This window comes from Dromiciops gliroides, chromosome 1 (genome assembly GCF_019393635.1).
Source record: "Dromiciops gliroides isolate mDroGli1 chromosome 1, mDroGli1.pri, whole genome shotgun sequence".
Classification (NCBI taxonomy): Eukaryota; Metazoa; Chordata; class Mammalia; order Microbiotheria; family Microbiotheriidae; genus Dromiciops; species Dromiciops gliroides.
Window position 1 is genome coordinate 387,318,337 of NC_057861.1, and position 144,179 is coordinate 387,462,515.

Here is a 144,179-nt window from a genome sequence, read left to right on the forward strand (position 1 = left end):
CGTTTGTTAAGCTTTTACTATGTGCAAAACACCTGCTGAAAAGTAAGACAGTCCCTGCTTTCAAGAAGCTCATTACGGAGAAATCTATAGATGTCTATACCTGAGCAGATTTCCTTCTCCCTATACTCCTGTTTCCTGTTCCTTTTCTTTCTTATCTTTTCATATAGAAAAAAAAATTAAAGATGCCGCCTCTTTGGTGGAATGGACTAGGAAGGCTGCATCTAGCAATAGCTGTCTCTACGAATTCTCCTGTAAAATCCTCTAGTCCAATTTTATGAATGAGGGCATGGAGATGAATTGGCTCTCCACTCCCTGCTGTCTGGGCTTCTGTGGTCAGAATCCAGTTCTTTCACAGCATCCATTTGTGTGAACTAGGAATGAGAGAATATAAAACACCTGAATACCTGAGAACACAATCTAAGTATCAACTATTCTTTCAGTCATAGAACAGTCACTCACAGATTTTGAGGGGAGTAAAAACAGTCTGTGGCTGCAATTCTTAGCAGATCTTACTGATTTTAATTTTGCATGCCTGAAAGCAATGGAAAAATAAGGACATCACTATGCAGTCTCTGCTCACAGGGATCAGTTTCCACTGCCACTCCCATGTGTTGCAATCAGAGATGCCTAAATCGAGCAACAGCTTGAAGACCTTCCCTAACAGCACTTTTATAAGCCTGCCCAGAAATAAAAGATGACAAATACCCTCCCTTGGCAAATGAGGAACCCGATTAAGCCAGCAAACCAGGGGCTGCAATCAGCTAGAGCTCAGGTCTGCACAAGCACCATGAAATGGAAAATCTTGATCATTCCTAAGTCAAGCAAAACCCTCAGGCTTGCGCCTCACTGTATCCTTTTATCTCCCCTTCTCACCAGGATGAGTCTGAAAAGAGGAGTGGGAGTGTGCAGGAATGAATGAAGGGGGCGTAGCCAAGAAGGAAGAGGAGGTCCAAGCTGGTGCTTTTTGGCAGTTGCAGGTTACCTAACATTACAGCCACAGGCTCTTACTAAAGCACGAAATTGCCAATTCTGCTCCTTCAAAGACAAATAAGGTAAGGTTAATATTTCCTAAATGTTTTAAAGTTTAAAATTTTCTTTCTTATTAAACCATCCAATTCTGGTAAATTATCAATGGAAAAACTATTTCCTTGATGTGGTTTCTTTGCAGCCAAGCCAAGATCTTTAAACATCATAGAAATTACTACCTTAATTATTAACTTTGATTAGTTATTAAATTTTTCTAATTCTCCTGAGGTTAAATGGATTAAAAGGCAGAGGGAATGAATAGGTGCTTTGGAGAAAGGGCTAAGAGGGAGTTCTTCCTTAGTCCTTAGTAACTGATTATGAGGACAGAAGGAAAGCCCTGATGGGGTGTGGGCTTTGGGTCTGCTTCTACTTTTGCTTCCCCTAACAATCAACACAGACAGGGAAAAATAAGGAACTGGGAAAAAAATAAGGAACTTGGACAATTATCAGGACTATTATTGTTTGGTTTGGGCTGAAATGGAGTGGGATCAAGGTGTGTGATTATACTGGAAGAGTGAACTGCTGGTAAAGAAAGAAAAATAATAATCATAGTTATCATTTTTACTGCACTTTCAGGATTGCAAAGTGCTTTAAATATAGTATCTCATGTGATCCTCACAACAACCCTAGGAAATAGGTGATATTATTTTCCCCATTTTACATGTGAGGAAACTGAGGCATAGAGGTTAAGTGATTTGTACAGGGTCACACGGTTAGTCAGTATCTGAGGCTGGTTTAAAACGTAAGTTTTCCTCTACTAGTGTATATCAGTGCCTTCCTTACAACTTACGGTCCTGATTGTCCAGGTCACACAGTGACCCTGTGGGGTCAGTTTACTCAAGGCTTTCTGTTTTAAGGCTAGCCTAGCCACTATTCCAGGATGTTCCCTCTTGGCCTAATTCATACAAAAAGAAAATCTCTCCAAACTTGTCAGTGAAGGAAAGGTCCTCTGCGCAATTTGAATTCTTATGTTAATTGATAAGACTGTGCCCTTAATAAGGCAGGGCTGATCGCCATTTGGGGCCGGTGCATGGCTTCATTCTGTTAAGCCCAGTCATACAATTTGAAGTTGTGTGTTATGAATCACAGACCTGGCGGGAGAGTGTGGGAGGATCAGCAGTAATCCATTTTTCACTCTTTCTGCTACCCCAGAGATATAGTTATTGATTTAACACCTCCCCTCCCTGCAATCCCATGAACTTTAACGGGGTTCCAGGAATATCAATTCAAATCCATGTCCAAATTAACTGAGAATGAAAGAGAAGTTCCATTTTCTGATTTTGTTCTTTCAGGCTGTTTGGGAGGGGGTGGAGGGGGAAGCCTACGTGAACTGACTTCTGTTTAACCTAAGAATTGCCCATTTAATTAATTAAGCATCTAGGGTTATGTTAGTAAAGAACTGGTTTCCATTTATAGATTGAATCTCAGCTGTCCTATAATGGTTCTCACTCCAGCTAATTCCCTTTTCCCCAAATACCTAATTTAGTCCCGTAGCTAAATAATATTTTATTCCCTTATTTTTTTAAACTTGCTTTTGATTTCATCTTGGTGAAGAGAAGGAACTTTTTGTGGAATTATCAGGACTTGTCATTGCACAGGATAATTCCACAAAAAAGTTCCTTCTCTCCACTAAGACAAAAATCAAAAGTACTTCTTTTTTCCCATTTCTATGTAACCCCTTATGGGGGAAAAAAGTAGCCTACAATAACATCACTTAGCTCAGCCTACTGTTCTCAAACATCCCTCTATGATATTAAAAGGAGAGATTTGATACTAAAATCATGATCTCTCTTCCAGTACAATTTTGTAATAGGTACAAAGGAAAATAGACCTGAAAAATACTCTCTTGTATCATTTAGTCTGGAAGCAGAAAAGAAGGTGCTTATCTCTCCTCCCCACCCCACCCCCCACTTTTACTTTTTTCTTCAGTGACCAGATTGTTGACAGTTGTTTCTTGGGTGACTCTCTACCAACTTCTAACAAAAGTCTCCTGCTCTGACTTGGACCCATTTATCAACTATGTTTAGCCAGCCTGCAGCTTCTAGGAGTCTTTACTCTATTGTAGCCCATATGGACTTTACAATGGTCCTTGAAAAAAACAAGTCAGACATGATGTCCAGAGGATCCTTGTCTGGAAAGAATGCTTTGCTGAAGAAGTTTTGCACACTGAAGTTCCATTTCCTATGGAGAGTCCTTTTACTCAAATGACTTAATTATGTTAGACATCCTATCAATTTAAAAATTGGGAATGCAAGCTCTTAGAAATTAGGAACTGTGTCTTCTGTATGTATGTTTAATATAGTACCAAAAACTAACTAAATAAATGATTTTTTGAAAAATCGAGTTGGGGATGAGGAGAGTTCCACATTCCTGTAGGGAGCTCTTAGTGGCAATTAGGCAGCCAGGTGGTACAGTGGATAAAACACTGAGCCTGAAGTCCAGGAAGACACAAATTCAAATCCAGATTCAGACCAGCCATATGTCCTTGGGACAGTCATTTTAACTTCTGCCTGACTCAGTTTCCTCAAATGTAAAATAATGGGGGAAATAATAGCATTTACCTTAACCTCCCTTACCCACTGCCCTCAGTTGTTGTGAGGATCAAATAAGATAATATTTGTAAAACATGGGGGCAGCTAGGTGGTGCAGTGCATAGAACACTGGCCCTGGATTCAGGAGGACCTGAGTTCAAATCCAGTTACTAGCTGTGTGACCCTGGGCAAGTCACTTAACCTTCATTGCCTCACCAAAATATATATATATATTTGTAAAACACTCAGTACAGTGCCTGATATGTACTAGGTGCTGAATAAGTGTTTATTTCCTTCCTCCCTTCCCCACACCAACCTCCCTAGGAAACTCCCTTCAATGATATAGGCAAATCATCTATTTATAATGTTAAAGAGTTGCTTTGGACACTTGAGAGATGATGGGAATTGCAAATGACTATACAGCTGCTATGTATTAGAGGCCCCAAGGTCTGAAACCCAATCTACCTGCATGGTGCCACAAATGAGTGATTAGGATTATATTTATGGCAACAGAGATGAAGACAAGCTCATGTCTATTTTCATTAAAAAGTCATCAATTGCTCTGCAGAGAATCCTTTCTTTGAATAATTTAAGAAGAAATCTAGGGGCAGCTAGGTGGCACAGTGGATAGAGCACTGGCCCTGGATTCAGGAGGATCTGAGTTCAAATCCAGCCTCAGACACTTAACACTTGCTAGCTGTTTGACCCTGGGCAAGTCATTTAACCCCAATTGCCTCACCAAAAAAACTCAAAAGAACAAATCTAGAACTTTAGAGCAACCAAGTAGATACAATTCCAGTGGATCCAGATACTGAGATGCTGCTGAGGCCACTTCTCTGCCCTTTGTGGGTGTCTGGGCCACAAAATCAGCATCTGTTTCAAAGAACCTCAAGATTTAATGCAAAAGACTAGAATTTATATCCTATAGACAAGTTAACTTGACAAATATACCATAAAAGCTAGTAAAAACCATAAAATATAATACTAATAAATTATAATAAATATGAATTAACTAAAATGGTGCTAAATATAAATAAATAATTAAAGAACAAAACCTAAAAACTTGTAGTAAAAAACATAAAAGCTGATTGGATGCGATCTCCAAGCAAGGCAGAGAAGAATATGCTACTTTCGTGATAATAAAGAAGACAACCTTATACAGACTGAATTTTTTTCCGCAAAGGCTTTGTGGAAATAGCTTTGTGTCAAGAGTGAGAACCTGGGGCAACTGGGTGGTGCAGTGGATAGGCAGACCTGAGTTCAAGTCCAGCCTCAGACACTTAACACTTACTAGCAATGTGACCCTGGGCAAGTCACTTAGCCCCAGTTGCCTCACCAAAAAAAAAAAAAAAAAGAGTGAGAAGCCAATTAAGTTTTTTTTAAAAGTTAGCCAGAAAAAAAAATAAAAATAAAAATAAATTTAAAAAAATAAATAAAAAGTTAGCCAGGAAATTTATAAATTTCCTGGATAGGAGAAAACTACAACCAAGATGTAACTTGTCCACTGAGAGCCTAGTTCCTAATTCTGAATTGTGCAGCAAGAGGAGTTTGGCCTTGTTGCACTCTTTCATTTCTGGTTTTTCTCTCTTTCTTTCTTTCTTTCTTTCTTTCTTTCTTTCTTTCTTTCTTTTTTTTTTTGGTGAGGCAAAGTGACTTGCCCAGGGTCACACAGCTAGTAAGTGTTAAGTATCTGAGGCTGGATTTGAATTCAGGTCCTCCTGAATCCAGGGCCAGTGCTTTATCCACTGCACCACCTAGCTGTCCCCATTTCTAAAAGAAATTTAATAGTGCAAGTAAAAATATGTCAGCAAAGGCCTATGGATTTAATTATTTGATTATAAAGGACTCAAATTCAGTCAAATAACAAGTAACATGAATATGTACTGTGAGTCCTAATATAAAGTTCACAAAGAAGCCTCCCTCCAGTCCATCATCCAGGGACACATCCTCACTGGGTGCCCTGAGGATGTGAGGAGATGGGAGGAGATGGGTGATTGGCTAGCATAAAGCAGCTCATTAAGAGGGCACCCAAGGGGCAGCTAGATGGTGCAGTGGATAGAGCACCAGCCCTGGAGTCAGGAGTACCTGAGTTCAAATCCGGCCTCAGACACTTAACACTTACTAGCTGTGTGACCCTGGGCAAGTCACTTAACCCCAATTGCCTCACTAAAAAAACAACAAAAAAAGAGGGCACCCAAGCACTATACTGTAGGGTAGAGTGCCAAGCTCATGACTGCACATACCTACAAAATGCTAAGGGTAGCCAGAATCAGATAAAATGTTATTGGGAAATGTTTAACAAAATAAATAAAAATAAAATAAAACACAGATAGTGTTGTCAGTGTGCCTGTTTCTATTTGAGTTGACACCACTACTATAGGGGATGTTTTCACAATCATCAACTGTTGGTTTTTTCCCACTGAATTAAATCAACCAACTATTTTAGCCTTGTGTGAACACAAGCTAAGTTTCTCTGTATATGAGGCAGCTAGTCTGTGATAACAGATCCATTTACTAATTGATTTATTTATCAGATATCTGATTTTTATAAATCCCAAGGTTGTAAGGTCCAGTAGTTAGAAATTCAGTATGATGAACAAAGTACTAGAAAGACAAAAGTGAAAATCCAAAATCTATAGTCATTCAAGAAATAAACCTTTTTTTTTTCTTTCTAAAGAGAGAGAACAATTAGAATAGAAAGTACCCTAGGGTAGAGGCCTGCCACTTGCTAGCTCTGTGGGTTTAGACCAGTCAGTTATCCTTTCTGCTCCTCACTTTGTACATCTTTAAAAATGAGGCTAATCCTACTTGTACTTCTTCTTAGAGTTTGTAAACTGTCCTGCTGGGTCTGGAGTCAGCAAGACTCACCTTCCTGAGTTCAAATCTGGCCTCAGATGCTTACTAACTGTGTGACCCTGGACAAAACACTTAATCCTGTTTTCCTCAATTTCCTCATCTGTAAAAATGTTCTGGAGAAGAAAATGATAGACTACTCTATTATCTTTGACAAGAAAACTTAAAATGGGGTCACAAAGAGTTGGATACAACTGACCACAAATAACAAAGTGTTGCGTAAATGTGAGTTATTCAGGCAGCTAGGTGGTGCAGTGAATAGAGCACCGGTCCTGGAGTCAGGAGGACCTGAGTTCTGTGGGGACCAGTTTTTAATTGGGGAGTGCTAGCTAAGTGGCTAGTTCAAATCCGGCCTCAGACACTTAACACTTACTAGCTGTGTGACCCTGGGCAAGTCACTTAACCCCCATTGCCCTACCAAAAAAAAAAAAAAGAGGCAACATCTAAAACTCCAAGTTAGAAAGTAACAAATGGTCCCTTTCCTCAGAGATCTTTCAGGCTAATTAGAGAGAGAAGACATACTCACAGGAAAACAGCATATGATGTGTCAGACCAGTAACACATTAGAGCACCATAAGAACTCATGGCAGAAGACCACATTCAACTAGATCAATCATAAAGGCATCAAAGAAGAGACTTGAGCTGGGTTGTAGAGGAAGTGTAGGATGCAGATAGAAAGGAGAGGTCATCACAGATCAGAATTATGAATACCGGTGGCTCATCACAAAGGAAAGATTTAAGGTTCAGAGATCACATCATCTATTTTTCATCTACAGTATCAAGGTATACTAGGAGGCTAGTGAAATGAACGGAAAGTTGAGACCTTGCTTCTAGATTTGGCCCTACAATTAACTAGTCGTGTGACTTAATATGTCTGAGCTATGGATTTTTAATCTCCCAATGATTCCATTGGCCTGGCTGGTTTCTACACAGGTCAGTTTCATTCTATGAGCATATGTATTTTTTTTAATTTTTTTTTTTTGCGGGGCAATGAGGGTTAAGTGACTTGCCCAAGGTCACACAGCTAGCGAGTGCCAAGTATCTGAGGCCGGATTTGTACTCAGGACCTCCTGAATCCAGGGCCTGTGCTCTATCCACTGTGCCACCTAGCTGCCCCGAGCATATGTATTTTTGAGGCTTACTAGTAAATATGTTAATCTTTTGTACGTAGGATGAAGGTTTTTTTTTTTTTTTTTAAGTATATCTAAGGGGAAGCTAGGTGGCACAGTGGATAAAGCACTGGCCCTGGATTCAGGAGTACCAGAGTTCAAATCTGGTCTCAGACACTTGACACTTACTAGCTATGTGACCCTGGGCAAGTCACTTAACCCTCATTGCCCCACCCCACCCCCCCAAAAAAAGAAAAGAAAAGTATATCTAGCCGGACAGCTAGGTGGCATAGTGGATAGAGCACTGGCCCTGGATTCAGGGGTTCCTGAGTTCAAATCCAGCCTCAGACACTTGACACTTACTAGCTGTGTGACCCTGGGCAAGTCACTTAACCCCAATTGCCTCACCAAAAAATTTAATTTAATTTAATTTAATTTAAAAAAGAAAAGTATATCTAGCAGTTATAAGATAAAAATAAAATTGGTCTTAACTAGGGTGGGGTAATTGGCAATTTGCCCCAGGCATCAACATCCTGGAAATGTGTTTTTTCCTCCAGTGATCCTCCAGCCTGCTATTTCCATACCTTGTAATCTCCCACTGGTCTCAAACTGACACTTCCAAGGGTCTTCTTCCCCTTCTCCAGGGGCCTGCCTTCCTCCAGTTCTATGTCTTCCACCTGCCACTTTCCCCTAACTTTTCCTCCTCCTAGGGTTTCAGAGAAGATATAAGATGATTGCATATGCTACAGGGATTGGGACCAGATTTTCTAGACAACAGACTATGCCCTTTCCTGGCACAACTATATCATTGCTCCAGGAATCAGAGTTGTGGTTCTGACATGGAATAAATGAGAAGTACTTTTACAAAAGGAAAATTGGCTAAATATATGGAAATGAATATTTACAGGCTATTTATTTCTTTTATGTGTTATTTTTCTTAGGTTTTCCCAATGGATTCTCTAACAACATCAAACAATCAGTTTGCTCTTGAGTTTAGCAAAAAGCTAGCTGAGTCAGCTGGGGATAAAAACATCTTCTTTTCCCCCTGGAGTATTTCTACTGCTCTAGCCATGGTCTATTTGGGTGCCAAAGGTAACACTGCAACCCAAATGGAACAAGTAAGTTGCAACATTCACTGATGGTTTTTAAAAAAAACCAAGGCTGTAATTTGCTTTGGATATGCAATTAACTTCTCATAAAATATAAGTTTCTTGAGGACAGGAACTGTTTTGCTTTTGTCTTTGTATCCCTAGTACAATACACAGTGCTCTGCACGTAGTAAGTGCCTGTTACATTGAATTCTAGAAAAAAAATTATTAACAAAAAATTTCAATGACACCCCATAAAGAAAATATAGACTATTACTAATTACTTAATTACTAAGGTTAGGGATTAAGTGACTCGCCCAAATTTGTACCACTCGCATGCAACAAAGGGTAGATTTGTAAAAACTTCTTTAGTTACCCCCTATATCAGCAGTGGTGGCTTGAAGAAGAGCTTTGGGACTTGGGACGGTAGTGCTCATGTCCAGGAAAATGGACAACCCTCCTGAAAATCTAGACTATGCTTACTACATTAGCATTTACAGCCTGGTGACTTATTCACAGGAACATCACTCAAGTTCATCTTAAATGACATTTAAGCCTTATCCATATGTTGAATTTGACCTAATCAGTCACTAATCCATTATCAATAAGTGAGAACACTAAGGAAAGATGGTTAACCACTGCTCGATGAAGTCAAAATGATAATAACCTGTGTGATAGATATAGGGTTAGTTGGGATTGTGATCCTGGTCCACTTGACATAAGAAAACAGAAGTTGCACTGATGTTCTATTAAAAGTTTTAGAGTACCTGAGTTCAAATCCGGCCTCAGATACTTAACACTTACTAGCTGTGTGACCCTGGGCAAGTCACTTAACCCCAATTGCCTCACTTAAAAAAACAAAAACAAAAATAAAATAAATAGGATGTCTTTGTAATAAATAAATAAATAAGTTTTAGTTGTGCATCCTAACAGGCTCAGCTTATAAATTGTGTTTTCCCACTTAGAATAAGACATCTGATGGAAGTCTCGTCTCCATCTAAAAGATACTATTTGGGGGGCAGCTAGATGGCGCAGTGGTTAAAGCACCGGCCCTGGATTCAGGAGTACCTGAGTTCAAATCTGGCCTCAGACACTTGACACTTACTAGCTGTGTGACCCTGGGCAAGTCACTTAACCGCCATTGCCTGCAAAAAAAAAAAAAAAAGATACTATTTGGCATTTATGTTTTGGGAATGCACATCACTCTGTCTTTTTACATTGGACTTCACCAGGGCATGGGGAATTAAATTAACTTTGGTCTTAGAATGAACATTGGATCCTTTTGTATCATTTCCTTTTAGCTCACTTGCATGAGGTCTAGGGACCCTCATCTTATCCACATCCTTCCTGCTGACTTGCAAAGGAAACACCAAGATAGGGACAGAAGACACTAAGGCAATATCAGCTAAGCCACATGGAGATGTCAAAGTGAGACAATCTTGAGAACAAAAAAAGGAAAAATAATAGCACTTTATCATAAAAATGTACATGACACAGAGACATTTATTCTGTATGTATAGACAGAACTTACAGCCAAGACTTAGGTTCACTTTAAAAATTGCCACAAAATGGGACAGCTAGGTGGTGCAGTGGATAGAGCACTGGCCCTGGAGTCAGGAGGACCTGAGTTCAAATCCAGCCTCAGACACTAAACAATTACTAGCTGTGTGACCCTAGGCAAGTCACTTAACCCCAATCGCCTCACCAAAAAAAATTGCCATAAATGAAAGTGAGTGATGAAGAATAAAATAACTTCATCTATAGGGCTACTTAACTCTAGTAATCAATGAACAAGGTGCCTGGCTGAAAAGATAATTGAAAATGCATTTGTCATCTCACTCTTGCCTGGAATGAAGCACTAGAAACAATTGAAATCAGGAAAATAATAAATCCAATTAAACACTGATTTAAAATAACTAAATATGCCTTTTGTATTTTTATAACTATCATAAAGAATTCTTGATTGAGAGCTCATATTGCCTACCCAATACATGATCTGGATGAAACACCAATCATTTTAGCTAATTAATTACAGGTAATTGTAGAAATGACTATGGAGTATCAGATTACATGAATTAAATGTGTTATATAATTCTTTTAAAATATTTTTAAAAAGTTATCTTTTTTAAAACTTCCACTTATTTTATTTCTATAATTATAATTACAGGTGCTTCAACTTAAAGCCACAGGAACCGAAATAACCAGTTCTCGATTTGAGAAGAAAAGGAAGACGGTATTTCCATTCTCCCCACTAGAATAAGTCATCATTATAACATAGATTTTAGTAGGTTCCCTAAGCAGGAATACAAAATAAACCCCCCCAAAATCATAAACTTGCAGAAGTATTTTTTTCAGGATCTTCAAAAGTCTGTTTTCCCCATTCTTGTTTCTTTGACTTTTATCTTTTTCCCCCTCCTCTCCATCAACTTCTCCTGCCTTTAAACTTGTTGTCACCTGCCTGTACTTAAGGACATTTGTAAATAACCAGCAATGACTTCTAAAATTCTGCACTAAGCTAATTGGAGGTCCGAAGGAAATTCTTGATCTTCCAGTTCAAATATTTTCAGCATCTTCTCTTCTGATAACACTATCTATCTATGAACAGCACACAAGAAAACACCACTTAGCAAGGATTTCTTAAGCCTAGCAGATGTGTATAAAAAGTCAATGTTCTAATTGTTTTCATTTAAGAGTTTTAACACATTCCTGGTCTTTTTGAAGGAACTTAGCCCAAGAAAAGCAGAAGACATACATTCTGACTTCCAGGCGCTCATATCGGAAATCAACAAAGCCAGCGATTCCTACTTGCTGAAAACTGCCAATAGGTTATATGGGGAAAAAACCTATCCCTTTCATTGTGTAAGTATATCAGTGTATCAGGGCCCATGATTTCAGCTGCATGGAGACCCCAAACCCACCCAAAACTCATAGTTATAGGGATTTACCCGAGGATCAGATCAGAGAGGTTGTGTCTCGGTCTCATAGCCAGTAAATGTCAGAAGCAGCCCAGGTCTTCCTGACTTCAAATCCAGTGTCCCACATGTTACCCACACACTTATTGAACTGAAATGAAGCAGATCAATAATCAGAATCAGCAATAATCTGTTGGCATTAAGGTCAGTCTCCCGGTTATGGCAGTCTCTGAGATGAATTCCAGATGGCAATGAGGTTACTAAGTAAGGCCCCATGTTATGTTTTCAGTGAATTTCTCTCAGCTTTCTTCTACTATGTCACACTGTTGAGAGTTCCTGGATAGTGATAACTCCTAATGGCAGCTAGAATGGGCAAAGGATAGAGTGCTCGACCTGGAGTCAGGAAGACACGGGTTCAAATTTGACCTAAGACGTGAGCTAGCTGTGTGACACTGGACAAGTCATTTAACCTCTGTCTGCCCCAATTTCCTCAACTATAAAATGGGAATGATTATAGCACTTTCCTCCCAAGGTTCTCTTGAGGGTCAAAAGAGATAATATTTGTAAAGAGCTTACCACAGCACCTGGCAGATAGGAGGACCTTAACAAAAGCATGTTCCTTTCCCACTGGTAATACTCTAGAAGCACAGTCTTTATCCAGGGGACACATGAGAGAACCCCATATTTCAAACTATATCAAAAGACCCAAACACTTAAGAAGTTCCTGGGTGCTTTCTGAAGCTACTATATGGAGGAAATTCCAGAGAACCACAGATCTCACCTTGGTTTCTATGGTAGCTATAAGAACCCAAGTAAAATCTCCAACTTAGTTTTCTTGCATGAGTGTTCCCCTCCTCCTCTGAAAGTGCTATAGTTTCTCCTTTCAGATCTACACACAGGCATTGTCCTAAATGAAAGGGAAAATGCCAGTGAAGTAGGGGACAGAAACAATGGGTAGATTGTCTTTTTACACTGAAGATGTTGTTTATTTGGTTAAATGACTTTCCAGGCCTGAAGGGGAGAATAGAACCCACTGGGTTCAAGAGGCAGAATGTTCATTTATCTAATTTTTGATAGCCTGAATGTAATGTATAGCCTGACATAAGAAACTCCTTAATAATAAGTGTTGGCTAAATGAATAGATGACTTCAGATGCTGAAAACGAACTTCATCTTTATTTTCCAGGAATACCTGGAAAACATGAAAAAATACTTTGGTGCAGAGCCACAATCTGTTAATTTTTTGGAAACTGCAGACCAGACCAGGGCAGAAATCAATTCCTGGGTTGAAAACCAGACTGAGGGTAAGTTGAAAGACTTGAATCCCCCACCTTTCACTGAACAATTATTAGTTGGACTTTCATTTATCTATAACTGAAAATAAAAAGAAAAATTGGGTTAAATATTCATGGTTTTTTAGGTTTTTTATCCAAAGTCCAGGCTAACTAAGGTCAGAGAGGGTCATAACCAGAAAGTTGACCACCAAGTAATACATATTTGGGCTGTGGCAACTCAGGAAAATGGTCTCCTAAGGTACAGAGATGCTGTGCTATATTGAAACCTGTACACAGAAAAAAAAAAAAATCAAAACTCTTTGAAGATGAAGTACATCTCATTGATAGATTCCTATGTTTCCTTAATTAGTACCAGGCTAGTTTATGTAATTAATACCATGATGATATGATAGAAGTTCATCACCTTTCTCATTCTGCCTCTGTGTAGATTGTAAAAACCAGAAGAATTTATTAATTTGTAGCTTTAATCCATTATAAACTGTAATTAAAATTAACAGCCATTCCACAGAAAAGTATGTGACCTACTTTTCTTTGATTAAAATCAGATCTTAAACATATAACTCACCTATAACTTATGAATGAATAAGCTTTGATTAAATACTTACCATGTACCACAAAAGGTTGTCTGAGGCTTTGATCAGTGAAGGGACTGGCTTCTGGTGACCCCTGGTGGCAACTGCCAGAAATAGGCTTTGAACCAAGTCTTCCTTGGTCCAGAAGCAGCTGGGTGGTTCACGGGATAGAGTGCTGGGTCTGGAGTCAGGAAGGCAAATCTGGCCTCAGACACTTAATACCTGTGTCACCCTGGGGAAGTCACTTAACCCTGTTTGCCTCAGTTTCCTCATCTGTAAAGTGAACTGGAGAAGGAAATGGCAAACCACTCAAATATTTCCAAATGGGGTCACAAAGAGTCACTGAAAACAATTGAACAACAAACAACAACATTCCTTGTTCCAGTGGTAACAGGTAGCCAGCAACTTCTCTATAATGTCTTTCTTTCATAGCACCTATATCAAACTCAGTTTATTTTAGAAAAATACCAAAGAAAGGGGGAAAGACAAAAGGAAATTGGGTGTGGGGATAAGAAATACTTTCCTATTTGCAGGCAAGGGCCATTCATATCTGTATTTCAATCTGCAAGTTTCCATTGAAGGGCACACAAAAATGTAGCAGGTATATATTAATATTAACATTAATTAATATCAATATTAATTAGTTATAATTATAGTCATTACATTTGTAATAATGTATTTCTAATAATTGGTTGTTGATAATTAATATTAATGACCACTTAAGTTAGCGTGTCTCTGGTGGTCACTTGGAATCTTCTCACTTACTGAGAGGAGAGTTGGGAAGAACTTTCACCCTTGAAAACTACCCGGGTTACTTGACATTCTGGGGACTTCCCAGGTTTACTCTGTTAGCAAGGGGCCTCTGGGAATTCAGAAAAAGCTACTTCTGTGCTCATATACAACCTACTAAGGATTCTCATGGCAAAAATGCTCACCGGAGGATGACCATAAATGTCACTATTAGGACTGGGGTTATTTCATACATGCTTACCACCTGGCTACTGCTGTGTTGTTTGAAATGTGCAGCAGAAAGAGAGTACCCTTGTGTCCAGGAGATGTTGCCAGAGTGGGCTGAGCAACTTATTGAAGTTAGTGGGGAGGGAAGAGGTGAGCTCTAGACAGTCTCATGGATCATTTTTAAGAGAGGTCATTGGTCAGCACTACAAATTACCCCAGTTGAAGGAGAAATTCTCTACAGAGCCAGTAATAAGCCATCCCTGTGTTCTTTCCTACATGTTTATCCCAAACCATACCAACTGAAGCAAAGAATCTTCATATATCGAGGGGATTTGGATCACCCATTGCCTCTGGGAAACATTGCTCTATACTCATTCCTTCCCCATACCTCCTGGGACTAGTGGAGAACATGGACTGTATTTCTTTAATCTTTAATCATGCTTCTAAAATAGAGCATGGTAAAAAGCCTAGGGCACAAGAACACTTGCCTTACTCATTTTGTTTTGTTTTACTTTTTGTTTATTTTTTGGTGAGGCAATTGGGGTTGTGACTTGCCTAGGGTCACACAGCTAGTAAGTGTTATAAGGGGTAAAATTCTAGCTATACTGTCTAAAATATCTAATGAGTGGTCACCAATAAATTAAAAGCTTTAGCAAGAGTTAGGCTTTTAAGCATTTATTAAGGAGAATAAGAATTTGGTAAAGAGAAAGAGAAAAGCCTAGATTCATCTATCTATTGAAGGGAGAAAGCATTCCCAGCTCCCTTCTCCACCAAAGTCCACAGGAAAGAGAGCAAGCCAGCGCGCCAGCCTCCCCTTTCCTCCTCCCACAAGCCAATATCACTTCCTGACAGCAAAGAAAGCTGCGTGGTCCTGCCCTCAGAGGCCCTCTCCTCATGTTGAAGCTTTCCTACAGTAAGTCTCCAGCAGGTGGCATCATTCCAAATGTTACAGTGTTAAGTGTCTGAGGCCGGATTTGAACTCAGGTCCTCCTGACTCGAGGGCCAGTGCTCTATCCACTGTGCCACCTAGCTGCCCCTGCCTTACTCATTTTTAATTCACCTATTAACATATATATATTTCTTAAGTGCCAACTATGTGCATAGTGCTAGATACTTTGTTGTTGTTCAATTGTTCCATTTCAGTCATGTCTGACTCTTTATGATCCCATTTGGCAAAGATACTGGAATGGTTTGCCATTTCCTTTCCCAGCTCAGTGAAAAGGAAACTGAGGTAAACAGGGTTAAGTGACTTGCTTATTTGCCCAGGGTCATACAGTTAGTAAGTGTCTGAGGCCAAATTTGAACAAACATATTAGAGTGGTTTGCCATCCAGTGTGTCCCCATTTTAAAGATAAGGAACTGAGGCAATAGGGATTAAGTGACTAGCCCAGGGTTACATAGCTAGCAAGTGTGTGATGCCATATTTGAACTCTGGTCTTCCTGACTCCGGGCCCAGTGATCTATCCAACATGCCACCCAGCTGCTCCACTAAGTATTGTAGAGACAAATAAAATCCAACATCATTCCTTTATGATCTAGCAGTTGACAGGTGGCATGTACATAAATATAATACCACTTGTAATATGATTAATATTAATCTGAGTTCAAATCTGGCCTGAGACACTTGACACTTACTAGCTGTGTGACCCTGGGCAAGTCACTTAACCCTCACTGCCCCACAAAAAAATAATAGATAGATAGATAGATAGATAAATGAATGATTGAATGAATAAATAAATAAAATAGGGACACACTTGAGAAAGAAATGGCAAACCACTCTATCTTTTTGGGGGGGGAGGGGCAATGGGGGTTAAGTGACTTGCCCAAGGTCACACAGCTAGTGAGTGTCAAGTGTCTGGGTTCAGATTTGAATTCAGGTTTTCCTGAATCCAGGGCCAGTGCTTTATCCACTGTGCCACCTAGCTGCCCCCCCCAATATCTTTATCAAGAAAACCCCACGGACAAAAGTCCATGGGGTCACATAGAGTCAGACAATACTAAACATGACAACATTCCAGGCATTGAATTAAATGCAGAAGATAAAAAGAAAAGCAAAAGATGCTCCTCACTCTGAATCTAATGTTCAAGACAACATGTAAACAATGGTGCACAAACGAGCTATAGACAAAATAAATAGGAAAAGATGAACAGAAGGAAGGAACTAGAGCTAAGAGAGTTTAGGAAAGGCTTCCTATAAAAGGTGGGACTTTATTCAGGACTTGCAGTAATCCAGGGAAGCCCAGGAGGCAGAGACCAGGATGAAGAGATGGAATATCTTGTTCCAGGAATAACAAGGAGACAATTGTCACTGGATTAAAGAGCACGAGGCAGTGGGGGGATGGGGGGAGAGGGGGATTTGAGAGGGATGCCAGGTATGAGAAGGCTAGAAATGTTGGGGCAGGTTATTACAAGCTTTTAATCACAAAAATAGGATTTTATGTTGGATCCTGGAGGTGACTGGGAACCACCAGAGTTTTTTGAGTAGGGAGATGCAATGGTGAAACTTAGGTTTAAGGAAGATCATTTTGATAGCTGAGTAAAGAATGAACTGCAGTGAGAAGAGATGCGTGTCTTCTCTCCCTATACTGTACCATTTCAAAACACAGAGAACTCTCTCGTGTTCTGTGGGCTTGGAGAATCCTCCTGTGAGTTCATGTGTATTTGGGCTCTGTGACCCGGCATCACTTTCTCCAAGTCACCCATGGAAATTCACTGCCTGACAGGAGCTGCTGGGAGATGGGAGGTCATTGGGTTGGCCAGCTCCCTCTTTGGGAAGTCGAGCCTTCCATTCATGAGTAGTTGTATTAGAATCCCCAGAACACTCAGGAACTTTCCAGGTTGCTCATGGCATGATCACCTGTTATGTGGCCCCGGGAGTCCTGAGGAAGGCCCTTATTAGCAAGCCCAGCATAATCAACCGGGGGCTTCCATGGGAGCTGCAGTAACCTCTGTTTCTCCCCCCAGGTACTCGAAGAGTCAAAGCCCATTCCCCTCCCTCCTGCCCCTTTTGCCTTCCACATACCCTTTTAGATTATGCAGACCGCATAAGTGTATAAATGGCCTGGCTGAAGGTTGTGTTTTGTTAAATGGAAAACAAAAGCAAACCACCAAAAATTAAGACAGAAAACCACACTTTTTAAAAAACCAACCTAGGGGGCAGCTAGGTGGCACAGTGGATAGAGCCCTGGCCCTGGAGTCGGGAGGACCTGGGTTCAAATCCAGCCTCAGACACTTGACACTTACTAGCTGTGTGACCCTGGGCAAGTCACTTAACCCCAATTGTCTCACCAAAAAAAAAAAAAAAGAATTTCTTTTCTCTCGAATTTATTAAGGACTGAAAGGCAAAAGACCCAGGATAATCCCAAGCGAAAAAAGACCTTGATAGCCTTAAATAAAGATAGACCCATGAATGTATTGCAGTTAAAAATCAACTTTCTGGCTTTTTCAGGCAAAATTGTGAAGCTTCTACCAGATGATTCTATTGATTCCATGACCAGATTGGTTCTAGTGAATGCCGTCTACTTTAAAGGCAAATGGAAAGAAGAATTCAAGCCTAAAGACACAATAGAAAAACCTTTCAGAGTAAACAAGGTGGGTACCTCAGTTTGGGTGTTAATGATTAACAAAATTCTTGATGGGGCACGATGAATGTAAGTCTATATTGAAACCATTTCCACACTTCCTACCTATGTTCCGCCCTTAGTGGAGGTGTGCGATTATATATTTTTCACACTGGCATCCAGTGATCCTGTGAACTGTAGACCTTCCTTATGACGCAATCCTGACCACATCCACCCCCAGACCAACACCAGCCTTGGCAGTCCAAGGACAAAGAGAGACTGATCTCCAGAATTGTACCCCCATCAAGTATCCTGGGAACACCTGAACCATCCCAGCGTGGTATGGTGTCTAGGAATAGGAGGGAGATTAAAAGCAGAGAACTCCCAAATGAATGAGATCACAGATCCATTTGAGAGAAGACAAACACTAGCTACTAAAAACTTGGTATAGGGCAGGGCTTCTTAAACTTTTTCTGCTCACAACCATTTTTCTCCTGATAATTTTTTACATGACCCTGGGTATATAGGTATACAAAATAGATATACATAACCTTTTACTGTTGCCAAATTTTATGCAACTCCCACATTCAGTTGCACAACCTCATATGGAGCCACAATCCACAGTTGAAGAAGCAACGGCTTGGAGTGGGGAGAGGCACTTAGTGAGAGTATGTGTGTATATATGTTTGTGTGTGTGCACATATAGAAGTATATATACATATGTACATATAAATACCCACATATACATACAAATATCTATATGTATACCTGCATTATATATATCATTAAAGAAACTGGATTTATTTGCATAAATAAATAAATTCAATATTGTATAATAAAATTATTATGTATTTTAAATAAAATATTTACCTAAATAAACATTAGAATCAAGGAATTAGGGAAGACCTAGAGCTACATCTATTCCAATCCCCTCATTTTGCTGATGAAGAAATAGGCTAAGAGATGTGAATAATGTGATTTCATAATATTTAGAACAGGCAGGCAGGAAAGAAAGAAAGAAGGAAGGAAGGAAGGAAGGAAGGAAGGAAGGAAGGAAGGAAGGAAGGAAGGAAGGAAGGAAGGAAGGAAGGAAGGAAGGAAAGGAGGGAGGAAGGAAGGAACGAAGGAACAAAGGAACAAAGGAATGAAGGAAGGGGGAAAAAAGGAAGAAAGGAAGGGAAAAGAAGATAATAAACAAGCATTTATTAAGCACCTATTACATGCCAAGCAAATATCTCATATCATCCTCAGGAGAAATTAGGGAGGTAGGTCTCATTATTGTTGCCTCTATAAAGTTGATAAAACTGAGACAGACAATCGTTAAGTGACTTGCCCAGGATTACATAGTTAATAAATGTCTGAGGCTGGATTTTTGAACCCAGGCTTTACTGACTCCAGATCCAGGGCTCTATCTATTTAGCCAGCTACCTATCAACCAACCAATCATCAATCAATCCATCAATAAACATTTATTAAGCACCTCCTATACACCAGGTACTGGGCTATGTGCTGGAGATACAAACAGACAATAGAGAGCCCCTGTCCTCAATGAGCTTACAGTCTAATGGGGACGCCTCTTAAGGGATCATTCAATCCAATTTCCTCATTTTAAGAAGTAACTCCCAGTGAGGTGGGGTTCCTCCGACCCCAAATCTAGTGTTCAATATGCTGTGCCATGTGGCCTTGCCAAAGTCACATTGATCAAATTCTGACATGACTAGAGAATGGTTTATCTGAAAAAGTTTTTGTACATAGATTTTCATGACCCTGAGGACAGCTGTCACTTCACTACATTTTCCTGCCTCAGAAAGATAAAGATTGCTTCATTTTGTTAATTGTAGGGGCACTTAGGTGGTGCAGTGGATAGAGTACCAGGCTTGGGATCAGAAATTCTCATCTTTGTTGAGTTCAAATTTGACACTTTCTAGCTGCGTCACTCTGAGCAAGTTACTTAACCATGTTTGCCTTAGTTTCCTTATCTGTAAAATAAGCTGGAGAAGGAAATGGCAAATCTCTCCAGTCTTTGCCAAGAAAACTCAAAATGGGGTGATGAAAATGTATAGTTTGTGTTCAGCACTCTGTGCTTTTTTTCTTAATTTTTTTTAATATTTGGAATTTTATTTTCCCAAATTACATGTAAAATACAAATTTTGACATCAATTTTTTAAAAACTTTGTGTTCCAAATTCTCTTCCTCTCTCCCTCCCCACCCCATCCCCCAAGAACTCAAGCAATTCAATATAAGCTATACATGAGCAGTCAAGTAAAACATTTCCACATTAGCCAGGTTGTGAAAGAAAACAGACAAAAACAAAACTTTGGACTCTGTGCTCTTGATCTTGTAAATTTTTTCAGGAATCTAGATGGCAGTGTATTGTTGAGGCTGCCACACAGAGATTGGCATTTCCATATTTCTTGTCTATGCTTTTCCCCTTTAGAGTATCAGCTCCAAGAAAAAGTTCTGTCTAGTTCATTTCTGCATAGCAGGTGGCATGGTGCCATGTGCTTGCCAGGCAATTGAGAAACAAAAATGATGAAGGATTAAAGAATTTGAGAAAAACCATTTCAATGATCTTAGCATCTCTTTTAATAGAAGTAAAAATTTTATATGTGTTTTTTTAATAGACAACAACAAAGCCAGTGAAAATGATGTCAATGAAACGCAATCTTGAAATATTCCATGTAGAAAAGCCAAAAGCCAAGGGCATTCAGCTTTATTATGGCAATGGGGATGTGAGCATGTTTATAGTGCTACCAGATGACATCAATGGCCTGAAAGAGGTAAATTCACATATTATTTATGATGACACAATAAAGCAGAATTCAGTATTTCATCTGGACTTTTTTTTTGGGTGCAATGAGGGTTAAGTGACTTGCCCAAGGTCACACAGCTAGTAAATCAAGTGTCTGAGGCTGGATTTGAACTCAGGTCCCCCTGAATCCAGGGCCAGTGCTCTCTCCACTGCACCATCTAGCTGCCCCTCAGTATTTCATCTGACCAGTAGGTCTCTGGTCATTAATTCAACTGGTCAAGGATCCTAGTATCATTGCTAAGTGGGATCTCTGGAATGGCATGAGAAACATTGAAACCAGATCCATGCATATAATGACAGCAGGCTCCAAGCTACCTTGTGACACATGAAGGATGTAATATAAGCAGAACAGATTTGGTCTTTAATGCCAATAACAGGGGCAGTTGGGTGGCACAGTGGATAGAGCACTGGCCCTGGAGTCAGGAAGATCTGAGTTCAAATCAGGCCTCAGACACTTAATACTTACTAGCTGTGTGACCCTGGGCAAGTCACTTAACCCCAATTGCCTCACCAAAAACAAAACAAAAAAAAGGTATATAATGCCAATAACAGGGCTATGGAGAACTCCCACAACTTTTAATTAGTTCAAAGTGCAATTCTTCCATGTATCATGTAGCACCAAACAGCATGAGCTGAACAATTCATATCTATCTCTCTTCATTTATCCATTCTCCTATCTATTTCTATATCTACATATGTATGTTTGCATTAAATTACTCTCAGTAATTGGTTTTTTGTTTTTTGGGTTTTTTGGTGAGGAAATTGGGGTTAAGTGACTTGCCCAGGGTCACACAGATAGTAAGTGTCAAGTGTCTGAGGCCAGATTTGAACTCAGGTCCTCCTGACTCCAGGGCCAGTGCTCTATCCACTGCGCCACCTAGCTGCCCCCTCAGTAATTGGTTTTTAAAAAACTCCAACTGATCATGAAAACTTTTAACAGCTTTCCCACAAATTATTTATGAATTTTGAAGAAGTAGAATGTGACTAGTACTGTCTTCAATATCATCCTATTTCCTCAATGAGATTGGATGAAATAGCATTTTTAGTTTTCTGCCATCTCTAATACTTGATGTTATCTAAGACCTTATTTCTTTGACATTCTAGAAATAGGCTCATGATAATTTACATGGTCAAATTAAATATCCAAAATACCAAACAAAATTGTAATAGCTACTATTTAATACTTAATATTTTAAGCCCTAATGGTTTAAAACTGAACTAAAGTTATAAACTTTCTGGTTTACAAAGTGCTTTACAATATTATCTCATTTGATACAACAATTCTATGAGTAGGTGCTCTTATTATTCCCATTATACACATGAGGAAACTGAGGTACCAAATAGGCTGCCAAAATGATCATCATTTCTTTGAGTTGCTAATTCTTTTTTACATCAATTGTGAACTAAAATTATGTAATTTGTTTTTTAAGGTATATGTTAAATTTAAATCAATACAGCCCAAACTGTCCATTCTTGTCTCTTTTTTCTGAACTTTCTTCTGCTTTTTTTAACCTCTGTATTTTCAATATTTCATTGACACTTTCTTTTGATTACTATCACTATCCACCCAATCCTTTAAAAAATGCATTTTTTCCAATTACATGTAAAAACAATTTTTAACATTTGGGTTGTTTATTGTTTTGAGTTCCAAATTCTTTCCCTTACTCCTTTCTTTCCTCCTTGAGAAGGAAAATAATTTGATATAGGTTATACATGTGTAGTCATGCAAAATGTTTTTCTGTTTTAGTCATGTTGTGAGAGAAAGCAAAGACCAAGAAAAATAAAGAAAAAGTATTTTTAAAGTATGCTTTGACCTGAATTCAGATTCCATTACTTCTCTCTCTGGAAGTCGATAGTATTTTTCATCATAAGTTCTTCAGAATTTAGGTAGAACTGTCATTATATATGTGTGCATATATGTGCACATGTATACATATATATGTACATGTGTGTGTATCAGCTTGGACTACCCATGGATAATTAATATTTTTCCAGTTATTTAGATATGACTTTATTTCTGTGAAAAATAATTTATAATTGTGTTCACATAGTTCCTGGGGTTGTCTTGGCAGGTAGACTCCCAAGTATTTTATATTGTCTAGTTATTTTAAACAGAATTTCTCTTTTATCTCTTCCTGTTGGACTTTGTTGATAATATATAGAAATGTTGATGATTTATGTAGGATTATTTTATGTCCTACACATTTGCTGAAGATGTTATTTTAACTAGTTTTTTAGTTGATTTTCTATTGTTCTTTAAGTATACCATTGTGTCATCTGCAAAGAGTGATGTTTTGCCTCCTTGTTGCCTACTTTATTCTTTCAATTTCTTTTTCTTGTCTTTTTATTATAGCTAGCATTTCTACTTCTATATTGAATAATAGTGGTGATACTGGGCTTCTTTGCTTTGCTCCTGATCTTATTACTATGTTTAAAATCTAATGTGGGTCCTAACCTGCCCCCCCCCCAGTTTTGGGGGGGAAACTGGCTAAGATTACTGATAAATTCAGCTAGAGTTTGGGTTTTTAAGGATTTATTAAAGTATATTAGAAGTTAGTGAAGAGAGAGAAGTTGAGAAAGTCACCATTATTTAACTATCCATGCTTCTATAGAGAATACATGGAGTAGATCTTTCTACTCTGTTCTGCCATTGCCGCCACCACACCAAAATTCCAGACAAAAAGAGAGCAATCCAGCAAGCCAGCCTCAACTTCCTACTTCCTGTCTCCCTCCCTAAAAGAGAAGGTCCTTTAAGCTGATTGGTTGAGACTGGTCTCCTGTTGATGGTGTAGTCCACAGCCTCTGAGAACAACACCCTAATCAGAGTCGGCCACCTATTGTCTCTATTTAATCATTCTTAAGTAGGTTCTCAGTCAGTTTCTCAGTCTTGCTCAATTCAATCAATTCTAAATCAATCTTCAGGTGGGGCCCCTGGGTGTCTGCCAAATCTCATTATTTTATCACATTAGGAAAGCTTCTGGCTTATCCCCATTACAGATAATACCTCCTGATGGATTGTGATAGATACTACTTATCATTTTGAACAAAGCTCCATTTATTCCTATGTTTTCCAGTGTTTATTAAAAATAGGAATGTGTTGTATTTTGTCAAAAGATTCTTCTGCATCTATTGATATATTTATGTTATTTTTGTTGTTTTTATTATTGATGGTCAGTTTTCTGATACTTTTCCTAATATTGAACCAGCCTCAGATTCCTGTTATAAATCAATCCCACATGGATACAGTTTATGATCTTCATAATATCTCCTTGCAATCGCCTTGCTAGTGTTTTATTTAAATTTTTTGGGATCAATACTCACTAGGGAACTTGGTCTATAGTCTTCTTTCTCTACCTTTGCTCTTTATGGTTTAGGTATCAGCACCATATTTGTGTCATAAAAGGAATTTGGCAGGACTCCATCTTCTATTTTTTTCCCCAAATAGTTTCTGTAGTATCGGAAATAATTGCTCTTTAAAAGTTTGGTAGGATTCACTTGTGAATCCATCTGGTCCTGGTAATTTTTTCTTAGAGAGCTCAATTTTGGCTTGTTTAATTTACAAGATAGGGTTATTTAAGTATTGTACTTCCTCTTTGGTTAATCCAGGTAATTTATATGTTTGTAAATGTTTATCTATTTCACTCAGATTGTTAATTTATTAGCATATAATTCAGCAAAAAAATACTCCTAATAATAGGTTTCATTTCATCTTCATTGGTGGTACAGCAACCTTTTTCACTTTTTTTTTTTTTTAGTAAGGCAATTGGGGTTAAGTGACTTGCCCAGGGTCACACAGCTAGTAAGTGTTAAGTGTCTGAGGCCGGATTTGAACTCAGGTACTCCTGAATCCAGGGCCGGTGCTCTATCCACTGCGCCATCTAGCTGCCCCAACCTTTTTCACTTTTGATACTAGTAATTGGATTTTCCTCTTTTTGTTTGATCAAACTATCCAATAATTTTTCTATTTTATTGGGTTTTTTCAGAAAACAAGCTCCTAGTTTTATTTATTGGTGCAATGGTTTTCTTACTTTCATTTTTATTGATCTCACATTTGATTTTCAGGATTTCTAATGATGTTTAATTAAGGATTTTTAATTCATTCTTGTTCTAGTTTTTTTTTTAAGTTGTCTGCCTAATTCATTGATCTGCATTTTCTCTATTTTACTAATGTATAAATTTCCCCCTGAGTACTGCTTTGTCTGCATCCTGTAAATATTGGTATATTGGCTCATTGATATTATTCTCTTTTAATAAAATTATTGATTGTTTCTATTTCTTCTTTGACACACTCATTCTTTAGGATTAGATTATTTAGTTTCCAATTAACTTTTTTTTCCTTTTTTTCCAATTAACTTTTTTGTGGGGGGGGGCAATGGGGGTTAAGTGACTTGCCCAGGGTCACACAGCTAGTAAGTGTCAAGTGTCTGAGGCCAAATTTAAACTCAAGTACTCCTGAATCCAGGGCTGGTGCTTTATCCATTGCGCCACCTAGCTGCCCCTTTCCAATTAACTTTTAATCTATGTTTCCATGGTCCTTTATTGAATATAGTTTTTATTGCACTATGATCAGAAACAAGATACATTTAATATTTTCTCCATTTTGGTTGTGAGGTTTTCATGACCTAAATTCTTAAATTACACTCCTTGACCTATTTTTCAGCTTAATTTTTTTTTCCAATGAGATGACATTTTCTTTCATTTTCATTCTTTTGACTTTTTAAAAAATTATTTCTTGATATCTTATAGAGTCTGGGGCAGCTAGGTGGCACAGTGGATAAAGCACCAGCCCTGGATTCAGGAGGACCTGAGTTCAAATCTGGTCTCAGACACTTGACACTTACTAGCTGTGTGATCCTGGGCAAGTCACTTAATCCTCATTGCCCTGCCCCCCTCAAAAATAAAATGTTGAAAAGAAGATATCTTATGGAGTCATTAGCTTCCACTTGCCCAATTCTAGTTTTTAAGGAATTATTATCTTCAGTTAATATGTTGTTTTCCACTGGGTCAATTCTACTTTTTAAAGAGTCTTTTCTTCATTGAATTTTTGTACCACTTTTTCCCATTTTGCCAATTTTGCTTTTAAAGGAATTCTTCTCTTTGGTGTGGTTTTTATTTTTGTTTTTTTGTTTTTTGTTTTTTTGCATCTCTTTTACCATTTTTCATTGGTAAATTTACCATTTACCAATTCTGGTTTTTAAGGTGTTATTTTCTTCCAGAATTTTGTGTGTGTGTGCCTCCTTTACCAAGCTCTTGACTCTCTTTTCATGGTTTTCTTGCCTAATTCTCATTTCTTTTCCATTTTTTTCTACCTCTCTTTTTTTGATTTTTAAAATCCTTTTTGGACTCTTCTATGAATTCTTTTTAGGCCTATGAACAATTAACATTTTCCTTTGAAGCTTTGCAAGTAGCTGTTTTGACTTTATTATCTTCTTCTGAGTTTGTTTCTTCATCTTCCTTGTCACCACAGTAACTTTCTATGGTCAGAGTCATTTCTTGACCTATATTAAAACAGTTCTATTTCCATGGTGGAAAGGGCACTGTCCTAAGCTTCAGACCTTTCTTGCTGCTCATATCAGAGCTAACTCTGGGGGTATGTAGGTTTTCAGTTCTTCCAAGGTAGTATGATCTAAGGAGAGGTGTGGACACTGCTTTTGTGTCCTGTGCTCTGGTTTATGAGTGACTACAAGCACTCTTTTCTGTCTTGGAACAGTGACTAGGGCCTCTGTACCCCTACAAATGCATATGTTTAGCTCTGATACTGTGATCTGAAATGGTGTATGAGCAATACATAGTTTTATACCCAGTATCAGTCAAGGGTCCCTTGTAATCTCCTGACCAGTTGTCCAACTCTCTCACCATACATAGGTTCAGAGTCTCAGAAGCTGCCACTGCCACTGACATTGCCACTTATGAACTGCCTATAAGGCCTGCTGCTGGCACCCTGGCAGTGTTTGTGCTGTGGGTCTGTACTTGGCTCCAGGTCTGACCACCATTCCACTGAGACTGACCCTTTCTGCTGACCTCCTAAATTGTCTTGCGCTGGACAATTGTTTCACTCTGACCTTTTTTTGGTTCTGCTGCTCTAGAATTCAAGTTGAAGTGTTATTTTTAAATTGTTTAGAGGGGAACTTGGGGGAGCTCGGGTGAATTTGGGCCTCTATTCTATCATTTTGGCTTTGCCCCTCCACTTTCTGCTTCTAAATTTAAAAATCTGCCTTTTAACAAGTAAATAAATGTTGGGGGGGTTTTAAATTATTTGGGGGCTTGGCTAGGTTTCCTCTAAATTATTGATATGTATAAATTAATGGCTATATAATAATTGCTATTGTACCTGTTTTGGCAGTAATAATTTATTATTCATTAATATTAAATATTAGAAAAGAATTAACCACATGATAGTTCAACTCAAGCACAAGAAAAAACCCCAGTTCCATATTGTGTCTTAGAGAGAGCATATGTCCTACCAGTCAATCCTAAATGATCAGGGGGGAGTATCCAAAAGGATTCTCCCCCAAGGTGCTCAAGACAAAGTCCATTATCTAGGTATGGCTTAATCCCCTCAATTCACTGAACTAGCCAAAAGAGTATCTCCATTTCTATTGTACCTTTGGGCTCACTCTGAGATTAGAACTTTCTTAAGGACTGACCTTTCTGAAGTGAGGGGGACAGAAAAGGCCAAAACTGATCTGGGTCCCCCCAAAACACTTATTATTAATAATTATTTTCTCACATAAAATAGAGAAAAGCAAACTTACACATTGACCCAGTCTGAAAATATATACTGAATGAGACACACATTTTCTTTTTTTTTTTTTTTTTTGGTAAGGCTATTGGGGTTAAATGACTTGTCCAGGGTCACACAGCTAATAAGTGTCAAGTGTCTGAAACCGGATTTGAACTCAGATCCTCCTGAATACAGGGCTGGTGTTTTATCCACTGCGCCACCTAGCTGCCCGGAGACATACATTTTCACACTAGGACAATATATAAATTTGTCAAGAAGTAGGAATAATGCTTCTTTTCCACATAGATTGGTAGACATATAATATATGCATTAGTTATTCCTATTTGTGTGTAACAGAGGTATTGAAGGTTTTGAATCCTCTAGTGTGAGGCAGAAAAAGGATTTTGTCTATAGGAAGCAAACATTGATGTTAAGACTGAATGGAAACTCACTTAGCTACAGAGGAATGGGAGTTCCTGCCCTACCTTAAAACCTATACCTTTGGGGCAGCTAGGTTGTGCAATAGATAAAGCACCAGCCCTGGATTCAGGAGGAGCTGAGTTCAAATCTGGCCTCAGACACTTGACGGTTACTAGCTGTGTGACCCTGGGCAAGTCACTTAACCCTCATCGCTCCCCCCCCCCAAAAAAAAAAAAACAAATCTAAATAGAAACTACTTAATGTAAGTGGATCCTTAGGGATAGCTAAGTGGCACAGTGGATAAAGCATTGGCCCTGGATTAAGGAGGAACTGAGTTCAAATCTGGCCTCTGACACTTGACACTTACTAGTTGTGTGACCTTGGGCAAGTCATTCAACCCTCATTGCCTCACCAAAATATAAGAAGAAGAAGAAGAATAAATCTATACCTTCAATACCCTTGCCTGGTAGAATGGGAAAGGGGTATTCCAAGAGATGAAGGCATTTGATTCCAAACTTTTGTTTTTATCTAATCACAATTTGCTTTCTTCTAGAAACTGCCCTCTATATGGCAAAAGCTAATCACAGAATATCAGAGCTAGAAGGGACCTCAGAAGCTGACACATGCCTGAAAAAAGAAGGCTCTCTACAGTATATGTTCTCCACATGTAGTCTGTGAAGACTTCCCATGAGAGAGAAATCATTACCCTACAGGGCAACTCCTTCCACTTGAAGTAGTTTAATAATTAAGTAGCTTTGCTTTGTATCAATTCCGTACTGGTCTCTGCACCAGCTATCCTATATTCTTAGTTCTGCCCTCTGGGACCAAATAGAATAAGTCCAGTATTAACCTTCCATATGACAACCATTCAGCTGGCCTGTCCCTTAAGTTGTCTCTTCTCCAGTCTAGAATTCCCATTTCCCTCAATAAATTCTCATATGGTTTTATTTTGAGGCCCTTCACCATACCATAGATACCCTATAGATATTCTATAAAACTTATCTTTCTATAGATATTTTCCATTTTATCAATGGGGGGAGGAGAGGCAGAATTCAATACCATCCTCTACATGTGATCTGACTAAGACTTAGTTCTGGACACTATCAGGTTGTTTTTTTTTTGTTGTTGTTGTTTGGGTGTTTGTTTTGGGGGTTTTTTTTGGTGGTGAGGCAATTGGGGTTAAGTGACTTGCCCAGGGTCACACAGCTAGTAAGTGTTAAGTGTCTGAGGCCAGATTTGAACTCAGGTCCTCCTGACTCCAGGGCCAGTGCTCTATCCACTACCCCACCCAGCTGCCCTGACACTATCAGTTTTAATGCAACCTAAGATCAAAATGCTATTCTACAAGGTGGAACTGGTTCCCTTAAAAAGGAACTAGTGGCCCTTCCTTATGCTTTCTTTCATTGCTGGTCTCCTTGTTTTCATTTGAATTTTCTATTGGTGATTGTTTTCAAATAGTCACTCATCATTTCCAATTTTGGAAATTGTTCGTATCTGCCACCCGCTTATCTATTTTGGAAATTGTGCTAAGTATTACATATGCCTGTCAATTCTTATAATATCTTGAATAGTAATAGCGACGATTATTGCATAGACATTGCCTGAGCATACATTTACATAAACTCATGGAATGTTAAAGTTGGAAGGGACCTCAGATCACCCAGCCTAGCTTAGCCTAGCCCACTATCCCTTATAAAATTATAAGGGAAGAAAGAGGCCAAGCAAGTTTGCCAAGTTCATGCAGGTGAGTGGTGTGTGTGTAGGTATGTAAATTATATCTAAATACCACTGCAGAAGATTAGGAGACACTTTACACACTGAAGCACTTTACACACCAATCATTCACAATTCCCTATGGAGCAAAATATGAGGCTCCTTGTCCAATGTCATCCATAATACAAGACTAATTCCAAAAACAAATGGAATCAGAGGATCTAAAAGTATATTTTAGATTTGACTTTATGACCCAGTCTTATATTGCTGTTAATTGTATGCCCGAACAAGAAAAGAAAAAATTAATCTTGGTATTCAAAAAGAAAACTAAATATTTAAAAAAAATAAAACTATTCTATTTATGCTTTTCCTTTTTATTATGTGATAGTAATTTCTGGGGAAAAGAAATCCTCCTCAGTCCTCAGATTGAACTCTTCTTTGTAACAAAGATATACAGTTAAGTTAAAGCACCCACAACAGATATTCTATGTGCACTATTATGTCCTAATACTCCCCATAGTTCTGGACTTCTCTTTCTTGAAGAGGGTGGTTAGTACCAATGTGGGGAGGCTATGTTTTGTTATGTTCCCTGAGCCTTTGCTGGTTTTTTTGGTTACTCAGTTGTGCTCTGTTTGAGTGATTTTTTTCATTTACCCGGAGTTCTACATATTATTCTTTTGGGTCTGGTTATTTCATTCTGCCTCAATTTGATCCATTTCTCCATGATTCTCTAAATTCTTTATTTTCTTCATTTCTGTCTTCACAAAAATGTCACTTTATGTTCACATAACTGAAGTTTTTCATACATTCCTCAGATGATTGGAACCCATTTTTTCTCCTTCTTTGCTACCATAAAAACTGCTACTGTGGATATTTTGGTCCATATCTGGCTTTTGTTTTGCTGGGGTGTATGCACAGTAGAAGAATCACTGGGTCTAAGAGTATGGGCAACATAATCACTTTTCTTGCATGATTCCAAATTAATCTCCAGAACTGTTGAACCAGTGTAGAATTCATCAACAGTGAGTCAGGATATGTCTTTCCTAGTCTCTCCATTATTAGCTGTTCTCATTTTTGGTTATCTTTGATTATTTGCATGGTGTGAGGTGAAACCTCAGAGTTGTTTTAATTTATCATGTCACATTTAAAAATTATTAATATCATGACTTCCTTTTTAACTATGATACATAAAGGAGAGCCCAGTGGTCAAGGAGTTTTCCAGGTTGAATGAATATTCCAGTGGTTGTTTTCAAAAAGTTGCTCACTATTTTTAATTTTGGAAATTGTTCACATTGACTACTCAGTTATCCATTAGGGGAATGGTGCTAAGTGTTACATATTCATTTCAATTCTTAAAATACCTTGAATGGTACACTTTTATCAGTGATATTTATGCAAATGTTTTCTCCCTTTAATTCCCTATTTCTTCTGTCTTCTTTGATTTTGGAATTTCTAAATAATTATATACTGCTATCTTTATGCCACTATGATTATGATAGTTCATAGATTGGATATGTTCATTTCTTTTTTAAAATTGACAAATATTTATTATTTTCTCTTCCTCCTTCTTCCTTCCCCCCCCCAAAAGTAAAAGAAAAACCTTGTAACAAATATTCACTCATGAAAAAATACAATTCTATATTGGCCATGTCTAAAAGTTTATTTCATTTTACATAGTAAATCCATAATTCTTCTGTCAGGAGGTGAGCACTATACTTTATCATCATTTCTCTGGAATCACAGTCATTCAATGTGTCTGTCAGAGCCCTAAAGTCTTTCTAAGTTGTTAATTTTTACAGTATTATTGTTAGAATGTAAAGTGTTCTCTTGCTTCCATTCCTTTCTCTTTGAATCACTCCATACAAGTCTTCCCAGGTGTCTCTGAAACTGTCCTCTTAGTCATTTATCTTTTCAATGTCACTAAACAAAGTTTTTTTTTTTCCTTTTCCTTTTAAATTTTAATGACCTGGGGGGCAGCTAGGATAGAGCACCGGCCCTGGATTCAGGAGTACCTGAGTTCAAATCCGGCCTCAGACACTTAACACTTACTAGCTGTGTGACCTTGGGCAAGTTACTTAACCCCCATTGCCTCTCAAAAAAAAAAAATTTTTAATGACCTTCTATTTTTTGTTTTTTAACTCTAGCTGGAAAAGACAATAACTTATGGAAAGTTGAGTGATTGGACTCATGAAGACATGATGGAGAAGTATGATGTGCAGCTGTATCTCCCTAGATTTAAGCTGGAAGAGAGCTATGACCTCAAATCAACCTTGAGCAGTATGGGGATGAGTGATGCCTTCAGCACAAACCATGCTGACTTTTCTGGCATTACTGAGAGAAAAAATCTATTTTTGTCAGAAGTTTTCCATAAGTCTTTTGTAGAAGTCAATGAGGAAGGTACTGAGGCATCAGCAAGCACTGCAGATGAGATTTCATTTCGAATGAATCTCCCTTCCATAACAGTCAATGTGGATCACCCATTCCTATTTTTCATTAAACACAAAAAAACCAATAATATTCTCTTCTATGGAAGAGTCTACTCCCCCTAGATGTTGCCTCCCACTCACATAGCAAGATGGACTTCCAGCTTTCGAAATGCACCAAAAGATGGGAATATTCATTCAACCTGGAAAAGTCCTTGGCCACTTGGGTCTCCTTTTTGTATCCTAGTTAATAAGGAAGTCATGATATTGATAATTTTGAAATGCAGTATGTTGTAAAAGCTGTTTCCTTTGAGCACAGATAATATCTGGAACCATAATTTTGATCTTTATAATTCTGGTGTTTCTTGCTATGATATTATAGTGAATTATATTATCTGCTATTATCTTCTTTTAGCATTTTGTGTTATGCCATTTGGGTGACTCAGACATTCTTGATCTATCTGACATTGTAACAACTATTTACTGGATCATTTATCTTTTCTCTGCCTGTTTAAAAATTACCCATCCATCACTTGGTCAAAGAGTTGAGAAAAATCATCACCAAACTCTTTGTCTGGTGACACAGTCTCAGGTTTATCAATTTATTAAGTAAATCCCCAGATCTGATGCCTTCTGATAAGCAAAATATTCTAGAATGTCAATTTTTCATTATATGCTATAGACAAATTCCTTCCTTTATTAGACATGTAAGCTTTTAAGAAAATGTGGGGAACATAATGCATGTTCTGATATGTAATTAACATCAACCAATTAAGCGAGCATTTGTCAAGTGACTATTATGTATCAGACACTGGCTCCACATGATGAATCTTTTGGCCAGAGTACTTCCTGAAGCACATCACCTAAAGTCTGAAAGTGGTGTAAGCTCTATAATTGTCACCATTAAGCAAGACAGGCAAAATCACTGACTTTTTGAAATATTGATGTATAAGTATTATTGTTAATATTCTTGAGGAGTATTATCCAAATTCTTTTTGGCTAACAGGCTTTGTGAAAAATACCTAATTCACAAATGTTCATTAATGGTGTTAGCAGGCAATATTCTATTTCTGGAGACCTACTGGGGTGTTCTAAATTGCTTTTTTTCCTATTAATTTTAGAAGCGTAAAAACTATTAAATCTCTCTTGTTTATTAAATGTAAATCTTAGCCAAATATCTATTCTGCCATTTAAATATGTGGGCAGCTATAACAGGAAAATGACTCCTGAAGAATACATGGTGCTGTATTTTAAAATGAAATTGTATTTTTAGAGTGTCACAGTTACAATTTTATGGACTGTTAAATGTGCTTTCATTATATACCCAGTATCTTGTGTTAATGGCAGTCAAATAAGATTAATAATGATTTTCTCTTTTATAGTTGTGTTTTGATCAATTTTAGTAATTTAAGAATTTTATATCATTTTGATATAGGAGTAGATAGGTAATGAATAGGCTTCAAGAAAAAACAACCAGGCAAGAGTAAAGACAATGCCTAGGGACAAATAATTTAAATGGACTCAATTTCAAAAGGACCAAGTCTATTTCAAAAGAAAAGAAATTAAATCTTATCATAAATTAAATCAAAACCTAGAAATTATATTTTATCTTGGGAAATGACTTGTTTTTATACATCTCTAAGTTTTGTAAAGTACTTTTTTATACCAATCTTTTGAGGAAGTACAAAAGTATTATCATCTCCATTTAATAGTTGAGGAAACAGATTGAGGAATGTCAAGTGATGTGTCCAGGATCATACAATTAGAAATTACCAGAGTTTTGATTTGAACCTAATTCTCTAAACTTCAAATCCAAAACTAGGTGGCCCAATAGATAGAGTGATGAACTTAGAGCCTGGAAGACCCAAGTTAAAGTCTCACCTCAGAAACTGTGTGACACTGAACAAGTTATTTAACTTCTCCCAGCCTCAGTTTCCTCATCTGTAAAATAGTAATAATAATAGCACCTACTTCACAGGGTTGTTGCGAGGACCAAATGAGATAATTCTAAGTGCTAAAGAGATGCTAGTTATTTATGTTAATATTTTCTACACTATAGCCCGCTGCCTCTTAAATATTGGATCACTGTTGTACTCTAGAAAGAGTATTGAGATTGGAGTCAAATCTTTTGGAAACCACATTACCTTAATTGCCTACTGCTCCATCATCAGTAAAAGGTTAAATTAGATTATCTTTAAGGTCTTTTTGAACTCTAAATATATAAATATTGAAAATACTTTCTTCAAAGTATCACAAAATGTATTCATCAAAATGAAATTGCTAATATTTTATAAAGTAAAATAGGACCTACCCAGCAAAACTCAGTATAATATTTTAGGGGGAAAAAAGGATATTTAATGGGAAAAAAAGGACTTTTAAGCTCTCCTGATGAAGTGACCAGAATGGATTAGAAAATTTAACTTTCAGATATAAGACTTATGAGAAGCATAAAATGAAAAATATCAAAGAGGAGTCATGAGAGACTCAATACAAACTATTTACATTTCTATATGGGAAGATGATACATATAACTTCTAAGAATTTTGTTGCTGTTGTTGTTGTAACAGTTAGAAAGATGTAACATAAAGAGACGACATATGAGTGAGTCAGTTATGTTGGATGATGTAAAAAATGGCTGGGAAAGAAAGAAAAATGAACTGGGAGAAGAGAAAAAAGGGAAAAAATAGGGAAATTTACCTCACATAAAAGAGGCATTCAAGGAAGAGTTTTCACAGTGGAGAAGAAATGATTGGGAGAGTGGACAGGTAACACTTGAACCACATTCTTTTCTAAATTTATTCAAAGAGAGAAAAAATACAAAACGCATATATGTATATATATACATATGTGTGTATGTATATTTATACGTACCCATATATATATGTGTGTATACACACACACACACACACACACACACACACACACACACACACACACTCAATTGGGTATGGAAATATATCCTATCCAACAAAGAAGTAGGAGGGGAAAGGGATAAAAGAAAGGGGATGGTTCTAAAAGGGAAGGGAGATGAAGGAAATGGTCAGAAGCAAAAAAACTTTAAAGGAGAGACAGGATAAAAATAGAGAAAGATAAATAAAAGGAAATTAACATGGAGAGAAATGCACAGTTAACAATCATAACTATGAATGTGAATGGGATGAATTCACCCAGAAAATGGATGCAGATAGCAGAATGAATTAGAAACCAGAATCTAAAAATAAGGGGCTTGAGCAAAATCTATTATGCTTCAGCTGAAGTAAAAAAAAAAAAAAAAAAAAGGTAATGGTGGTGATCATGATTTCAGACAAAGCAAAAGCAAAAATAGACGTAATTAAAAGAGATAGGGGGACAGGTAGATGGCACAGTGGATAGAGCACCGGCCCTGGATTCAGGAGTACTTGAGTTCAAATCCGGCCTCAGACACTTAACACTTACTAGCTGTGTGACCCTGGGCAAGTCACTTAACCCCAATTGCCTCCCTAAAAAAAAAAAAAAAAAAACCCAAACAAACAAACAAAAAAAGAGATAGGGAGGGAAACTACATTTTTTCTAAAAGGAATCATAAACTGTGGAATGATATCAGTACTAAACAAATATATACATCAAATGGAAGAGCCTCCAAAGTCTTAAAGGAAAAGTTAAATGAATTACAGGAAGAAATAGTAAACTATACTAATGGGGCACCTCAATGTTCCCCTCTCAGAGGTGGATCAATCTAACCATAAAATACATAAGAAAGACATTAAGGAGATAAATAGAATTTTTTAAAAATTAGATATGATAGACCTCTGGAGAAAATTAATGGGATTAGAAAGGAGTATACTTTTTCTTGGTTGTAGATGGAACTTTCACAGAAATTGACCATGTATTAGGGCAGAAAAACCTCACAACCAAATGCAGAAAAGCAAAAATATTTAAATTCACTCTTTAAAGATTATAAAGCAATTAAAAACTCTATTCAACAAAGGACCATGGAAGCCATAGACTTAATTGGAAATTAATTAATTGGAAACTAAATAATCTAAAGAAAAAGTAGGTCAAAGAAAAAATTATAGAAATGATTGATCATTTCATTAAAGACAATGACAACAATGTGACAACATAAAAAAATGTGTGGAATACAACCAAAGCAGAACTATGGGGAAAATTTATGTCACTAAATGTGTACATTAATAAACAAGAGAAAGAGTTGATCAGTGAGTTGGAAATGCAACTTTAAAAAAAACCCATAAAAAAAGAAAAAATTTTAAATCCCTAATTAAACACCAAAATAGAAATCTTATAAATCAAAGAAAAGATAATAAAATTGGAAGTAAAATTGTCATTGAACTAATAAATAAATATAGGATCTGGTTTTATGACAAAATAAATAAATGATTAGTTAATTTCATTTTTTGAGAAAAAAAGAAAACAAATTTACCAATATTAAAAATGAAAAGGTAAATGTCCAACCAATGAAGATGAAATCAAATCAAGTATTATTTTGCCCAATTCCAGCTAAATTGACAACCTAAGTGAAATGGATGAATATCTATGAAAATATAAATTAGCATCTATAAAAATATAATATATAAATAACAAAAGCAATGAAAAGCATATTAATACCTCAATAGATGTAGAAAAGGCTTTTGATAAAATACAATACCCATTCCTATTTTTTAAAAACACTAGAAAATATAGGAATCAATGGAGCATTTCTTATAATAATAAGTAGTATCTATCTAAAATCAAGAGCATTCATTATTTGGAATGAAAATAAACTTGAAGCCTTCCCAATAAGATCAGGGGTGAAAAACAATTTCCATTATCATCACTATTATTCAATATTGTGCTAGAAATGCTAGGTATATTAATAAAACAAGAGAAAGAAATTATAAGGATAAACCCACATTTATCATCAGAATTTCCCCCATATTACCAACAAAACCTAGCAGGAAGAGATAAAAAGAGAAATTCAATTTTAAATAACTATGGACAATATAGAATAACTGGAAATTTGTCTGCCAAGACAAACCCAGGGACCACATATACACAATTACAAAACACTTTTCACACAGTCAGCTCTTAACAATTTGAAAAAAATATTAATGTTCATGTGTAGACTGAGTCAATATAATAAAAATGACTATTCTACCTAAGTTAATTTACTTACCCAGTGCTATAGTCACCAAATTACCAAAGAATTATTTTTATGGAATTTTCTGTTTTATTGAATAATTCTGTTTATAGAGTTCTAATTATAGAATAGAATTTTACTTTATAGAATAATATAAAAAATAAAATTATCTATAAGAAAAAAAGGTCAAGAATATCAAGGAAATCACTGAAAAAAAAATGAAAGAAGGGAACTTAGTAGTACCTGATTTTGAATTGTATTATAAAATAGTAATCATGAAAACAATCTGGTACTGGCTGAGAAATAGAGTGGTAGATCAGTGGAATAGATTAGGGTACACAATACATGGTAGTAAATGACCATAGTAATCTATTAGTTGAAAAACCCAAAGATCCAAGTTTTGGGGTAGCTCATCATTTAACAAAAATTTCTGGAAAAACTGGAAAGCAGTTTGAAAGAAACTAGGCATAGGCCAACATCTTATACTGAATATCAAGATAAGATAAAAATAGATAAATGATTTAGGCTTTTATTTAAGAATTCATTTAAGAATATTGGGGGCATCTAGGTGGCACAGTGGATAAAGCACCAGCCCTGGATTCAGGAGGACCTGAGTTTAAATCTGGCATCAGACATTTGACACTTAACTAGCTGTATGACCCTAGGCAAGTCACACCCCAATTGCCTCACCAAAAAAAAAAAAAAAAAAGAGAGAGAGAGCGAGAGCAAGAGAGAGAGTGAAGGAGTCAAATATGTATTTCACTGGTTTAGATAAATCTTTTAGCATGATTTTCAATCCCCTTTTCTAGGGGGCAGCAGGAGCTCACTGGCTTAAACAGAAACAGACTGCCTATTGCTTAATCTTACATAGAGACTAATCTAAACAGTCAGAACTTATTGAGAGCAAAGTCTCCCTAGTCTTGCTAAGGGTTCTTCTAAACAATAGTGGTTAGTGGCTCATGGGGCTGCTAAGGTATGGTCATCAATTCAGGTTCTCATCATTCAGTAGCATTTAGACCAGGCATATTTTTTATGAAACCTCACATAAGTAATTCCCTAAGTCACATCATATTACTTGTTTATACAAACAGCAAATTGCTCTGATCACTGCTTCCATTTTTATAAATTGAAAGGAATAATGATTAAGCAATAGTAGAAAATAATGGGAAAAATCAAGGAGGATATAACATTTTTACCTCCTAAATGTCTTTGAGACTTCACAAGAATGTGCTTTTCCTGTCAGAATTGCCAAAGTTGCTCCAAGATAGACTTGTTTTTGTTTGTCCTCTTCAGGGACATCTTGCCCACCTTTATTTTTTTTGGTTTGTTTTGTTGTTGTTTTTTTGTGGGGCAATGAGGGTTAAGTGACTTGCCCAGGGTCACACAGCTAGTAAGTTTCAAGTGTCTGAGGTCGGATTTGAACTCAAGTCCTCCTGAATCCAGGGTTGGTGCTTTGTCCGACTGTGCCACCTAGCTGCCCCCCTTGCCCACCTTTAATCCTGACTTATTCAGAACATACTTTCTTCCACTCTCTCCACAAATCCCACTTACCTTTCCATGAAAGCAACAAGGAGGCTAAGTTTCATCCTGGTACCTGTCAAATAGGACATGGGTTGTTAGGATACTAAGGTCCCACATCAAGTGGGGGAAATGATTTCTCTCCCTCTTCCTCCCAATACACTTCGCAGAGGATCATATTAGCACATCAAAGTATACCAGTTTACCTTACATTTATGATTCCTTATCTTCCTTCCTCTTTTCCTTTCCTCTTCTCGCTCTCCTTTCCTTTTTTTCTTCCTTTCCTTCCTTCCTTCCCTGGAAAATTACTCTTCCCAAACTACATGTGACCAGGGTAAGGTTTAGAAGTACAATGAGCTGGTTGGGGAGAGGAGTTGGGACAGAACCTGTTAATTTATTGGTATAGAACATTCTCAGGAAGGAAATGTCCTATTCCAATGAAGACTGTAACATTCTCTGCAACTTATAGTTTAAGAGAGTTGCCTAGATCCCTGAGAGGTTAAGCAACTTTCCTAGGGTCACACAGCACAACTTGAACCCAGGTCTTCTGAGATGGGGCAGGAGTGCTCTAAAGGAAGCTGACCCTGTTGTTGTTTCCCTTGAAACCAGATGTCCGAGGGGTAGGTAGCTAGGTAGCACAGTGGATAAAGCACCAGCCCTGGATTCAGGAGTACCTGAGTTCATATCCAGCCTCAGACACTTGACACTTACCAGCTGTGCGACCCTGGACAAGTCACTTAACCCCCATTGCCCCGCCAAATAAAGAAAGAAACAAACCAGATGTCCAGTACTCTCCTTGTCAGGAGATAGTTTAAAGTATAGGAAGGAGTAACTTCTCTCTGACTCTTCCCTCAGACCTAGGCGCTGGGGGTAGCTCTGGCCTCTCTGACTCTGGCTACAGCTTTAAAGAGGACCCATTCGAGGTTTAGCATCAATCTTCCCTCCAAAGTTGCAAGCCGGAGGTGTTGAAAGCTATAGCACCAGCAGCACCAGCACCAGCACCTACAACAGCAAATACAGGTAGGTAGAGGCAGACTGGGCTTCTTTTGATATGCTCCACACCCTTCCCCCAGTGGCAGCGAACTAGTAGAAGTCAGTTGTTAGGGCAGAATTCCTCCTTTGCCAGAGGCCAGAGGGGGGGCCTGTTGTGATTGGGTAAGCAGGGAACCTTGGCTCAGACGTGCACACCTTCCCACTTGGCCCCGAGGTCCGGCCACTCAGCTCAGGAGTTGGGGAGCTAAATTCTAATTGGTGAGCAAGAAGCCCGCATCTGCTTTGAAACTGCAGAGGAAGTCCGGTGGGCCAGAGCATGCTCAAGTCCCAAGAACAGCAAGAGTAGTCACAAATGTTAGGGCTTGGGCGCATTTACAAGAGGGTGACACATAGCTCGTAACTTCTGACTACAAGGACCTGGCCACCAGAGGCTAGTGGGTTCTGAGCTCTCCTGTTTAGGTTGCTCAAGTTTAGGAGTAAGGACGGTACTTTTCTTCACTCCTCACCTTCCTCAGCTCACTGGGGCACCCCTGGTCAGCCAGATCTGCTGCCTCTGAATTATGCATAGGCCAGCTGGGGAGCAGCTTGCCAATGGCATTTGATACTCCCTGAACCTGGGTTTCCATTGAACTCTCTGGAAACTGTGATGGAGCTGAGGCATCCTGCAATACTCTCACTTCTGAGAGGAAGAAGAAGAAGGCAACAGTAAAAGTAAACAGAGAGTAGGCAACATGAAATTAGGAATGAGCTGCTGGATTCCAGATGACACCTGCCCTTGAAATATGCTATTTACCTGTGTAAGGATGTGAACAGGATGTAAGTTCCATAACTCAACCTCCTGACAGCATTTTGTGTCTTGGGGGAGAATAGGTTTCATTTTGGGGTAGTCATACAATTTTGTTTTGTTTTGTTTGTTTTAGTCATACAATTTTAAAGCTGCAAGAGAGTTGTAGGCTAAAGTTGACTAGGCAACAGATGTTTCTTTTATAACTTTTCCCAGGAGGGCCTTAAATGATTATTGGAATTGGTCTAATTTCACCTTGTTTATAATTAGTTAGAAGTGTAGCATCCTAGAGCTGGAAGTTACCTTAAATATTCATTATGTAGGCAAGTGAGGAAAATGAGGACCAGAAAAGTTAGGACTTACCAAGATTAAATAAATAGCAAGTTAGTGGAAGAATTATGTCCGGGCCTCAGTTCCAGGTTTGGGGACTTCAATATCCCTGCCCCAATATCTCACTTTTAAGTAATTTTGAGAATCACTAATACAAGACCCATAGGGCTATATAGCTTTATTACAGTCTCTTATATGGAGATATTTTTTGACACTTAAGTAACTATACTGATTTGTATAGGTTCTAAGAGGGATTGTCTGTGTAATGAATGACACTTGACAACAAATAAGTGTGTCAGGATCTTGTGAGTTCTGAGAGGCCAAAGAGAACAGAGAATGTCCCAATTCTTGAGCTGTTGTCTAGGGAGCAGCTACTTCCAGTCTGCCTCATCTTCTATTTTCTGATGTTATTAGGTCTTTATTATTAATATATTGTCTCCTCCCTCATTCCTCATACAAAGTAAACCCATGCAACAAAGGTTTAAGTAAGAGTGGAGACAAAAGATGACTCTATCTTCACAAAGATAGCAATCTAGGAAGGGAAGATCCTCAGAATTTCTGTCCAGAACAGAAAATAATTGCTATTGATACTCATTCTAAGCCATCAAAACCTAAACAAAGAACCACTGAGACTTGGGTTGGGGATATTATTGGCCATTTAATAAAAACCAGAGTGGTTTGGGTTTCAAGGGGATAGTCAAGTAGCTCCATTAAAAACTCAATGGGCTTTTTTAAAGCCTGTCTTTTCAGAGTTATATTTTTTGTTTGTTTTGGTTTTGGTTTTTTGGGTGAGGCAATTGGGTTAAGTGACTTGCCCAGGGTCACACAGCTAGTAAGTGTCAAGTGTCTGAGGCTGGATTTTAACTCAGGTCCTCCCGACTCCTGGACCGGTGCTCTATCCACTGTGCCACCTAGCTGCCCCCAGAGCTATATTTCAAGAAATCAAAAGTTAAAACTGCAATGGACAAAAAGTAAATTGTCCTAGCTTTGGGGGGAAAAAGAAAATAAATGAAATAAGAAGTACCAACAACAATGAGGACAGCAACAGCATTTCCCAACTTCTGCTTAAATCATCAGATTGGGTCCCCAGAAGGCAGCCACTACTACTCTCAGATAACATGGTAAAAACAGCCAACACAGAATGTTCTCCTAAGAACCCTAGTTCACTTCTTTCCATAAATACAACAGTGCCCATGGGAGAAGTAAGCTTCAACTTAGACCATAATAGTTGTGAGACACACATGTAAGAAATATGTGTGAAAAGGTATAACTCACTACACCTACTTTAGAAGTCCTTCTCTTTATGTAGAGACTTCATGCAGAACTCTTGTTGTTATTGTTATAAGGAAGGAAGAGCTGCACAGTCATTAGTGCGCCTGATGTCAGGGGTCCTCTTCAAAAATCAAGGAGGACCAACAACAATACAAAGTAAGCCGCTTGAGGGAATGAATTGCTTATCATTTGATCTTTGTATTCTTAGTACTTAGCACAGTGCCTGGTGACTAAGTTAGATACAGAGATATGTAGATAATTTATTAAGGACTTACTATATACTATGGCAGCTAGGTGGCACAATTGATAGAGTTACAGCTCTGAAATCAGGAAGACTCATCTTCCTCAGTTCAAATCTGGCCTCAGACACTCAACAGATGTATAGTACTGGGCCAGTCACTAACTCTGTGTGCCTCCTTATGTGTAAAATGAGCAGGAGAAGGAAATGGCAAACCACTCTGGTGTCTTTACCAAGAAAATCCAAATAGGATCAACAAAGAGTCAGACACAACTAAAATGACCAAACAAGAACAATATGTTAGGCTCAATCTTAAGTTCCAAGATACAAAAATGAAATGAAAACCAATGAATAAATAAATATCACATGAATAAATGGATGGCCATACAAAAATCTATTTTCCACATTTTAAACAAATTATTCTCCTAACTTTTTCTCCATTCTTTTTTCCATCACAAACTCATTTCCTTTGGTTCTTCTTCAGAAGTAATCTATGATCTCTGTTGACTTCTTAAGTGAGTCACTTGCAGTGTGTTTGTACTTCTTTTTGAAGCAATGTTTATTGGATAAATATTTCCCAAGAGTCTACTAAAATCCTTAGCTTTGTGTCATAGGTTGTCATGTGGCACAATAAACCCTATTATCCATTGGAAGATTTATAACATGTCCATGCAATTTCCTCTACCCTAAAATCCTGGGAATGTCACTACATGATAGGACACAATCATATAACCCAATGTGTCATTACCAACTTGTGAGAAAAGAATGATCCTCTTCTCAATAATTCTCAGGAACTCAGCAGCAATGTGACAAAAGCTCTTTTATTTCCTTCTCGTGAGGAGGCACCCTAGTGTGCAGCTAATGGGTGCCAAGAAAGGAAGCTCACGGACAACTCTTCTAAATTCACACCTCACAGAGCTTAAAGAAGAGGAAAAAGAAAATTATTTACAGATCAAAGGAAATAAACAGCACTCTTATCAGAATTCATATTTAAAAAGTCAGCACCTGCCAATGACCAACCCTTCCCCAGAGACTGGTATAATTATTTGTTGTCCACAACCTTGCACTGTTATAGGCCTCTCTGTACTATTGCCCCTCTCATGAATTATCTCCTGCTGCTCTCCACAACTCCCACCAGGTGGCACCTGTAATCTCTCCTCTGCATATCTCCCAGCCTGGAGAGAATTAGAGAATCCCAGGCTTGGAAGAGATGCCAGAAGACAAACAGGGTCCCTCTTGGAACATCACTGACACGTAGTCATTCAGCCCCTACTTGGTCAAGAGCCCAGAGGCCCAGAGGCCCAGAGCTTCATGGATGCTGACTTGTGGCCCAGCTGTATTTTGTCTCACTCTGCTATTATGGTGCTGGACATGGAGTCTGGGCTCAAACCCTGCTTCGGACACTTACTAGCTGTGTGACACTTAGCCAAGGAATTCCCCTCTTCAAACCTCAGTATCCTCATCTATAAAGTGAGGCTCACCATACTAACAAATATCATGAGTTTGCTGTGAGGATCAAAGAATATGAAATGATTTGGAAACCATAGGGCACTAGATAAAAGATTTGGTGTGGGTATTAAGTATAATTGATTGGATTACAAGTGTGGAAAGAAAGTGGTACTTGGGTCATCTGATTCCTATGAAGGGCCTGCCTCTATCTCCCTCCTTTTTTTCCTAAAACCAAGGAAGATGAGGAAAACCTACATAAGTTAGAAGAGAAGAAGTGAAAGTTAAGAGAAAAGACAAGCAGACATAAGAAGTGGTAGGGATTAGAAAAAAGTGGTAGTGATGGCAGCAGTGGAAAAATAATAACAACAGAACCTGGCATCTACATAGCACTTTAAAGTTTGCAAAACATTCTATAGAAATATCTTCTCATGTAATGCTCACAGCAACCTCGTGTACTAACTTCTATTATTATCCCTATTTTATAGATGAGAAAAGTGAGGCCAACAGAGGTTAAATGACTTGCCTAGGGTCACATAGCTAATAAGTGTCTGAGGCAGGATTTGAGCTCTGGAGGTAAGGGCCCAGGTCCAGAGTGTTACACTTATCCACTTACACTGGTACAGTTATCCACTGTGCTATCTAGATGCCAATGGGAATGGTACTGTATAACTAGTCACAGACACTCTTACAGTAGATTGTCAAAGAATTAGCAATTAAGAGAGGAGACTAAGGCATCCTGGGAAGTCACCTCCACCAGGGTATTGTGTCTATTTAGATCTTGGGTTGAGTGTGGCACTGGTCCTTTAAAATGGACACAATAAGGGGCAGCTAGGTGTTGCAGTGGATAGAACACCAGCCCTGGATTCAGGAGGACCTGAGTTCAAATCTGGCCTCAGACCCTTGACACTTACTAGCTGTGTGACCCTGGGCAAGTCACCTAACCCCAATTGCCTCACCAAAAAAAAAAAAAAAGAACACAATAGCCCCCTAATCCACACCCCCCATTCTGACCAATCTGAAGGTGGCTGAGCCCAGGGAACTCCTCCTCTCTCATCTGAGGGCTATTAGCCTTAATCCATGCAGCTACTTTTCTACATGACTGCTCACCGGGATTTCATAATTATATTCAGAAACTCATCTTTATAGAAGATCAAATCAAGGCTGAAACTCTTGAGGCAGTTCGGTGCTGCAGTGGTTAGAGTACTATGTCTAGGGTCAGAAAGACTTGAGTTCGAATTGACTTCAGACACTAGCTGTGTGACCTTGAGTAAAATCACTTTACCTCAGTTTCCTCAACTGCAAACTGGGGATAATAACAGCTCATAGTTGTCAGGGCAGTTATGAGGATCAAATGAGATAATATATTTGGTGGGTTTTGGAGTTTTGGGGTTTTTTTGGTGAGGCAATTGGGGTTAAGTGACTTGCCCAGGGTCACACAGCTAGTAAGTGTCAAGTGTCTGAGATCAGATTTGAACTCAGGTCCTCCTGACTCCGGGGCTGGTGCTCCATCCACTGCACCACCCAGCTGCCCTGAGACAATATATTTGTAAGGCACTTAGCACAGTGCCTGGTACATAGGAGACTCTATATAAATGCTTATTCCTTACCTTTCCCTTATTTCCTGTTGGAAAAGGTGAAAGGTGGACAAAGGAGAGCTCCATCCAGATCCTATATTTAAGAAGGTCCCAGGGCAAACAACTCTGAATCCTCCCCCCACTGACTATAGGAGTTCATCATGCCCCTGCACCAGGTACCTTCCCTCCCCTCCATCTCTGGCATATAGTAGTCACTTAATTATTGACTATATGACTCTCTATTTGTGTTACCCAGCTCCATCTTAGTTTTCACTCTAACCTTTCTCTCTACTTAATAATCCTATGTTTTCCCACTTTGGTTCTGCAAACAGGTTACCAGGACTTCAATTTGGTTTCATTCTGCTTTGTGGCCCAACCAGATTTTATCTTGTCTTCTTAGCTGGAACTTTGCTCTATTTCTGCTCTCCTTGTTTGGTTGGGGTTGGGGAAGAATTGAATTATTCAATTGATGCTTTTGTTCTATAATCTTTCTCCTATAAGCTCTGGTCTCCTGTCAGCTGTTCTGCTAGGACTTGGATTCCTTCGGCTAGGAACTGTGAAAACTCTAGACTATTCCATTAAAATAAATAAATCCTGAATTTCACCATAATGGATTCAGCCTAATGCTGTCAAGCTCCTTTTGGATTGTGATTGTCATCCACTGTCCCAATGTTGTGTCACCTGCAAATTTGATGAGTATGCCATCTCTACATTTATTCAAATCCATTAACAAAAATGCTAAGTAGCACAGGACCATGCCCAGTGCCCTGGTGTGTGTACTCCAGTGGACACTTCCTGTCATATTGGCATTGAACCATTATCAAACATTATTTGCTAAATCCATGTGATTATGGTGTGGGCTGAATTTACAGGTCAATGATGTGGGATAGAATTTGGGGTCAAATTGATTGTGAGTCATCCCAAAAGAATTACAAGACTCCCTGACGCAGTTTCCCAAGTTTTATTGCAATACTGTGGATGACCACAGGGAGAGAACCAAAATAGTGGAAAGGTATCTCTCAAATAAGTAAAGGAAAGACAGTTATATTTATAGTATAGATAAATTGATTATCAGTCTCATTATAATAATCTCCACCTTTGGGAGTTACAGGGGAGGGTTTGTCCTAATTTGGAGTTCCTGGAGTCCTAAACCAATCCCTGAGGTGGGTACCTTTTTCAGTGGAGGTGTGTTTTGGGGGTTTACTTGTCATAAGGTGAATCTGGGGACAAATTTGGCCTTTTTGTGCATGTCTCTTTCTGATTCCCATGGCTAGTTTCAAAACATAATCATTTTTCTTTAGAATTTCTATACCCTTGTCATTTCCTTTATTGTAGTCAGGTCTCCTCGGCCTAGGTCCCTCTGTTCCCATTATGAGTACTGATCACTGTGGGTATGATAACCTAGCATAACTTATCCATTAACTGGGGTCTAAGTCCCTTTTAGAGCTAATATCTGAATTAGAGTTTGGATCTTAGGTTTTTCTATTAACCTCTTTTTGCCTCCTACATCAGAGAGACATGGAATTCACAGAGAGAAAAAAGGCTCAAGTGTTGGTCACTTGGATCCATTCATGAATAAATAAGTGACTGGAGACTGATGTGCTCATATTTCAAAATTTTTCTTTGTTTAAATTAAGTGCCATCATGTGACCTGCATAAAGGCAGAGTCCTTGTGGAATTCTTTGTTTAAGTGAAGGAGTTGTGAGAAAATAATTATTAATAGTTGATTTCTTGAGGGTTCCAGAGATTACTTCCCCCCCCCCCAACCCCTCACACTCTAGGAAAGTCAAGTTCTTTTTGAGAAACTTCAGCAAATCTCATCTGGAGCAAACCCAAGGGAAGGAAAGGGAGATAGTACTGAAATACTGACAGGATTAAGACACCTAGATAATGGACTTTGCCTTGAGCAACTTCAGTGAGCTTTTTTGCATTCTTGTGGGATTCTGTACATAAAAACCAGAATGTCTATATAAGGGATGGAATGTGGATTCCAAGACATGCAGTATGAATATCCATGTAAGGAACATTAGGGGCTACTTGTGAGGGAAAACAATCCTCTTCTCAAAAATTCTCAGGAACTCAGCAGCAATGTGACAAAAGCTCTTTTATTTCCTTCTCGTGAGGAGGCACCCTAGTGTGCAGCTAGTAGGTGCCAAGAAAGGAGGCTCATAGGCCCTGTTTTAAACCCTAGGCCCTAACACAAATGGACCCTCCCCTTTTTCATCATTGGTCTGATTACTCGAGGGTTACAATCTACGCACAAAAATTAGCTAATCGGAATGCAGTATTCCCATCCCTCTTCCTTATATGGACATAACTCAGGAGTAGACCTTATTCTTCCTTATATGGACACAACTCAGGAGTGGACCTTATTGAGACCAGAGCTCCTTGAACCACGTGATTTTTTTAGCCAGAGGGGGAGGAGGGGATCTGAGACCTTTGTCCTACAAACAGGTCAGGAGGAGTATGATCGAGAGGAGACAACTACCCATTTTCTCACAAATAACAAAAATATGCTAAGTAGTAAATTTATATAAACAAGCAAAAAAGAAAGGCAGTCCCTACCCTCAAGAAGTAAAACTAGGCAGTCTGTTAAGTGTTCTTACAAATATTATTATATTTGATCCTCACAATAACTTTTAAAGAAAGGTGGTATTTTTAATCTCCATTTTAAAGTTAAGGAAACTCAAACATTAAGTGATTTGCCCAGAGTCATACAGTTAATAAATGTCTGGGTTCAGATTTGAATTCAGGTCTTTCTGACTCCGGGCCTAATGCTCTATGAACTGCACCACCACTTGCATGAAAAAACTATACATACATACATATATATATATAAGATATATACAGCATAAATATATATAGCATAAACTGCAGGTAATTTCAGAGGTCAGGCACAAGAATTTGGGAAACACTAGGGAAGGACTCTTACAGAAGATTTAATCTGAGTCTTGAAGTCAGCCAAGGAAGCTGGAAGACTGAGGTGAAGAGGGTGAGCATGAAGACACAGAGTTGGGAGATGGAGCGTCATGTGTGAAGGACAGGGTGGCAGTGCCCTTGATAAGGATAGGGAAGCTGGGAAGAGAACAGGGCTTGGGAAGAAAGGCTGTCCTGTTTTGGACAAGTTGAGTTTCAGATCCCTAGTTGTAGATGTCCAATAGGCAGTTGGTGATAAAATAAGAGACTGGAGAATCATCTAAATAGTGATGATAATTGAATCTATGTGAGTTCATGAGATCCCCAGATAAGATAGTATAGAAGGAGAAAAGAAGAGGGCTCAGGACTAAGCTCTGGGAGGTGGGAGGAGGGATTACCCACAGTTACCAGGCATGCCTGGGAGAAAAATCAAGCAAAGGAGAGTGAAAAGGAGCAGTCAGGCAGCTTGGAAGAGAACTAGTAGAAAAGCAATGTCACAAAAACCTAGTGAAGAGAAGGTATTCAAGAGAAGGATTGACATTGTCAAAGGCTTCAGGCAAAGTACTAGGAGGAATTTTAAAAGAAAAAGGTCCTGAGTGGTTAGGTGGTACAGTGGATAGAGCACCGGCCCTGGATTCAGGAGTTCCTGAGTTCAAATCTGGCCTCAGACACTTGACACTTACTAACTGTGTGACCTTGGGCAAGTCACTTAACCCCCACTGCCCCGTAAACCCCCCCCCCAAAAAAAAAAAAAGGGAAAAGGTCCCATTCACCTGAAGGCAGACCTGGAGGTCAGAAAAGGTTACCATATTTTTCCACTTTCCAATTGTCCTTTGGCTATGTGATCTGGCTGAGCCCTGGGGATACAAAAAGAGGCAAAAGGCACCTAAGGAGATAACTGCATAATGGGGGGGTGCCGCCATGGGCACTACCTGAAATGGATTAATGGAGAAAATGTCACATAAGAAGGGGAGAGGAAGTGAGAAGAAGGAGAGATAGAATCCTAGCTCCTTCTGTCCTATTATGTGGATTTCTTGCCTGATCTCCAATATATGGTGGGAAGAGGTGAGCACTTTTCACTTATGATTAACAAGCTTCCACCTAATCATACTTTCCCCATCTCAGTGATTCTGAACACCTGTGGGTCATCATACAAACCCCATTCCCCACCCCACACTACCCAATTCCTCATTCCCATTCCTTTCAACCCACCCACTCCAAAATCCCAACCAAATGCTACTCACCCCTTCCACTGTGTCCCATGGAATGTCTGTTCCATAGGCCATGGACTTGCATTTATTTAAAATTTTTTCCTTTCACATTCCTTCCATCTTCTATCACAAAGATAGCCTCCACCCTGATTGCAAAACCTCCCTGGTCACCCTTCCCAGTACTGTTTGCACTTGAAATCTTTCCCCTTGATGCACTGGTCAAGGTGGGAGAGTTGAAATACTCCTCACTTCCCACTGTCACTTCCAGGCCCCCCTCCCCAGGATGACTATCAGTTGGTAACCTCTCATCCTTTGAGGTTCATACAATCCATATCTACTCCCCTAGTCAAAATCTTGGTAGTTAATGTCTATAGACAATAGGAGACTTTCCTTCCTTCCTTCTGTAATAAGTTCAATATGGGGCTTAAATTTTTCTCTCCTCCCCAACTCCTACCCTCAGACTGACTTCAACATACATACTGATACTCTCTCCAATATCATAACCTCTCTGTTTCTCAATCCACTCATTTCCTGTGACCTATTCCTCCACCTTGCCCAGGGTCACACAGCTAGTAAGTGTCAAGTGTCTGAGGCCAGATTTGAACTCAGGTCCTCCTGAATCCAGGGCCGGTGCTTTATCCACTGCGCCACCTAGCTGCCCCCATGTGTCATATTTTACTGGAAAAAAATTTGAGGGCCATTCACTGAGAGACTCCCCCTTTTCTCCTCCTCTTCATCTCACATCACTCAGATACTTTGTGTCATGATCCCTTCCTTCATTCCTATCTCACATGAAGATGTGACCTTATCCTTGACAAGGCCAACCCCTTCACATTTACAAAAGTGATCTCATTCCATCCCATCTTCTCCAGCAGATTGCCCCTTCTATATCACTATTCTCTCACTTATCTTCAATCTCTCCCTGTCTGCTGGATGTTTCCTTATTGCCTATAAACATGACCATGTCTACCCTATCCTGAAAAAAAAACCCTCACTTGATGAATTGTGATGAATATTGATGCAAAAATTTTTAATGAAATACTAGCAAGGAAATTGCAGCCATAAATCACAAAGATCATACACTCTGACCAGGCTAGATTTATATCAGGAATGCTGGGCTTGTTCAATATTAGGAAAATCATACGCATAATTTGACCATGTCAGTTATAAAAACAACAAAATTCATATGATTATGTGAATAGATGCAGAAAAAGGTTTTGACAAAATACAACACCCATTCCTATTAAAATACTAGAAAGTATAGGAACAAACGGAGTTTTTCTTAAAATGATAAATAGTATTTATCTAAAATTAAGAGCAAGCATTATCTATAATAGGGATAAACTAGAAGCCTTTCTGATATGATCAGGGATAAAATAAAGATGTCCATTATCAATATTATTATGCAAGAAATGCTACATGTAGCAATAAGACAAGAAAAATCAATTAAAAGAATAAGCAAAGGCAATGAGAAGATAAAATCATCACTTTATAGAGTTAATTTTATGGTATATTTAGAGAACCCGAAAGAGTCAACTAAAAAACTAGCTGAGGGGCAGCTAGGTGGCACAGTGGATAGAACACCGGCCCTGTATTCAGAAGGACCTAAGTTCAAATCCGACCTCAGACACTTAACACTTACCAGCTGTGTGACCCTGGACAAGTCACTTAACCCCAATTGCCTCACCAAAAAAACCAAAAAACCAAAAAAAACCCTAGTTGAAACAATCAACAATTTAGCCAATTTATAGGATATCAAATAAGACCACACAAATAATCAACATTTCTATTACCAACAAAACCCAGCAGGAAGAGACAGAAAGAAATTCCATTTAAAATGGCTGCAAACAGGATAAAATGTTTGTGTTTGCTTGTCAAGACACACACAGGAACTACATGAACATAATTATAAAAACACTCCTCACACATATAGAAATTAATCTAAACTATTAGAGAAATATAGTTTATGGGAAGGCTGAGCCAGTACAATAAAAATGACAAAACTATCTAAATGAATTTACTAATTCAGTATCATAGCAATCAAACTACCAAAATGTTACTTTGTAGGGTTAGGAAAAAAAATAAATTTCATATAGAGTATTTGGGACAAACTGCTTCAGTTTACCCAAATAACTCGAGGAGACCACCAAGTCAAGCAGAAACAGATTTATTACATTATCATGAGAACAGAAAAACTCAATGACTGAGAGTGAGTCACAATAATAGGCTCATGCTTTGGATTTTTATAGGAATTTTTAGGCAGGGGGAAGTCCCCATGTGCACTGGGTGAGCTCACAATCTAATACCCAATTCTCTCTCACCCAGGATGCATGCTTAGCTTGTGATCAATGTATAGAGGCATGTATATATGTAAGGGGGAAGAAGGGGAGGGAGAAACAAGGTCGAACCAAGGGAAGGCGGGGGTGGGGGGTGGGGTGGGGGTGCAGGTAATGAGTACCAGGGGCAGGCTTAGGAATGTGAAAAAGGGGAGGCAGGAATCATTCTCCTATCTCATTGCAATTAATCCATGACAGGGACTGGGGGTCTGACATGGGAAGATGGATACCAGGCTCCATCCTCAGAGTTTAATCTGACTCGAACCCATCCCATACATATGGGAAAAAAGATTAAGTAAGGGAGCCAGCAGTACCAGATCTCAAACTATATTAGAAAGTGGTAATCATCAAAATTTCTTTGGTACTAGATAAGAAATAGAGTGGCTGATCAATGGAATTGATCAGGTTCATAATTCGTTGTTGTTATTGTTGTTGTTCAGTCATGTCTGACTCTTTATGACCGACTGGGGTTTTCTTTGCAATGACACTAGAGTGGTTTGCCATTTCCTTCTTAATTTCATTTTACAGATAAGGAACTGAGGCAAACAGGGTTAAGTGACTTGCCCAGAGTCACACAGGTAGTAGGTGTCTCAAACTGGATTTGAACTCAGGAAGATGAATGAGTCTTCCTGACCAAAGGCCTGGAATTCTATCCACTGCTCTACTTAGCTGCTCATCTCATAGTATAAAACATAGAATATTATGAAAATAGTTTTCACCTCTAAATATACCATCATGTCATCTGCAAAGAATGATAAGTTTGATTCCTCATTGCCTATTCTAATCCCTTCAATTTCTTTTTCTTCTCTTATTGCTACAGCTAGCATTTCTAGTACGTTATTGAATGATACTGGTGATATTAGGCATTCTTATTCCACTTCTGATCTCATTGGGAAGGCTTCTAGCCAGATAATGCTTGCTGATGGTTTAAGATAGATAGTACTTATCATTTTAAAGAAAGCTTAATTTATTCCTATCCTATAATTTATTTTTATTTTTATTTTTTTGCGGGGCAATGGGGGTTAAGTGACTTACCCAGGGTCACACAGCTAGTAAGTGTCAAATGTCTGAGGCTGGCTTTGAACTCAGGTCCTCCTGACTCCAGGGCTGGTGCTTAATCCACTGTACCACCTAGCTGCCCCCAAATAGTATTTATTTATTCATTTCTTTATTTACTGAGGGCAATGAGGGCTAAGTGACTTACCCAAGGTGACACAGCTAGTAAGTGTGAAGTGTCTGAGGCCGGATTTGAACTCAGGTCCTCCTGAATCCAGGGCCAGTGCTTTATCCACTGGGCCACCTAGCTGCCCCCCCACCATTGGTTTTGTTATTGATAACTTTCCTAATATTAAACCAACCCTGCATTCCTGGTATAAATCCCACCTGGTGATAGTGTATTTACCTGGAGATATATTGTTGTAATTTCCTTCCTAATATTTTATTTGAAAGTTTTGCATAAATATTCATTATGGAAATTGGTTTATAATTTTTTTTCTCTGTTTTAGCAGAGATAGAGACAGAGACAGAGAGTCCCTGGCCTCAAGGATCTTAACATTCAAATAGAGGGAGATAAAGTTAAAACATACTGGTAAAAGGATCGGTAACTAGGAAGGGAGTTTTGCTCTCAGAAGATGGAAAAGTTGAGGAGGGACATTCAGTGGCAGACCAATAACGAGATGACCTGTGTGGGCATCTGCATGGCCAAACAGGATGTACAACTTTTGAGTAATCTGGTGATTTCTGACAGTGGGAGGGCTAGTTTGCACATATTTTTTTTTTCTTTTCCCCTTAACAGTATAAGGCCCTAGGGCGGAAGTTGCAAAGAAGAATGGATTCAATTCCCAAGAATTAGAGGCATTTATTCTGGAAGTCCCAGTAATGAAGGTCCAAGACCTCAGGTTTGGAGTAGGTGCTGCTCCAGATTGGGATGAGCAGAACAGTGACAGCAGAGAGTTCTAATTGTCAAGGTTATTCCAACATGGAGTTGATCTGTTTCCTCTTCAGTACCTCCACCTTCTCCAAGACAGCAGAATCTCATCCCTGCATTTCATGACTCATCTGTTGGTAGAAAGGAAGTTTGGAATCTAGGGAACACTGAAGCTGGGAGTATAGAACCTGTGAAATGGGTTCCTCTGTCACTTGATATTATCTGAAGGAATTATAAAACAAGAAAGACATCATTTAAAAAATTTCTTTGCAACTACTAACTGCAGTGGCTGTTCTAAATGTTCTAAATGGGAAGCTCGATCAACCCTGAGAATTTACAATTGCTAAAACATAATCAAAGCCCAACAACCTGGCATTTTCTTATCTTTCTAGTGTTCTTAGGCTTTGTCTTTTCTTCAATCTAGGAACAGTGGCCCACTCATTATTTCTTATTAAGTTATATTATTCCTTATTATGATATTTCTTGTATACCCAGTCTAACTGACTTGCTGTCACACCCACACTATGTTTCTTGGAATCCACACTTCTCTGCTTGCTGTTTCTTGTACACCCACACTGTACTACATGCTAAAAACTTGAACTAAAAAACTAATGAGTTTCTGTCATATTGGCAGGGTTCCAAAAATACCATATAACCATATACTTAGAGGGGAAATTGAGTCAAGAAAGGTCCCAAATCACTCCGACTAATAGATTATACAATAATTGTTATTGCCTGGATTCAAACCGAGAGCAAATCAAAGTAAGAGTTTCCAGTTATAATTAGTCTGAGTGGAATAATGCAAAAAATCTTTTAAACAGTCTGTGGAGCCAAGTTTGTGGTCTGGGATCTCTGGTGAGATTCTTTCCTCGCTAGCCTTCAAGACTATCTCCCTTTTCAATGGCTTGAAGCAGAGAGAGTCAAGGATTGGGAAATGAATCCTTTACACATCTCATCAGTGTTACTACAGTTGGGCGTGCTCCGAAGGGCATAATTTCCCTTTGCACCAGGTTTCCAGTGTGCCCCGAGTCAGGAAATAGTTTAAGGAGTAGGAGGGAATAGCTTCCCTCTGACTCCTCCCACAGTCCAGTCGTGACTATTTCCAGGCCCTGGGGGTGGCTCTGGTTTGCTTTAAACAGAACCCACGCTGGGCTTAACAGCAGTACTTTTCCCCGGGGTTGCAAGCCAGAAGGAAGCAGCAGCAGCAGCAGCAACAACAGTAGCAGCGACAGCACTTATCACCTCACTACAGCGAGTACAGGTAGGCGGAGGCCGACTGGGCTTCTCGATCTTCTCTGTGCCCTTCCTCCAATGGCAGAGTACGGGGAGGGGCCGGGTGTTAGCGCAGGATTCCTGCGCTTTGCCGGAGATGGGGAAAGGGCTAGGCAGGCTTGGCTCGGGCACGTAAAAACCTTCCCACTTGGCCCTGGGGTCGGGGCCGCGCTGCTCAGGATTAGTCTAGCCGAGCTCCAGGGGGCCCGTGTCTGCGTTTGAAACTAGAGAGGAAGTCCGTGGGCCCGAGTACGCCTGGGTCTCAAGAGCAGCCGCAGAAGCAGCTGCAAATACGCTTTCGCTTTTCCCTGAGCGCGAGCGGCGCTTTATTGTTTCTGATTGCGAGGATTTAGTAGCCCGAGCCTGGCGGAGAAAGCTGGCACAGGTGAGTAGGTTCTGAGCGCTTGCTCGGGTTGCTTACTTTAGGAGTGAGGATGGTACTTTTTCGCACTTCCTGCCTACCCCCAAGCACACTGGGGCAGTCCTGGGCAGCCAGATCTGCTGGCTCTGAATTATGCATAGGTCAGTTGGGGAGCGGCCTGCCAATGGCACTGGATACTCCCTGAACCGGGGGTGCCACTAATGGTCTGACCTGCGAGCATCCCCTAACTGCGAAAAAGGAGCACAGGTATCCTGCAACCCTGCTTCCTCCTCATCGTCAGTTCCGAGGGGAGGAAGAGGAAGGCGATTGCAGAAGGACGACATGGGGGCAGAACTGAGTCGTTCCAGGTGATACTTGCACTAGAAATAGAATATTTACCTGTGCGGAGAGAGGAGGTGAAAGGGCAGTAGACTCTATAACTCTTCCCTCTTACAGCATTTCCGCATTGGGACAGAAGAGTAGGTTTCATTTGGGGATATTCGTCCAGTTTTAAACTTGTAAGTAAACACAGAGGGCTTCGAGATGAGTCTCCCGAAGAGGCTAAGTAGTATGGTCGAGGCTAGTTAGTGGCGGCGCCTGGACTCTAGAATACAGTGCTGATTCTCGACCAGGTCTCTTTTTGTTTCCCCCTTAATAGTATTTAATTTTTCCCCCCAATTACATGTAAAGCGAGTTTTCATCATTCATTTTTGTAAAATTTTGAGTTACAATTTTTTTCTCCCTTCCCTCCCCAAGACAGCAGGCAATCTGATATGGGTTATATATATTAAACATATTTCCACGTTAGTCATGTTATGAAAGAAGAATCAGAACAAAAGGGGAAAACCACAAAAAAGAAAAAAAGCAAACAAAAAACTCCAAATAAAGTGCAAATACTGTGCCAGTCTGCATTCAGACTCCATAGTTGTTTTTCAGGATGTGGAAAACATTTTCCATCTTGAGTCTTTTGACCCCGGGAGGTCTTTTTATGATATCAGATCCCACACAAGTGCTCAAGCCTTAAGTAGAAATTGTAAATCCTGGAAGTGAATTGAAAAAAGAAGAAAGGAAAGGAGGGAGGGACTAGCTTTGTGATTATGGTGAAGAAGCTTGTCCCCTGGGAACAAATGATAAAATTTACTTCCCTCCTTTAATTGGAAAGGGAAGCGACCACGGGTGTGAAATGTGGGGGACAGATGTGTCTACTGATTTTGCTTAACTGGTTCTTGTTATTACAGGGGAGGTGCTTACTAGATAGAGGAGAGGGAAAGAAGTGCATTTGGGAAAGAGTCATGTAAAAAAAAAAAAAAAGGTACCAAAACTTAAAAGCAAAGTGAATTCTAGATAGACATTATCAGGACATTGTCATTGTGCAAGTTTCAGTGGCAGAGCTTGGGGCCCTTCTAATGTTGGTTGGGGAGCCAACCCTAAGCCTATTTAGTACCTGGGATTTGACAGGGCTTCCTAGGTCAATACCATTCCGACATAACTAGGCAACAGTAGTCAGCTTTGTTTCAAAACCAGTCTTTTTTTTTTTTTTTTTTGGTGGGGCAATGGGGGTTAAGTGACTTGCCCAGGGTCACACAGCTAATAAGTGTCAAGTGTCTGAGGCCAGATTTGAACTCAGGAACTCCTGAATCCAGGGCCAGTGCTTTATCCACTGTACCACCTAGCTGCCCCCTCAAAACCAGTCTTATGTTCCTGGAGCTAAAAATTTGAGATCCATGAAAATTCCCACTACATTTTAAAATCTGTGAAAAGCAGTGTGGTTTTATTAAAACCACTTCAGGGGGGGAAATGGGCAAAAATCTAGCCTCTTCAAGACTTAGAGGCTCTATGTACTTTGTATCTATCATCACCATCATTAAATTCATTTTGTTAAAATGTTAGCAGGTGCTTCAGACTTCATTTTGGAAATTCATTTTTGTGAAGCTTCTTACTTCAGGGACAAGGATAGGAGGTGGTGAAATTTGAATGCTCAAATCAAGACATGGAGTTACAAGAAGAAATTGGGATAAATGTTTTACTACATTTTATTGCCCAGTCTGGTAAAGAGCCCTATTGTTGAGTATGAACCCTGCCAAGACCAAAGGTTATTCCAGCAAGGTTTTGGGTGGTATCAGAGTTGAATAAACAGGTTAGATATGATATCATAAAGTAATCTTTGAATGAGTTTCCTGGATTTTTACCCGTCTTTGGAGTAAAACAGTAGTACTCTTGTAGTGTATATGAATCATCATCAGATAATTTATATTGAGTATTACTAGTCACAAGTTAATAATTCTTGAAAATGGGCAAATAAAATTCATATGGATCGATGTTTCACCACCAGATAAATAGCAATGTTTTCTCAAGATATGGCCATATTATATGATAACTTGAAGTAATACATTGGTGAACTCCTACCTAGTTGAATTGTATTTTTGTTTTGTTTTGTTTTTTGGTGAGGCAATTGGGGTTAAGTGACTTGCCCAGGGTCACACAGCTAGTAAGTGTTTAAGTGTCTGAGGCTGGATTTGAACTCAGGTACTCCTGACTCCAGAGCTGGTGCTCTATCCACTGCACCACCTAGCTGCCCCCTGAATTGTATTTTTAAGCAAACTTTGACTAGTTTACAAACTTTATGATTAATTTCTAGCCCATCCTTACCGTGAAAATACAATAATAGTAAAAATGAAAGAAAGAAATCTCTTCCTGCTTGCCTGGTATAACCTACACTCTGCTCCTTAAATACCTTAGGTTTAGAACTTTAACTTATGTGTGACTGTTAAGAATCTTATTATTTTGCAATGGTGATCAATTGCTTTGTTTTATATTTGTTAGGTGATTTTTTTTTTATTCACATTTCAGTACCAGTGAGTAGGGCTTTAGCAAATTAATGCCTGAAATGACTATATTATGTAATTAGTTACCTATACAGACTAGTTGGCTACTTAGCAGTTGGCTAGGCAATAGGTATTTCTTTTGTAATTTTGCCTCCTAGCGGGGCCTTCATTGTCAACTGTAAGAGTTGGGTCTAATTTCACCTTGTTTATAATTGCTTAGAATTGTAGCATCCAAGAGCTGGAAGGTGCACTAGACATTTATTGTGTAGACAAATGAGGACCAGACAAGTTGGGATTTACCAAGGTTAAAGAAATAGCAAATTATTGGCAGAAATGGGTCTGGACCTGAATTCCATATTTTGGGACTTAAGTATTAACCCCCCCCCTTTACTTTTAGATTACCCACTTTTTTTTTTTAATGAGGCAATTGGGGTTAAGTGACTTGCCCAGAGTCACACAGCTAGTAAGTGTTAAGTGTCTGAGGCCGAATTTGAACTCAAGTACTCCTGATTACAGGGCCGTTGCTCTATCCACTGCACCATCTAGCTGCCTCCCCCCTTTACTTTTAAGTAACTTTGGGAATCATTAATACATCATTAACTTATAATTTCAGCTCTAGGACAATCTCTTCATATAAAGCTATTTTTGACACTTTAGTAATGTGGGGACCAGTTTTTAATTGGGGAGTGCTAGCTAAGTGGCTCACCGCAATATTGGGGCAAGGAAGGAGACCAGCAGCCTCCCTCAAAACAGAACAAGATTTATTTTAACCAGAATGCACTTTAAAAAAAAAAAAAACACAAACAGGATCAGTAGGATCAAGGGAAAGGAAATAAAATGGGGAAAGGGAAATTATAATACCTGAAAAAATACCGCCGCCCAGGAATCAGCTGAAAATACGCGGCAGAACGCCTGTCGCTTTCCAGCTTCCACCTAGAATGCCCAATTCTCCTCACCCAAACCTAGAAACACCCCACCCAGCCCTAGACAATGGGATGGCCGCTCTGACAGTCACATGACTGCCCACACTAGGCTTCCAATCATTATAATTTTGCCAGGCCCACATAGGCGTGGTCGAGTGGTGATGACGTGAGGTGCCAAAGCCCTGGCAACGGCTACAACCAGTGGGTGGAGCACCGTGTGGTTTGCGGAGCCCCAGGCCAGTGCTCCCCGAGGCATAAAAACCTCAAATAACAATTCTTTACAGTAACATGTCCTTTTGTGGAGGTTCTGAGAGGGATTGTCCTTGCCTTCAACATTGCTTTACAACAAATAATCACATCCAGATCCTGTGAGTTCTGGTTCTGAAAATCCAAAGAGAAGAAATGTCTTGACTCTTAACATGTTGTCTAGGGAAGACCTGATGCCAGCCTGTTTTATCTTCTATTTTCTGATGTGTAATTATTTTTTTTATTATTATTACATTATATCGTGTCCTCCCAGTCACTATACAAAGTAAGCTGTTTGAGGGAATGGGTTGCTTATCACTCAATCTTTGTATTCCTGGTGCTTAACACAGTGCCTGGTGATGAATCAATGTTTATAGATTGATAATTTATTAAGCACTTACTGCTTACTAGGCTCTATCTTAAGTTCCAAGATACAAAGATGAAGTGAAAACCAATGAATAAATATCTATGTCACATGAATAAATGAATGACGATACAAAATCTGTTTCCTTCCATAATCTGTTTCCAAACCTCCATTAGCCCCTCAGCCTGGTTGCTAGCCCAGGAGAGGCATGGGCACCACCAGGAAAGATGCACAGGGGAGGGAACTGGATCAGCTGAGAAGGTCTTCAGGGCTCTTCCCAGCTGCTGCTTACCTGCATCAGAACTCAGCTACTCTTGTCTTTCTTGCTGTAATAGCATTGTTTCACTGATTTCTTGAGTAGCTCCTGCCCATCTTTGGCCTTTTGGAGGTATGGAGGACAACTACTACAAAATGTCCTTTTATGCTTCTGCTGTCAGAAGTTAAATACTAGGCTCCTTGGGGTGGGCCATTCCTCTGGCCTTTATGGTATAGAGGATGCTTTGCATTTCAAAACTGCTTGTAATTTAGTTACAATTTATCCTACAATGTTTAAGGTTATCTGATGAAAGGATGTATAGGGTTGTGGGGGGGGGAGCAGATCCCATTCACTAAAACGTAGCTAGGCCGGCTCAGTGGGGGACAGAAGTCATAATGCACTGCTCGTTATCATGTTTTTCATAGCTCTTAGAACTTCAGTGATTTCAGGTGCTGGCCTTTGTTAGACAAAATAAGAGTCAAAAAATATCTCTTCTTACACTAGGTATTTTGTGCCTTTTGCTGAGGTTTGAGCTAAATCAACTGTCTTGTTGAGAGAATTGAACTTTGTGCCAAGTAGATTAAAGGGAGGCTTGGACAGTCGAGATGGTGTTCACTAGGGTTATTTAGCTTTCCCTATATTCTCCAAATGGGGAGAAGTAATTAGCAAATTCATTTCACTTTAGCTTTTTCAAAATCAAATGAGACTTCCTAGGTTTATCCATTTTTTACATACTATTTTTCCTATTATTGGTGTGATGGCATTCCATACTGTGATGTTTAAAATCTAAATTGTGGTTGCCTTAAATTAGAAGCTTTAACACCAGTCCTTGGGCATTAAACATTTATTAAAGCATACAGATATTTACAAGGAGTTCAGAAAGTTAAGAAAAAGAAGTCCTACCTAGCCTAGAGTTCCAGCCTGGTTGGGTTCTTCCTGAAGTCCTCCTCCACAAGCCTGCTTTAATCAGGAACTCTCTCCAGCAAACTCATTGTGGAAGCTTTTTATAGGCCTGGAACAGAGGCGGTCCTTACACACTGCTTCAAGCTGATTGGTTGGCATCATCCAAATCCATCTGGTTCTCAAGGTGTGATTACAATCCAGTTAACTTGAAGTAGGCTAATCAGCAGTTAATCACTCTCACTTGATTCAATCAGTCTAGATTAATCTCCAGGTGTGGGTGTTTGAGTATCTGCTAAATCTCATTATTTCATCACACTACTAAAAGTTTGCTTGTAACCAGTTAGTAAACCCACTTAACCCTGAATCCAACCAATCATTTCCTCTATCTACGTTTTCCTCATTTCTGTACAATGATTATTGGTATTGATGATGATGCTTCTGAATCATAAGGAGAAAACTGAATCATTTTTATGTCCAAAGATTCTTAAGTTTTTGTCTATGGTATTCTTTGAAAGTTTGCAATTTGTAGAGCAATCTGGAATTATGCCTAAAGAATTCTTAAACTACCTATACCCTTTGACCCAGCAATACCACTACTTGGTCTATTTCCAAAGATGATTAGGAAAAAAGGAAAAGAATCTTTGTGTTCTAAAATGTAAACAGCAGCTCTCTCTTTGTGGTGGCAAAGAACTGGAAATTGCAGGGATGCCTATCAGTTGGGGAATGGCTGAACAAGTTATTGCAGATGGTTGTGATGGAATACTACTGTACTATAAGAAATTATGAACTCATTGATTTTAGAAAAACATGGAAAGACTTGCACAAAATAAAGAAGAGTGAAATGAGGAGAACCAAAAGAACATTGTATACAGTGACAATATTGTTTTAAGAATGACTGAGCAAATAAGCTATTTTGTCTACTATAAATCCCCATTAACTTCTTTTTTTTAAATAAAGTATTTTATTTTTTTCCAGTTACATGTAAAGATAGTTCTCAACTTTTGTTTATACAAGCTTTCCGATTTCAGATTCAGAAAACTGCCTGTTCATATCCTTTTACCATTTCTCCACTTGGTCAGGAGCCCAGAGACCCAGAGCTTCATAAATGCTGACTTGTGGCCCAGCTGTATTTTGTCTCACTCTGCTATTATGGTGCTGGACATGGAGTCTAGGCTTGAAAGCCAAGAAGGCAGTATTGAAGGGTGTCCATAGCCACAAAAAGTAGATCAGAACATCCCCCACCTTCCAGCGACCCAAGACTCTAAGACTTCGAAGGCAGCCCAAATACCCTTGGAAAAGTGCCCCTGAGGAGAAACAAGCTTGACTACTTATGCCATCATTAAGTTTCCCTTGACCACTGAGTCCCCTATGAAGACGATAGAGGACAACACCACCCTTGTCTTCATAGTGGATGTCAAAGCCAACAAGCAGCAGATGAAGCAAGCCATAAGGAAGCTTTATGACATTGCTGTGGCCACGGTTAATACACTGATATGACCTGATGGAGAGAAGAAAGTCTATGTCCAACTGGCTCCAGACTATGATGCTTTGGATGTTGCCAACAAAATTGGAATCATCTAAATTGTGTCCAGCATCCTACTCCACTATAATAAAAAAATTCCCAGTATAAAATAAATAGATAAAGTTAGAAGAGAGAAAATAAAATTAAGAAAGAAGACAAGCAGAAAGAAGTGGTAGGGATTAGAAAAAGTGGTGGTGATGGCAGTAGTGGCAATGATGATAATAATAATAATAAACTGGTAGATACTTTAAGGTTTGCAAAGTACTTTACAAAAATATCTTCTCATGTTACCCTCACAACAGTCCTGTGTGGTGACTTCTCTTATTACCCCCATTTTACAGTTGAAGAAAATGATGCCAACAGAAGTGTTTTTATTATAGTGGAGCAGGATGCTGGACACAGGGGTCCTGAGTGGAAAAAGTTCAAGATGCCTTGATATAAATGATTATTCCTTTTGCTTCCTCTATTTGAGGAGGGTCCAGGGCAAACAAAGAGAGAATATCAAGAAGGGATGTTGTCGTTCTGGGTATTTTTGATTGGGGAGAGCCAAGTGTATTTGCAGGTAGAAAAAGGGATCTAGGGGAGAAAAAGATTTTAAAAATAAATACAAAAGAGGAAATGATTGATTGATAGAGCAAAGTCTTAGAGGAGGTAGAAGAGAATGGATTAAGGACATAGTTGGGGGCAGCTAGGTGGCACAGTGCATAGAGCACCAGCCCTGGAGTCAGGAGTACCTGAGTTCAAATCCGGCTTCAGACACTTAACACTTACTAGCTATGTGACCCTGGGCAAGTCACTTAACCCCAATTGCCTCACTAAAAATAAAAAATACAAATAAAAAAAGGACATAGTTGGAGGGGTTAACCTTAGTAAGGAGTAGAGATATAAGTCTTCTTCCAAAATAGGAGTAAAAGGGGTTAGAATGAAGACTGTTTTGATGATATGTTTGTGTTTATAAAGACACAATTTAGAGCTGGGGAAGAGGGGAACTCAAACAGAGATGGACTTGATCTTCTCAGTAAAGTAAGAGCTGGTCAGATCCTATAAGGGAAGGAGTGGATTTTGTGGCTTGAGGTAAAAAGTCAAGGTTTAGAATTTTTGCCATAGAGAAAGTGATGGAGAGTCAGTAAAAGTTGAATAAAAAGATTGCTGGGTACCATTTAGCAGAGATTAGTGTGTGTGTGTGTGTGTGTGTGTGTGTGTGTGTGTGTGTGTGTGTGTGTGTGTGTTTGGTAAACTCAGTGGCCTTTTCTCCAAATGTGATGACCTTTTCTCAATCCTCATTCTCCTGGTCCTTTCCACAGCTGTGGCACTGTTGATCATCGAGTCTTCCTTGATAATCTCTTCTCTAGGTTTTGAAACACCTCTCTCTCCTGGTGTTCCTCCTACCCAACTGACTGCCCCTTCTCAGTCTCCTTTGTTGGATCTTCATCCAGATAATATCCTTTAGGTGTCCTACAGGGTTCTGACCTTGACCCTCTTCCCTTCTCTATAGGAGGGCTTCTTAAACTTTTTCCACTCATAACCCCTTTTCACCTGATAAATTTGTACCCGATCTTGGGTATATAAGTATATAAAACAGGTATACATAACCTTTTACTGATGCCAGATTTTTTGCCAACCCCACATTCAGTTATGTGACCCCATATGGGGTTGTGACCTGAAGTTTAAGAAGCTAGGCTCTGGAAAGACTTAAGTGGACTGATGCCGAGTGAAGTGAGCAGAACTAGGAGAATATTGTACACAGTAAGAGAAACATTGTGCAATGATTAACTGTGATGGATTTAACTCTTCTCAGCAATACAATGATCCAAGACAACTCCAAAGGAGTGATGGAAGATGCTCTCCACATCCAGAAAAAGGAACTGTGGATTCTGAATGCAGATTGAACCATACCGTTTCCACTTTTTTTTATTTTGAGGTTTTCCCTTTTATTCTGATTCTTCTTTCACAACATGATTAATGCAGAAATATGTTTAATGTGATTGTACATATATAGCCTATATCAGATTGCTTTCTGTCTTGGAGAACAGGGATGGAAGGGACAGTGGGAGAAAAATTGGGAACTAAAAATTGTATGAAAACAAATGTTGGAAACTATTTTTACATAGCTGGAACATAATAAAATAATTTTAGGATTAAAAAAAAGGCTAGTCTATACTGCTTAATTTGGTGAGCTCATCAGCTCCCAGGGATTTAATTGTCACCTTTATGCTTACCATTCTCAAATCTCCCTATCCTCTAACCTCTCTGCTGACCTTCAAACTTGCATCTCCAACTGCTTTTCAGACATCACAAATTGGGTGTCTAGTAGACTTTTTTTGGGGGGGGGGGCGGCAATGGGGGTTAAGTGACTTACCCAGGGTCACACAGCTAGTAAGTATAAAGTGTCTGAGGCCAGATTTGAACTCAGGTACTCCTGAATCCAGGGCTGGTGCTCTATCCACTGTGCCACCTAGCTGCCCTCCCTAGTAGACATTTTAAACTTAACATGTCCAAAATTGAACTCTCTATCTTTTCCCCCATTGCTATAACTTCTGTACTACTGTTGAGGACAGTTTCTCAGACTCACAACCTAGGTTTCATCTTTGACTCCTCAGTCTATCTCATCTTCCCATATCCGATCTGTTGGCAAGGCCTGTCAATTTCAACTTCACAAGATCTCTAATATATGCCTTCTCTCCTCTGACACCTCCAGCACGTTGTTGAAGGCCTTTTATCATCTCATCCCTGGACTATTACAATAGCCTGCTTGAGTCAGCCTGCCTCAAGTCTTTGCTCACTCCAGTCCTTCCTCCGTTCAGTCACCATGGTGATTTTCGTAAAGCACAGGTCTGACCATGTCTGGCTGTCTGCCTGTCTGTCTGTCTCTCTTTCTGTCTGTCTCTCTCTCACACACACACATCCCAACTCAATAAACTCCTGTGGCTCTCTGTCACCTTTAGAATAAAAATTATTTAAAATGTTCTGTTTGGTGTTCAAAACCTTTTTAATCTAGCCCCTTCCTACCTTTCTACTTATACCTTACCCCACTGCAAGATAGTTTTTGGTCCAGTCCTATAGGACTCTTTGCTGTCCCACAAACAAGACACTCATCTCTTGACTCCAGGCATTTTCTCTGTCCCCCATGCTTAGAATGCTCTCCCTCCTCAACCTCATCTCTGCTGGCTTCCTTGAGTTCCTTTAAGTCCAAAATAAAATCCTACCTTCTACATGAAGCCTTTCTCAATTCCTCTTAAATCTTGTGCCGTTAGATTTTTGTCAGACTTTATCTGGAATATTGGGTTCAGGTCTGGGCCCCATGACTCTAAAGGAGTATTAATGAGATGGAGAATATCTAAAGGAGGGAGTGCCTTCCCTCTCTTAAATACTTCCTAATTATCTGGTATATTGCTTGTTTCCCTCCTTGAGGGCAGGTACTATCTTTGCCTCTTTTTGGATCCCAGCACTTAGTACAATGCCTGGTAGTGGCACTTCATAGATGTTTATTGACTAAATCACTTAACTTCCATGTGGCTTAGGCTGCCCCACAGAATTTAGCAACTAAGTGGAAGGAGTTCCTCTTCCTGAGGAAATCACAGATCCTTCTTTTAAAGAATGAAATTAGCATAATTTTGTGACTTTTTCTAGCAATTTCTCAGCAACTGGGAAGCAGAAATTCAGTAATTGTTGGTGAAAATTATCTAATATTAAGGATCAAGAATCCAGTAATGAAAAATATTCAAGGAAACAGGTGGTTTACTTCTTTAAGGAAGCATTGGCATGGTCAGAGTAGGGGATTATATAGAGCAGGGTTCACTAAACTTTTTCCATTCCCTTTTTGTCTGAGAAATTTTTACATGACCCTGTTTATAGAGGTTATATAGGTATATAAAATAAGTATACATAACCTTTTACTGTTGCCAAATTTTTCATGACTCCCACATTCAGTTATTCAACCCCATATAGGGTTGCAACTCATAGTTTAAGAAGCTTTGATATAGAGAAGCAAGTGAAATCAGGGTGAGGAAGATAGATTGGGATAGCCGGTTAGTGTTAAAGGATTGTAGGACAAAGGGTGAGGTCAAAGAGGAGACTTAGTGTAAATGAAGGGGTTTGAGGACAGGGAGAGATGAACGATAGAAACTTGTAACCAAAAAGTAGAATTTCAGAGTTCTGGATATTATTTGGGATTATATTATACGGTTAAGAAATAGCATAGACCAAAAAACTCATGATGGAAAATGTTCTCCACATCCAGACAAAAGAACTGCCGATTCTGAATGTAGTTTGAACCGTACTGCTTCTACTTTTTGGTGGTTGTTTTTCCTTTGAGGTTTTCCCCTTGTGTTCTGATTCTTCTTTCACAACATGACTAACGCAGAAATAGGTTTAATGTGATTGTACATAAAAACCTATAGCAGATTGCTTTCTTTCTGGGGAAGCGGGGAGGAAAGGAGGGAGGGAGAAAAAATTTGCAACTAAAAATCTTATGGAAGCAAATGTTGAAAACTACCTTTATATGTAACTGGAAAAAAATAAAATACTTTTATGATAAAAAAGAAGAAATAGCATAGAGATGGAGGTTGTGGGAGTACAAAAGGTTGAGGAACTGTAATATCAGTGTCATGGCAGTAAAAACTGAGTCAGGTGCTAAAGTAACCTAACAGGTCCTGGAAGAATAACCTGAAGGTTAATAAATAACATTGGGAGGGAAAGAGAGACCCAAGTGGATTATACCAACTTCAAAGAAGAAAGGTTAACTAGAATAGCTGTTTTGAAATGGCTCATAAGCAGCAGTGGAGACCAACTTCTAATCTTCCCAGGAAAGTCAGGTTTTACTTAATGCAAGGAGGTGTGAAAAGGGTTTTCAAGAATCACAGAATCAGGGGCAGCTAGATGGCACATTAGATAAAGCACCGACCCAGAATTCAGGAGGACCTGAGTTCAAATCCAGCCTCAGACACTTGACACTTACTAGCTATATGACCCTGGGCAAAGTCACAACTCCCATTACCCCACCAGAAAAAAAAGAAAAAAAAGAAGAAAAAATCATAGAATCAGATTTAGATCTAGAAAGATCAGAAGTCACCTAATCTAACCTTTTTATTTTGCAAATGAGGAAACCAGAGGTCAGGAAATGTCAAGGACAATACTTTTCCCACTAAACAAAGATGTATGGAAATCTGTATAAACAATATAATGAATAAATCAAGAAAACCGTGGACCGAAGGAGAATGAGCCTAGGGAGGAGTAGAGGTGGTGTAAATAGGTATAAGGATCCGAGAGGCATGTAGTTTCTGTCTATAGCATAACACTGTGTGAAAGGGTAGGGGTGGAGGGAAGGAATAAGTGGATAAGGTTCTGTTAGTAGCAGCAGGGGTAAGTGATTAAGTGTCTTACCAGATCAGTCATAGCTTGTAGGAGAGCAAGAATTAACTGGTCCAAAAATTCTAATTGGATTGTTTGTGGGGCAGAATGTTGGCATGGTAGCTAGCTGTCTTTGGGGATCGTGGTATATAGGTAACCTCTGGCTATCTGATAGTGACCTTGGAGGCTCTAGGGAGGAAGGGAAGGGATAGAAGTGGTTTTGGAGCCCCGTGCTGGTGGTGCTGCTCTCTCCAGTGGGTGACTGAGAAGAAGAATACAAAGATAAACTGTCTGATGATACTCCCAGGTAGTTTCAAGCCCTCTATCTGGAATTAGATAGAAGGGTTAGGGAATCCCAGAATTTGAGAGCTGGACCTAAGTGGTCATTCAGTTCAACCTATATACAAAGAGAATCTGCACTGTAATATACCCAACAAATATTCATCCAGCCTATACATTAATATCTACCAGAAGGGAGAACCTACCACCTCTGGAGGCAGCCCATTCCATCTCCGAACAACTCTTAATTATTAGTAAGTTTTTCCTGACTTCCTGCCTAAATTGACCTCTCTGTAACTTCTATCTGTTAATCCCAGTCCTGCCTTTTGAGGATGAATGGAACCAATCTAATCCCTTATGCACACTAAATACTCGAAGAATGTTCTCCAGAGATACTCTGAGTCTTCTCTTCTACAGGTTAAATGTCCCTTGCTCCTACAACCTAGCCTCTTATATCATGACTCATGGTCCTTCATCATTTTGATTGCCCCACTTTGGATATTCTCCTGCATATCAATATATTTTTTAACCATGGTTCCCAGAACTGAAACCAGTACTCCAATTGAGATCCAACAGGCAATCTCCTATATGGTAAAATTATATCTCCCTGTCCCTGGAAGCTGTGCTTCCCACTTAATTACAATACAAGATCACATTGGCTTTTTTGATTCTTATACCATCATGCTGCTGACATATTAAGCTCACAGTCTATTTAGGTCTTTTCTTTTCTTTTTTTTTTTTTTGGTGAGGCAATTGGGGTTAAGTGACTTGCCCAGGGTCACACAGCTAGTAAGTGTCAGGGGTCTGAAGCCGTATGTGAACTCAGGTCCTCCTGAATCCAGGGCCGGTACTCTATCCACTGTACCACCTAGCTGCCCCTTATTTAGGTCTTTTTTAACACTTGCTATTTAGCCATGCCTGTACCATCTTTCATTTGTGAAGTTGATTTTTTTATACCTAAGTGCACAGCATTAAATTTATCCTTAATGAATTTAATCAAAATGGATTCAGCCTAATGCTGAATGTTCTTTTGGATTGTGACTGACATCTGCTGTCTTAGCTATTCTAGAATGTGTTACTTGCAGATTTGATGAGTGTGCAATCTCTACATTTATCTAAATCACTGTCAGAAAAGGAAAGTGTCACAGGACCATGACCGCTGTATGTATTCCACTGGACACTTCCTGACATAGTGGCATTGAACCATTATCAAACATTATTTGCTAATCTTGTCTTCTCCATACCTCTCCATCTTCTCCACAAGGACAGTATGAGTTACTTTATCAGAAGTCTTGCTAAACTCTAGGTCAACCATATCAATGATATACCCCTCATCTATTTATTACTAACCCTTTCAAAAAAGGAAATGAGGTTAGTCTAGTGTGGCCTATTGGGTTGTTTTTTTCTTTTCTTTTTTTTTGCATGACAATGAGGATTAAATGACTTGCCCAGGGTCACACAGCAAGTAAGTGTCAAGTGTCTGAGGCTAGATTTGAACTCAGGTCCTCCTGAATCCAGGGCTGGTGCTTACCCACTGTGCCACCTAGCTGCCCCCCTAGTGTGGCCTATTCTTGATGAAGCCATGCAGGCTTTATTGTAACCACAACTTCCTTTTCTAGATGTTTAATGTTTCTTATCCATTCTCTTTAATGATTTGTTTTATAATTTCTCCAGGAATTAAATTCAAGCTCACTGGCTTAGTTTGCAGACTGTTTTTGTTTCTTTCCTTCTTTTTATATTTTTAAAGACAGTCTCCCTATCTCACCCACGTTGGAAGTATAAGCGCTATTCATGGCATGTATCTTGCTCCATGGAACTGTTCCCATGTGTTCACCATATTGATGCTTAACTTCATGCTGACGCTTGATCAGCTTGGACCACTATGGCTTGCAACTCTCAGTCTCAAGAGATCTGCCAGCCTGAGACTACCAGTAGGGATTAAAGGCCTATGCTAACACACTTAGATATCCTTTTCCCTTTTGGGAAAATTAATAAAACATTTGCCTATCTCCAATCTGAGGTTACTTCTGCTTTTTACCATAATTTTAAAAATATCACAGACAGTGGCTCTGCAATCCCATCTTCTGCTTCTTTCAGTACCCAAGGATGTAGTTCATCTGGACCGAGGAACAGAACCTCATCAAGGGCAGCTGGGTGCCCTCCTACTATCTCCATACCCCTTTGGATTATCAGCTTCCTATTATTAATTTTGTTCTGTCCTTTACTGTTAGTCCAAGAAATCAAATTCACCAATACAAACAAAGGTTATAGAACTGGTCAGTGGTTCCATGAAAAAAAAAAACACTGAGGGGTTTTGTAGATAGAAAGTTCGGTATGAGTCAGCAATGTGACAAAGCCATGAAAAAACTAATACAAGCCCAGGCTGCGTTAGGAGAGACATGGGGTCAAACATGAGGGCAGTAACAGTTCATAGACTTACAGCTACACCTTGGAGATCATCTTATCCAACCCCCTCATTTTATAGATGAGGAGATCGAAGCCCAGAGACATTAAACAGCTAGTCCAAGGCCACACAGATATTAAGTGCAGAGCTGGGATTGGAAGCCACTTCTTATATGACTCAGTCTATCTTACTTGTATGCTGCTGCATTCAAACAGTGGTCAGGCCACATCTACAGTACTGTCACTGGTTCTAAGCACCCCAGGGGCATGTCTGGGGAAGGATGAACTGGATGGCAAAAGGAATGAATAAGGTATTCTACAAGAATGACTTAAAGGAGCTGGGGCTGTTCAGCTTGGAAGAGTCGTCAAGTATTTGAAAGATTGTGGTGTGGAGCAATGATTAGACTTACTTTGCTTGGCCTCAGAACTCGGAGCAAAGGGTGAAGCTCACAGAGAGGTAGATGCAGGTTTGATGTAACAAAAGCTTCCTAACGGTTGGAATTCTCTAAAATGGGAATGGGTTTACCTAAGAGGTAACACATTTCCTCTTGTGAGAGGATGACTTTTTAGATATGGGTTTGACTGGCCAGCTTTTGAAGTCTCTTCCAGGTTTTGTCTCCTGTGATTCTTTGATTGGGGATCATAGCATAGTACTGACATAGATGTGATAGAAGGTATGACTTATCCCAGTAATTACACTGATTCTGAAGAAGGGCAGGATTCTCCTCCCGGCTTTGACTTCTTTAACTACACCTAATATAGCCCAGGGCCACGCATGTCCAGCGTTCAAGTATATAAAACAATACAGGGAGCAAGTAGCCTCTTTGCTAGGATCAGAATTGGCCAGTGAGACTCCTACAGACTTTCTGATACTCTGGACCCTGCCTACTGACCATAATCCTGTCATGTTCTTGGTCTCTACTCTGTCTAGATCTGAGTCATGCTTATTCCTCATATTATATGACTTTCTGAATTTGCCTTCTTTCTGCCAGATCAATAGAACATTCTAAATCCTTTCTATTCTGTCCTTCCTTTTGCTACTCTCCCATTTGTTGACCCAGGCTAAAACATCTGGCAGATTCCCATTGCACTCTTGGTCCTTAGCCCTTTTAGACAGATAGTCCCATTGCCTCCTTTACCAGATAAGAAACTGCCCTTGCCTTTCAAGAAGAGTAATGACTAGACAATGGATTGTGGGATAAGTGCCAGATCACTGGAGCTCATTTAAAGGAGAGACCATTATTGACTCAGGTGATTGGGGAAGCTTTGTGGTGGAGATGGCATTTGAAATGATCTTTGACAGAAATTTAGTGTATATGTAGGTAGCATGAAGGACATTCTAGGCAGCAAATCCAAACATCTATAACACATGCCTGGAGACAGGGAAGCAGGTATTTTTGTTTAGGAGACAAGAAAAAAATATTAGTCATTTCCATTTGGGGGCAAGAAATTGATAGGAATGTCTGTTATAAACATCAAAGTGCTTTCTAGATATGAGTAATAATAATAATCAGCAAAACTGAGTTCATCTGTTTTTCTCCAGTGCTTTAGTTTTTTATTTGTTTCTTTATTATTTTGTTCATTTAGGGGAGACAAAGAGGTAGTGCAGTGGATAGAGTGCTGGACATGGAGTCAGAAGACCTGAGTTCAAATCCAGCCTTAGATCCTTACTAGTTGTGTGACCCTGGGAAAGTCAATTCGCCTCTGTTTGCCTCAGTTTCCTCACCTGTAAAATGAAGATAATAATAGCACTTGACTTTGCTGGGCTGTATTGAGAATCAAATTAGTTCACCTATGAAGTACTTTATAAACATTAAAGCACTATGTAAATGTACTAAATCATCATTATTTGAAGAGGTACCATCAGAAATTATCTGTCTAGATGAATACACACAGAAGTGCCTCATTCATGTCGTATATCTCGTTGTCTTCTTATTCTAGGCGTGCCATGATGGCTGCTCTCTCTGAAGCAAACAACACTTTTACCTTGAATGTTTTTAAGAAAATCAGTGAAGAGGATGGCTCACGGAATGTGTTTTATTCCCCCCTGAGCCTCTACTGTGCCCTGTCTATGGTCTTAGATGGGGCCAAGGGAAATACTGCTGCACAGATACAACAGGTACTTGGAACTAGGAGAAAACAAACAAAAAAAAATTAAAAAAAAACTCTATGGAACTTTCTATACTCCTACCCCCACCCCCAAAGCCACACCTCAGAGGAACTCATCACAAAAAGAGAACTTTGTCAATAGTGCAGCAAGAGAGAGCAAGGAGAAACGGAGTAGAAAATGCTGGGGGTCTGACTACTCTGTGGTATATGCACAGTAGGCATTCTGGGTAGAAGTGTCCCTGAGGTTACTAATGCAAAATAATCTTTACCTTCTCACCTTGCTATGAAGAATAACAAGAAAACCGGTTCAGTAGATCTGGAAAAGTGGGTTGGTTGGAACCAGGTTGTGAAGGGCTTTAAATGCTGAACAGAGAAGTTTTGTATTGGTTCCTAAAGGCAATAGAGAACTGTTAGAGCATATAGAATGGGTGAATGATACCCTCAAATCTTATTTTTAAATGCCCTCAGCCTCTGTAGAACTTTCAGTTGATTTTCTTTTGAAATGTTTTTGGTTTTGTTTTTTTAATTTTTTTGTTTTTAAAAAAAAGGAAGACAGTACTGAAGCTGTACTCTCTCATTTTTCCTAAACAGGTTCTTTCTTTAAACAAAGGTGCCGATGTACACCAAGGTTTCCAGTCTTTTCTTGCAGAAGCTAATAAATCTGGTAGTCAGTGCCTGCTGAGAATTGCCAACCAGCTCTTTGGAGAAAAGACTCATAACTTTATCTCAGTAAGTCTTGTCTATTACTTCTCCCTGTATAAACTTAAGGAAATCAATGACATTTTCAAGTTAAAGAGGGATGAAGGCTTTATATGACAGGAGTATCTCATCTGTGTGTCATTTGAAATATTGGGGGGAAGCCTGTCTCTGTTATAAGTTATTGGGGCGGGTGGCTAGGTGGCGCAGTGGATAAAGCACTGGCCCTGGATTCAGGAGTACCTGAGTTCAAATCCAGCGTCAGACACTTGGCACTTACTAGCTGTGTAACCCTGGGCAAGTCACTTAACCCCCATTGCCCCGCCCCCCAAAATAATAATAATAAGTTATTGGGGAACTTAGCTGCGGTTTCTAATATATTGCTACTTTTAAATTAATGGCTGTTGCACCAGTTTTGGCAGCAGGCATTTATTAAATCATATTAAATGTTAGCAAAGAGTTGGCCACATTTAACACAAGCCAAAAACCCCCAGCACCAGAGAGAGAGAGAGAGAGAGAGAGAGAGAGAGAAACATGTGGCTGGTTCACTCAGGATCCCCTGTGAAAGAGTGAGCAGGCAAGCCTCCTGCCATCTACCCCCATTCGTGCTTCAGCTCTTACACACTACTCAAAGCTAATTGGCTTCAGGTGACCTGGGGGTGGTCCATACCAAAATGAGCTGTCACGTGCTGAGCTCAGACCCTATGAGGGGAAAAGGCTTTCAGGTAGGTGTGATCTCAGTCTCTGCTGAGAGTCTGATTTCCATTTCCACTGACTCTGGGCTGGCCTTGAAAGAGATTAGGTAAGGTTCCTGAGCTAAGCCCTTGAGTGGGGGGGGTCCCTGTGTCCCCCAAAAAATCCATTATTAATAATTATTTTCTTACATCTATTGTCACATTATTAATAAATTCCATTTCAACTGTTTGAAAAAGTTGGTTACCTCAGAACACAATGTTCTTTTTCCATGATTCTTAAGGACTAATAAAAGCATGGTTCAGTAGACACAGAGTTAAAATCTCACTCCTGCTATTTGCTACTTGGACAGTCATCTTACTGGGCCTTAGTTTTCTCCTCCTTCAAAACAGAAGTGTTAGACTAGCTGGCTTCTAAAGTCTAGTTCTAAATGTGTGATCCTGTGGAAAATGAGTGCCTGGATTAATCGTCTCATTGTGACTTTTAAATAACAATTTATTGATTTATTAGAGGAAGTTGGCACATCATTAGTTTTCCCTTGGTTTTCCTGACCATAATCACTGCTTTTTAAGTGATCTCTTTGTGCTAATAAATCTTGAAGGGATCTTACAAGCCTTGATGTCTACTTTTTTAAGTCATTTATCTTCCCTAGGTTAAAGACTTAAGTTCATCCAGGTCAGATACAAAGATTTGAATTCCATACATGGTGATCTGTAACATATTTATGACCGTTATGAGAAAAGGGTCCGAAATTTTCCGACAGTTCATTGTTGACTTTTAGTTTTGGACTTGTGACAGTTATATTGTTTATCCTGTTATTTAGTCTTTTAAGGAATCCTGTCAGAAATTCTACCATTCAAATATGGAAGAACTTAACTTTGCTGGTGCTCCAGAAGAATCAAGAAAGCATATAAACAAGTGGGTAGAAGAAAAGACAGAAGGTAAGAAATCATGGAGTTTCTTCTTAGCTATTTGAGAAATGGTGGCTCATGATTTTGATAACTCTTTTGCAAAATATAAAAAGGACCGCTTTTCTGAGTGGTAAAAGAGTACGCAAAAATCTAACCACTAAATTTTATTACATTTTCTTTGTTTTCCCCCTGCTGTTTAGTGTTCACAGTATCAGTAATGCTTCTAAATGAAATGATCAGCCTGCAGAATGGATTTTTTTGTTTTGTTTTGTTTTGTTTTGTGGGGCAATGAGGATTAGGTGATTTGCCCAGGGTCACACAGCTAGTTAAGTGTCAAGTGTCTGAGGCTGGACTTGAACTCAGATCCTCCTGAATCTATGGCCAGTGCTTTATCCACTGTACCACCTAGCTGCCCCCGAAAGGATCCTTTTCAACCACACTATAATTCTCCTTTGGTTGAATGGCTCAAATAAACATTCCCATTCTAGGAGTCTGAGACTTTTCGTTTTATGATGTTGCTCACAGTTTCCCATCTACCCCAACAGTGTTACCGTATTCTCATTCAAGCCTATGGAGAACCCTGTTCTGTTTTCTTTGCCTTTTAAGTATCTGTATTTACATGCATTTATTATTCATGTTTGATCAATTTTTTTCTGATGACCATATTTAAAATGAGTCATTTTCACCTTTCTCCAAATTACAAGTAAAAAGTTCTGCACATAGGATACTATTTCAAGGCCATGTCCTTTGTGGAACCTCAAAGAATTGTTTTTGTGATTTAAAAAGTATTTCTTTCAACATATGGTATAGTAGAAAGAAGGCTTGGGAACTTCTAGGGGTGGAGCCAAGGTGGCAAAGCGGAGAGAAAGCCCTCAGCCTGGCCCTCCCGGCATTTCCCTCTAAACAACTTTAAAATAGTGCTTCAAATAAAATTCTGGAATGGCAGAGCCAACAAAAGGTAAGAGTGAGACAACTTAGAAGGTCAGAAAGAGAGATGGGGACACAAGGGTGGAAGCTGACTCAGAGCCCACCACTTAGTGGTGGAACTAGATGGTGGTAACAGAAGCATCAGCAGCTTCAGGAGCTTTCAAGCCGGAGATGGTAAGGGGACCTGGCAAGTGGTCAAAAAGACATTACAGGGGCCTTGCTAGCACCAGATGCTATTTGAACAACTTCTGGGTCATAGCTCAGGGGGGAAGGAGCCTGAGGAACAGTATCACTTCTGTTTCTAAGGGATCAGGGACCCTGAGGAACAGTATTGATTGCAGTCCCAAGGAATCAGGAGCCCTTGGTTACAGACCAGAGTACAGGCCAGGATAAAAGTAGTCACACCTGGGGCAGCTAGGTGGTGCAGTGGATAAAGCACTGGCCCTGGATTCAGGAGAACCTGAGTTCAAATCCGGCCTCAGACACTTAACACTTACTAGCTGTGTGACCCTGGGCAAGTCACTTAACCCCAGTTGCCTCATCAAAAAAAAAAAAGTAGTCACACTTCCCCCCAGATCATACCACCTTGGAAGCAATGAAAATACCCTGAACTTGTTCTGAAAACAGCAGTACAAAAGAGCCTGAAGCCTGAGACAGTGCCCCCCTTCCCATCATGCTGAGAACAGAGTCCAACTTTAACATGAAGTTTAAAATGAAGAAAAAGGGTAGAAAATGAGCAAAAAATAAAAAGGAAGCTGATTTATAAATGGCTACTATGGTGACAGGAAAAATCAAGACACAAATTCAGAAGACCATGAAGTCAAAACAACTATGAACAAAGCTTTTTTAAAAAATTAATTAGGGGGCGGCTAGGTGGCGCAGTGGACAGAGCAATGGCCCTGGGGTCAGTAGGACCTGAGTTCAAATCCGGCCTCAGACACTCGACAATTACTAGCTGTGTGACCCTGGGCAAGTCACTTAACCCCCATTGCCCCGCCAAAAAACAAAAACAAAAAAAAATTAATTGGATACAATCCCCACAAGAATTATTGGAAGAGCTAAAAAATGATTTTCAAAATTTGAGTGGTAGAGGAAATATTAGGTAAAGAAATGCAATCAAAGAAAGAAACTTATGAAAAGTCAGGTTGGTAAACAAGGCACTAAAAAAAATGCTGACCAATTTCTCTAATGGACATTGATGCAGAAATTTTAAATAAAATGCTGTCAAAGAGATTACAGCAATATATCACTACATTTATACACTATGACCAGGTGGGATTTATATCAGGAATGCAAGGCTGGTTCAATATTAGGAAAACTATCAGCATAATTGACCATATCAGTAACAAAACCAACAAAAATCATATGATTATCTCAATAGATGCAAAAAAAAAAAAGCTTTTGACAAAATATACCCATTCCTATTAAAAACACTAGAAAGCATAGGGAGCCTTTCTTAAAATGATAGGGTAGGGGCAGCTAGGTGGCACAGTGGATAGAGCACCGGCCCTGGAGTCAGAAGTACCTGAGTTCAAATCCGGCTTCAGACATTTGACATGTACTAGCTGTGTGACCCTGGGCAAGTCACTTAACCCCAATTGCCTCACCAAAAAAAAAAGATAGGGTAATATCCTTCTAAAACCAAGAGCAATCATTATCTATAACAGGGAAAACTTGAAGCCTTTCCGGTATGATTGGAGAGAAACGAGAATGTCCATTATCACCACTATTATTCAATATTGTATTAAAAATGCTAGCTATAGCAAAGAGACAAAAAAAAAAGAAACTGAAGGCATAAAAATAGGCAGCGAAGAAGCAAAACTATTACTCTTTGCAGATGATATGATGGTATACTTAAAAAACCATAGAAAAAATGTTTAAAACTAGTTAAAACAATTAACAACTTTAGCAAAGCTGCAGGATATAAAGTAAACACACATAACTCAGCAGTATTTCTCTATACTCCCAACAAAACCCATCTGAAAGAGATAGAAAGAGAAACTCTATTTAAAATAACTACAGATAATACAAAATACTTGGGAGTCTATCTGCCAAGATAACTCAGGGACTATATGAACAGAGTTACAAAAAAACTCCACTGAAAGACAGTTCTAAACAATTGGAGAAATACTAATTGTTCATGGGTAGGCCAAGCCAATATAATGAAAATGACAATTCTACCTAACTTAATTTACTTATCGAGCATCATACCAAAGAAACTACCAAATAATTATTTTATAGAACTAGAAAAAAATAAAAATCATATGGATGAACAAAAGGTCAAGAATATCAAGGGAATCAAAAAAAGTGAAGGAAGGCAGCCTAGCAATACCTGATTTCTGTTAAGGGCTAAAATTCTAGCTAAACTGTCTAAAATATCTAATGAGTGGTCACCAATAAATTATAAGCTTTAGCAAGAGTTAGACTTTTAAGCATTTATTAAGGAGAATAAGAATTTGATAAAGAGAGAAATAAAGGCCTAGATTCCTGTCTATTAAAGGGAGAGCGCATTTCTAGCTCCCTTCTCCGCCGGAGTCCCCAGGAAAGAGAGCAAGACCGAGCGCCAGTCTCTTCCTTCTTCCTCCCACTAGCCAGCGTCACTTTCTGATGCCCAAGAAAAGACTCCTGGTCTTGCCCTCAAAAGGAAAGACCTTCACTTCATGGGCGGAACTCTTCTACAGTAAGTCTCCAGCAGGTGGCGTCATTCCAATCGTTACAGTTCAAACTGTATTATAAAGCAGTGATCATGAAAACAGTCTGACATTGGGTCAGAAATAGAGTGATGGATCAGTAAAATAAATTCGGTATGCAATCGACAGCAGGAAATGACCATAGTAATCTTGTTTGATAAATTCAGAGCCAAGTTTTTAGGACAAGAACTCACCATTTGACAAAAATGGTGGGAAAAGTAGAAGATAGTTTGGAAGAAATTAGGCACATAACAATACTTCACAGCTTATATCAAGATAAGCTCAAAATGCACCACTTAGGGTTTGTAAAGTGCTTTATGTATGTTTTTAGATGTTATCTCATTTGTTTTAGATGTGATTATGTCTACCATCTGTTCTAAACTTTATCTCTCATGTTCTTTTGCAGGTAAGATTGCAGAACTGCTTAGTAATGATTCCATTAATCCGCTGACCAGTCTGGTACTTGTGAATGCTATCTATTTCAAAGGAAAATGGGGAAAACAATTTAAGAAAGACAGTACAACAGAAAAGATATTCAAAATTAGCAAGGTAAATGGCAATTTTGTAATGTCTTGGGACCTCATGGGCAACCAGGGCAATAGGAAAGAATCAGGTACTGATGAAGGGCAAACAATACACAACTAAACACTTCCTTTTCTTATTTTACTTTACTTATTTATTTACTTATTCATTATTCACCTAATCTTTATCCCTCCATCTTTGCCTTTCACCTCTAGGAGGGATCTCCCTCAATCTTTTCTCTCTATATTCTGATAGAATAGAGAATTAGATCATACAGCTCAGTTATCTTATTACAATAGCCTCTGGAAGACAGCTTCCTCACCCTTTCTATATTTTTGTTTTCTTGTAAACTTTACCATGGTAAATAATGGAAGAAGAGAGATTTCTCTTAAGCTTGTGTTTTTCAGTTTAGCAATAACTTTTGCCCTGGGCCCTGAAGACATATATGGAAAATTATAAGTAAGCAAATCCAAAAGAAGTGCAAGAGGGGCAGCTAGGTGGCACAGTGAATAAAGCACCGGCCCTGGACCTGAGTTCAAATCCGGCCTCAGACACTTGACACTTACTAGCTGGGTGACCCTGGGCAAATCACTTAACCCTCATTGCCCTGCCAAAAAAAAAAAAAATACCTATTCCTCTTTAATCTTTTGGTCAAAACTTAACTAGCATAGTGTGTAAGTTGCCTAAGAAGTCTGCTTTGTTTTCTATCATACTCTGAACTTAACTCTTTTTTCTTTTCTTTACTTAACTATTCTTCATCTCTCCATCTTTTTTATCCCCTAGTAGGGCTGTCCCCTAAGGTTTTCTATATATATTCAGAGATAATGAAGAATGACATCATTCAGCTCAGACTAAAGAAAGCATTTAACCTTTCCATTTTATAGGAGTTAGAGGAGAGAGAACAACATGAATTAATATCATCAGCTAATAAAAGATTGAACAAAGGGTAGACTTTGTAGGTTGTTGATATTTATCGATATGTGTGTGTGTGTGTGTATACGTATTACATATATACATACACATAAATACATAGAAGGCATTATTCATCTAACTGCTTTGCTGTTAAATTTAAAACATCTATTAAATACCTTATGTTGTAGGGAATAAACAAAGTTCTATGAACAAAGAAAATCTTTTCTGTCAATGTACTCTTATGTCAGAAACTTCATTGTTTTTTTGTTTTTGTTTTTGTTTGTTGTTGTTTTTTTAAGTGAGGCAATTGGGGTTAAGTGACTTGCCCAAGGTCACACAGCTAGTAAGTGTCAAGTGTTTGTGGCCGGATTTGAACTCAGGTCCTCCTGACTCCAGGGCCGGTGCTCTATCCACTGTGCCACCTAGCTGCCCCCAGAAACTTCATTGTTAATGGTAAAAAAATAACACAGGAGCTAGTGAGTTTTAGGACATCAGTTAAAGATGAGATATGATACAGAGTATCATTAAATACTAATTGGCATAATGTAAAATGTTCCAGAAAATATACAGTGCACATATGGGGGGCTTGGGTACAGAGAAAGGTAAGAATTAGTCCCTTCTCTCCACTTCTCTAATAGTTATCACCTTAAAAAGATGTACTGGCTAGGTGGGTCTTGTGAGCAGGAACAGTGCATTTTGAGTGAGATAAAAGGTTCAGGAGGTTTTTTTGGTGTGGGGGGGGGGAGGTGGTTAATTATGGTTCACACGGCTTGGTAATGCATGGAATTCCTTTAACTGGAAGTAAAGTTTTTCATTACATAGTCAGATAAGACATCAACTATAAATACAATTTGAGTGAAACTCATTCACACTGAAGGTTAACTGAATATTTGGTTGTGGAATTAAGTCAATTTTGAGCCTGCCTTGTTCTTATAGGATGAAGGGATGAAAACGATGGGAGAGCACTAATTGAGAGAAGCCCCAAAGAAGAAACAACAAAACTTAGGGACTCTTGGAAATATTGCTTTGATATTAGAGATTTTTTATTCATCTCTGCCTGCCAATAGCACCTCTGTGTCAAATGAAGGGACAAAAGGTGTATTTTTTCTATAGATGTAGTACATTTCCTTATGCATAACAAGCCCCAGGGGATTAAGGTAGCACTCTGTAAACACTTGATTTATAACCTCAGGGGGCTTACAGTCTAGAGATGTGAAATAGTGACATAAAATAAGCCTCTTTTTGTTGTTGTTTTAGTAAGTGTATTGGTTTTATCTGTCCCTTTTAGTTGCCCTGTATTCAATTTCATGTTTATTTATCTCCTTTTAGGAGAAGCAGAAACCAGTACAAATGATGTATCAGAAATCTAAATTTAGCATGACTTACATAGGAGAAATATTTACCAAGATCCTAGTTCTGCCTTATGTTGGAGGACAAATGGACATGATCATTTTGCTTCCAGATGAGAACACGAATCTAAAAACGGTGAGAGAAGTATTATTATGTGGTACCTACTTCCAGAATTTTTAAAAATTGGTTCAGAGCTGTATTCACTACATCTGAATTTTTACTACAATAAAGTCCTTTAAAGTAAATGATCTTGTCCTAAATGTCTACATCAATATCTGGAGGTTACACTGATTTCTTTGTATCTGTTATATCACAAGGAGGTGTGGGGTATGGTAGGGGCAGTGGGACAGAAGAGAAAGCCTTGCTTTTCAGGGGATCAGTTCACCAGGAATAGGGACTGACAGTGGAAGGTTATAGCAGCAGAGGCTAGAGGTAACCTGAGGGCCTTTACTGACATTTCAGAGTCTTGAATTGTTGGAGGGGAAGGGGAACTGGTTTTCAGATTCTGCTGATGTGGGCAAGCAGAACAGAATGGGAAGTAGATAAGCAAAGCTAGAGATGTGATTGGGAAATTCCATTGTCTAGAGACATGTTTGAGGGAGGAAGTTTGGGTAAATAAATTGTTGTTTGTCTTTCATTCTTCAAGAGGACCGTGACATCGAGGTGGTGTCATGACTTGCACTGAATTGGATTTAAGTGAGGGAGAGCTGTGCAAGGTCATCAGCCTCACTCTCTCTTCCAAAGCCATCTGGGTCCAGTGGCAAGATATATATCGGGATAACTAGAGATGGCCCTGGATGTTTAAGGCAATTGGGGTTAAGTGACTTGCCCAGGATCACACAGCTAGTAAGTGTGGGAGGTGAGATTTGAACTCAGGTCCTCCCAACTTCAAGGCCAGTGCTCTATCTGCTGTGCCACCTAGCTGCCCCACCTGTGCTAATTACTAGGAATATGAAGACAGAAATAAAATAGACCCCCCCCCCGCCCCATCCTCTATACCTAGCACAGTAATATTACATAGAGTAGGTACTGAAGAAATATTTGTCTAATTAAATTAAATCCTTTGGGCCTTACAAAATGCAACTCTTTATTTCTAGGTGGAAAATGGACTTACCTCTGAGAAATTAGCAGACTGGTTAAATCCAGATATGATGGATGAAACTGAGGTGGAGGTTTTCCTTCCCAGATTTAAATTGGAGGAAGATTTAGATATGGAACTGATTCTTCGAAAATTGGGGGTGTCAGATGCCTTTGATGGATCCAAAGCTGACTTTTCTGGGATGTCAGCCAAGAAAGGCCTGTTTCTTTCCAAGGTTATGCACAAGGCTTATGTGGAAGTTAATGAAGAAGGCACTGAAGCAGCTTGTGCCACCGCGGCAGTCATGATGAACCGATGTGCCAGACTCACTCCACGATTCATGGCTGACCATCCTTTCCTTTTTATTATCCGAGATAACAGCTCACAAAACATTTTGTTTTTGGGCAAAGTAACCTCTCCATAAAATGATCAAATACTCTTGATGCAGTCTTTACCCTCATGCTGTTTACCTCTGTTTTACCCAGACTCTGATGTGCCTTTAATCTAAAGAGTCCTTATCAATGTAGTGATAATTATCCAAAAATAAAATTCTTGATTGGAAAATTCTCAACCTGGGATTGCCTGTGTATGCTTTTGTGTAATTTTCAAAGTATGTGCCAAGTACCCTCATTTTGAAGGCATGAAGAACAAAGGTAGGGCTGGAAGCCAATATTCCCTACTGCCTTTCATGGTAAGATTTTGTTAATGGAGCCCCATTCCTATTCCCATAATTGTACCTCACTCCTCTGCCTATACCCCAGTTCCAAAAAATAATATCTATCAATTCATCTTTTGCCAAGCTTAATGCTTAGCTTCTGATACCAATATCCCAACTCATCTTCCCTTTGACATTATGTCCTCAGTCTCTCTCTTCTTCTAGGTATAAAAGGAAAGCTAGATAGTGCTATTTGCTATTCCTTTGTCAATAGGGCAGACGGCCGGTCATGGTTTTTTTGTTTTGGTTTTTAGAGGAAGAGGTGAAATTAAAATGGAATGGCAGGACTCTGGGGAGCAGGCTTCATGAATTTGTGAGGGAGGTCTCTGGGAACAAAACCTTTTTGGAGCCTCAAAAAAAAAAGCCCAAATGCTAAAAGTTCTAGTTGAGTTTAAGCACATATAGGAACTCATTTGGAAGGAGAAATGAATCTTTTTTCTTATAGATTGGTCTCTAGTTGTTATGACCCAGGTAGTGATCTGGTCATGACATATAACATCTAATAGCTACTAGTTGGCAATTCTATAGAGCTTTTAGGTTGGCAAAGTGCTTTACAAATATCATATGTATCATTTTATATTCACAACAACCCTGAGAGGCAGATGCTATTATCTCTATTTTATAGACAGGGAAACTGAAACAGAATGGGGTTGAGTGACTTATTCAGGATTACACACAGCTAATAAGCTAATAAGAACTTAGTTCTTCCTGACACCAGGTCTAGCTTTTTATCCACTGTATCATCTACCTATAAAACATAGGAAACTATAAATAATCTGCAGGTCAACCCAAGCACACAAATACCCACATTCTAAGAAGCAATTCCAAATTAGGCTTTAGTGTCTTCTAAGGGCAAAGGGAAATAAGCATTGAGTGGAATTCTTCTCCCCTGATATCTCACTGTACTCATCTCCAAGCCCATCATTTCTACCCCTTCCATAGGCCACATAGTTCTCTGCCTTCTCCTTCCACTGTGTTCCTCTGGAAAGTGCCCATACCCTCCTGCTGTGTTGTTAATGAGCTTCTCTTTAAACTGATCCTCTTTATTTGTCACTCTCTTCTGGTATTCATGGAAAGCTGTTAGTGTATCTTGGGCTACTCTCTCCAGAACATAGTAGTCTTCTCTTGGTATGGAACAACACATTGGACCAAGGGCAATCCTTTGCCCTTGCCACTTACTTCCAGAGGTTTTCTCTTTTGCTATAATTTGCAACCTTTCCCCCTTCTCTGTGAAATCTCTTCACCTCTGAGGTTCACACTCTCCATCTATATCCCTTCCCTCCGTCAGTCGAGGTCCTTATATCAGCCTCTGTGTCATAGATCCTTCTCAAGGACTTCCAATGCCTACAGGAATCTTCCTCCACATCCCTATCCCTGGGCTAATTGTTGGAAAGTTAAACACTGGCTATTTGATGTCCCTTAGTGTTGAGTTCCCTATGATCTCAGTTCATTGACTTCTTTACCTCCCAAGACCAGCATCATAATTTCACTTCAGCCACACTCAGGGATGACTACATTTGTGATTTCCCCATCATTCATTCAAAGGTGCTACTCCTGTGATATTGAACTAAAATTCCTACCTTCCCATCTCTAACTCTGCCTCAGTTCTCCTAAATCAATCCTTTGTTTTCATTACAAACTCCCTCTCCCACATCTGAGCCGTCCTATTTCTGTCAAAGTACCACTATCCTTCCAGTCCCCTAGGTTCATGAATTGGCATCATTTACCTATCTAATAAGTTGCAAAATCTTGCTTTTTCTACCATAACAACATATCCTATTTGGCCCCTTCCTCTGTTCACACAGTTACCACCTTAGTCCAAGTCCTCATCACCTCTTGCCAAGATTATTGGAACATCCTCTTCTCTCTGCATCAAGTATCTCCCCATTCTAGTCCATCCTACATACTATTGCCAAAATACTTTTCCTTAAAAGTAGATCTGTAGGTACCATATGTTTTGCCATTATATTCAATCATCATAACTATTTCCCTCCATCCCACTTCCTTCCCATGACATTTACTCTATCTTTTTTACCTATTCCTCCTCAAAAGTGTTTTACTTCTGACTATCCTCTCCCCCACTCTGCACTCCCTTTTTCATCCTTCCTTCCTTATCCTCCTCCCCTCCTACTTTCCTGCTGGGTTAAATAGATTACTCCTCCCAATTGGGTATGGATGCTATTCCCATGAGCCCACTCCAATGAGATCAAGGTCCCTGAGCTAATTCTATGTTCTATATTTTTCTTCCTCCCTCCCTCCTCAACCCTTCCTATGAGATCAAGCAACTCAATATGTTATACTTGTGCAGTAATGCAGAACATCTTCATCTTCCTTGAAAGTGTTTTGCTTTTTACTGCTCTCTCCCCCAATCTGCCTTTCCCTCCTTCCCTTCTTCCCCCCTCCTCTCATCTCCCTCCCCTCCCTGAGAGCAAAAATATATTACTATACCTACTTGAGTATGTATGTTAGCTTTTATGAAGAAAATTCTCTGTCAAGCTTAAGGTACTATATACAGGTTATGATGAACAGGATACTATCAGAAAAACCTGGAAAGATGTACATGAACTGAAGCAGAGTGAAATGTACTGTATACAAAATAACAGCAATAGTGGGGGATGATCTGCTGGGAAGCATGTCGTTATTTTAAGCAAGGCAATGATCCAATATAACCCTGAAGGACTTATGAAGATTGCAGCCCATCTGCAGAGAAAGAACTGATAGTATCTGAAAACAGATGGAAACACATTTTTAAAAAAAATTTTTCTTTTCCTTTTTGACAATCCCTTAATCTGAAGTTTGGGTTTTTTTTTTACTGTTTTCTCTCAAAACTAGCTAATATGGGACTTTTTCCATGACTACTCATGTATAACTTATTTTGAATTGCTCAAGTTCGTGGGGGTGGGGGTGGGAATGGAGGGAGGAAGAAAAGTTGGAACACGAAGTTTTTAAAAAATTGATGTTAAAATTTGTTTTTACATATATTTTGTAAAATAAAATTCTATTCAAAGCAAAATAAATAAATAAGTAAATAAATAAAGTGGGAATAAAAAAAAGTAGATCTGACCTTGGGGCAGCTAGGTGATGCAGTGGCTAGAGCACCAGCCCTGGATTCAGGAGGACCTGAGTTCAAATCCAACCTCAGACACTTGACACTTACTAGCTGTGTGACCCTGGGAAAGTCACTTAACCCCAATTGCCTCACCAAACAACAACAACAACAACAACAACAAAAGTAGATCTGACCAAGAGACTCTCCTACTTGAGACCTAACCTGTGAAAACTTCAGTACATATAAAGCTTTTGGGAAAAGGGGTGCAAAAGAGTGGAAATCAACTCTGCTTAACAAGTAATGAGAAGAGTAAATATTACATTGAGAGGTGGGCCTATTCTAATGAGGACTTGGGACCCATGACTGATCAGAGAATTAGCTATATCCATATCACCTGTCTGACAATGGAGAATCCACATTTTCCCAAACCTAAGTAAAACACAATGGGCTGGAATCCATTAATTCACTTAAACCAAGATTTCTCCACCTTTTGAACAGATCTGAGTTTTCCCTCTCAGTATCAGTCCTGTACTTCAAGATTGAAGTTGATTTTTGAATAAAGAAGTGGAAAAGAGGGAAAACCTTGGTCCTAATTTAATAATTAGTTACTAATACATGAGAGTATTTCTTATAATCAACTCCATTGGCTTCCTATTGCCTCTAGAATTAAATACAAACCCCTCTGTTTAGCTTTTAATACCCTTCATAACCTGTCCCCAACCTATCTTTCCAGCCTCTTTGGACATTATTCTCCATAGTACTCTGATTCAGATTCTGTTCCTTATATGCAACACTTCCTCTCCAATCTGTATACTTTTGCTTTAACTGTAACATGCCTAGATTGCAATCTCTCTTTACCTCATAGCTTCTCTTTCTTCCTTTAAGGTGTGGCTCAAACACCAATTTCTGTATGAATCATTTTCCTGGTTCCCCCAATTGAGAGTGCTGTCCCTCCCAAACTATCCTGTGTTAAGCTATTTTGTTGATATTTGTATCTATTAACTTTACATTGTGTGTGTGTGTGTGTGTATTTGTTACCCCCATTAGACTATAAGTTTCTTGTAAGTAGGGATTGTTTCATTCTTTGTATTTCAATCCCTAGTGCCTAATTCAGTATCTGGCACTTACAGGCACTTAATAAATGCTTGTCAGTTGATTGAACTTGCTTCCTTCACCATCCTCTCAGTCTGTTACTTGTGTTCTGACATTACTTTCCTCCATTCATGGTGTTGACCCAAAGGTTGACAAATGAAGTATACACTATCCCCTGTCATTATATCCCTTGTCCTATCAGTTTTCATCCTTTACTAAGCCCTAACCCTGAGTTTCCTTTACCGTCCATCTTCTTCTCCATACCCACTTGTGGGATGCTGGCATGTAACCATGCCATTTTAAGTGACTACAAATTTACGTGATCTTATTTCAATAAGGCCCTCACTTAAAAATTATGATAGTTTTATTACTAGAGACAGCTAGGTAGCACAGTGGTTAGAACGATGAGCCTAGAGTCAAGAAAACAATTTCAAATTTGGCCTCAGGCACTTTGTGACCCAGATCAAGTCACCTAACCTCTGTTTCAGTTTCCTCAACTATAAAATTAAAATAATGAAAGTACCTACCTCCTAGGGTTGTTGGTGAAGACCAAATGAGATGTTTAAGTATTTAGCACATTGCCTGACATGTAATAGGTACTTAATAAATGCTTGTTCCCCATTTAGTCTTTAAATATAACACTTCATATAATGACAGTTATACACCTTTAATTCTTTCCTACATCTTTTTTCAGGTAAGGACATTATGTCGTGCTGCAAGAAAATAAAGGCTTCCATAATCTAAACCTCAAAACCCCTCTATATCATGCCCCATTCTCTTCCTATTAATTCAATCTCCAAGGAAAATGTGATCTTTTTTACCAAGGCCAACTCTTCTACTTTTGCTCTTGATCTCAAGTTCTCATCTCTTCTGGGAGGTTGCCCTCTCAGTTATGTTCCCCCCCCCACCCCACGTCCCACCACCTCTTTCATCTTACATCTTTTATTATCCCCCAGATCCTATAAATAAACCTGTATCCCCATCCTTAAAAATCCTTCACTGGATTCACCTATTCCTTGAATCTATTATCCTTTCTCTTTCTGTCTCTGTCTGTCTCTGTCTGTCTGTCTGTCTGTCTGTCTGTCTGTCTCTCTCTCTCTCTCTCTCTCTCTCTCACACACACACACACACACACACACACACACACACACACACACATTAAAATAAGGGGCTGGATCAGAATCTATTATGCTTTAGCTGAAGTAAAAAAAAAAGCAGAGGTAGCAATCATGATGTCAGACAAAGGTAAAAATATATTTAATTAAAGGTGATAAGGAGAGAAACTACGTCTTTCTAAAAGGCACCATAGATAATAAAGCAATATAAATACCAAACAAATATGTACCAAATGGCAAAGCAGCCAAATTCTTAAAGGAAAAGTTAAATGAGTTATAGGAGGAAATAGTAAAACACCACTAGTGGGGAACTTCAACTGTCCCCTTGCAGAGGTAGATTCACCACAAAATAAACAAGAAAAGCTAAGGAGATCAATAGAATTTCAGAAAAGTTAGATCCGATTTACTTGTGAAGAATGGGAATAGAAAGCAATATACCTTTCTCTCAGCTGTGCATGGCTTTACAAAAATCTTCACAAAAATTGACCATGTAATAGGGCATAAAAACCTGACAACCAAATGCAGAGGAGTAGAAATATCAAATGCATCCTTTTCAGACAAAAATACAAGGAAGAATCCCTAGGACTAGAATTTCCAAATGAAAAAAAAAAATGGGGGGGGCAGGGCAATGAGGGTTAAGTGACTTGCCCAGGGTCACACAGCTAGTAAGTGTCAAGTGTCTGAGGCTGGAGTTGAACTCAGGTCCTCCTGAATCCAGGGACCAGTACTTTATCCACTTTGCCACCTAGCTGCCCCTACAAGTGAATTCTACCAAACAGTTAAGGAACAATTAATCCCAACACTCTTTAAAGTCTTTGAAAGAATAGGTTAAATAGCTAATGTAGAGATGTTTTCCATGACTACTCATGTATAACTTACATTGAATTGCTTGAGTTCTTGGGGTGGGGGGTGGGAAGGGAAGGAGGAAGAGAAGTTGGAGCACAAAGTTTTTTCAAAATGATGTCAAAATTTGCTCTTACATGTAATTTGGAAAATAAAATTCTAAATAATGTAAAAAAATCCATAATCATCATAATTATATATTTATTTTAAGTCTATTTTCATGCATTGCTCAACTAGGTACTATATCAAACTTTCTTTGAGTTTCCTACTGGAAAGAAATGATAATGAAAAAAACATTTAATTAGGACATTCATCAAATATTTCCATTAATACTTGCCTATGATGCAAGGAGAATAATAAATATTCAAATTTGAAAAAAATGACAAACAGGATGATTTCAGAAAAATCTGCAAAGGCTTACATGAATTGATATAGAGTAAAATAAGCAGAACCAGGAGAATATTGAACACAGTAACACCAATATTGTACAATGAACAACTGTGAATGACTTAGTTATTCTCAGCATTACAATGATCCAAGACACTCCCAAAGGACTCATGATGAAAAATGGTGTCTGCCTCTGGAGAAAGAATTGATGACATCTGAATACAGACTGAAGCACACTGTTTTTCACTTTCTTCTTTCATTTTTTTTTGTTTTGTTTGTTTTCTTCCACAAAAATGATTAATATTAAAATATTTTACATGATTGCACATGTATACCTTTAAAAAAGACTAGGTTAAAAAAAGAATCCTACCAAATTCTTTTTATGACATAAATATGTTTTTGATATGTTTTTGGTCATTGAAAAAGAGGAGGATTCCTGCCCTGGAAAAGGGAGAAGATTGGGTAGTGTAGAGGGTAAACCACACCATATTCATAGGAGAATTAGAGCTTAGAAGTCCACTCAGTCCCACCTTTCATTTTAAAGGTCAATCAATTAACCCAAGTATTTATTAAGCACCTACTATAAATTAGGTATTTGCTTGCTACTGGGGACACTGAGGACCACAATCTTTTCAAATGTGCACTATGTCTATAATATACAGTATTTAAGATGAATACATGAAGTAGCAATAAAAAGAGAGTGAGGTCATGTGAGATCCTAGGTCTTAGTAATTTTCTAACTTTTATCAAAGCACCAAGAAACACAAAACAAAACACCACTAGATGGAAGCAGGACAAACCTGGTAGGAAAATCACTGAACATTAAAAATGGAAAAGAGTTTAGATATCATGTAGTCCAACCTCCTATTTTGACAAATAAGGAAAGTGAGACTAGAGAAGGGAAATGACTTGTCCAAGTTTACACAGTTATTAATGATGTAGCAGGAGGCAGAACCCAATATTCCTGCCTCCCAGTCCAGTTTTCTCTCCACTAACCCGCAGCTGCTGCAGAGAAATGAAAAGGTTCTGAGACAAATAGGGGTAGGGGTATCCATTTCCACAGGAGCAGGACCAGCCCCTGGGCAAAAAAAGTAAGGTTAAAATGGTCTCTTTTATCTCCTATCTCTTCTGCTTCCCTCTTAATGCGTAATATTCTAGTAGACATGTCAAACTCAAGGCCATGTGACCCCAAACTCCCAAGTGCAGTGGAAAGCAGATTAAAATGTAATTGGGAAATGTTTAACAAAATAGATAAAAATGCAATACAATATAGATAATTTATGGTTTTCTAAGTCAATATGCTTCCCTCAGGGATATGTTTCTATTTGAGTTGGATACTGTTAGAGTATGATTTCTTAACTTTGGGTCACAAATTCCTTTGGCAGTCTACTGAAGCCTAAGGGTCCCTCCTCAGAAAAATGTTTTTAAAAAAATAAAATAACACACATAGGATTACAGAGGAAACCAAGGATGTTGAAATGTAATTATCAAAATATATTCATTAAAAGTTCACAGACATGGGGAGGCTAGGTGGCGCAGTGGATAGAGCACCGGCCCTGGAGTTGGGAGTACCTGAGTTCAAATCTGGCCTCAGACACTTAACACTTACTAGCTGTGTGACCCTGGGCAAGTCACTTAACCCCAATTGCCTCACTAAAAAAAAAAAAAAAAGTTTACAGACCAAAAAAAAATCATAGGCAGCTAGGTGGCACAGTGGATAAAGCACCAGCCCTGGATTCAGGAGGAGCTGAGTTCAAATCTAACCTCAGACACTTGACACTTACTGTGTGACCTTGGGCAAGTCACTTAACCCTCATTGTCCTGCAAAAAGAAGGAAAGAAAAAAGAAAGAAAAGAAAAAGGAAAATCAAAAGTTCACAGATGACAGGTTAGGAGCCCCTTTCCTAGAACTTATCACTGCTAGCTCTGAATTTTACCCACTCATCTCACTAATTCAGGGCCCAAATTGTGAGCTTCATAATCTGATTTCTTGTCCCACATACTAAGTGGAGATATATATATGTATATGTATATATATACACGTATGTGCATTTACACACACATGCATACATACACAGTTACATAGCTGTTTTTCCTAAACCTTCCCTTGAGAAACTTCTTGGTCCTACAGGCTTGTAGGTGGATCCTTGCAAAGTTTCTTAAACTCTGCAACAAAAGCTGCCCTCTCCGTGTGGTGCCTTCAGATAAGGGACAGAAGCTGTGTTGGCTGCTAGCCAGTCCCAGCTAGTCTATGGTCAGTCCAGGTGTTCTGCAGCCGACCTCCACTCTCCTAGGCACATCATATAAAGCACCGCGCTTGTGTTATCTCTTTTATTCCTCATTGGGGGGGGGGGGCTCAGAGGTGAAGGCTAAAGCAGGCGTTATTATTATACAGATTTTATAGATCAGGAAATTGAGGTTCAAAGAGTGACTTGTTGGTGTCCACTCAGCGAATAAGCCAAGTGGGATTTGGACCCACGTCTTCTAGTAGTAAGGGAAGGGTTCTTTTCTATCACACCACCCTGGATTTGGGGCACAGAATCAACATCCGCCCCTCTGACTCAGCCTCCCTCTGACCTAGCACGAAGTACTCCACTTCCTTCCCTCCACCTCTCACGCCAAAAAGAGCAGCAGCATCTGCAGGGACTAAGGCAATAGCCTGAGGGATAAAGTAGACAATAGCAGCGGAGGCGGCAGCAGCAGCAGCAACACTCCCGGTATAGTATAGGGGAGACTTAATCACTTGGTTCTCACACCTGGACATCTGCTTGGAGGCTCTGTAGCTGTCCTGGGTGGAGGAAGGGAGGGGCTGGGCTATGCATTGAGTTGAGAGGGAGAGAGGGAGGGAAAGAAGTCTGAGCAGGGAGTACAGGCAAAACAGAGAGAGGATCAACTGAAGCAGGGTGGTCTGTAGGATTATTGCCTTAGGAATCATCTTCCTCCCTGCTCAGCATGATGGCTGTAGATGGCCACCCATTGTGTCTATATATTACTGTCAAAAAAGTTTGGGGAGGAAGCCAGGGGTTTTGCTTACTTTGAGGTTTTCATTTATTTGCTTAGTTGGCTGTGGTTAGATTGAAATGCATGTTATTTGACTTTGGAAACTTTTTGGTTTCATATGATTTTTGAGAGTAAAGTATAATTTTTAGGGACCTTAAATATTAGGCCAGAGATGAGGGCAAGAAGAGAACATTTGGAAAATGGACCCTCTAAAGTTCTCCTCCTCACCTGAGTTCTGTCACTTCAGTAGAGTGGTACTTCTGTGTGGCCCAAAGTAGACTGGACCTCCCTGGCATTACAGGATATGACCCTGGCACATCATAGGGCTTTCCTGTGGATGGATGAAGAATCAAATTTTATCTGTTTGGACACAGTGGACAAAGTTAGAAGCATTGAATTTTACAATTGCAGATTTGGAAATCTCAGTTTCAAATAACTTTCTAATCAAAAAATATGTTTAAAGTAGACTTGGTTGCCTTGAAGGAATGGGAAATGATAATCAATCTCTCTCTCTCTCTCTCTCTCTCTCTCTCTCTCTCTCTCTCTCTCTCTCTCTCTCTCATCCCCATTTTACATTTTACATTTTAGGAAACTAAGGTTAAGTGACTTGTTCCGGGTCACACAGCTAGTAAGTGTCTGAGGTCAGATTTGAACTTGGGTCTTCCTGACTCCAGGCCCAGCACTGCTGTCTTACAAGTCCTGGGTGGTTCTGGAAATCTTTATTTAGAGGCTTTCTGACTACTTCTTGGATATGTTCTAAAGAGGATTCCAATTTGAGTACAGGCTTACTTCTGTGGCACTTTTCAATTCTGAGATTCTTTGAGTGCCTTGGGGACTTCTCATGCTCCTGTCCTATTTAATATTCTTATCAATTTCTTGTATATCTGCTTTGATGGTACATGCCAACATTTTTATGATTCTGTGATTCCAGACAAGAGAAGTGGAATTCCCAAAGAATTTACTGTTTTTCCGATTCACCAAACCTAGCAGGATGAAATGTAACAGTTAAGTGTAAAATACTGCACTTGACTTTGTTATTTGGGCTTTTTTTTTAATGTTTTAGTATAAGCATGAGACTATGAGTGTGGAACACTGATTTAATGCTGACCTTGTTTGATAGGTTGGTTAATTTCACTGAATTTTTCTTTTTTTATTCTTTATCACAAAAAATGAGTCTCTGGGAAGGAGGGAGGGAATAATTTGTTGCAAAAATGAAGATGATGTTAAAAACCAAAGTTCCATAAAAAGTTTTTAAAAGTTGTAGGAAGTATACTTTCAAAAAGACATAGTCATCTCAGTGAATTTAAAACTTTTCTTCAGGAGCCAGCTAGGTGGTACAGTAGATAAAGCATCGGCCCTGGATTCAGGAGGACCTGAGTTCAAATCCAGTCTCAGACATTTGACACTACCTGTGTGACCCTGGACAAGCAACTTAATCCTCATTGCCCCGCCCCCCCCAAAAAAACAAAGCAAAACAACTTTTCTTCCTTAGTAAAGAGTGAGTTTTCTGAGAAACAAACAGAAACTGAATGAAAACTTGTTAAGGATATTATGGGATGGATTTTTGCTCTGGCCTAGGTTGAACTGGATTACCTCTAAGATTTTGTGATTCTATGACTACAGGTTATGGAAGCATGGAATGGGACAAAATAATATCCCCAAAATGCAGGAATTTGTAAGTCAAACAAGAATCAGTGCAGGAATTCAAGATTAAGTGGTCTGGTCCTCATGGACCTGGAATCCTACTACCAAAGAGGCTTAAATTCCGAGTTGCAGTAGGCTAAGAAAAGTCAACTGTATTAAGTATGGCCCCAATAGTGTGAGCTACCAGAATTTAGGTGCTACCAGGCTGGCTAAGCATATATCATCTCCTTTCCCAAGTTAGATTTAGTGAGACTCAAGATCCAGGGTGAGGGAGAGACAGACAGACAGACACAGAAACAGAGAGAGACAGACACAGAGACAGAGATGGAGGAAGGGGGGAAGGGGGAAGGGAGGGGAGGTGGAAGGAGAAACCACCAGGACCAGTCAGTCTGCTTATTCTACACTGCCTCCTTGTTTGATCCATAAGTTTCCACATTTCTGGATTCTTACTTTGTCTCATTCTAAATAGGCTGTAGCCACAGAATCACTAGTAGGTTAACATTAGTTCTATCCTTAGGTAGGGAGCTAGTTTTCATCATCTGGTTTTTTTCTAGAATAACATCTGGACCCAATCTCCCTGAGGGCCAAAAAGCTTTAATATTAAATGCCATCTTTAGATGGTATGTTTTAAGGATTTTATCAAATCTAGTTTTGGTTGTCAGTCAGTACCTGAGTTACATGGGTTGGTATTTGATCATAAAGGTGGGTGGCTGGTAAGGGTATTTGAATTGAAATAAAATTATCTAACAATGTAGCAGATTTGATCAGGGTGGAAGTATGTGGGTAGCAAAGACCAGAGGGTTGGGGTAGGGGTTGTGATAGTGTTGGGAGAGGCAGTGGTGATGCAGGGGTCAGATTATAGGACCATAAGAATATGTATGTATGTATGCATGCATGCATGTGTATATATTTATGCCTGTGTATATGTATCTCATTATAATAGATAATTTTTAGTTTTGATCTCAGTAAATCTAATCTGACAGGTAGAAACATAACTCTCTCTTCATTGTTCAAAGCATTTCATCTTGGGTTGGAAGACGCAGTCATTTCTCAGCTCATTAGCATTGCAGAGATAATTGACTTTCTCCTAGCATAATATCTGATACTCACTTTGTCAGACACAGGTAATGAGTTTTCCAGAAACTTATCAGTATAGTCTTATAAAACCAAAATACTTTAAACATTCAGTAAAAAGAACAGGTAATGTCTATGTACAGAAATAAAGGCTTGTTCCCTAACACAAATGTTTCTGATTAATTTTGTATGATAGCTATATAAATCAGTTGATATGTCTCAGAATGCATGTAAATTTCCTTAAGGGAACTAATGGAAAAGTAGCATTCAGAAATTTAATGTTTTCTTTATGCTACAGTAAAGCCCCTTATCAAGGCAATGGATGGTGAGTCAAGATGCCTACTTATATAGACCATAAATCATAATCTGTACCCATTGGTGATTTTGGTGTGGTAGCTGTGTGACATTGTACATCGGACTTCCCCTCTGTGAGCTCTCTTTCTCATCAGTAAAATGTGGGAGCTGATCTGTTCTGAGGGCTAACATTTTATGACTGTGATCTCATCTAGCAAGATTGTATCCCATCCACCAATCCTAACATCCTTTCTTGATGTTGTTGACTTTTCTTAATCCTAAAAGAAATGTGTCTCTTTTTCCCTTTTCATTACCATAGCCCCTCTCCCTATGCCAATTAGCCATCTGGGATTGTTTTTTTCAATGTCTTTTCTTCTTAATTCTTTATTTTTTTTATCTAAAAAGAGGTAACTGAGCCAAACATTCTTTGTTGTAGCTACATGAGTCATATATTTATTTTTAAAATGTTTAAGCCATAAATTGAAAACATGAATGCAGAGGTTGCTAGAAATTATTTGTATGACTAATACTTGTGCAATGTATGACTTTCACATTGTACTGTTTGTTAAAAGGCTCCATAACAGAATTCATTATCTTCCTTTTTCTTTTCAATCCACCCCTCTGCCTAATTTCCCCTTTTTCTGTTCAGATTATCAACATCTCTCCAGTAACCTAGGTTCTCAACTTTAGAGGCGTCATATCTTCCTCACTCTCCCTCATCCCACATATCCAATCTGTTGACGAGTCTTGCCCATTTTACCATTCCAATATGTATTTTATCCATCCTTTTCTCTCCATTTAGATAGCCACAATCCTAGTTCAGGTCTTTATCGCCTCTTACCTGTACTATTACAGTAGTCTCCTAATTGGTATCACTGTCTCAAATTTCTCTTCACTCCATCTGCACCACATTTGCCAAAGGGGCATAGCAGAGGTCTGACTAGCTCACTGCCCCAACTCTAGACTTAGTATAGACAAAGATTGGGCCCATGGACTTATCGATTTTCACTTCTGAAGCAGAACAGGGAAACAGTGATGATGCTGTATTCCTTGTCCTTTCACCAGCAAGAAGCTGCTCAACTAATCAATCAACAAGCATCATCTAATATAAACCAGGCACTGTGCTAGACACACAGGATGCAAAGATAGAAATTTAATAATCCTTGACCTCAATGAGCTTACATTCTATCAGGGAAATGGGGAGATATTGTGTCTCTATATATGATCTCTCTCTCTTTCCATATGTGTGTGTGTGTGTATGTGTATGTATGTGTACGTGTATATGTATATACACACACATATATTCCTTTTCGTTGTTGTTCATTCATTTTCAGTTGTGTCTAAGTCTTCATGACCCAATTTGGGATTTTCTTGGCAAAGGTACTGGAGTGGTTTTCGTTTCTTTCTCCAACTCATTCTATAGATGAGAAACTGAGATAAACAGGGTTAAGTGACTTGCCCAGGGTTACACAGCTAGGAAGTGTCTGAGGCCAGATTTGAACTCAAAAAGGGGAGCATTCCTGACTTCAGGCCTGGCATTCCATCCCCTGTGCCACTAATACACATACACACACACACACACACACACACACAAATATATACACACTGTATAGGTGGCTCCCTATCACCTGTAGGATCAAATTCAATCTCCTCTATTTAGTATCTAAAACTCTTCTCCACCTGACTCCAACCTACCTTTCTAACCAGATAGAGAGATAGATATAGCAATCATTGCCTTTCACAGACTTTACAATCTGGTCAAACTTGGCATCTTGCAATGCTGCATATATCACACTACACTTATAGCCTTTCTGCCTTCCTGCAGATTGTCTCTCATCCATAGGGTAAACTCCCTTCTCACCTTGGCTACTCTTAGCATCCCTAATTTCCTTCAAAGCTTAGCTCAAGTACCACTTTCTAGGAGGCCTTTCTCCATCTCTGTTTCTCTGTCTGTCTGTCTGTCTGTCTGTCTCTCTCTCTCTGTCTCTCTGTCTTTCTGTCTTTCTCTCTCTCTGGGATAATTTAACTTTCACCTTTGCACCCCTAGTTTCTAGCACAGTGCCTGGCACATAATAGGTGATTAATAAATACTTATTGATTGAAGTGGTTGAGCAGCTGCTTACTGGTCAAAGGACAGAGCACCTGCTCCCTGTTCAGCCCCAGACTGAAAGTCTGTCAGGACATGGGGCCAATCTCTGTCGAGGCACTAACGTGACTTCATTAGTCTAACAGGCCAGTGGAATCCTCTTTAGGGCACTTTCCTGTTACCTGTTAAAAAGTGCTCCTTGTGGGAGGCGGAGCCAAGTGGGAGAGAGAAGCCAGGAAGTTGCCTGAGCTCTCCCAAGTTTCCCTCAAAAACAACATTAAAAAGTACTCCTTAAGAGACAGCTAGGTGGTGCAGTGGATAAAGCACCGGCCCTGGATTCAGGAGTACCTGAGTTCAAATCAGGCCTCAGACACTTGACACTTACTAGCTGTGTGACCCTGGGCAAGTCACTTAACCCCCCTTGCCCTGCAGAAAGAAAGAAAGAAAGAAAGAAAGAAAGAAAGAAAGAAAGAAAGAAAGAAAGAAAGAAAGAAAGAAAGAAAGAAAGAAAGAAAGAAAGAAAGAAAGAAAAAGAAAAGCCAAATGGGGCCATGAAGAGTTGGACAAGACTGAAGAAGAACATCAACAACTATGTAACATGACCTCTTGTGATCTTTTCCAGGTTCCATTATGGATTGCCTCTCTGAAGCAAATGGACTCTTTGCCATTAACCTTCTGAAGAAATTGAGTGCAAAAGATAACTCACAAAATGTGGTTTTTTCTCCCCTGAGCATCTCATCTGCCCTTGGCATGCTTTTCCTAGGGGCCAAGGGAAACACAGCAGCCCAGATTGTAAAGGTATGTCTCTTCATAACAAAAGAAGATATAAGATAACTGGATTTCTTTTTTTTCATTTCTGACTGATCATATTTTTTAAAAGAAACCATTATTTGGTGTCCTTTCCTGCCCAGTGACCTTGAAGGCTTGGAGATGATCAGAAAAGGTTTGTCATTAAAAAATCAGTACTGGGGGCAGCTAGGTGGCACAGTGGATAAAGCACTGGCCCTGGATTCAGGCGTACCTGAGTTCAAATCTGGCCTCAGACACTTGACACTTACTCGCTGTGTGACCCTGGGCAAGTCACTTAACCCCCAATGCCCCCCCCAAAACAAAACAAAATCAGTACTGCATGACTAGGGACCACCTTTTTCTTCTGGCTTTATAAGAGATAAGTATATTTACATGTATACAAGGCATTTTTCCCTTTAATTTCATGAATTTAAGAAACATTTCAAATTTCTAGCAAGCTCTGATGGGAAAGAAAGATAGGGAAAACAAAATATGAATTGGAAACAACAGAAAGTAGAAGTGGGAGCACCTATGAGTAAACTATTGCAATATATCCAGGCACGTTGTAATGGGAATAGAAAAGAGGGGACAGATACAAGTGAGATGATAGAAACAGAGTCAAAAGGATGTGGTAGTCAAAGTACTATGATAGATAAAGAAGAGAAAACAGAGAGTAGGTAAATGGTGGTGCTACTCACGTAAATAATGAAGTCATAAGACTGAACAAAATTGGATGTTAACTTTTCTCCTATAGTTCTTTAGAAGCAACTATTCTGCCTCGGAAAGGGCCACTTGCCTTGTGCCAATTTAACTCCCTAAAGGCCAATTCCCTCACTCCTGTGCAAAGATCAAATTGGCCATTTGGAATAGTCCAGGATCCATTGTCTTGTTCATTGTTTTATTGCCCTGTGGTGCCTCCTCAGAAATATGGTGCTAATTCTTTGTCACAGGCAAGGTCTCTCCTGTGCTCTCTCTTCTATCATTAGGTTGATCTCCTACTGACCATACCTTGACCTTTAGAGAGTCTCCTTTTGGGGCCCCGTAATCTCTCATCAATTACCTCTAATTCCCTCCCCAACTTAATCCAACAACGGCCATCCAATTAGCATGTCCCTCATTGTAGTACACCAACCCTCAGAATGTTATTTCAGAATTCTAACATATGGGCACCAGTCTATCTCAAAAGTGGCCCCTCAGGCTCTCCACTTGGCACCCCTAAAAAGAGTTTGTACACATGTTTAATATGAAATCTCATCTTTCCTCATTCAGCTATCTCAGGACTCTAAAAATTTTCCATATCAATTTATTAATCTAGGCACTCAACAAAACAATAAGTCAAACCCTGGTTTATAATCTTTGCCAATTTCTGAGGTGCAAATGTTCACATTGCTCCAGCTCACCATTTTATATCACATGATCTAGGCTTGACACCTGATTTACTCCTTTTTTTTTTTTTTTGGTGAGGCAATTGGGGTTGTGACTTGCCCAGGGTCACACAGCTAGTAAGTGTCAAGTGTCTGAGGCCAGATTTGAACTCAGGTCCTCCTGACTCCAGGGCTGGTGCCTGTACCACCTAGATGCCCCCTGATTTACCCTTGTAGCCATTCCCTAATTGGCCTGAATTATTCAAAATCTAAAAGATAGACACACATACATGTAAGTATATGTAAATATGCACACATACATATATACATAGAAATATATAATCATGTATAATATGTATATATAAAGTCCTATTGTATATGCAGATATACACACATATATAGTTTAAATATATATATTTATGTGTATGTATTTGTTGTTCAAAGTAGTTGGCAGGAATCTATCTTGTACCTGACTCCATTTCTTATTTTCAACTCTTAACACCCTGGGCTGGTTCAGTGACAACTGCTGAGAGTCCTGAGATAACTGGATGAGGAAAGGTGAGATTTCATATCAAACATGTGTACAAACTCTTTTTTGGGGTGCCTAGAGCCTGACGGGCCACTTTTGAGAAAGACTGGTACCCTTAACTTTTCTCTTTAGCTAAAGGCTGATAGAGAGGTAGAAGAAAAGATTGAGTTGCACAGATAGATATCTCTGGAATCTGGCCTTCCCCTCTCCAAAAAAAAAAAAAGACTGTAGTTTCTACCTTGAGGAAAATAGGAGAAGGGCCATGGCTGGGTGCTTACTCTTTTCTTCACTTATCTCCAAGAAGAGTATCAGTCTAGAACCATATTTCTCTGCCCTCCCAAACATCGATTGTGGTCTTGTCTGGGAGTACAAATCTTCATTCTTAAGGGAAGTTCCTTCCCTGGTTGTTCTTGAGTAAGATGGTAGGCAGCTTAGTTTACACCCACCAGCTTAACTCCTCCCCACCAAACATTGGTTATACAAGGGACTATCACAGACAGTAAAATCCCATTTATCCAAGGAAGTAGAAATTGTACAAGTTCTACAGATTAGAATATGCCAGAAAATATATAAACATGAATGAGCTTTCTAGATGGGGGCTAGCCAAGACCCCAGCTCAAACCGAGAGAAAGGGTCTGATCTCCAAGGAGGTCCTTTCGAGAAGTCTCTAGGCAAGCCAGATGTAAATCTAGCATGAAGTAAGTCCTCTCATTTATAAAATAAACCAACTCATCCCTTTTGATTTGAAGGAGATGCTTTGGTATTCAGTCACAAGGTTTGCTGTCAGCAGATGATTCTTTAGAGGCTGAAGGTCAGTGCTGATGAGGATTTTTGTTTGTTTCCCCTTTCTTAATAGGTACTTCCTTTAAGCAGAGGTGGGGACATCCATAGGGATCTTCAGGTGCTTCTCACTGAAGTAAACAAATCTAGTACCCAGCACTCACTGAAAACTGCCAACAAGCTCTTTGGAGAAAAGACCTACAATTTCCTCTCAGTAAGTTAAACTGATTAAGTGATAAGGAAAGGAAGTAAAAATAGGTTGTGGGGAGGAAGGGTAAAAGGCCCTGAATAATATGAGCATCCTGGTAACATTTTTTTGGGGGGGGGCAATGGGGGTTAAGTGACTTGCCCAAGGTCACGCAGCTATTAAGTGTCAAGTGTCTGAGGCCGGATTTGAACTTGGGTCCTCCTGAATTCAAGGCCAGTGCTTTATCCACTGCGCCACCTAGCTGCCCCCGGGTAACATTTTACATAAACTAAATATGCTATAATTTAAAATTGTGTTGCCAATATTATTCAAAATTGTTTAGGTTTCATTTCTCAAATATATAAAGAACTTTGTCAAATTGTAAGAATATGAGTCATGCCCAGATTGATGAATGGTCAAGGGATATGAACAGGCAGTTTTTTTATGAAGAAATAAAAACTATATATAATCATGAGGGGAAATGCTCTAAATCATTATTGATTAGAGAAATGCAAATTCAAACAACTTTGAGATATCATCTTATACCTATCTGATTGTCTAAAATGATAGAAGCCCTATACAACCTATGTCAGACTGCTTTCCATCTTGGTAAGAAGGGAGGGGGGGAGAAAAGAAAAATTTGGAACTAAAAATCCAGTGTAAACAAATGTTGAAAACTATCCTTTTATGTAATATGTAACTGGAAAATAATAAAATTAAATAAAAAAAAATAAAGGGACATATGAAGAAAAAAAAGAATAAAAGAAATTATAGATGCCCTTCTGTTGGAGGATGGCTAAATTAACTGTGTGTATATAATTATGATAGAATACTACTGTGTTATAAGAAATGGTGAGTTGGTTGATTTAGGAAAAACATGGAGACTTAGACCAATGAAGGAAGATGCTATCCACCTCCAGGGAAAGAACAGACAAATAGAAGTATGCATAGTATGGTCTTCCATACATATATATATGTTTATAGATATGGTTGTACATGTGTGCTTATGCATACACAGATCTATATTAAACATGGATATACATGGATATGTATATACACATACATGTTTAATTGTTGCTTTCTCTAGGTCAGGATGGGGGAAGGAAGAGAGGGAGAAAAATAAAATTTAAAGTGCACAGCAGATAGCAAAAGAAAACCTATAAGGAAGAAAAGATGGGTAGCTTTGAAAATAATGTTTAGTATTTATTATATACGTTTTCTTGAAATTGAAATTTATTATTTTATATTGAATCCTTTCATATGCTCTTCTGTGTTCATTGAAAGTTTGTTTACTTTTTTCTCTCATTTTGCATTTAAGTTCAAAATGAGTAAAAATTTTAAAAAGAGGGGCAGCTAGGTGGAGCAGTGGATAGAGCACCAGCCCTGGAGTCAGGAGTACCTGAGTTCAAATCCAGCCTCTGACACTTAACACTTACTAGCTGTGTGACCCTGGGCAAGTCACTTAACCCCAATTGCCACACTAAAAAAAATTTTTTAAATAAAATTAAAATTAAAAAAGAAAAAAGTCATTTCCAAGGTACATTGTATCTCTTTATGACTGTATATGGCCTATCCATCTCTGTACACACTGTATTATTTCCAATGAGGGCCTAGAACGTGAACTAATTTGCTTTCCTAAAAGTGTGCAATCATTTTCAGTCTTAATATGTGTTACAGGCTCTGTTTGGTAAATGGAGGTATTGCTTTATGTTCTTCTCTTCGTAGACGTTTAAAGAAGCTTGCCAAAATTTCTACAGTGCGGAGTTGGGAGAACTTTCCTTTGCTAAGGCTCCAGAGGAGTCCAGAAAGCATATAAATGCTTGGATAGCGGAGAAGACTGAAGGTCATAAATTGTATTTGTTTGTAAAATGTCAACCATCTCAGTAATATTGCTGTGAAAGTGGTTAGAGAGACTGGTTGCCCCTTTCAGATAGAGCTATGAGGTGCAGCCAAATATTCATCACATCCCTGGGAGATCCAAGAAATATAGCATAGTGTAAAACAAAAGAAAGACAAAAACAAACAAAAATCTGAACTTGTGAACAGGAGAGACCTGATGCAAAGGCTGCCTGTGACGCTTACTGGCTATATGACCATGGGCAAATCATTTAACTACTCTGAGTAACAGTTTTCTCTTCTGTAAAACAGTAGTTTTTTTGTTCAGTCATTTTCAGTCATGTCTGACTCTTCAGGACCCTATTTGGGGTTTTCTTGGCAATGATGACAGAATAGTTTGCCATATCCTTCTCTAGTTCATTTTCTACATGAGGAAACTGAGGCAAAAGGGTTAAGTGACTTGCCCACAGTCATACAGCTAGCAAATGTCTGAGTCTAGATTTTAACTCAAGAAGATGAGTCTTCCTGATTCCAAGCCCAGTGCCACCTAGCTCCTCCATAACAGTGGTAATACCTTGCTGGGTTGTTTTTAAGCGATGCAGTGGGCTATGGTGGAAGGAACATTAACTCTGAAATGAGAGAATGTATTTTTTTTTTGGCGGGGCAATGAGGGTTAAGTGACTTGCCCAGGGTCACACAGCTAGTAAGTTTCAAGTGTCTGAGGCTGGCTTTGAACTCAGGTCCTCCAGAATCCAGGGCCGGTGCTTTATCCACTGCGCCACCTAGCTGTCCCCTGAGAGAATGTATTTTTAAATATTGACCCTGTAACTAGTGATGTCACTTTCCCTTCCTCTGTGAAATGAGGAGGGGTGATTAGATGACCTCTAGGATTCCTTCTGGATCTAAAGATATTATCCTATGATCCAATGGCATAATTTATACGAAGAGCTTTGTAAATCATAGGATTGTATATAATTGTTGAATATTACTTATCAGTTGAGCAGCACCACAGAGATAGCAGGTATGTCAACCAGTCTCATTCATGCCCCACATTTTTATGGGTTGGTTGGGCTGCTTGAGGATGGATTTCTCTCCAGCGATCTCTTTGACTCCTCTCTCAGGAGGGTGATGTTCCTCTCAAATCAGGCATTTGAAGATGGGGGGAAATGGTAGATGCTAGGTCTGTCCCCATCATTACTCTTACCACTACTGATGCATTGCCTAGAACAAAGATTCAGGGGGGCAGTGTCTGTGTGTGTGTGTATGTGTGTGTATGTGAGATGGACACTTTTGGCAATCTGGAAAAGTTTATACACTACTCAGAATAGTGTTTTTAAATTCATATAATAAAATGTGTAATTTTATAGAGAAAACCAATGTTATTTATATATACATATATATATATATATACATATATATATAATGTGCGTGTGTAAAAGCAAATACAACAACTGAGGATTAAGGACCCTTGACCTAGAAACCTAGAAGAACTCTGTTATAGGTAATCTTTCTAACCTAGGAAGTTAGAAAGAAAAAAGGGAAGGAAGGAAGAAAAAACAATAACTCTCTTCAGTCACTCTGAGCTCCCAACCAGAAATCCCCCTATGGCAAAATATTACAATTCTAGAAGTTTCTTTTTAAATTCTTTTTAAACTGTTTCTCCTTTTAAGAGGCTTCCCAGGGTTTACCCCCTCAGATTCATTTGAACAGTGACACACAGATTGGCATTGTAGATGCTAACACCTTTTATCACAATTTCTGGCTTAGGAGACAAAAAAATGTAAATGCAGAAAGGTAGACAAACTTTAGGCCTGGAGGAAGGGAGAGAGTCAAAAAAAGTAGGGAAAGAAATCAAGAATCACCAACTCTAGTCTGTACCAGATCCCAGCAACATAAGCTCCATGTCTGCTTGATGATTTTATCATATTGCTTCAGCCTCTAAGGTCCTGGCACCTACCCTTCATGGCTGCTGCCACTCTCAACTGCTCCAGATTCCAGAATGCATGACAAGTTCTCTTCCTAAGCATCCTTTAGGATGGTAGGGGGAAGATTAGAGGTTATACCAGCCCTCTCCACCTGACTCAAAGTCATGGCAAAACTTCTATACAACTAGTAGTCATTCTCTAGCAACCCATCTCCTTGGGTGATGCCTCCTTCATATGGCTATTGATAATATCTGTTTTGCTCTTTTTTCACATTCATCTGAGTTGACAAGTTTTGAATCCCAACTCTTTTTCCCTTTGAGTGTACGTGGCCATGGGCAATGCATTTAATAACTATAAGCCTCAGTTTACCCATCTGTAACCCAATAAGTTTGTGCTAAATAGCCTGTTTTCTTTCAGTATCAGATCTTACGATGTATTAAATGACTGATTAACAAAAACTCAGAAGAGAGCAATTTATAAATCAGAATATTAATTTATTAAATTGATAACTGGTTTCTTGATAGTGCTGTATATACTTTGGTAAATTCAAGCTCTTTTGGTGTCCTTTGCCTTGGCTCCATAGATGCCACCAGACTCCTTTTATTACCTTGGACATACTACAATTCAACAGACCATAGCTTTTCTTCCATTAATTACATTTCTTTTCTTTTCTTTTTTTTTGTGGGGCAGTGAGGGTTAAATGACTTGCCCAGGATCACACAGCTAGTAAGTGTCAAGTGTCTGAGGCCGGTGTTGAACTCAGGTCCTCCTGAATCCAGGGCCAGTACCTTATCCACTGTGCCACCTAACTGTCCCCCATTAATTACATTTCAGCCTTTGTGCTGAAATTTGAGAGATAACCCAGTACTTTGATTTTTAGGGAGTCCCACAGTCTCATCACGAGCATATTTTCGAATCATCTCTTAGCACAAATTTCTTTTGTACCTGATTAATCTCTTTGGGGCCCTTGTCTTCTCAATGTTGGTCGGAAGGTATAAGTCATCTCATTATATCTAAATAATAATGACTGAATTATATTTTATGTATGCTAATGTGTATTTTTAATTATCAAAAATATTTTATTCTCATTGGATATTATACTAGCAACTGTCTTTTTATACCTTGTCACCTGTGATTTATCAGTCCATGCGTCACTAGAGCATTGGAAGTCCTAAGCTGCTTCCAGAGCAGGGCCCTCAGAGGAACCTGTGAATTCTCAATCAATCCACAAGTATTTGTTAATCTTCTACTATCTGACAGGCCTTTTGCTAGGTACAAAGGTTATAATAACAAAATGAAAATAATCCTTGCCTTGAAGGGATATTTGATAAATGAAGAATTTTTATCAGGCTTTGACTCCAACATTGCTGAACTTGGATTGCTGACCCTGAATTGAAGAGGATGTCTGTTTTGTAAAAAGTACTTTTTTCAAACATTGATTCAATTATTTTTCTGTTTTTTCTAAAGGTAAAATAGCAGAGATGTTGCCTACCTCTTCAGTTGGTCCACTGACTAGACTGGTGCTTGTGGATGGCATTTACTTCAAAGGGAAGTGGAATGAACAGTTTAAGGATAACTATACAAGAGAGATGTTTTTTAAAACCAGAAAGGTAGGGGAAATGTTTCAGCCTGATTGTTGGCACAAATGAATAACATAGGAAAATAAAGTATAGACCTTTTTAGGGCTCTGTGTCTTCTGATTCCCAATATCTTGTGACCTCTGATATAAAAATACCTGAGAGATGGGGCGGCTAGGTGGCACAGTGGATAAATCACTGGCCCTGGATTCAGGAGTACCTGAGTTCAAATCTGGCCTCAGACACTTAACATTTACTAGCTGTGTGACCCTGGGCAAGTCACTTAACCCCAATTGCCTCACTAAAAAAAAATGCCTGAGAGAATAAGGCAGAGTCCAGGTGTTTAGTCATGATATCGATGAATCAACACCATGGGCTCATCATGACTTTCTCTAATCTCTGTGTCCAAGACATTGGGCAAGCAGCTTATAGCACAGGTTAGCCCACAAAGTTTCCCCCAAGTACATACACAATGCAGGCAAACACAGAAAAACACTGGAAAACCACTCAGGAACACAACAATGGAGGCTTGTACCACAACACGGTAGTCTAATGCCTTACTATCTCTGCCTCCTTCCAAGAGAGTCAGTTCTTCAGTGGCCATGGAGTGGTGTAACCTATATACACCTGCTCATCAGTTTTTCTTCTCCTTTGTTGTTATTGGCTATTTGTATCAATTCTGAGGTTGAGATAAGGTTTGGTACAGCATCAGTGGTATTGCCCACAGTTGTTCCCTTGGCATCCCCATACATCAACCTCCCTGACTCTCTTCCCGTGCTAATGATATCCTTCCTTCTAGGACCTGTCACTCTTTCTTCCTCCCTTTGCTTTTTGGGGGAACATTATGTTCCTGTCTCTCTGCATATTGCAAGTAAGAACTGTTTCATCCATGTAATAATGTTTACATCTCTGTCTTTCAGAGTTATTGCTTGAACAATTTCCTTCAGAAAAATCTATCTCTGCTTGTTAAGCTGGCTAGGCATGGTCTACTACTTTCTTTTTTGTTTGTTTGTTTTTTTGGTGAGGCAGTTGGGGCTAAGTGACTTGCCCAGGGTCACACAGCTAGTAAGTATTAAGTGTCTGAGGCCGGATTTGAACTCAGGTCCTTCTAAATCCAGGGCCAGTGCTCTATCCACTATGCAACCTAGCTGCCCCAGTCTACTGCCTTCTTATTGGTCAGTTATTCTGTATAAGTGAGGAGAGGTCTCATCTCATTGTTTTCTTTTCTGCCTTTATTCCTTTTTTTTAAATGTATTTATTTATTTAGAATTTCCCCCAAGTTACATGTAAAAAAATTCAATTTTTAGGGGGCATCTAGGTGGCCTTATCCCTCCTCCTCCAAAGTGTTTTGCTTTTTACCGCCCCCTCCCCCAATCTGCCCTGCCTTCCTTCACCTCTCCCCCCTTATCCCCTTCCCCTCCCACGTTCCCAAAGGGCAAGATGTGTTACTATACCCACTTGAGTGTGTATGTTATACCTTCTTTGAACCAATTGTGACAAGAGTAAGGCTCACTCACTCCCCTGTTCCTTCCCCATCTTCCCCTCCACTCCATAAGCTTTTTATTGTTTCTTTTATGTGAGCTACTTTACCACCCTCCACCTCTCCCTTTCCCTTTCTTCCAGTGCATTCCTCTTACCCCTTAACTTTATTTTAAAGATGTAATCATGGGGCAGCTAGGTGACACAGTGGACAAAGTACCAGCCCTGGACCCAGGAGACCCTGAGCCCAATTCTGGTCTCAGACATAAACCACCCCACCCTGCCTGCCCCACAAAAAAAAAAAAAAAGGATAAACAAAAAATAAATGCTTTTCAGATATCATCCCTTCATATTCAATTCAAACCTGTGCGCTCTAAGTATATTCCTTTCAGCTGCTCTAATACTGAGAAAGTTCTTATGAGTTAGAAGTATCATCTTCCCATGTAGGAAAGCAAACAGTTTAATCTTTTAACATCCCTCCTGATTTCGCTTTCCTGTTTACTTTTTTATGCTTCTTTGGGGTCTTATATTTGAAAGTCAAATTTTCTATTGAGCTCAGGTCTTTTCATCATGAATGCCTGAAAGTCTTCTTTTTCACTGAAGTCCCATTTTTCTCCCTCAAAGATTATACTCAGTTTTGCTGGATAGGCAAATCTTGGTTGTAATTCCCGTTCCTGTGCCCTCTGATATATCATATACCATACACCCCAATCCTTTAATGTAGAAGCTCCTAGATCTTGTGCTATCCTGACTGTAACTCCACAGTACTTAAATTGTTACTTTCTAGCTGGTTGCAATATTTTATCCTTGACCTGGGATCTCTGGAATTTGGTTATAACATTCCTGGAAGTTTTCCATTTGGGGATCTTTTTCATGAGGTGATTGGTGGATTTTTTCAATTTCCATTTTGCCTTCTGCTTCTAGAATATCAGGGGAAATTTTCCCTGAAAATTTCTTGGAAGATGATGTCTAAGATCTTTTTCTGATCACGGTTTTCAGGTAGTCAGTCCAGTGATTTTCAAATTATTTCTCCTGGATCTATTTTCCAGGTCAGCTGTTTTTCCAAGGAGATATTTCATATTTCCCTCTATTTTTTATTCATTTGTGTTTTTATTTCTCATAAAGTCATTAGCTTCTACTTGCCCTATCCTAATTCTTTTCTTGTTTATTTTGTTTTTGTTTTGTTTGGTGAGGCAATTGGGGTTAAGTGACTTGCCCAGGGTCACACAGCTAGTAAGTGTCAAGTGTCTGAGGCTGGATTTGAACTCAGGTCCTCCTGAATCCAGGGCCAGTGCTCTATTCACTGCACCACCTAGCTGCCCCTCTATTCTAATTCTTAAGCAATGCTTTTCTTCAGAGAGCTTTTTTACCTCCTTTTCCATTTGGCCAATTTGGCTTTTTTGACTTTTTTTCATGACCTTCCTGCATCACTCTCATTTCTCTTTCCATTTTTTCCTCTACCTCTTACTTTTCCCTATACGTCTCTTACTTTGTCTTCAAAGTCTTTTTTGAGTGCTTCCATGGCCTGAGACGAATTCATATTTTTCTTGGAATCTTTGGATGTAGGAGCTTTGACTTTGTTATCTTCTTCTGAGGGTGTATTTTGATCTACCTTGTCACCAAAGAAACTTTCAATGGTCTGCTGCGTTTTCTGCCTGCTCATCTTGCCTGCCTATTTCTTGGCTTTTAACTCCTTCTTAAAGTGGGGCACTGCTTCCAGAACACACTGTCTCAAGCTATAGGGGGTCCCAGGTGGTACAATTTAAGGAGAGGCTTGTTCTCAGCCCACCTGGCCTGTAAATAACCATGGGCCCACTTGCTCTTTAACCCAGAAGCAGAAATCTGATTGAAATCTGATTCTCTGTGGTCGCAAGCTTGGCATGCCTGTGTCCCTCCTCCACTGAGCTTCTGCCACTCAAGTCCACTTTCTGAGCAACATAGAAGCTCTCTGTCTCTACTCCATCAGAGACCCTACTATTTCCCCCTGGCCAACCACTGGACCCCCTCACCTGTCTGTGAGGTGAGTTCCAGAAGTAGTCACGCCTCTCTCACCCTAGTACAGCAGACCTTCCCTGTTGCCTTTTTAAGCCATCTTTGGCTGGAAAATTATCTCACTCTGTTCTTTTGTGGATTATGCTGATCCAGGAATTGTCTAATAGCATTTTTTAAGGTATGTGGACAGATTGTGTCAGGAGCTCTGAAAGTTATAGCCTTTCCTCTGCCATCTTAGCTCCTCCACCCCCAATCCTTTTTTTTGCAGGGCAATGAGGGTTAAGTGACTTGCCCAGGGTCACACAGCTAGTAAGTGTCAAGTGTCTGAAGCCAGATTTGAACTCAGGTCCTCTTGAATCCAGGGCTGGTGCTTTATTCACTGCCCCACCTAGCTTCCCGCCCCACCCCCCATTCCTTTTTGCTTGCAGATTTTGCTGCCCACATTTTTTTCTGAAGAGATACATTCTTCTAGGGGTCACTACCATAATTTTCTATACTTCTATTGGATCTTCGGAGTCTATGTAACAGTCTCCTGAACTGCTAGAACTCTGTATTTAATGATTTTATAGACCAGGAGATTCTCCTTATCTGTTCACAGCTTCTTGTACTGAATGTCTCCAAAGGGAAGAGGAAAAAAATTAGGACCCATACTGCTTCCTGACATCATTTTGCAGCAGAAGGTATTTGGGCAGAGTGGCGTGTATTACACACTTATTTCTCTACACCTGCTCTGTGAGAGGCACATTTCCCTGATCTCAAATTGAAGTATACATAATGGAGCCTTCCCCATTGAGCTTAGGGACCAATAATAATGTCCCTGGTTGGTTAAGTATGGCCATGCCATGAGAGTCTGAGGTCTCCACTTGCCTATATTGGTCTAGTCCCAATGCCTTCTCCAAGACATATCAATTACCATTGCCAGACCACTGAAGCACTGGAAGAAAAAAAGGCTATGATGAGCCAGATATTGCCAACCCAGAGAAGCCTGCTGAACTCCACTTGTGTAAGCTCAGAAATCTCCCACCTCCTCAGTGGTTCTACACTCCACTCTATCTAGATGCTACTCCCTCTACCTGTACAGTTAAATATAGTCTTGCATAAGTGGTCAAATTGGAAATAGGAATGGGTCTTTTTTAAAATGCTTTACATACTTCCACCCTGCAGCAAGTGTAGATTTATTGTATGATAAGGAAAATGGAAGCAAAATGTTAGGATCTCTTTTTTCAAAGTGTTTCAGGGGGTAGAGCCAAAATGGCAGAGGAAAGGCAGTGACTTGCCTGAGCTTTCCCTAAGACCCCTCTAAGTACCTTCAAATAATGCCATAAGACAATTCCTAGAGCAGCAAAACCCACAAAAGGACAGGGTAAATTTTCTAGTCAAAGGCAACTTAGAAGATGGACAGGAAAGATCTGTTGTACCAGAGTGAGAGTGATGTGCAGCCCAGTGCAGGCAGCACCAGCACAGACCCAGCCCCAGAGAACCAGCATTCAGGAGCTGCTGAATCAGCTGTGGCAGCAGCTGCTTCTGTAACTCAGCCCACAGATGGTGAGAGGATTGAGCAATTGGCCAGAGGGAGATTACAGGTGTCTCTTTGCTGGTGCTGAGGTGGAACTCTGTTGTTTTGCCCATAGTTGGATCCAGGTCACAGTCTTGAGTGACTGTCCCAGGCAGGGGAGGAGCACAAGCACACCAGAGCTTGCAGGCACAGTGAAGCAGGATTCTCTTCCAGGTTCCAAGGCATAGAAGCAGGCCTATGGTTGCTTGCAGATCAGAGCACAGACCAGGAGAGTAGTGAACATACCTCTCCTTAAATCATATCACAGTGGAAGAACTAAGGACTTACAAATTCCTAGAAGTATCTCAGAGGACCACTGCTCAAACTCCCTGAAGCCTGGGTCAGTGCACCCTCCACCCTGGAAGCAGCGTCCCACTTTAACAAAGAGTTAAAAGTCAAGAAATAGGCTGGGAAAATGAGCAAACAGAAAAAAATTGACCCTAGAAAGTTTCTATGGTGACAAGGAAGATCAAAATATACCCTCAGAAAAAGATAACAAAGTCAAAGCTCCTACATTCAAAGCTTCCAAGAAAAATATGAATTGGCATCAGGTCATGGAAGTGATCAAAAAGAACTTTGAAAATAAAGTAAGAGAGGTAGAGGAAAAAACAGAAAGAGAAATGAGAGTGATGGAAGAAAATCATGAAAAAGAAGTCAACAGCTTGAAAAGCTGAATTGTCCAAATGGAAAAGGAGGTACAAAAGCTCTCTGAAGAAAATAATTCCTTAAAAATTAGGATTGAGCACATGGAAGCTAATAACTTTGTGAGGAATCAAGAAACAATTAAGCAAAACCAAAAGAATGAAATAATAGAAGGCAATGTGAAATATCTCATTGGAAAAGCAACTGACCTGGAAAATAGATTAGGAGAGATGATTTGAAAATCATTGGAGTACTTGAAAACCATGATAAAAAAAAAAAGAAAATCCGGGGGCGGCTCCGTGGCGCAGTGGATAAAGCACCGGCCCTGGATTCAGGAGTACCTGAGTTCAAATCTGGCCTCAGACACTTGACACTTACTAGCTGTGTGACCCTGAGCAAGTCACTTAACCCCCATTGCCCCGCAAAAAAAAAAAAGAAAAAATCCTAGACATCAACTTTCATGAAATTGCCAGGGAAAATTGCCCATATATTCTAAAAGCAGAAGGTAAAATAGAAATTGAAAGAATCCATCAATCACCTGCTGAAAGAGATTCCAAAATGAAAACTTCCAGGAATATTATAGCCAAATTTCAGAGATCCCAGGTCAAGGAGATGATAATGCAAGCAGCCAGAAAAAAACAATTCAAGTATTGTGGAGCCACAGTCAGGATAACATAAGATCTAGCAGCTTCTATGTTTAAGGATCAGAGGGCTTAGAATATGATATTCCAGAGGGCAAGGGAACTAGGATTATAACCAAGAATCACCTACCCAGCAAAACTGATTATAATCTCTTGGGGGGGAAATGGGAATTCAATGAAAGAGAAGACTTTCAGGCATTTTTGTCTTGATGAAAAGACCTGAGCTGAATAGAAAATTTAACTTTCAAATACAAGACCCTAGAGAAGCATAAAAAGGTAAAGAGGAAAAAGAAATCATAAGGGATATTAAAAGGTTAAACTGTTTACATTCCTGCATGAGAAGGTTATACTTGTAACTCATAAGAATGTTCTCATTATTAGGGCAGCTGGGTGGCATATATTTAGATAGAGGACACAGATGTGAGTTGAATATGAAGGGATGTGTATCTTTAAAAAATAAAATTAAGGGGTGAGAGGAATGCACTGGGAGAAAGGGAAAGGGAGAGATGAAATGGGGTAAAGTATCTCACATAAAACCCCCCAAAAAAGCTTATACAGTAGAGGGGAAGATGGGGAGTGAGTGAACCTTACTCTCATTAGAATTGGCTCAAAGAGGAAATAACATAGACATTCAATTGGGTATAGTAATATCCCTTACCCTGAAGGAAAGTAGGAGAGGAAGGAGATAAAGGGGAGGGGTGAAAGAAGGGAGGTCAGATTGGAGGAGGTGAAAGAAGATAGAAAATAGAGTAAATGTCATGGGGAAAGAATAGGATGGAGAGAAATACAGTTAACAATAGTAACTGTGAAAAAAATTGAAGCAAGTTTTTCTGACAGGCCTCAGTTCTCAGAGCTATTTCCCAATTAATAGATGATCAAAAGATATAAAGTTTTCAGACGAAATAATCAAGGGTATTTATAGCCATATGAAAAAAATATTCTAACTCACTATTGATTGGAGAGATGCAGGTCAAAACAATTTTGGGATACTACCTCATACCTACTGGATTGGATAATAGGACAGCAGAGGAAAATGGCAAATGTTGTAGGGGATATGGGGAAAATGAAACATGAATACACTCTTGGTAAATTTGTAAACTGATTCAAACATTCTGTAAAGCAATTTGGATCTATGCCCAAAGGGCTATAAAACCATGTATACTCTTTGACTTAGTAATACCACTACTCATTTGGTATCCAAAAAGAACTTAAAAAAAAAAGTTGAACTGGAATTTCAGGAGATGTCCATCAATTGGAGAATAACTGAACAAATTGTGGGATGATATTATAATGGAACACAATTGTGTTATAAGAAATGATGAGCAGGATGCTATCAAAAAAAACCTGTAAAGACTTAACATGAGCTGATGGAAAGTGAAATGTACTATATAGAAAATAACAGCAATATTGTAAGATGAACTGCTGTGAATGACTTAGTTATTTTCAGCAATACAATGATCCAAGTCAACTCTGAGGGACTTATGAAAAATGCAATCCATCTCCAGAGAAAAAACTGATGATGTCTGAATACAGATTGAACCATACTTTTTTTAGTTCCTTTTTCTAAGTTTTTTTGTCTGTTTTCTTTCACAACTTGACTAATATGGAAATGTTTTACATGACTACCCATGTATAACTTATACCGAATCGCTTGAGTTGTTAAGGGGGGATGGGGAGGGTGGGAGAAAGAGAAATTTGGAACACAAAGTTTTAAAAATCAACATTAAAATTTGTTTTTACATGTAATTTCAGAAAAATAAAATTCTAAATTAAAAATTTTTGGGAAAAGTGTTTCATATTTATTCAAATAGGTATTATAGCAAATGGGGGATGATGTTGTGCTTCTTTTGTTTTGTCAAATGGGGAAAACCCTGACTTTCTGTTATGGAAAGCAAAGATTGTTCCATGTAACTTTATTCAATCAAGAAATCTCTACCATATAGCAGTAGCCTAATTTCTGGAAGCTGAGGTAGTGGTTATCTTTTTATTTTCTTTTTTAACTGAAGACTCTTTTAAGCGGGTATTAATTGATGTCATTTTTGCTGAAGAAGACACAGAAATGATCATTCCTTTGTATGCATCATAAAGATTTAAGTCAAATGCATCTTTTCAGTAGGATTTATTAGCACCTTTAATAGGCTTATGTTAATGTTATGCTCACCTTTTCCCCACCAGAATGAGAAAAAAACAGTGCAGATGATGTTTAAAGAAGGAATATTCCAAATGGCCTACATAAAGGAAGTGTCCACCAAAATCCTGGAGCTCCCTTATAAGGGTGAGGAGCTGAGTATGGTCATCATGCTTCCTGATGAAAGCATTGATCTAAATAAGGTAAGTTAATGATCCCAAGATGAAATGACATAACCTTTAATATTATTATGTTATATTACTTCTAATTCCTCTTCTTCTGCTTCTGCTGCTTCTGGCAGGGCAATGAGGGTTAAGTGACTTGCCCAGGGTCACATAGCTAGTGTCAAGTGTCTGAGGATTTGAACTCAGGTCCTCCTGAATCCAGAGCTGGTGCTTTATCTACTGAGCTGTCTAGCTGCCCCCTGTTACATTGCTCCTTTTTGGGGGGGATGAGGCAATTGGGGGTAAGTGACTTGCCCAGGGTCACACAGCTAGTAAGTGTTAAGTGTCTGAGGCCGAATTTGAACTCAGGTCCTCCTGAATCCAGGGCCGGTGCTCTATCCTGTTACATTGCTCCTTGAGGCACATCTGACCCATTTGAGAATTTATTATAGACTAGAAACTAGAAAACCTGGATTCTAATCATGACACTATTTTTCTTTAAATCTCAGTTTCCTCATTGGATTCAAAGAATCTGTGTTTAAATTCTGGCTCTGGCACTTGCTAATGTAATCCTGGTCACTTGGCCTCTCTAAGCTTCAATTTTCTCATTTGTGAAATGAAGGGGGTAGGCTAGATAACTTATAAATCCTCTCCTACTTCTAAATCTATGGTTCTATGGCTGTCATAATCCATCAGGTCAACAAAGCAGAGTCAAGAAACAGCATTGCCACTGGAAAACAGAATGCATAATGCCACTGGCCTATTGGGTTTGAGGATAAGAATTTAGGTATCCTAAAAGTCAGGTTTGAAAGCCAAGAGAATTTTCAGGGTTTTATGGGAATTCTTTGAAAAAAATAAATATAATCAAAATGTTGTTCCCGGAATCAGCCACTCCTCTTTGTATTACTTCTCAGAAATATTCAACCATCCTTTCTTCTTTCTATAATAAGGAATCAATCAATAACAAGAATGTATTAAGTGCCTACTTCATGCCACGTGATATGACTGACATGAGATACAAAGAACGAAAAAAAGCCAACATTTCTACAGTAATTTAAGGTTGCAAAGCACTTTACATAGGTTATCTCATTTGATCCTCAAAAGAACCCTGTGAAGTAAGTGCTGATATTCTTCCCAGTTTGCAGATGAGAAAACTGAGGCTGAGAAAATTTAAATGACTTGCCCAAGATCACGTTTGAGGAAAGGATTTAGACTTAGGTCTCTAAGAACTGTGCCACCTACCTGCTAAACAGCAAGCAAAGCACAATAGTAGGGTTTCTTTTTTTTTTTTCTTTTTTTTTGGTGAGGCAATTGGGGTTAAGTGACTTGCCCAGGGTCACATAGCTAGTAAATGTCAAGTTTCTGAGGCCGGATTTGAACTCAGGTCCTCCTGAATCCAGGGCCGGTGCTCTATCCACTGCACCACCTAGCTGCCCCTAATAGTAGGGTTTCTTTACCTGAGAACTTCATCTGGGAATTCCTTACTATGAACTTTATTTTTAGATAGATAGATAAATAGATAAGAAAAAAGCATTTATTACATACCTACTATGTTCCAGGAATTGTCCTAAGCACTTTACAAGTATTATCTCATTCAATTTGAACAATAATCCTGGGAAGTACAAACTATTATTATCCTTATTTTGTTCAGTCGTTTTCAGTCATGTCTAACTCCTCATGGCCCCATTTGGGGTTTTCTTGGCAAAGATACTAGAATGATTTACCATTTCCTTCTCCAGCTCATTTTACAGATGAGGAACTGAGGCAAAGTTAAGTGACTTGTCCAGGGTCATACAGTGAGTGAACTCTGGCAGATGAGTCTTCTTGACTCCAGGCCTGGTGCTCTATCCACTGCACCACTTACCTGCTCCCATTTTACAACTGAGAAAACTGGGGCAAAAAAACTATTATGTGGCTTGCCCAGAGTCATTCAGCTAGTAAAATCTGAGACTGGATTTCTAGGCCCAGTGCTCTATCCACTACTCTGTCTATAAGTAGATACTAGTTAAATAACTGCGTCAATATAATTTAATTTTTAATTCAATTTTAATTTAAATTAAATTAAAATAAAATTATATTTAATTCTATTTAATTAAAATGGAATCTTTTAATTCTCTGTATTTCATTTTATGCATTTAATAATACAGTTCTGAGAAGGAGTCCATGAATTTCATCAGACTACCAAAGGGTTCCATAATACAAACAAGAATAAGAATCCATTGAGCTATAACCTCACTCCAGCAAAGTTCCTTATTTTCAGCTATACCTTGATTTGCCTCCCTTCTAGTAATCATGGTGTTATGGTGCTAAATTTTCTTCATCTCTTCAAATGATTTTCCTCTAATGCCAACATGAACAATGTATGACAATATTTTAAATTTGATACTTTAAAATTTTTTTATTTTACTTTTTCAGTTTACAAAAGTCTGTTTTCTCTCCCCTTTACTTCCTTCACACAAAGCCCTTGTAACAAATACAGTATTAAACAAAACAAATTCCTGTGTTGGCCATGTCCAAATATCTCTATCTGCATCTCTCTACATATAATTCTGCACCCAAAGTCTACCACTTCTCTTTGAGGATGTAGGGGTAGCATGCTGCATTACAGATCCTCTGGTCATTGCAGTCTTATACCTTTCAAAGTCAATTTATTTTAAATGTTATGGTATAAATTCTCCTCTTGATTCTGTTCACTTCTCTCTTCATCTGTTCATATGAGTCTTCCAAGGTTTTTCTGAAACTCTTTTTCATTTCTTACAGCATAGTAGTTGTAGTCAGTATTTTTGCAACACAAAAGAGCATCAGGGTGTTCCAACTCTCATTTTGGAGACAAGGCAGCATGGTGTATTAGAAAGAGTGCTAGGTGGTGGCGGCTAGGTGGCGCAGTGGATAAAGCACCGGCCCTGGATTTAGGAGGACCAGGGTTCAAATCCGTCCTCAGACACTTGACACTTACTAGCTGTGTGACACTGGGCAAGTCACTTAACCCCCATTGCCCCGCAAAAAAAAAAAAAATAGAAAGAGTTCTAGGGGCAGCTAGATGGTGCAGTGGACAAAGCACCAGCCCTGGATTTAGGAGGACCAGGGTTCAAATCCGGGCTCAGACACTTGAGACTTACTAGCTGTGTGACCCTGGGCAAGTCACTTAACTCTCGTTGCCCTGCAAAAAGAAAAAAGAAAGAAAGAGTACTAAATTTAGTCACTGGACCTGAGTTTAAATCCCAATTCTCTGTCTTACTACCTGTGTGACCTTCAGCAAACAACTTCTCTTAGCTTCAGTTTCCTCATCTATAAAGTGGGAGGGGTTTGAACAATAGGCCTCCAATATTCCTTCCAGTTCTAGATCTATGTGATCCTATGATCACTATCTTGCTTTCCCCAAAGTGATTCCCTACTTCCCAGGGCTAGACTAGTTGAGTCTTCAAGGTGTCACTGACCTTCATGAGGACCGAGCTGAGGGACAGTCAGTTATGGGGGCAGCATGCGTGTAACTGGCTATTTTAACAGCACCTTATGACTTTCAACCATTGTCTTCCAGATAGAAGCAGAATTGACCTATGAGAAATTTGTAGCCTGGACAAGACCAGACATGATGAAGACAACAGAAATGGGAGTGTTTCTCCCCAGATTTAAACTAGCAGAGCATTATGACATGGAATCTCTTCTTCGAAGTTTTGGAATCCTGGATGCTTTTGAAGGAGGCAAGGCTGACTTTTCTGGAATGTCAGGTCAAGGGGGCCTGGTTTTGTCCAAGCTCCTGCACAAATCCTATGTGGAAATTGATGAAGAAGGTGCTGAGGAAGAAGATGCTGCAATATTCCGAGTGCCCCTATGTGGAAAAGTTCTGCCAAACTTCATCTCTGATCATCCCTTCCTCTTCTTTATCCGGCACAACAAAACCAAAAACATCCTCTTCTGTGGCAAATTTTCTTCTCCATGAAGACATGTAATTAGTTTGCTTATAGTGTATTTACTTTTGCTGCTTCTCTGTATTTTCCCCTAAGGTTGAATAATCATATCTCGCATCCAAAGTAATGTCCTTAATGCAGCATGCAAAACAGGAACAGCAATTATGCTTCTTTTTTATATTCCCTCCATTACCTAGCATATAATTGCATTCAGTAATATCTTTTGGTTGATTGATAATAAAATTAAATTGGTGGAATGGAATGTTAGTGTTTGTTTCTATTTTTTTACCGAACACTATGATCTTGAACAGTGTAGTATAATGGGAAGCTAGCTAGGCTTAGTGTTAGAAGATTGGGGTTTAAATCTTGGCTCTGCTACTTATCTTTTTGTCTGTTTTTTGGTTTTTGGGGTGTGTGGGGTTTTTTTGGGGCAAGGGGGGTTAAATGACTTGCCCAGGGTCACACAACTATTAAGTGTCAAGTGTCTGAGGCTGGATTTGAACTCAAGTCTTCCTGAATCCAGGGCCCATGTTTTATCCACTGTACCACCTAGCTGCCCCTGCTACTTATCTTTTTTGACCTTGGGCAAGTCACTTGACCTTTCTCAGTTTCCTTATTTTTAAAATGTGGGGATGGGACTAGATGGCCTCTATATTATCTCCCTATTAGCCAATTATGTGCTCAATGATGAACTTCTCTTCTTCCTCATTTACAAATTGGCATTTCTCTACTTTAATGAAAATCTAGTGTACACAGACATGGGGAGGATTAAGGGAGTAGGCGACGATTCCATTCAAATAAACCAAGACAGAAACTCAGTATTAAAAGGGACTTCATAGTCCGATATGTATCTGACCAATAATTCCTTCTGTAACATCCCCAGTGAGTGACCATCCAGCCTTTTCTAGAAGGCATTAAGTGAAACAAAATCTACTGATTCCACCAAGTCCATTCCACATTTGAAGACTGCCAATTGTTATTTTATCTTTTATATACATTGAATTGAAATCTGCCTCTTTCTCCTTGCTCCTAATTCTATTCTCTGGAGAGAGGCTGAAACATCCATAAATATTACAGTCTAATAGGGGAGACAATAAGAAAAGTAATATATACCCTTCCCAACTAGGAAATAAAAGAGGAAAGGCACTAGAATTGAGAAAGATTGTTGGGAAAGATTTCCTGTAGAAGATGGGATTTTAGTTAGGACTTAAAGGAAGCTAGAGAAGTAATTTACCTTGGGTGAGAAACAACTTTTCTGTGCCTCAGTTTAATCATCTGTAAATGGGGTTAATAATACTTGTTCAATACCTATCTCACAGAGTTGTTTGTGAGGATAAAATTATCTTTTGTCTGCCAACTGCTATATAAATTTCAGTTATGTCTATTGAAGTCTAAATTTGGACCATTATTCTTGGCATATGTTGAAGGTGTGAACTATATCTCCCAGGTTTATGTTTTCTAAAAAAAGTGGCAAGTGTCCCAATGTCATTGATTTAAATGTTAGCCAACACACAGCTAAGGACATATTTCAGAGGTACTGTAGGGAACTTCCTCCATGTTGATATTGATCTATAAATGAATATTCGTTGACCAACCAAATAGTTCTGAATACAACTAATCATTATCATCTAATCCACATGTTAACATCTCATCCACAAAGATAACATGGATGATTTTGTCAAACAAGTAAACTATATTTATAGCATTACCATGATCTACCAGTCTAGTTATGCCATCAATAATAATGAAATTAGTCTGCCATAATCTGTCATAGTCTACCGTGCCTAAATTCTTGATGAAACTATGCTGGTGTTTATCAAACACTTCCTAGATATCTAAAAACCATACTGGGGAAGCTGGGCAATACAGTGGATAGAGCACTGACCCTAGAGACAGAAGGGCCTGAGTTCAAATGCAGCCTCAGACGCTTACTAGCTGTGTGATGCTCTATGAGAGCTGATGATATCATCAAGTGAAGTGATATAATCAATAAATCAATTAATCAAGGAGGCCCAGCACAGAACCCTGTGGAATACCTACAACTGGTAGAGAGAAAGATCTGGATAAGGATCCAACAATGGAGACTGAGAAGAAGCAGCTTGAAAAGTAGGAGGAAAACCTGGAGAAAGTAGATAAAGAGACATCCTGTGCCCACTGACCAAGCATGAATAGGGTGAAGGGATGGAGAATAGTGAAGAGAAACATATTTGACAATAAAGGGAGAGGATAGAAGGGGAGAATTAAGGAATCCTTGATTTATAGTGGTGGACAGAAATGAAAATGTAACACTGATTAACCTGGTTCACATTGTCTAAAGGTCTCTTGCATATCATTCTTCCTTCAAAGTTCTTCAGTAAAATTAAAGGTCTTTAGGGATAACTAGCTTCTTTGCCATTGGATCAAGCCCCCACTAATAGTGTTTCCCAATTTGACAGTTTTCTAATACTCCCAGTTAACTTCACTTAGCCATAGGATTAACTTTTACAAAACTTTTTACTTTAAAGGTGTAGCAAGACCAGATATATAAACATTCTCCCCTAGCAAGCATAATCTTACCCCCAACACCACCATCCCCATCCCCACCCCCCCTCCAATGCAGAATCTCAGTCTCTGGGGAAGGACAAAAGAGATTAGATTACCAGCATAGCCCAGTTCCTATATAGTATAGTAGCATCAAGTTCCAAAACTCTACTAAGAACAGTACCATCAATTTCCATGACCAAAGATTCCCCCTTCCCAGTTTGGTTTTATGTCTTGAATACAGTAACTTCTCAGAGCTTTCTTGCTGAGCTGGCAACAAAATCTGGCTTGGAATCCTGCTGCCAAAGTGGTCATAGCTCCTGTATAGGTCTGATCCAGTAGAGATACTAGCACATGCACCTAGAACTGAAAAGGAAAAAGTTAACAGATCAGAATAAAACCCCACACCTGTTTCTCAGGGCCAGGAAGTTATAAAGACACAGCCTATTCTAGTTGCACAGTCAATGGAAAGCACTCTTCCTACCGATGTCTTTGGGAAATGAAGATTTTCTTGTTCTAGAAGCAGGTATCTCCATCTTAAGTGGTTTGACTATGCACAATAGCCCAGGTATAAACATAATGGGGGCAAAGTAAGGGTAGAATGAAAAGGAAGGAAACTTTGAAAAAGTAAGAAAAGAAATTCTTTCCATAATTCCTTAATATTCAGCAAAGGGAATTCTAACCAAGAGCATGAAAAGCAAATTCAACAAAGAGATGGCCTTATTGCAGGTGAAAACAGCCAGGTCAGGGTGGTATTTAGCAGTCACTGCAATGTGGAGTACTTAATTAACAAGAAAGTCTCCCTGATTCTACCTCCTCCTAACAGGGATTTAATGTGGAGACTGGTAAGTGACCCTGATTGTTGGGGCCTCTGTTCCTCAAACTATTTAAATCATGGGGAGTTTCCTTCATTTCTTACACAGAAGGCAACTAAGTCTACAGGAAGTAGACGTACCTCCTATTATATAAGACATGAAAGAAGAAAAGATCACCTTCAGTTTAACTCACATACACTTGATGACATTTGAAGATACCACCCTATCCACACAATTACCCTCTCCCATGCTCTGGTGCAGGTAGGTGTGGATGGTGGCCACTAGAACCAGTCTCTGCAGAAGCTTATGGAACAAGCATATGCTTGTGGAACACCTACCACCTATTGGGCTAGACCACAGAGTTCCCCAGATCTCCAAAGTACCTGTGATAGGCAGAAAAGTTCTTTCAAATCGGGTGTGTATGTGTGAGAGCCAGGCATGGGAACTCCATGTTGAATTCCATGGGGAATGTGACTGCTACTCTGACCCAAAGGATGTTCTCAGGGGACACTGGCCAAGCTCCAAGAGGGCAGAAGGAGAGTCTGCCCCCAATGAAGGAATAAAGGAATAAACAAAACATCTACCTCCTCCAGAGGGGCCGTGGGCGGTGAGGGGGGACACCCTGTGAAACAGCTTGACTTGCTGATCATCCAGACAAACAAGTGCCTGACCTCAAGGAGTTGGCCGTGTCATGGGGGAAAGAATGGCCTGAGTCCCTGGCAGTCCTTTGGGGAACTGGCTGAAAAGACAGCAAGGGAGGGAGAAAGACAGACAGAGGCAGACATTGAGACAGAGAGGGAAACAGGGAAATGGATCGAAAGAGGCAGAGAGACAGACAGAGCAGGGCGCAGATATGACGACATAGAGAGAAAGAGGCAGAGTGAAAGAGAGAAAGAATGTAACCGAATCAGAGAGAAAGAGAAATATGGAGGGAAGCAGAGACAGCAAGAGAGAGAGAGAGAGAGAGAGGGAGAGGGAGAGAGAGAGAGAGAGAGAGAGAGAGAGAGAGAGAGAGAGAGAGAGAGAGAGAGAGAGATTGACACCTCCTGGCTAAAAAGTGGGAAAAGTGGATTATGAGCATGCGCGGCCCATGTATCCCTGCTTAGAGCTCTCTTGCAATCATGACGCCCTGGTGAGTGGTCCACGTTGAGAAACAATCCTCAAGCGATGGGGTTTGTTTGGTGGACTGGGTCTTGTCCCGACAGTTTTGGGTGCTCACTGTCGCCCCACGGTTTGGTCTTCTGGGGATCTTGGTGTTTTCACCGAACATGGGTCCTGTAGTTTTGACCTTCGCCCCAGGTGGAAGCCCCAGTCAATGCTGCCTCCAAGCGCAGCGCCCCGCCCCCTAGCCCCACCCAGTGAGCCGCCTGCCTATAAAAGTGGACCCTTCAGGGCTTGTCTCCAGTCTCCCAGGCCTTCCTGAGCTTCTGGCTGGGCCAGCCCAGCCAGCCATCCTCTGCTTCGCATCCCTCCAAGGAGCTTCGGCAGACATCCATCGGCAGACATCGAAGCAGGAGCTTCACCATGGCCTTGCGACAGAGGCTGGGAAGCGTGACAGACATCCTGCGTCGCCTGGAACAAGGTCGCTTCCTAGATGGCCTGGAACGTCTGCAGGAAAGCAGCGTCTTGGTCCCCAGCTTCATTTGTCAATTGCTGCAAGTTACGCCTTTCGGCCAGCGGAGCGTCCCAGACACCTTGGGGCAGGACCAATTCCTGAAGGCTTTGTTTCGCGTCAAGATGGCCCTCTGGAGACTGAAACCCGGACAGCTCTGCAGGCTCCTGGATGAGCTGCGGGAGTGTTTGCACCATGTGCGGGAAGACGCGGATGGGGCCTGCCTCTACCGCACTCTAGCTCACGTGGAGACCAAGCTGCAACTCCTGGACCCTGTCCAGACCCTGAGCCGCCTGCAGCACTTGGCCCAGGTCATCCAGCAAGTCCGCACTGCAGGGGGTTTCCAGCCCCACTCGTACCACCCCAGCCTGGCCGCCCGCCTGCACCAGATCAACGGCTTGACCATGCTCCAGACCCTTGACGAAGCGACCCACGCCATCCTCCTCAACCCAACCAACCTGGAGCAGCTCCACTTGCTATGCGACTTTCTCCATGCCCCCCAGCCTGCGCCTGCAGGCTAGATCAGCACTTCATCATCTTCCTTCCCCTCCCAGAGCTCCACACCCCGGGGTGCTGCGGAGGACAGCGGTGAGCCTTTCTCGGTATCCTTGACATCCTGTGGCCGTGGCCGCGGCGGCGTGTAGAGAACCCGGAGGGCCAGAGGCCTTTCCTGAATCCCCCTCCCCGGTGTTGTGCCCAAACCTTTCAGCGTGTCAAGGATCTGCTAAAGTCTCCTGAGAATCAAGGACAGGGAGTGAGGAAGACAGAAGAACGCAATGAATGCTAGGAGGAAAAGTTCTCATGGCTGTAAGATTAAACAAGAAGCCAGGCGGTCTCACCATCTTGTAACGGTTCCTGGGAATGTGCTGTAACTGTCCATTATAATTTGATGAATGGTTTTGTTATTCAAAAATGTTATCACGAACTCATGCTTTGTTTTACTATAAGAGAATTGTTAAGCTGGGAAATAAAGTAGCAGTGGAGTAGAGCTTGCTGCACCTTAGAAAGAACTGCCTCCTGTCGTTCGTCTCTCCTTCTGCCCCCTTTTCCGTTCCCCAGATCTGAAGAACTGGCCGCTTCGGCCGCGCATCTGCCTCTCTGGTGGTGTGCAGGGTCGGGGAATCTTTCTGCTTCCCTGACGCGGCGGGAACACCCGGATTTTCGTCGCCTTCTCCATTTGGCCAGGAGAAACCCTAGCTCTCCACTCTGTCCCTCCAGCGAGGGAAGGAATGCTTTCCACATCCTTCCTCAACAAGGAGAACTCGAGCTTGCCTGGCTTGCTTGGGGTCTCAAGACAGTCTGCTTCAGCCAGCAATCCTGCCCAGCTCTTCTCCATCTTTCTGCTTGCCCCAGGCTTCCAGCTCGCCCTCGCCCCACCCTCCACTCCCACTCTCCCGCTGCCACCCTCCGCCTCTTCCCTCCAAGGGACCTTTCCCCTACTGAGGAATTCATAGAGATGCTTGGCAATTGTGGAGCTTTACTTCATGTCCTGAACTTTGGACGAAGCCTGCAATTAATTCTCCTACCTTTGCAGTTGATTCTCTAGAATTCTCTACCAATACCAGATCTTCTGCAAACCATTCTACTTTGGCTGCTCAGGACCTCAGTGAACTCCTTCAATTTCGGCTTCTTTTCCTCTTCCGAAGTGTTCGGGTACAACATCGAATTCTTCCCTTGATAGTGGGCACCCTGCTTTCACCCTCACCGTTTGGGGATAGTTTCTCCTCGATCTCCATTACAAATGAATCTTGCCAATTTCATATATAGATATTAATTTTCATATACGTATGCACCTATCAGGCTATACATTTACTTGATTTTCTTTTATTTTTAATAAAGACACTTGTTTTCTTTGATAACATTGGTTTTCTGCCACAAGGACACAAGCTCCCCCGACACCCTTAATCTTTTCCTCTGCTCTTCTGCTGAAGAATTTTGCCTTCACGATGACTGGCTGCTTGGGGACTTTCCCTTTTCCTAGGACTTTGCAGTACCCCGCGAGGGAACGACACCAAGGATAGGGGCAAGCCCTTCCTTGCTTTTGGCAGCATCAATCCCGGTCTGCTCACTGACCAGTGTCCATAGCTTATCAAGGTTGACGGTTGGGCAGTAGCTTTGGTTCTTCTTCAAGTGGGAATGCCTCATACCCACTTTCCTGAAGTCACCTGGATGGTATTTGTCGAAGCTGATGCTGTGATGGTGCAACCCTCCTGCATTCCCGCCACCTCTGGGGTGCTTTCGGATACTTAGCGACACGCCCACGGAGCATCCGCGTCTTCGCACCCGCTGCAAAAGAGAAAAGCTTGATTTTCCAATCAACATTTTTCTTTTTCGTCTTAAGTTCCAAGTGTTATCTCTCCCTTCCCTTTGCCCCTCCAGATGCCCTAAGCAATAGGGCGTGCGTTCTACCTTTCCAGTGACCTACAAAAAAAGCCGTATTAATCATTTTGTACACGAGGACTTGAATCAAAGAAGGAATGAAAGTGAAAAACGCCATGCTTCAGTCTCTGTTCCCTCAATATCAGTTCTTTCTTTGGAGGTGGATAGTAGTAGGCTTGCACATAAGTTCTTTGGGATTCTCTTTTAACTTTGTCTTGCTGAGAATGAGTTAAGTCATTCACTGTACTTCATCAATTAATACTGGTGTCTCCATGTACCATGCCCTCTGGGTTCTGCTCACTTCACCACACATCAGTTCATCCACGTCTTTCCAGGCCTTTTGAAAATCATCCTGCCTCTCATTTCTTACAGCACAAGAATATTCCCTCACCATCCTATACACAGCTTGTTTCGCCAGTCTCCAACTGATGGGCATTGCCTTGCTTTCCAATTCTGAGCCACCACAAAAAGAACTCCATACATACACATACACATACACATATTTTTGTACCAATCAGGTCGTTTTCCGTTTGGGGGGGGGGGATGTCTTTACAATATCAACCTGGCAGTCATTTATGGATCAAGGTTTAGGCACAATTCTCTAGCCTTTGGGCCTAGTTCCAAATGGCTCTCCAGGATGGTTGGATGTGTTCACAACTCCACCAACAGTGGATGAGCATCCCAGTTTTCACACTTACCCTGCCCACTCTGATAGGTGTGAGGTGATAACTCAGAATAATTGTAATTGACATTTCTTTGGTCAATAGGGATCCAGAGCATTTTTGTTTTGATTGACTAGAGATAGCTTTGCTTTCTTTCCCTACAAACTGCCCTTTCAGGACCTCAGACAACTTATCAATTGGTAAATGACTTGTATTTGCACGAATTTGACTCCATTTTCCCTCTGTTTGAGAAAGGAGGCCATGATCAGAGATATTTGTTTCCAAAAACTCTTTCCCAGTTTTCTGCTTCCCTTCAATTCTTGGCGACTTTAGGTTTGTCTGTACAAACTCTTTTTAATTTTATATCATCTAAATGATCTAGCTGCGCTTTTGTATTGCTCTCCATCTCTTGTTTGGTGCCCAATTCTTCCTCTGTTCATCAATGGGACAAACTATTGCATGCTCTCTCTCCACTGGATCACGGGATCACTCATTAGGTGTAAATCACCTATTCATTTGGACTTTATTTTAGTGTATGGTGTGAGATGTGGGTCCACACCCACTCACTGCCACGCTGTATTCCGTTTCACCAGCAGTTTTTGTCAAATAATGAGTTTTTGTTCTAAAACCTTGGGTCTATTGGTTTCTCTTAAACTGGATTTCTACTTTCCAAAGAAGAATCCTATTCTTCAGTGAGCTTTGGCACATCCTTTTTTCATTTGGCCAGTTTTATTTGTGAAGGAGTTGTGTTCTTCAGTCAACGTGGGTGCTTCCTTGACCAAGCTGTTGACCCTCTTCCTCTTCTCATGATTTCTTTGCCAACTTTTTCTACCAGCTCTCCAACCAGAATGATCACATCCCTTTTGAGCTCTCCCAAGAGGATATTTTGGTCTTGAAACCAATCCTTCTTCCCCCTTGAAGCTTCTAATGTAGGCATTTGGACCATGTTGTGCTGCTCTGAATTGATGTTTGGGGTTTCCCTGTAGCCATAGTCGCCTCCTATGGTGAGGGTCCTTTTGTGTTTGTTATTTCTCTTTTCGCCTCTATGGGGCCTTGTAAAGTGCTATTGACTATTTTTTCATGGTTCTCTTTCATTGCTCTCATTTCTTTTCCAAATTTTTCTTCTGCTTCTCTTATTTGCTTTTTAAAGTCCTTTTTAAAGGTCTTCCAGGAATTCTTTTTTTTTTTTTTGGAGAGTTTCGGGGCAATGAGGGTTAAGTGACTTGTCTAGGGTCACACAGCTAAGAAGTGTCAAGTGTCTGAGGCCAGATTTGAACTCAGGTACTCCTGAATCGAGGGCTGATGCTTTATTCAGTGTGCCATCTAGCTGCCCATCTTCCAGGAATTCTTGTTTGGCTTGAGACCAATTTACATTTTTCTTTGAGACTCTATGCATAGCCATTTTGTTACTATTGTCCTCCTCTAAGTTTATGCCTTAATCTTCCTCATTACCGTAGTAACTCTCTAGAGTCAAGCTTTTTTCATTTTGCTTTTTGGGAGGTTTTTTGCTCATTTTAAAGCATTTGGGGGTGATTGCTGTTTTTATTAGAGAGTCGGTCTCTATTCTTGCACTGCCCCAAATTTTTGTGTGGAGGTTCTTGATCTCACTGGTGGCTTTGCCTGGACAGTAGGCCTTAGGTACCTGCTTCTTCTATAAATTGTGCTTCCCTTCTGACTGTTAATGGGGGATTGGCCTCTTTTTTAGCTTCCCTGAGGTATGGGCTGGCTTTCTCTAGGGGTGGTGTCCTGGTGCTGGGTTTCTATGGTAACAGTGTCACTCTGCTTGCAGGCCCCGGAATACTAATTTTCTGGCAGATCTTCCAGAAGGTTGGAGCCTACTGCTGCTGGTTTGGTTTAGGAAAAGAGTCTCTCTTCTGGTAGCTCCCAGGGGTGAGATCTTGCTATTGGCCAGCTCCTGGTCAGCTGTGGGGTCAATTCTTTCCTAGTGGTTTGTGCTGGGGGTAAGGTGGCTGGTGAAGTTCCCTGATATGCTGCCCAGACTGCTCACTTCCCTAGGGGCCTACAGGTTTGCAGAAGGGTGGGGCCTGGCTGGTGGATTGTTCTCTTGCTTCTGCATACTTTGCTTTCTATCATGTTATGGAAATATTCCCAGTTTCCTCTGAAACTGTGCATTTCCTTATTTCTTATGGTGCAGCAATAATCCATTACATTCATATGCAACAATTTGTTTAGCCATTTCCCAATAGGAGGACACACTTTTAACTTCCAAATTTTGGCTACTACAAAAAGAACTGCAATAAATATTTTGGAGACAGAAATGGCAATGAACTCCAGTATCTTTGCCAAGAAAACTCTAAACAGGGCCACAAAGAGTTTGACGCAATGGAAAAATGACTGAGCAAGAAATAAATAATTTTGCACATTTTGATCTTTTCTCCTCTTTCTCTGATTTCTTTGGGGTTCTAAGCCTATTCTTTTGGGCCATAGTTTCAAATTGCTTTCTAGGATGTTTGGCCAATTCATATTTCCACCAACAGGTTGTTTTCCCATGGCCCCCATTTTGTTTTTCTTTGCTAGTCTGATAGGTATTAGGTACAATGTAAAAGTGCTTTAATTTGCTTCCCCCTAATTAACAGTGATTGGAACATGATTGTTGATAGTTTGACTATCTTCCTTTGAAAACTGCTTGTTCACACCTTTTAAAATGTTTCTGTTGTATAAATGGTACAAATTCAACTTGCTCATAGTGTACAATCTTTTTAACCTCTCTAATATGTTGCTATAACCTATATACTACAATTTTATTTAACATTTTGGAATCAATGTAAATTAGTATTATTGGTCTATAGTTTTCTTTCTCTGCTTTATCTTTCCTGATATATGATTTTACTTTCCATATGATACCACATCATATTTAGATTATAGAAAAATATTAGAAGGGTCTTTTTTTTTCCCTTTGGGAGTACATTTATGGCTTGCCTGATTTCTTTTTCTGATACTGGGTTATTGAAATAATCTATTTTTTCTTTTGTTAACCTGGATATTTTATATTTTTAAAGTATTTATCTATTTCCTCCAAATTGTCAGTTTTATTGACACATAGGTAAACTAGTTTCTGGTAATTTCCTTTATTTCCTCTTTAAATCCTTTTTCATTTTTTTTTTTTTTAGTGAGGCAATTGGGGTTAAGTGACTTGCCCAGGGTCACACAGCTAGTAAGTGTTAAGTGTCTGAGGCCATATTTGAACTCAGGTACTCCTGACTCCAGGGCTGGTGCTCTATCCACTGCACCACCTAGCCGCCCCCTTTTTCATTTTTGAGACAATGCCTCCCCTCCCTCCACCTATTAAAAATAATATTAATTAAATTTATGTCTTTTCTTTTTTTTTAAAGCTCCTTATTTTATTTATTTATTTATTGGTGAGGCAATTGGGGTATGTGATTTGCCCAGAGTCACACAGTTAATAAGTGTTAAGTGTCTGAGGCCGGATTTGAACTCAGGTCCTCCTGAATCCAGGGCCGGTGCTCTATCCACTGCACCAACTAGCTGCTCCTAAAGCTCCTTATTTTATTTATCAATTTGATGGTCTTTTTTCTTTCAATTTTATTAATCCCTTCTTTAATTTTCAGAATTTCTTTGTTATTTAGAGATTTTAAAATTTGTTCTTTATCAGGTTTTAAGTTGCATGCATAACTTGCTTTTTCTCTTTTGTTGATCAAATCACTTAGTAACATATATTTTCTTTTTTTTTAAGTAATAAAGTATTTTATCTTTTTCCCATTACATGTAAAGCTAGTTCTCAACTTTTGTCTATACAAGCTTTCCAATTTCAGATTTTTCTCCCTCCCTGCCCTCCCTCCCCCCTCCCCTAGACAGCAGGTAATCTGATATTGGTTATAAATACATACATATATATATATATGTATATATACACACACATAATAACATTAAACATATTTCTGCATTAGTCATGTTATAAGAGAAAAATCAGAGCAATGACAAAAAACCTCAAAATAGAAAAACAAAAGCACCAAAACCCAAAAAAATAGTATGGTTCATTCAGCATCTATACTCCACAGTTCTTTTTTTTGTTTTTTTTTCCTGGATTTGGAGATCCTCTTCTATCATGAATTCCCTGAAACTCTTCTGTACCATTGCATTGGTGAGAAGAATATAGTCCATCACAGTAGATCAACACACAATGTTGATGATACTGTGTACAATGTTCTTCTGGCTCTGCTCATCTCACTCATCATCAGCCCACGCAAGACCCTCCAGGTTTCTCTGAACTCCTCCTGCTCATCATTTCTTACAGCAAAATAGTATTCCATTATATTCATATACCACAACTTGTCCAGCCATTCCCTGATTGATGGGCATCCCCTCAACTTCCAATTCCTTGCGACCACATACAGAGCAGGTATAAACATTTTTGTACATGTGGGTCCCTCTCGCCTTTCTATGATGTCTTTGGGAAAAAGACCCAAAAGTGGTATTGCTGGGTCAAAGGGTATGCACAGCTTTATCACCCTTTGGTCATAATTCCAAAGTGCTCCCCAGAATGGTTGGATCAGTTCACAGCTCCATCAACAATGCATTAGTGTGGGCAGCTAGATGGCCTAGTGGTTAAAGCACCGGCCCTGGATTCAGAAGGACCTGAGTTCAAATCCGGCCTCAGACACTTGACACTTACTAGCTGTGTGACCCTGGGCAAGTCACTTAACCCCCATTGCCTTTAAAAAAAAAAGTTTTGGGCAGCTAGGTGGCACAGTGGATAAAGCACTGGCCCTGGATTCAGGAGGACCTGAGTTCAAATGTGGCCTCAGACACTTACTAGCTGTGTGACCCTGGGCAATTTACTTAACCCCCATTGCCCCGCCAAAAAAAAAAAAAAAAAAAAGATGGATTGGACTAGAGAGCCACTAAAGGACCTTCCAATTCTCAAATTTGGGGGCAGCTAGGTGGCGCAGTGGATAAAGCACAGGCCCTGGAATCAGGAGTACCTGAGTTCAAATCCGGCCTCAGACACTTGATACTAGCTGTGTGACCCTGGGCAAGTCACTTAACCCCCATTGCCCCGCAAAAAAAAAACAAAAAAAACCCAATGCATTAGTGTTCCCATTTTTCCACAGCTTCTCCAACATTTATTATTTTCCTTTTTTTGTCATTTTAGCCAATCTGATAGGTGTCAGGTGGTACCTCAGAGTTGTTTTAATTTGCATCTCTCTAATCATTAGAGATTTAGAGCATTTTTTCATATGGGAATAGATAGCTTTGGTTTTTTCATCAGAAAACTGCCTGTTCATATCCTTTGACCATTTCTCAATTGGGGAATGACTTGGATTCTTATAAATTTGATTTAGTTCCCTATATATTTTAGAAATGAGGTCTTTATCAGAAGTACTGGCCATAAAAATTGTTTCCCAGCCTTCTGCTTCCCTTCTAATTTTGGATGCATTGCTTCTGTTTCTACAAAAATTTTTTAATTTAATGTAATCAAAATAATCCATTTTGCATTTTATAATATTCTCTATCTCTTGTTTGGTCATAAACTGTTTTCCTTTCCTAAGATCTGATAGGTAGACTATTCCTTTCTCTCCTACTTTACCTATGGTATCACCTCTTATGTCTAAATCATGTATCCATTTTGACCTTATTTTAGTAAAAGGTGTCAGATGTTGGTTTATGCCTAATTTCTGCCATACTATCTTCCAGTTTCCCAGCAGTTTTTGTCAAATACTGAGTTCCTATCCCAGAAGCTGGAGTCTTTGGGTTTATTAAACACTACATTACTAGTGTCATTTACTACCATGTTTACTGTGCCTAGCCTATTCCATTGATCCTCCACTCTATTTCTTAGCCAGTACCAGATAGTTTTGATGACTGCTGCTGTATAGTAAAGCTCCAGGTTTGGTACCGCTAACCCACCTTCCTGTGAATTTTTTTTCATTATTTCCCTGGATATTCTTGATTTTTTGTTTTTCCAGATGAATTTTGTTATTATTTTTTCTAGCTCTATAAAATAATTTTTAGGTAGTCTGATTGGTATGGCACTGAATAAGTAAATTAATTTAGGTAGTATTGTCATTTTTATTATATTAGCTCTGCCTATCCATGAGCAATTGATATCTTTCCAATTATTTAGATCTGATTTGATTTGTGTGAAGAGTATTTGGTAGTTGTGTTCATAGAGTTCCTGGGTTTGTCTTGGCAAGTAGACTCCCAAGTATTTTATATTATCTACCGTTACTTTAAATGGAATTTCTCTTTCTATCTCTTGCTGCTGGATTTTGTTGGTCATGTATAGAAATGCTGATCATTTATGTGGATTTATTTTATAACCTGCTACTTTGCTAAAAGTTGTTAATAGTTTTAAGTAATTTTTGAGTTGATTCTCTAGGATTCTCTAAGTATACCATCATATCATCTGCAAAGAGTGATAGTTTTGTTTCCTCCTTGACTATTCTAATTCCTTTAATTCTTTTTTCTTCTCTGATTGCTAAAGATAACATTTCTAGTACAATATTAAATAATAGGGGTGATAATGGACATCCCTGTTTCGCCCTTGATCTTATTGGGAAGGCCTCTAATTTATCTCCATTGCATATAATACTTGCTGATGGTTTTAGGTAGATACTGTTTATTATTTTAAGGAAAGCTCCACCTATTCCTAAGCTCTCTAGTGTGTTTATTAGGAATGGGTGCTGTATTTTGTCAAAAGCTTTCTCTGCATCTATTGAGATAATCATATGATTCTGGTTGTTTTTCTTATTGATGTGGTTGATTATGTTAATAGTTTTCCTAATGTTGAACCAGCCCTGCATTCCTGGTATAAATCCCACGTGGTCATAGTGTATTATCCTGGTGATCACTTGCTGTAATCTCCTTGCTAATATCTTATTTGAGATTTTAGCATCAATATTCATTAGGGAAATTGGTCTATAATTTTCTTTCTCTGTTTTTGCTTTGCCTGGTTCTGGTAGCAACACCATATTTGTGTCATAAAACAAATTTGGTAGAACTCCTTCTTCACCTATTTTTTCAAATAATTTGTATAATATTGGAATTAATTGTTCTTTAAATGTTTGGTAAAATTTACCTGTAAACCCATCTGGCCCTGGGGATTTTTTCTTAGGGAGTTCATTAATGGCTTGTTCAATTTCTTTTTCTAATATGGGTTTATTTAAGGATTTTATTTCATCTTCAGTTAACCTGGGCAGTTTGTATTTGTGTAAATATTCATCCATTTCATTTAGATTGTCAAATTTATTGGCATAGAGTTGGGCAAAATCATTCCTAATTATTGATTTAATTTCCATTTCATTTGTGGTAACATCATCCTTTTCATTTTTGATACTGGTAATTTGGTTTTCGTCTTTCTTTTTTAAATCAAATTAACCAATAATTTATCTATTTTATTGTTTTTTTTTCATAAAACCAGCTCTTAGTTTTATTGATTAATTCTATAGTTTGTTTGTTTGTTTGTTTTTTTGCTTTCAATCTTATTAATTTCTCCTTTAATTTTCAGGATCTCTAGTTTAGTATCTAATTGGGGATTTCTAATTTGTTCTTTTTCTAGCTTTTTAAGTTGCATGCCCAATTCATTAATCTCCTCTTTCTCTGTTTTTATTCATGTAAGTATTTAGAGCTATAAATTTTCCCCTAAGCACTGCTTTGGCTGCATCCCATAAATTTTGGTATGTTGTCTCATTATTGTCATTCTCTTGGATATAGTTATTGATTGTTTCTATGATTTGTTGTTTGGCCCATTCATTCTTTAGAATGAAATTATTTAGTTTCCAATTGATTTTCATTCTACTTTTCCCTGGCTCTTTCTTACATGTAATTTTTATTGCATCATGATCTAAGAAGGATGCTTTTACTATTTCTGACTTTCTACATTTGACTATGATGGTTTTGTGCCCTGATACATGGTCAATTTTTGAAAATGTGCCATGTACTGCTGAGAAAAAGGTATATTCCTTTCTATCTCCATTCAATTTTCTCCAGATATCTATCATGTCTAACTTTTCTAGTAATCTATTCACCTCTTTCACTTCTTTCTTATTTATTTTTTGGCTAGATTTATCTAATTCTGAGAGGGGGAGATTCAGATCCCCCACTAGTATAGTATTACCGTCTAATTCCTCTTGTAACTCATTTAACTTCTCCTCTAAGAATTTGGATGCCATACCACTTGGCACATACATATTTAATATTGATATTACTTCATCATCTATAGTACCTTTTAGCAAGATGTAGTTTCCTTCCTTATGTCTTTTAATGAGATCTATTTTTGCCTGCACTTTGTCTGAGATAAGGATTGCTACCCCTGCTTTTTTCACTTTAGCTGAAGCATAATATATTCTGCTCAAACCTTTTACCTTTACTCTGTGTGTATCTCTCTGCTTCAAATGTGTTTCTTGTAAACAGCATATTGTAGGATTCTGGTTTTTAATCCACTCTGCAATTCGCTTCCATTTTATAGCAGAGTTCATCCCATTCACATTCACTATTACTGACTGTCTATTCCCCTCCATTCTATTTACCCCCTTTGTACTTCCCCCCCTTCTTTCACCCTATTCCTCCTCACCGACGATTTACTTCTTACCCCTGCCTCCCCCAATCTGCCCTCCCTTTTTATCACCCCCCCTCTCTTTTCTTTACCCTTTTCTCCCTTGCTTTTGTCCTCCCTTCTATCAGTCCCCCCTTTCCCTTCCCCTTTTGCTTCCTTAATGAATGAGCTAAGTTTCTTTATCCCAATGAATGTATATGTTATTCCCTCTTTGAATCAAATCTAATGAGAGTAGGGTTGAAACAATGTTCACCCCTCCTTTCTTTCCCTCTATTGTAATAGGTTTTTTTTTCACCTCTTCATATGATATAATTCACCCCAATCCACCTCCCCTTTCCTCTCCTACCCATAGACTCCCTTTTTAACCCCTTAATTTTCTTTGTATCATCACATCAAAGACAATTTATATTTATACCCTCTGTGTAAAGTCCTTCTCTCTGCCCAAATACATTTACAGTTCTTAAGAGTTATGAGTATTATCTTCCTGTGTAAGGATATAAACAGTTTAACCTAATTGAGTAACCTTTTTTTCCCCTCTGTTTACCTTTTTAAACTTCTCTTGAGTCTTGTATGTTAAGATAGAATTTTCTATTCAGTTCTGGTCTTTTCATCAGGAAAGATCGAAAGTCCCCAATGTCATTGAATGTCCATCTTTTCCCCTGAAAGAGAATGAACATTTTTGCTGGGTAATAGATTCTTGGCTGCAATCCAAGCTCCTTTGCCTTCTGGAATATCATATTCTAAGCCTTGTGGTCCTTTAATGTTGAAGCTGCCAGGTCCTGAGCAATCCTGACTGTGGCTGCATGATATTTAAATTGCTTCTTTCTGGCTGCTTGGAGTATTTTCTCCTTCACCTGATAATTCTGGAATTTGGCTACAATATTCCTTGGAGTTTTCCTTTTGGAGTCTCTTTCAGGAGGTGATCCATGGATTCTTTCAATGATGATTTTATCCTCTGATTCTATGATATCAGGGCAGTTCTCCTTAATAATTTCCTGGAATATGGTGTATAGATTCTTTTTCTGGTCATGGCTTTCAGGCAGTCCAATGATTCTCAAATTGTCTCTCCTGGATCTGTTTTCCAGATCAGTTGTCTTTCCAATGAGGTATTTCACATTTTCTTCTATTTTTTCATTCTTTTGATTCTGCTTGACTGATTCCTGGTGTCTCATGGATTCCTTATCTTCCAACTGACCAATTTTAATTTTTAAGGCATTGTTTTCTTCAGTGAAATTATGCTCTTTTTTTTCTATTTGGCCAATTTTTGTGCTTCCTTTTCCAAGCTGCTGATTCTTTTTTATAGTTTTCTTGTTTTGCTTTCATTTCTCTCCCCATTTTCTCTTCTACCTCTCTCAATTGATTTTTTAAATCCTTTTTGAGCTCTTCCAGGAAGGCTTTTTGTTCTTGAGACCAATTCATCTTCCCTCATGAGACTTCACATGTAGGCAATTTGAGGGTATTGTCCTCATCTGAGTTTGTGTTTGCTTCTTCCCTATTGATACAGAAGCTCTCTATGGAGAGGGTTCTTTTTTTGCTTCTTACTCATTATTGCAGCTTATTTATTTATTTTTTAAGTTAAGGTCTGCTCTGGGGGCACCAGGGTCCCTGTTTTGGGCTTCTTGTGCAGGGGTATAGGTGCTGTGTGGCTGGCTTTTTACTCTGATGCCTTTATAGTGTGTGCAGTTTGGCCCTCTGCACTTCCTGTCTGAGCGCATACTCAGTCAGTGTGCCTGTTCACGCCTGTCCTGTCCGTGGCCCTACAGCTGGCAACTTGCCCTCTCGGCTGGTACAGGTAGGTTTTTCCACTGTCCTTCTTGGGCACCAGATTTTTGAGCCAGGTTCCAGTGGCTTCAGTTGTTCGGCTGTAGCCCAAAGCTCCTGCTGACTTGCCCCAACCCCCTTGGCACTGGGCTGCTGCCCTGCGCTGGGCCTCCCTTTTGCCCGAGTCAGACCGACCTTTTCCTGAAGTCTTCTAAATTATCTCTGGTTGGAAGACTGTATCTCTGTCTCTTTGCAGGCTCTGTAGTTTCAGAATCCATCCAGAGGCTTGATTTAATGTTCTTTTTGAGGGGACAGAAGGAGAGCTCAGGCAGCTTGCTGATTTCTCTCTGCCATCTTGGCTCCGCCCTCCCATATTTTCTCCTAGAACTTCTTTATCTCTATCCTATACATTTTGGTATGTTGTCTCTTTATTATCATTTAATTATTTACATTTTCTGTTATGTTTATAAGGGGTTCTTTTCCCCATCAATTCTTTAGAATTAGGCTATCTAGTTACATTTTATTCTTTCTTTAAGGACCAATGGGTCCTTATTGAATATAATCTTCATTGCATTATGACCAGCAAATTATGTTTAGCATTTCTGCTTTTTTTCAATTTTTGGTGAGGTCTTTATGTCCAGATCCATGATCAATTTTTGTAAAGGTGCCATCTATAATTGAGAAATATATAAATTCTTTTCTATTCTCATACAAAATTCATGAATTTTATCATCTTTAATTTCTTTAAAGGTCTCTTTAGATACTTTATCTTTTTAATTTATCTTTTCTTTAGATTTTTCTGAGTCCAAAGGACATATATTAAGGTTGCCCACTATTATAATTTTACTATTTATTTTCCCTCCAATTTGATTAACTTTTCCATTAAGTTTTTAAATACTATGCTATAGGTGCACATATATTAATTCTGGTATTTATTAATTGTTAATGGTGATTTTAAGCATCATGTTATTGCGCTGCTTATCTCTTTTATTCTTGTTTATATTTATGATAGCTAAGTTGCACAGGGCCCAGAGTAAGGAAGACGTAGGTTAAATAAGCCTTGGGCACTTACTAGCTATGTGACCCAGAACAAGTGATTTAACTTCTGTTTGCCTCGGTTTCCTTATCTGTAAAGTAGGGATAATAATAGTGCCTACCTCCTAGGGTTGTTGTGAGGATAATAATTTTCTGAGGCAGCAAGCAATCAGAAATGGGTTATATGTAAAATATCACCATATTTGTCATTTTGTACAAGAAATGTGGTGCCATCTGATGCCATTATGATTCTTTGTTATCTAACTTTAACTCAGGAAGGGAAATTTAGGAAAGGAGATAGGCCCATGGGGTTTGAATAATGTATCCTGCCTACTGAGGAGGACGCATTATTCCTCTCAATTCTTCCTCTTTTTATTTCTTCATTTGTATCTCTCCTCACCCATTGTTCTCCTCCCATTACAAGTAAATCTTATCCACCATTTCTTCCATCTCCTGATCTAGACTTTGTTTAATCCATCATTGAAGGATCATCATTTGATACCCTTCTCCAGCTCCTATTGATAGAGTTACTACCTACATTCCCTCCACCACTCTAATAATTAAATTAATAATTAAGCAGGGAATTAGGCAGTGTATGACTAATAGAGCTGTCAGGGCACATAGGAGAAATAACCCCAATTGCTTCCACCAGCTTCCATTTAGCCATGAAAACTATCCACCCTCAAACCAAGAATTCCATTTCTGAACAGGTACATGAGCTACCTTCCTACATACAGCTTCATACAACTGAATACCTAATCCTGTCCCATAGGTATCTTTCAGGAGAAAAACTGGGGTCTAATTATCCCAATATAACATATACTTGTCCAATTCTTGGGGAGACACATATAAACAGTTTTTGGCCAAAAATCCAATAGTGTCCTTTCAAGACTGTTTTTGTTCCTTGGAAAATTCTATCTTTATCATATTGTTGGTAACAACCAACACAAGGAAATGATGTCAATAACTACCAAGATTATAACGGTAAACATGACTAACAGCATTAACTAATATCAAGTCTCTTTATAATTTCAGTTATGTATTCCCAATGTTAATTCAATGAGCAATTTCATCTTGGATCTCATATGTTCCATGTAGTCAGTTATCTGGTCTCTGGAACTCCTTTTCTTGGGGCAGTCTGGAAGATGTTTTGTCTCCAGGGCACTTTTTCAATGGATTCACTTCTCTGGTTTCAAATTACTTGTAGAGATTCTGTTAAAATCTCTTGCAAAACAGATCTTAATATAAACTGATATAGTTTCTCAAATTCTACTCCTCCAATAACTAGTCCATGTAGTAAAAACTACCTCAAACTTTATGGTTCTGCCCTTTTTATCAAAATCAAGGTCTCTTAGTTTACCTGAACCTTAAAAAATTTATAACATGGCTGTTCATAGCTTTATCTAACTCTGTATCTGACAAACATTATTAACAACAGGCCAAAGGGTTACCACTACCTTGATACATGTGAGCCATATGACCTAAATGTTTCAAAATGCCACAGAAGGAAGATTACATATATATCCATTTGACCTTATTTCTCTAAAAAATTTTCCTCAATGGTTTAAGATCTAATCCTCACATAAAACTTAGGTTACAGAATACCTTTGTAAGAAGATGACCACAAATGAACTTACATAAAAACTTAGTAAAGACTAAGGGTGACACTTAATTAGTTTCAGTTTTGGGGGGAGGGGGTGGAGTTTGTGGGTTTGGTTTTTTTTTTTTTTTTGGTGAGGCAATTGGGGTTAAGTGACTTGCCCAAGGTTACACAGCTAGTAAGTGTCAAGTGTCTGAGGCCGGATTTGAACTCAGGTCGTCCTGAATCCAGGGCTAGTGCTCTATCCACTGTGCCACCTAGCTGCCCTGACACTTAATTAGTTTCAAAACAGTTTATGTCAAGTAAGTTGTCTATAATAAACCATGTTTGTATTATAGGACATGCTTCACAGACAGGTGTTATTTCCATATTATATAATAAAGTTAAAGTTGATCTCTCCACAGGTGTAACAAAATATTCTATAAGTTACTTCCTTCTAAGAAAACTGGTTTCATTAAAATTATTTTTTTCAAAATAAGCTTGATATATTTCTGATTCAGTTTTAAAATACATAACTAAAAAGAGACAGATAACAAAGCTAAATGCTTATACATTCTAGTTGTTTAGAATCCAAAAGGGACTAGAATTTCTAGGCCAAATAGCTTGAATCTTATACCTGCATCTCACCAAGATTAACCTAGGGATAAAGAGACATTACTGTGTTCGTGCTGATCAAGTGACATGATTATAGGAATTTGCCATAAAAAAAAGAGAGAGAGAAAGCTCTAAGGGAATAATACATTGCCAAACTTCATGTCCACTCCAGGCAGAAGCTCTGCAGACAGCCAGGTATCTTGAGTCAGGCTCAAAATCAACAGTCAGCTAGATGGGACCCATATGACACATTGGGGAAACTGAGCCAGGAAAAATCTACCTCGGCTCTTGCCAAAGTCATTCTCCCAGCCTTTCCCATGATAGCCGACCATCTACTGCTAATCATGCTGTGTAAAATCTCTCAGGGTTGCTGGCATCGTGGCTGTTTACTGGCTCAGGAGTAATGTAGTATTCCTACAGTGACAATATTAATTAATGTCATAAATAGTCCTATAATGTCTTAAATAGCAAACTCAAACAATCAGTACTTCAAGTGAATTCACTTCTCAAGGATCATATATCCTAGGTAGCAAGCATTAACCATACTCTTACCTATGTTAATTTGATGCTTTTCATCCCTAAGTTAACACCAAACAAATGAATTTTCCTTGAGATGCTCAAAAACAAACAATAGTTGAAATAAGTGTAAACAATCCCAAATTGCATACCAGGAACAGACTAGAAAATGTGCTACTCAACCACAGAGGGTACTGCCCTCAGAATTCTTTAAAACTGAGAAAATCTTTGAGATGACTCAAAAACTCTACATGTGTTCTTACACATGTTCTAATTCCAAATAGTAATCATAGGTAAACTCTTATTTCCTATTAAGGTGATATAAGACAGTTCATAAGTTACCATTGTTCACTAGTATATCTTATACATATCAAATTCAGACACTAATTTAACTATTGCTTAATACCAATAATTTCATATCTAAACAGCAAGATCTTTCTCACCACTTATTACTTGCTATTGCTTTAGTATATATTTACTAACAAATTAATTCAATATCACAATATTTCCACTTTGTCTACCCTGATAGAAATTGTTTTTTCACCATAACTGATACAATTGTTCACTAATTTATACATTCTAAGAAAATCTAGAAACATTATACCTTAAAACATTAGGAATTTTTTACAACTTGAAACAAAAAACATTTATTTACCAACGATGTGTTCTTAATTCAATTGCATGCTTTTGCTCCACACTTTATATAACACTTGCCCTATGCCAAGCACTCTACAACCATGTGATCCCCACAACAATCCTGGCATGCAAACTCCATTATTATCCCCTTTACATAAAAGTAAATAAACTAAGACAGTTAGAACTTTCTTTGTGTCATACAGCTAGTAGATTTCTTAAGGCCAAATAACAAATATTTTATATTCAAGATTTGATAAAATAAGTGCATTAGCCAATAACCAGTATCTTTACCATATCTAATACTTACATAACATTAGATTTAATGCCTTCCTAGAGATTTATCCTAAAAGGTAGCTAGCTATGATTAAGTAGATGATTATTTGATTTTACTAGTAGGGAGCTGAAGACAAAAGTCTGAAAGTCATTCTTAGGACAGTATTGCCCAATGGTTAGAGACTGATTCTTCTTTTTTAATAAAAATCTTTTCTTTGTAACCTCTAGCTCTTAACAAAAAAGCAAATCACTGCACTTTACTGAGCATGTGGTTAGATCTTAAAGCCTTAAAATATAGCTGAGGATATTCTAAAAGTTTCTTACTATGCCCACTTTGTCTATTTTTATAATAGAAATATTCTATGAGAGTTATAAGCAGGACACATCAAAACTAAGAATGAAACCAAAAGAGAATATTCAGAGTCCCAGTAAAGCTTGCCCCTCAATTAATAAAGCCTCACAAATCACAGCAGGTTTAGACACAATTGTCATCAATATCAAATTGTCATTGCAACAAATAAACTTATAAATAAGATAGCAGGCCTTCTAACATCACAAAAGTGTTAATTGAACATATACCCAATATATCTTAAAATACCTATCTTTTGAGAAACTGCTTAAAAATTTTCCTGATATAAAAAGGAATATTTACCCAACTTTCATGAGATAAGATACTTTCATATGACAAATATATCTCTCTTATTCAATCCCCAAAGCCAGAAAGGAACCTTTAAGATCAGAATTTTCCAAGATTAAGTTGAAGTTAACTTTACCTTCTCTTTCATTAATTGCAGTGGGGAGGAATTTCAGATTCTTTAAAATTCTCTCAGTATCTCTTTTTTGTTTGTTTGTTTGAAATTACAGTATCCCAGATAACAATACAACTTCAGGAAGGCCAACAAAATAATCCAGCAGTTTTCAGCCAGACCACGTTTTTTATCTCCAGTTTTTTGTCTGCCTGTCTTTGAAGATTAGGAGCTGCTCTAAGGATTTCTAAGTCCCATTCCCCCCCCCCCCCCATGGAACACCAGGCTACTTTTCACAAATAAATCACATGAAACTTCCATATATTTCTCTCTCTTCCTGCCATTTTTTTTATATCATTGCATTGTGCTCATATTTTCTACTGACTACTTGCCATTATCTACAGAAACCTGCCTAGGCAAGAATAAGACCAGCCTTCCAGCACCCTCCCAGGAACCCCCAAACATAATAGCACACTCTCCTCAAATCACACACTCCTCAGTGTGTGCAGCAGACCACAGACTCAAAACAATATCAACTATAGTCCCAAAACATTTCATCAAGTTCTAAATCCACATTGGTATAAAGATCAATCACCAAAGATTACTTCTCTCTATAATAAGCGCTCCTACAAATTCTCAATAAGACCATCCCTTATCTAAGAATTTTACAAGCTCTTTTCTGGAAAGTTTACAAATTAAGGGGATTCCAGAAGGTCTTTTTCTGTGAATTTTTTTTTAATACAATAGTGTATCAGTTTTTCTCTTTATCTCCAAAATCAATTAACATAGTCTATAACAAAAATGGGTAATAGTCTCATTTTATTTACAGTTTTTCCAATTTTAACACACACACACACCCCAATTTAAAAGTTACTTTACCATTAATCTGCCTATTACAAAATTCAGGTGTTCCCTAGGAACTCCTTGATTGTTTACTGAACAAATTTGGAAATTAAAGAATCATATACTCACCCTTTTCTTGTGGTCCAGCAGATCTAAGGCTATGAATGGATAGCAGAGAATTTACATTCTAGTGGCTCAATTCAAATTCTGAGTAATTTACAATCCTGCATCCTCTCCCCATTTCCAGAACAAAAGCTTTTAAGCCTCACCCCCTTTAAAAAAAACAACCTTTAAGTGTAAGAATCAGCCATATGAACTAAAAACCAAAAACTTATTGTTCAAACAAATAGAACACTTTGACAGACACATAATTTACACAAGAACACACACACACACACACACACACACACACACACACAGATAAATCCAACAGGTGTAAGATCTTTTTCTCTTGTTTTCTCTAACTCCACATCTTATCCCCCTTCCTGACTGAGACCTGCCATCTCAGTCTCCTGGTAGGAACCCCCAGGAGCAACAAGGCTTTACTTTGTGTCCTAGTGATGACATGTTTCAGACCTTGATCTGTGCACAGATTTTTTTCTGCCCCC

The 144,179-nt window shown here is 39.2% G+C and overlaps 4 protein-coding genes across 7 annotated transcripts; 3 read left to right on the forward strand and 1 right to left on the reverse strand.

The window, feature by feature from the left end:
• Window positions 1–710: 710 nt before the first annotated feature.
• On the forward strand, window positions 711–34,387 carry SERPINB10 (serpin family B member 10). Of its 3 annotated transcripts, XM_043979323.1 has the most exons (9): window positions 711–772; window positions 877–1,052; window positions 8,461–8,637; window positions 10,775–10,840; window positions 11,329–11,466; window positions 12,705–12,822; window positions 17,791–17,933; window positions 20,527–20,682; window positions 31,716–34,368. In XM_043979323.1, exons 3-9 carry the CDS (start codon window positions 8,470–8,472, stop codon window positions 32,118–32,120), a joined length of 1,194 nt encoding a protein of 397 aa, XP_043835258.1. In that variant the 5' UTR covers window positions 711–772; window positions 877–1,052; window positions 8,461–8,469; the 3' UTR covers window positions 32,121–34,368. The 3 variants fall into 3 exon arrangements, with proteins under 3 accessions (XP_043835258.1, XP_043835252.1, XP_043835262.1); XM_043979317.1 differs by lacking the exon at window positions 711–772 and having other exon boundaries at window positions 786–1,052; XM_043979327.1 differs by lacking the exons at window positions 711–772; window positions 20,527–20,682 and having other exon boundaries at window positions 786–1,052; window positions 31,716–34,387.
• Window positions 34,388–54,743: 20,356 nt separating this feature from the next.
• LOC122737384 (serpin B6-like) lies at window positions 54,744–82,812 on the forward strand. 2 transcript variants are annotated; one of them, XM_043979883.1, is made up of 7 exons: window positions 54,744–54,919; window positions 72,303–72,480; window positions 73,062–73,199; window positions 74,683–74,800; window positions 78,794–78,936; window positions 81,151–81,306; window positions 82,269–82,812. In XM_043979883.1, exons 2-7 carry the CDS (start codon window positions 72,310–72,312, stop codon window positions 82,671–82,673), a joined length of 1,131 nt encoding a protein of 376 aa, XP_043835818.1. In that variant the 5' UTR covers window positions 54,744–54,919; window positions 72,303–72,309; the 3' UTR covers window positions 82,674–82,812. The 2 variants fall into 2 exon arrangements, with proteins under 2 accessions (XP_043835818.1, XP_043835819.1); XM_043979884.1 differs by lacking the exon at window positions 54,744–54,919 and adding an exon at window positions 54,978–55,315.
• Window positions 82,813–92,077: 9,265 nt separating this feature from the next.
• On the forward strand, window positions 92,078–119,267 carry LOC122735058 (serpin B6-like). The gene is made up of 7 exons (XM_043976311.1): window positions 92,078–92,166; window positions 98,170–98,345; window positions 101,086–101,223; window positions 102,922–103,039; window positions 106,425–106,567; window positions 115,019–115,174; window positions 118,674–119,267. The coding sequence occupies exons 2-7, from the start codon at window positions 98,178–98,180 to the stop codon at window positions 119,073–119,075; spliced, it is 1,125 nt and encodes a 374-aa protein (XP_043832246.1). The 5' UTR covers window positions 92,078–92,166; window positions 98,170–98,177; the 3' UTR covers window positions 119,076–119,267.
• Window positions 119,268–125,791: 6,524 nt separating this feature from the next.
• LOC122749572 (60S ribosomal protein L27a-like) lies at window positions 125,792–126,805 on the reverse strand. The gene is given in 3 exon segments (XM_043996007.1): window positions 125,792–125,989; window positions 125,992–126,276; window positions 126,617–126,805. Coding segments are annotated over 3 exon segments (672 nt in total).
• Window positions 126,806–144,179: the final 17,374 nt, after the last annotated feature.

What these genes read in the sequence shown, in the direction of transcription:
- SERPINB10 (XM_043979323.1), top strand. Translation starts at nt 8,470, where the DNA reads ATGGATTCTCTAACAACATCAAACAATCAGTTTGCTCTTGAGTTTAGC. An exon ending in AACCTTTCAGAGTAAACAAG is followed by an intron (nt 17,934 to 20,526) that starts GTGGGTACCTCA and finishes TTTTTTTAATAG; the next exon opens with ACAACAACAAAGCCAGTGAA. An exon ending in ACATCAATGGCCTGAAAGAG is followed by an intron (nt 20,683 to 31,715) that starts GTAAATTCACAT and finishes TTTTAACTCTAG; the next exon opens with CTGGAAAAGACAATAACTTA.
- LOC122737384 (XM_043979883.1), top strand. Translation starts at nt 72,310, where the DNA reads ATGATGGCTGCTCTCTCTGAAGCAAACAACACTTTTACCTTGAATGTT. An exon ending in CTGCTGCACAGATACAACAG is followed by an intron (nt 72,481 to 73,061) that starts GTACTTGGAACT and finishes TTTCCTAAACAG; the next exon opens with GTTCTTTCTTTAAACAAAGG. An exon ending in AGAACACGAATCTAAAAACG is followed by an intron (nt 81,307 to 82,268) that starts GTGAGAGAAGTA and finishes CTTTATTTCTAG; the next exon opens with GTGGAAAATGGACTTACCTC.
- LOC122735058 (XM_043976311.1), top strand. Translation starts at nt 98,178, where the DNA reads ATGGATTGCCTCTCTGAAGCAAATGGACTCTTTGCCATTAACCTTCTG. An exon ending in GATAGCGGAGAAGACTGAAG is followed by an intron (nt 103,040 to 106,424) that starts GTCATAAATTGT and finishes TTTTTTCTAAAG; the next exon opens with GTAAAATAGCAGAGATGTTG. An exon ending in TGTTTTTTAAAACCAGAAAG is followed by an intron (nt 106,568 to 115,018) that starts GTAGGGGAAATG and finishes TTTCCCCACCAG; the next exon opens with AATGAGAAAAAAACAGTGCA.